Source organism: Bufo gargarizans, chromosome 8, assembly GCF_014858855.1.
Source record: "Bufo gargarizans isolate SCDJY-AF-19 chromosome 8, ASM1485885v1, whole genome shotgun sequence".
Classification (NCBI taxonomy): Eukaryota; Metazoa; Chordata; class Amphibia; order Anura; family Bufonidae; genus Bufo; species Bufo gargarizans.
In genome coordinates this window covers 150,264,437-150,408,615 of record NC_058087.1, presented here as the reverse complement: position 1 = coordinate 150,408,615, position 144,179 = coordinate 150,264,437, and the positions used below count along the sequence as shown (strand labels likewise).

The 144,179-nt window shown below is 45.1% G+C and overlaps 1 protein-coding gene across 2 annotated transcripts; it reads right to left on the bottom strand.

Moving 5' to 3' along the window:
* Window positions 1-32,123: 32,123 nt before the first annotated feature.
* On the bottom strand, window positions 32,124-138,156 carry LOC122945702 (bifunctional apoptosis regulator-like). Of its 2 annotated transcripts, none has more exons than XM_044304857.1 (8): window positions 138,107-138,156; window positions 136,353-136,678; window positions 84,324-84,537; window positions 82,951-83,120; window positions 81,021-81,153; window positions 55,181-55,351; window positions 35,526-35,728; window positions 32,124-32,364 (listed from the first exon to the last, which is right to left on the bottom strand). In XM_044304857.1, exons 2-8 carry the CDS (start codon window positions 136,604-136,606, stop codon window positions 32,181-32,183), a joined length of 1,329 nt encoding a protein of 442 aa, XP_044160792.1. In that variant the 5' UTR covers window positions 136,607-136,678; window positions 138,107-138,156; the 3' UTR covers window positions 32,124-32,180. The 2 variants fall into 2 exon arrangements, with proteins under 2 accessions (XP_044160792.1, XP_044160793.1); XM_044304858.1 differs by having other exon boundaries at window positions 84,339-84,537.
* Window positions 138,157-144,179: the final 6,023 nt, after the last annotated feature.

The window sequence follows — 144,179 nt, the reverse complement described above, 5'->3', positions numbered from 1 at the left end:
AGTATGTCACCTTGCTACTTTGTGGTCTCCTGATGCTGCTGTCACCTCCACACTATGTCACCTTGCCACTCTGTGGTCTCCTGATGCTGCTGCTACCTCAACACTAGGTCACCTTGCCACTCTCTGGCCTCCTGATGCTGCTGCTGCCACCTCCACACTGTCATTGTGCCACCCTATGGCCTCCTCCTGATGCTGCTGCCACCTCCTGACTCTGTTATTGAGCAACTCTGTGGTCTCCTTATGCTGCTGCCACCTCACCACTATGTCATAGGGCCACTCTGTGGACGTCTCATACTGTTCCCACCCTCCCCATTTCATGAATGGGCCACTATTTTACCTTTTGGCCTGGCTGACATCATCATTTATTTGACCCTTCTTCTGATCTGTCAGAAGGAAGGAAAAATAAGATGCACAATGGATCCTATCTATGTAACCGCTGTAAGGCCTGCATGACATGGTCCCTATTTTGCATCAGAATTGGCTTATGATTTGGTAGCCAAAAGCAGGAGTCGGTAAAAAACACAGAAGACTTGCAAATATTCCATTCACGTGTCATCTCTGTTTTAGATCCATTCCTGTTTTTTTTTTGGGCTTTAGCAATACTAATGGATTACTGACCAAATGCTGACTGAGTGAAGGCGGATGCTCCACAGACAGGATCCGTTTTTTAGGGGTTATTGTTCTGACGGGTCAGAGGAAGGGTAAAATAATCAGTGACGTCAACACAAATTTACTGCTGACACCCTCTCCACTCTGTCGGGGGGGTTCTACTTGTATAAGCGTTAAATAGAACAGGTTCTGTAGACATCTATGTGGAATCAGCTGACGACGGTGTAAAAGGAGAACGCTTCTTCTTGACGCTAACATTGACCTGTAAGGCTGAGTTCACACTTGAGTTATTTGGTCAGTTTTGGCCCCGTAACTGCCCAAATAAGTGAAGTGTGCAGTGATTCTAAGAGCGATGCCTGTCATCTGCATGTCATACTGGCTCACAGTATTGTTTCACTACCACAGCAGACACCCTATGCATGTTATTGCAAGGCACAGTGTTCTACACCACTATAAAGGCTCTTTGCCAGCCGTTTTTTAACACGATTCGCTGCATATATATTCGGATCGAACTGAATTTTTTAAAAAAAATTCTGAGAATCGGCCAAATCACATTTTTGAGAAATTTGCTCATCTCTAGCAGTAATCTTCCATGTTGTATTTTATTGTTTTATCTTTGTCACAACAGTTGTACACTACAGGCATGGGCAAATCAATTATGTCATGACTTCATCAATAGTGGGTCAATTATTGTTCTCATGTATGGCCTTGCGGTTCAGAAAGACAACTTTCACAGACCAGCCATGAGCAATTCATTCTGAAAGCAGCCATCTAAAATCGGTAGTATCTGGCCAGCTTTAGTGATCATAAGTGTGTCCTGGCAAATCAACTGTGCAATCTAAAATCCTGCAGACCTTCATGGTTCTTTTCGAAGCTTCACAAAGTATGTCTGTGCTTTTCCCTAACCCTTTTATCTGATAGCATAAAGTTGCTATTTTTTACATTTCAACCTTTCAAGGAGTTTTCATGGAATCCTCTAGATAGGTAATCAATATCTGATTGGTGGGGATGTGACTCCCAGCGCCACAACTGATCAGGGAAGGTGCCTCTTTATACTACATAAAGCTCAGCGCCATACATTGCATAGTGGCTGGGCTTGGTACTGCAACTCAATCCCATTCACTTGAATGGAACACAAAGGCCATGTGACTGATGGACGTGATGTCACAAGTCTCATGTAGCGCCACAGACTCTTCAAACAGCTGATCAGCAGAGGTGCCAAAAGTCAGAACCCCACCGGTCAGATATTGAAGACCTATCTGAAGATAGGAGGTCAATAAAATTTTAATCCCGCTCATTTTGGCCAGTGGGTTTACATTTAAAACTGGAAGCAACATTTTACCTTGTGTAATGTGCAAGATGTCAGCTAAAGACTATGAATGACAATACATTTTCTAGTTTGTTTATTCTGAGTACAATTGATCAGTGCGATTGTGAGGTTATTACATTCCAGTCACTCCAAAAATGCCATTTTATTAACATCATATGACATTTAAAAAAAAATAATAATTACCTTTTTTTAACTTAATTTAAACAAAAAAGTAATAGAAAGAAATCTAAATTGTCGGTTTTTATCTTCACAGTTCTTGCATACAAAAAGGGAGACTGATAGGTGGATGTGCAGTCACAATGACAGAACATTGCAGTCACCTAAAATAAGCTTCATTTGTGGGTATTGAATAAATTACATACATTCATTCAAAGCGAATACATAACATTTACAAAAAAATGGCAAATATAATGTAAAGCGATGGATGAGCTAGAACTGAGACTTAGATCGTAAAAACAAAATAATAAACGTTATTGTTTTATTTATTAAAAAGACTCAAAACTCAAAAGTGTCAGGCTAGGAAATACAAAAATCAAACCATGGTCACCTGACCAAAAAGTCCTTTTAGGGGTCCTATATGTTAAAACTTTTACCTTTGTTATTTACTTTTAAAACAAAAATACTCAGAGAAACCGATACTACAAGGTAATTTAAAAATATCATGTTGCAGTTTTGGGCTAAGTCAGTTAATTTATGTCTTTTTTGGGCCGCTGTCGTTCGCTCTACATTCTATTTAAGAGGTGGTTAACCTCACGGATACTCTGTGGCCATGTATCACCGCAGGTTAGCAAGTGTGTTTTCAATGGTGAATTATTTGGTGTCCCTTTAGGTCCTAAGTATAGGAGTTTATATTGTAAATAGATGTGATGTATTCCTATATCCCTATGTGACAGACATCCATCATTCATTCACACATCTCACACACTGGGAGATCAGGCAGTTTGCCTCCGAACATTTGCACAATATGTATTGAGCTGGACAATAATTGCGACCCTACTGGTTGTGGATCTTGCCCTGTACTGCAACAAGCCCAAAAATTTTAGAATGTCACTACCCCACCTGACATGTTTCGACGCAATTCGGCTTCGTCAGGGGAGTTAGGGCAATAGCGTGACACGCTCTGTTTCGCCTGCCTAAATAAACTATCTATTTGTCCCAAACTGTGGGTTCCACCAATCGAGTTGTGTTGCTGCGATTGACATGTGTATTAGCCCGTACTGTGGGCTTCACCAGGATTTACAGGTGGGCGGGGGGGAGTGACATGAGCTGGGTGCTGCTCCTCTCCACCAATGAATTAAATCGCACACCCACTTACATAGTATCGCATCACTGATGATGCTTTATTGCCGCCTATCACAAGCAGGGCCGGACTGGCCTACCGTGAAAATTCCCGTTAGGCCAGTAGCCTTGACTGCCGCACGGCCAGCTGAGGAGGTTCCTGTAGCAACTGCCACAAACTGCAGGACAGCCGCGGCCTTCCCTCACCTCCCGGAAGCACCCTTACTATCGTGTCACAACTTGCATGCTTCTCATTTACAAGATTCAAATCCAACAAATCCCAGGCATAATCATCTGTATTGCCATCCTCAGGACAGCAATACAGATGCCTTGCCTGTGCTGTAGCAGGAGAGGGAGAGATGTGTCTGCTGGGGTTCAAACCCATGACCTTCTGTATCAGAGGCAAAGCACTTACCCACACAGCTAACGGAGCTATCATAGCCAGTGTATATCTATACACATGACAGCTGCCCCAACACACCCAGCACTGCTATATCTCTATATGACAGCTGCCCTAGCACATTCAGTTCTGCTATATCTCTATATATGATAGCTGCCCCAGCACACCAGCTCTGCTACATCTAATACACATGACAGCTGCCCCTGCACACTCAGCACTGCTATATCTATATATCTCTAAGTATTACTATACAGTAGATAGATATATAGAGATATAGAAGAGCTGAGTGTCCTGGGGCAGCTGTCATGTGTATAGATGTACCAGAGCTGGGTGTGCTGGGGCAGCTGTCATGTGTATAGATGTAGTAGAGCTTGGTGTGCTGAGGCAGCTATCATATATAGGGATATAGCAGTGCTGAGTGTTAGGGGGGAGATGGCACTATGATACTGGCACATTGGGGGGAGATGGCACTATGATACTGGCACATGGGTGGGTTGGCATTATGATGCTGGCACATGGGGGGGAAGGAGAAAGGCACTTGATATTGGCACATGGGGGGGTTGGCACTATGATACTGACACATGGGGGTGGAGGAAAGGAGAGAGGCACTTGATACTGGCACTTTTAAGAGGGGGGGGCGAGATGGCACTATGATACTGGGACATGGGGGGAGGCACTTGATACTGGCACATGGGGGGTGGGAAGGAGAGAGGCACTATGATACTGGCACATTGGGGGGAGAGATGGCACTATGATACTGACACTTTGGGAAGGGGGGCGTGATGGCACTGTGATACTAGGACATGTGGGGGGGAGGAGAGAGGCACGTGATACTGGCACATGATGGGGGCATCTATTGGGACACTTACTGGCATATTATTGGGGGGTATTATGGGGGTCTCTTTTTACTGGCACATTATTGGGGGGCACTATGGGGGCATCTACTGAGGCCAAAAAGATATAGAAGAGCTGAGTGTGCATCTCATGTGTATGGGTGTGCTGGGGCAGCTATCATATATAGAGATATAGCAGAGCTGAGTGTACATCTCATGTGTATAGATGTAGCAGAGTTGAGTGTGCTGGGGCAGCTATCATATATAGAGATATAGCAGAGCTGAGTGTGCTGGGGCAGCTGTCATGTGTATAGATGTAGCAGGGCTGGGTGTGCTGGGGCAGCTATCATATATAGAGATATAGTAGTGCTGAGTGTTTGTCATGTGTATGGATGTACACTAGTTACAGTGGGATGCGAAAGTTTAGGCAACCTTGTTATTCGTCATAATTTTCCTGTATAAATCGTTGGTTGTTACGATAAAAAATGTCAGTTAAATATATCATATAGGAGACACACAAAGTGATATTTGAGAAGTGAAATTAAGTTTATTGGATTTACAGAAAATGTGCTATAATTCTTTAAACAACATTAGGCAGGTGCATAAATTTGGGCACTGTTGTCATTTTATTGATTCCAAAAACTTTAGAACTAGTTATTGAAACCCAAATTGGCTTGGTAAGCTCAGTGACCCCTGACCTACATACACAGGTGAATCCAATTATGAGAAAGATCATTTAAGGGGGTCAATTGTAAGTTTCCCTCCTCTTTTAATTTTCTCTGAAGAGTAGCAACATGGGGGTCTCAAAACAACTCTCAAATGACCTGAAGACAAAGATTGTTCACTATCATGGTTTAGGGGAAGGATACAGAAAGCTGTCTCAGAGATTTCAGCTGTGTGTTTCCATAGTTAGAAACATATTGAGGAAATGGGAGACCACAGGCTCAGTTCAAGTTAAGGCTCGAAGTGGCAGACCAAGAAAAATCTCGGATAGACAGAAGCGACGAATGGTGAGAACAGTCAGAGTCAACCCACAGACCAGCACCAAAGACCTACAACATCATCTTGCTGCAGATGGAGTCACTGTGCATCGTTCAACCATTCGGCGCACTTTACACAAGGAGATGCTGTATGCGAGAGTGATGCAGAGGAAGCCTTTTCTCCGCCCACAGCACAAAAAGTGCCGCTTGAGGTGGGCTAAAGCACATCTGGACAAGCCAGCTTCATTTTGGAATAAGGTGCTGTGGACTGATGAAACTAAAATTAAGTTATTTGGCAATAACAAGGGGCGTTATGCATGGAGGAAAAAGAACACAGCATTCCAAGAAAAACTCCTGCTACCTACAGTAAAATATGGTGGTGGTTCCATCGTGCTGTGGGGCTGTGTGGCCAGTGCAGGGACTTGGAATCTTGTCAAAGTTGAGGGACGCATGGATTCCACTCAGTATCAGAAGATTCTGGGGACCAATGTCCAGGAATCAGTGACAAAGCTGAAGCTGCGACGGGGCTGGATCTTTCAACAAGACAACGACCATAAACACTGCTCAAAATCCACTAAGGTATTTATGCAGAGGAACAAGTACAACGTTCTGGAATGGCCATCTCAGTCCCCAGACCTGAATATAATTGAAAATCTGTGGTATGACTTAAAGAGAGCTGTCCTGTTCTCACAACATGTACCCCCGGGGTCTGTATGCAGTTCAACAGGCAGATATCACCATTCTACTAGTTAATAATATGAGACTTGTTTCTGTAGTCTGTGGTTTTTATTAACCGGCAGTAGATAAGGTAAGCTATAGGAAAATTAACATACAATAACTGAGTATACAGCACAGTGTACACAAAATCAATACAAAAACATAAATAAATCCCTTACCGACGATGCTTTAGTAAGAGACACACAATGTGCAGCTGCTCCTTCCATGAGGTGAGGAGAAAAGGAAGCAGGAGCTTGTCTCTTTCCCAGAAAGCACTGTGAGCAGGAAGTCAGGTGACCTAATGAATATGCATAACTTAGCAAGGCAGAAGATGCACTTACAGCTAAAGGTCACTAGATGGTGCTGAAGGCACACACATGAGCACTCACATTAACAAACTATGCATAGAAGACAGTACACTCCCCGCTTGACATCAGCCGATGTCACCATTAGAGTCCTCAACAGGTAACAGTAGGATTAGTTCGGAAGTAGGTCTGATAAACAGTTTGGTCTCATTTTGTTTGAAAATCTTGACCTCTACTTTACGGACATGTCCATCTTCACTTGGGAACACTTTAGTAATGAGGCCCAAAGGCCAATGATTTCTTTGAGCCTGAGAGTCTTTAACAAGAACAATGTCATCAGGTTTTAGGTTGGGCTTAACTGTGTGCCATTTGGTTCTTGTCTGTAAGGTGGGAAGATATTGCCTCTTCCACCTATTCCAGAAGGTATCGGCAAGGCCTTGCACTTGTCTCCATTGGCGTTTGTAGAGATCTTTGGTGCCAAACTCTCCAGAAGGAGCACTCACTATACCAGTCTTTTGGGTAAGTAGAGAGGCAGGCGTAAGCAGTATTGGATCTCCTGGGTCATTTGATATCGGAGCCAAGGGTCTGGCATTGATAATGGCTGAGACTTCGGCCATAAAGGTTGTAAGGCATTCATGAGAGAGTCTAGCATTACCTACTTGTAGGAAAATAGACTTCAAGATTCTGCGGGCTATGCCAATCATTCTTTCCCAGGCTCCTCCCATGTGAGAAGAATGAGGGGAATTGAAAATCCAAGTGCATCCTTGCTCACTAAGGAATCTTTTTACACTGTTATTATCCAAGTTGGAGAGAATCTTTAGCTCATTAGCAGCTCCAACGAAGTTTGTGCCTCTGTCAGAGCGGATTTGTTTTACAGGACCTCTGATTGCAATAAAGCGCCTGAGGGCATTTATGAAGCTAGAAGTGTCCATAGACTCAATAACTTCAATGTGGACGGCTCGAATTGACATACAACTGAAAATGACTGCCCATCGCTTGGAGCTAGCGTGGCTACTTCTAGTTTGACGTGTGATAACGGACCAGGGACCAAACACGTCAAGGCCCACATTAGTAAATGGAGGGTCCATGTTAACCCTGTCGGGTGGGAGATTGGCCATTTTTTGCGTTTGTAAACTCCCACGTAGTTTGCGGCAAATGATGCATTTGAATATACATTTGTTAATACACCTTTTTACACCAACGACCCACAGCCCAGCAGCACGTAACGCCCCTTCGGTGAATAGTCGGCCCTGGTGTTTTATCTTACTGTGGTAGTGCTTTACAAGCAAGGAAGCTAAATGATGATGACCAGGTATTATGATAGGATGTTTCTCATTAAACCCTAATTTGGCCTCTTTAAGCCGCCCTCCCACTCTTAGCAGACCATTCTCATCAAGGACTGGGTCGAGCTTCACTAACACACTGTCTTTTGACACAGGTTTTTTGTTGTTGATGCAGTAGAGTTCCTTAGCGAATGTCTCTCGTTGCATGGAACAAATAATTAGATTTTTCGATTGTTCTAGCTCACTTACTGAGTATCCATTCTTACAATGGTGCCAACCTTTGCAGTTACATTCCATAACAAATGGGGCATGCTTGAAGGAACGGGCTACGTGTGCTAAGCAGGTGATAGCTCGCACAAGTGACTTCCAGGTGGAAAACCTGATGAAACGGTGACTACCGAGCTGATTGTACGAATTTACAGTGAGTAGTACAGATACTTGGGGGCGGATTTCTTTGTCAGAATCTGCATCTAACAGCTCATATGAGTCACAGGCAGAAGAATGTTCTGCGTTGTATAGAAAAGCAGGACCCGTGAACCAGACTGTGTTCTCAAGGTGACTGGCAGCAACTGACCTGGTTGCTAAGTCTGCTGGGTTATGGTCAGTAGGTACAAAGTGCCATTGCTTTGGGATAGTGGACCTCCTGATTCTTAACACTCGGTTGTTAACGTAAACGTAAAAACGCCTAGTTTGGTTGTAAATGTAGCCCAGGACCACTTTACTGTCTGTATAAAACTCGGTGTCTCGAATCTCTAGGTTTATCTCTGTTGTAATTAATTCCGCTAGTTCAACGGCTAGTACAGCGGCACAGAGTTCTAGCCTAGGTATTGTATGTTCGAGAAGTGGTGCAAGTTTTGCTTTGCCCATGACAAACCCTGTGTGGCACTGACCTTTGTTATCTATAGTTTTAAGATACGCTACAGCGGCAATTGCTTTAATAGACGCATCAGAGAATACATAGAGTTTTTGTGTTTTTACTTCTGTGGATGGCACAGGAGCGTAAGAACGTGGAACATGCAGGCTAGATAAAGTCTTTAGGGAGTTTCTCCACTCTATCCATAGGTTTCTTTTTTCAGGGGATAGTGGGTGATCCCAATCCAATGTTTCCTGAGTTAAGTCTCTAAGTAGCAATTTGCCCTGGATTGTAACAGGGGCAGTGAATCCTAAGGGATCATAAAGACTGTTTATGGCAGACAGGACACCTCTACGGGTAAAGGGCTTCTCTTCCTGGCTGACTTGGAAGGTAAACGTATCTGATTTTAGATCCCAGAGGAGACCAAGGCTACGTTGTATAGGAAGGGAGTCAGTCCCTAAGTCTAAGCTCTGTAGGTCATTTGAATGGTCTTGAGAGGGAAATGCTTCTATCAGCTGCTTACTATTAGAGGCTATTTTGTGGAGTCTCAGGTTTGAGCATGCAAGCATTTCTTGAGCTCTCTTAAGGAGACTTATTGCATCCTCAACAGTGGGTAGTGATTTTAGACAGTCATCTACATAAAAGTCTCTTTCTACGAATTGTCTGACGTCTGACCCATATTCTAGTTCGCCTTCCTGACCAGAATGTCTAAGACCATAAGTTGCAACTGCAGGGGAGGGGCTGTTACCAAAGATATGTACCCGCATGCGGTACTCCGCAATATCTTTTGTGGGGTCATTGTCAACAAACCAAAGAAATCTTAAGAAGTTTCTGTGTTCCTCTTTAACGAGAAAGCAATGAAACATCTGCTGAATGTCTGCCATGAAGGCAACAGAGTCTTTGCGAAAACGAAGCAGTACTCCTAGGAGCTTGTTGTTAAGATCAGGACCTGAGAGCAGGACGTCGTTTAAGGAGACGCCTTCATATTTTGCACTAGAGTCAAACACTACTCTAATTTGACCCGGTTTCTTTGGGTGGTAAACCCCGAATATGGGTAAATACCAACATTCTTCAGAGTTTTTAAGGGTAGGAGCTACCTCAGCATGACCATTCTCAAATATTTTCCTCATGAAAGTAAAGAAGTGGTCTTTCATTTCTGGTTTCTTGTGGAAGCTACGCCTTAGAGAGACAAAACGTCTGTAGACTTGCTCTCTGTTGTTAGGCAAACGTTGCCTTTGAGGCCTGAAGGGAAGGGGTGCTACCCAACTATTTGTTTCATCCTTAGTGATTTCCTTTTGCATGGTTTCTAAAAACAATCTGTCTTCGTGGGACATTGCTACCCGATTGTCCTCCTTGGTCCTTTGGAACACTGAGCAACCTAGATGGTCTTTGTCACTGTCACAAGCTATGTCGTGGTCTACAGAGTCTATGAAAGAACAAGGTAGTTGAGTGCTACGTGGCAATTCCTTTATGAGGAAGTTGTTTTTACATGGTTGGAAGATAGAGGGACGTCCATTATCTAATGTGCTTGTAAGCATGCTATTAATGGAAGTTGGTTTGTGTATGCTTCCTAAGCAGACATCTCCTACTATGACCCATCCTAGGTCATGCCTTTGGGCATAAGGAGCATGATGAGGGCCATTAATCTGCTCTCTAGTTTTATGAACTTGTAAGATATCTCTCCCTAGGAGTAAGATTATCTGAGCGTCAGGATCAAGTTTTGGTAAGAGATGGGCTATACGCTGTAAATGGGGGTGATGTATGGCTACCTCTGGTGTAGGGATCTCGTGTCTATTATCAGGAATTTGGTTACATTCAGTAATAGTTGGTAAGGAAAGACACGTTTTACCATCTATGGATTCGATTAGATAGCCACTAGCTCTCCTCCCCGCCGTTTCTACAGTACCTGCACAGGTCTTTAGGGAATAAGGAGTGTTGGGCCCTTTGATGCTGAAAATGTCAAAGAAAGTAGATTTGGCTAGGGACGCATTACTTTGGTCATCTAGGATGGCGTAAACATTGATGGCTTTGTCTCTGCAGCCCTTTGGGTATACTTTTGTTAGGCAGATTTTTGAGCAGGACCTGCCGCCTATGAGTCCTTTACAGACTTCAGTGCATTGTGAAGTAACTGCTGGTGGGTTAGCTTCAGAGGTACTTTCCTCCCCGCCATGCTCTCTGGCACTGTTACTCTGTGATGAGGTCCATGGGGAAGGCCCAGGATGTAGGGCCGTGTTGTGATCGGAGTTGTTGCATTCTGTGCATTTTACACTAACCTGACAGTCTTTGGCAATATGTGATGTAGATGAGCAGCACTTGTAGCAAATGCGGTTCTCCTTGAGGAAGGCTTTGCGATCTCCTATGGGCATTTCTCTAAAGGCTCTGCACTTCAGAAGAGGGTGAGGCTTCTTGTGTAGAGGGCACTGCTTACCAGGATCTTTGACTGTTTCGCGGCTGGCGGAGCCGTAATGCCTGTAAGAATCTGCAGGTGAAATGTTAGTTTTGTGCACTGCCACTGATCCTTTGTGTGGTCTGTGGTCATAGGGAGTGGCACAAGACTGTGATAGATCAAAGCTAGGGTCATTACGAATATTAGCTTCTAGCCTTACAAAGTCAACAAACACACTGAAGGGAGGGAATGGCACATTGTAGGTATGTTTGTACCTTGACCCGTGGGAGACCCATTTCTCCTGCAGGTTGTGGGGAAGCTTTAATACAATAGGTTTGACACCTCTGGCAGTGTCGAGGAAAGCAAGCCCCGGTAAATCCCCTTCGGCTTTGGCAACCTGTAATTCCATCAGTAGATCACTTAAATCCCTAAGTTTCTGGAACCCTTTGCTAGAGATTTTAGGGAATTCGTCAATTCTTTTAAACAACGCATCCTCTATGACCTCTGCAGAACCATAACATTCATCAAGTCTATCCCAGATCATTTTTAGGCCAATCTCTGGGTAGTTTATATTAATATCCCTGATTCTCTTGGCATGTTCTACAGAGTCTTTTCCAAGCCGATCTACAAGGAAGTCTATCTCCTCACTGTATGACAGACCCAAGTCTTTTGTAATGTTATAAAAGGAGGCCCGCCATGCTCTATAGTTTTCAGGGCGATCGCTGAACTTCGCCAGTCCCTTTGTAACAAGCTCTCGTTTAGTAAAGAACCTGGCAAAGTCTATTGTGCTCTGGTTACTACTAAGGTTGGTTGGAGGTGGAAAGTCACAGTGAGAGTGTGGTGTGCGATCATACCTGTATGGAGTCTCTGACTTAGGCCAGCCCGTGTCATACCGTCTTATGGGATGCGGTGGCTCTGCAGGCTGGACTGGAAGCTGGCTTCCTTGGTGTGCAGGGAAGTTAGCTGGAGTTTTGTCACGTGGCTCTGGGTTCTCTTGTTTGTAGGACTGGGTTCCGAGTGTGACTCTTTCTTTTGGGCGGTATGATTCTTCTGTGGCATAGGTAAACATCTTCGGTTCCTGGGAATGGATCAGCATTGCTGCTTGGTCTGGAGTGTTGACGGACGTACTCTGAAGTGCGTTGTACAGGATCTTGCTGGCCGAGCTCTGGGCTAAGCACGCTGCGGTGACTTCCGGTTTTTGGGTATTCCATTGCCTCCAAGAACTCTGCTTCAGCTATGGCGGCTGCCGTTTCTTTCTCTACGGCGAGTTTCTCTAGCTTTGCATCTAAAAGGACCTTTTGCATGTCTATTGAAGCCTGTTGCTTTGCTTTCTCAGCCTTTAGCTTTGCCTTTTCTTCTTTCATCTTCATTTCCAGCTGTGCCTTTTCTTCTTTCATCTTCATTTCCAGCTGTGCCTTTTCTTCTTTCATCTTCATTTCTTGTTCGGCAAAGGCTGCTTTGACCTTCGCGGCTTCTGCCTTTGCGCGGGCAATGGCAGCCGCATTGCTAACAGAAGACGACTTAGTGGAACCATCCTTCCCTGATCTTGTCTTGTAGCTTGATACTGTGCTACGCGACATGGTGTTGATGAAGACACTTAACCGCGTGGAGACTACTGTGCGGTGGAATGCCGTTCGCTGTGCTTAGAGAGCGGTCACAGTATGCAATCAAATGTGTCTACATTGCTTGAAGCGGCTATCCCCTTGCAGCACTGGACTGTATAGAAGTCGCTGTGGTGTCCGTTTGCAGATATTGCGTGGACCGTAACAGACTTCTGTGTAGTCAGGTGTGCTTCTCTTGCTAGAAGTCGTCGTTTACTGTCTTGTTCTCACAACATGTACCCCCGGGGTCTGTATGCAGTTCAACAGGCAGATATCACCATTCTACTAGTTAATAATATGAGACTTGTTTCTGTAGTCTGTGGTTTTTATTAACCGGCAGTAGATAAGGTAAACTATAGGAAAATTAACATACAATAACTGAGTAAACAGCACAGTGTACACAAAATCAATACAAAAACATAAATAAATCCCTTACCGACGATGCTTTAGTAAGAGACACACAATGTGCAGCTGCTCCTTCCATGAGGTGAGGAGAAAAGGAAGCAGGAGCTTGTCTCTTTCCCAGAAAGCACTGTGAGCAGGAAGTCAGGTGACCTAATGAATATGCATAACTTAGCAAGGCAGAAGATGCACTTACAGCTAAAGGTCACTAGATGGTGCTGAAGGCACACACATGAGCACTCACATTAACAAACTATGCATAGAAGACAGTACACTCCCCGCTTGACATCAGCCGATGTCACCATTAGAGTCCTCAACAGGTAACAGTAGGATTAGTTCGGAAGTAGGTCTGATAAACAGTTTGGTCTCATTTTGTTTGAAAATCTTGACCTCTACTTTACGGACATGTCCATCTTCACTTGGGAACACTTTAGTAATGAGGCCCAAAGGCCAATGATTTCTTTGAGCCTGAGAGTCTTTAACAAGAACAATGTCATCAGGTTTTAGGTTGGGCTTAACTGTGTGCCATTTGGTTCTTGTCTGTAAGGTGGGAAGATATTGCCTCTTCCACCTATTCCAGAAGGTATCGGCAAGGCCTTGCACTTGTCTCCATTGGCGTTTGTAGAGATCTTTGGTGCCAAACTCTCCAGAAGGAGCACTCACTATACCAGTCTTTTGGGTAAGTAGAGAGGCAGGCGTAAGCAGTATTGGATCTCCTGGGTCATTTGATATCGGAGCCAAGGGTCTGGCATTGATAATGGCTGAGACTTCGGCCATAAAGGTTGTAAGGCATTCATGAGAGAGTCTAGCATTACCTACTTGTAGGAAAATAGAGTTCAAGATTCTGCGGGCTATGCCAATCATTCTTTCCCAGGCTCCTCCCATGTGAGAAGAATGAGGGGAATTGAAAATCCAAGTGCATCCTTGCTCACTAAGGAATCTTTTTACACTGTTATTATCCAAGTTGGAGAGAATCTTTAGCTCATTAGCAGCTCCAACGAAGTTTGTGCCTCTGTCAGAGCGGATTTGTTTTACAGGACCTCTGATTGCAATAAAGCGCCTGAGGGCATTTATGAAGCTAGAAGTGTCCATAGACTCAATAACTTCAATGTGGATGGCTCGAATTGACATACAACTGAAAATGACTGCCCATCGCTTGGAGCTAGCGTGGCTACTTCTAGTTTGACGTGTGATAACGGACCAGGGACCAAACACGTCAAGGCCCACATTAGTAAATGGAGGGTCCATGTTAACCCTGTCGGGTGGGAGATTGGCCATTTTTTGCGTTTGTAAACTCCCACGTAGTTTGCGGCAAATGATGCATTTGAATATACATTTGTTAATACACCTTTTTACACCAACGACCCACAGCCCAGCAGCACGTAACGCCCCTTCGGTGAATAGTCGGCCCTGGTGTTTTATCTTACTGTGGTAGTGCTTTACAAGCAAGGAAGCTAAATGATGATGACCAGGTATTATGATAGGATGTTTCTCATTAAACCCTAATTTGGCCTCTTTAAGCCGCCCTCCCACTCTTAGCAGACCATTCTCATCAAGGACTGGGTCGAGCTTCACTAACACACTGTCTTTTGACACAGGTTTTTTGTTGTTGATGCAGTAGAGTTCCTTAGCGAATGTCTCTCGTTGCATGGAACAAATAATTAGATTTTTCGATTGTTCTAGCTCACTTACTGAGTATCCATTCTTACAATGGTGCCAACCTTTGCAGTTACATTCCATAACAAATGGGACATGCTTGAAGGAACGGGCTACGTGTGCTAAGCAGGTGATAGCTCGCACAAGTGACTTCCAGGTGGAAAACCTGATGAAACGGTGATTACCGAGCTGATTGTACGAATTTACAGTGAGTAGTACAGATACTTGGGGGCGGATTTCTTTGTCAGAATCTGCATCTAACAGCTCATATGAGTCACAGGCAGAAGAATGTTCTGCGTTGTATAGAAAAGCAGGACCCGTGAACCAGACTGTGTTCTCAAGGTGACTGGCAGCAACTGACCTGGTTGCTAAGTCTGCTGGGTTATGGTCAGTAGGTACAAAGTGCCATTGCTTTGGGATAGTGGACCTCCTGATTCTTAACACTCGGTTGTTAACGTAAACGTAAAAACGCCTAGTTTGGTTGTAAATGTAGCCCAGGACCACTTTACTGTCTGTATAAAACTCGGTGTCTCGAATCTCTAGGTTTATCTCTGTTGTAATTAATTCCGCTAGTTCAACGGCTAGTACAGCGGCACAGAGTTCTAGCCTAGGTATTGTATGTTCGAGAAGTGGTGCGAGTTTTGCTTTGCCCATGACAAACCCTGTGCGGCACTGACCTTTGTTATCTATAGTTTTAAGATACGCTACAGCGGCAATTGCTTTAATAGACGCATCAGAGAATACATAGAGTTTTTGTGTTTTTACTTCTGTGGATGGCACAGGAGCGTAAGAACGTGGAACATGCAGGCTAGATAAAGTCTTTAGGGAGTTTCTCCACTCTATCCATAGGTTTTCTTTTTTCAGGGGATAGTGGGTGATCCCAATCCAATGTTTCCTGAGTTAAGTCTCTAAGTAGCAATTTGCCCTGGATTGTAACAGGGGCAGTGAATCCTAAGGGATCATAAAGACTGTTTATGGCAGACAGGACACCTCTACGGGTAAAGGGCTTCTCTTGGTGTGCAGGGAAGTTAGCTGGAGTTTTGTCACGTGGCTCTGGGTTCTCTTGTTTGTAGGACTGGGTTCCGAGTGTGACTCTTTCTTTTGGACGGTATGATTCTTCTGTGGCATAGGTAAACATCTTCGGTTCCTGGGAATGGATCAGCATTGCTGCTTGGTCTGGAGTGTTGACGGACGTACTCTGAAGTGCGTTGTACAGGATCTTGCTGGCCGAGCTCTGGGCTAAGCACGCTGCGGTGACTTCCGGTTTTTGGGTATTCCATTGCCTCCAAGAACTCTGCTTCAGCTATGGCGGCTGCCGTTTCTTTCTCTACGGCGAGTTTCTCTAGCTTTGCATCTAAAAGGACCTTTTGCATGTCTATTGAAGCCTGTTGCTTTGCTTTCTCAGCCTTTAGCTTTGCCTTTTCTTCTTTCATCTTCATTTCCAGCTGTGCCTTTTCTTCTTTCATCTTCATTTCCAGCTGTGCCTTTTCTTCTTTCATCTTCATTTCTTGTTCGGCGAAGGCTGCTTTGACCTTCGCGGCTTCTGCCTTTGCGCGGGCAATGGCAGCCGCATTGCTAACAGAAGACGACTTAGTGGAACCATCCTTCCCTGATCTTGTCTTGTAGCTTGATACTGTGCTACGCGACATGGTGTTGATGAAGACACTTAACCGCGTGGAGACTACTGTGCGGTGGAATGCCGTTCGCTGTGCTTAGAGAGCGGTCACAGTATGCAATCAAATGTGTCTACATTGCTTGAAGCGGCTATCCCCTTGCAGCACTGGACTGTATAGAAGTCGCTGTGGTGTCCGTTTGCAGATATTGCGTGGACCGTAACAGACTTCTGTGTAGTCAGGTGTGCTTCTCTTGCTAGAAGTCGTCGTTTACTGTCTTGTTCTCACAACATGTACCCCCGGGGTCTGTATGCAGTTCAACAGGCAGATATCACCATTCTACTAGTTAATAATATGAGACTTGTTTCTGTAGTCTGTGGTTTTTATTAACCGGCAGTAGATAAGGTAAACTATAGGAAAATTAACATACAATAACTGAGTATACAGCACAGTGTACACAAAATCAATACAAAAACATAAATAAATCCCTTACCGACGATGCTTTAGTAAGAGACACACAATGTGCAGCTGCTCCTTCCATGAGGTGAGGAGAAAAGGAAGCAGGAGCTTGTCTCTTTCCCAGAAAGCACTGTGAGCAGGAAGTCAGGTGACCTAATGAATATGCATAACTTAGCAAGGCAGAAGATGCACTTACAGCTAAAGGTCACTAGATGGTGCTGAAGGCACACACATGAGCACTCACATTAACAAACTATGCATAGAAGACAGTACAAGAGCTGTCCATACTCGGAAGCCATCAAACCTGAATGAACTAAAGATGTTTTGTAAAGAGGATTGGTCCAAAATACCTTCAACCAGAATCCAGACTCTCATTGGAACCTACAGGAAGTGTTTAGAGGCGGTAATTTCTGCAAAAGGAGGATCTATTAAATATTGATTTGATTTCTTTTTTGTGGTGCCCAAATTTATGCACCTGCCTAATTTTGTTTAAACAATTATAGCACACTTTCTGTAAATCCAATAAACTCTCCTCCTGTCTCCTATATGATATATTTAACTGACATTTTTTATCGTAACAACCAACGATTTATACAGGAAAATCATGACGATTAACAGGGTTGCCCAAACTTTCGCATCCCACTTTATCAAAGCTAGAAACGAGTCTACAGTAGAAGTCTAATATTTTTTCAGTTAGTGGCTATGCAGCTCTTATAGCTGTGTGGTTAAGTGCCTTGCCTCTGATATAGAAGGTCGTGGGTTTGAGTCCCAGCAGAAGCTTTTCTGAAATACCGGCTAATATAGAATACTTAAGCACTGACTCCATATATGGACATATAGCGCAGGACACAGGAAGAGGCTGCATCGCATCGCTGACATGGAGGTAAGTATAAGTGTCTTTTTTAATACCCGACTGTTACTGCCACATGGGGGGAGCGGGAGGCACTTGATACTGGCACATGGGGGAGTTGGCACTATGATGCTGGCACATGGGGGAAAGGAGAGAGGCACTTGATACTGGCACAGGGGGGGGGGTTTGGCACTATGATACTGGCAAGTGGGGGAAGGAGAGAGGCACTTGATATTAGCACTTTTGGGAGGGGGGGCCAGATGGCACTATGATACTGGGACATATGGGCTGAGAGTCACTTGATACTGGTACATGGGGTGGCTTTGGCACTATGATACTGGCACATGGGGTGGGAAGGAGAGAGGCACTATGATACTGGCACATTGGGGGGAGAGATGGCACTATGATACTGGCACTTTGGGGGGGCGAGATGGCACTATGATACTAGGACATGTGGGGGGAGGAGAGAGGCACTTGATACTGGCACATGATGGGGGGGCATCTATGGGGACCCTTACTGGCATATTATTAGGGGGGCATTATGGGGGTCCCTTTTTGCTTGCACATTATTGGGGGGCAATATAGGGGCATCTACTGAGGCCACAAAGTAGGGGTATTTTATATGGGGGGCTTTGTGTGGTACTAGTTTTAGCAGGGGGTTTATCTGTTTCTGCAGTATAATATTGGGGAGCACAGCGGCACATTATTGGGGGTAGTAGGATGATTTGTCCAGAAGATGGGAGGATGATGGAAAAGTAGTAAACTAAGATATTTTTTTTTTGTCAAACTGCAGAGACGAAAAATGGCTGAAAACTGGTGGTCTGATCTGAAGGTCTGAAAGGAGAAGAGAAGGACAGAGAACATCTACATCAAAGAGACGTCACTGGATGTAAGAGGTATGTGCGCTGTATTACCCTGTATTTCCATTTTTTTTCAAATCCTATTCCGAATACTTTGTTAAAAAAGGACTCTTTATTTTCTCATATTAAAAGAATATTGAGTTTGGATCACTTTGTTTCTTACACCGTTCACACAATTCTTGTGTACAGGATTTGTAGGATTCGAGATTCGAAAGATTCGAGAGATTCGAGAACCTTTTCGGATTCGAATTCAGATTCGAAAAAAAATTGGATTCGTCCCACCTCTACTTTAAAGTAAAGTTCTTTGATTATTCTTAGTTCTGACCCAATTGGATGGGATAATGGTCTACTGTAGTGTTTCCCTAACAGGATGCCTCCAGCTGTTACAAAACTACATTTCCCAACATGCCCTGACAGCCAAACGCTGTCTGGGCATGCTGAGAGTTGTAGTTTTGCAACAGTTGGAGGCTTCCTGGTAGGGAAAAGCTGGTCTCCGGTGATAATATGAACAATGAGGATTCTACAAAAGAGCTATTGTGGGGCAAAGTTCATATTCGTGTTTACACATGTTTTAAAATGAATGCTTTCCCCTTTTATAAACAAGTAAATAATGATGCAATGCTGTGGGGCTGGTACGCAACTTTTTCCAGGGCTGGTTTTTATCCCCAGTCCGGCCCTGAACACAAGTTGTGTTGCTGCGATTGACATGTGTATTAGCCCATCCTGTGGGCTTCACCAGGATTGACAGGTGGGCGGGGGGAGTGACATCTGCCGAGTGCTACTCCTCTCCAGCACTGAATTGAATCGCACACCCCCTTACATAGTATTGCATCACTGTTGATACTTTCTTGACGCCTATCACACTCGTCCTTCTGGGTACTGTGCGAATGGCATGTACAGTACAGACCAAAAGTTTGGACACACCTTCTCATTCAAAGAGTTTTCTTTATATTCATGACTATGAAAATTGTAGATTCACACTGAAGGCATCAAAACTATGAATTAACACATGTGGAATTATATACATAACAAAAAAGTGTGAAACAACTGAAAATATGTCATATTCTAGGTTCTTCAAAGTAGCCACCTTTTGCTTTGATTACTGCTTTGCACACTCTTGGCAATCTCTTGATGAGCTTCAAGAGGTAGTCACCTAAAATGGTTTTCACTTCACAGGTGTGCCCTGTCAGGTTTAATAAGTGGGATTTCTTGCCTTATAAATAGGGTTGGGACCATCAGTTGCGTTGTGGAGAAGTCAGGTGGATACACAGCTGATAGTCCTACTGAATAGACTGTTAGAATTTGTATTATGGCAGGAACAAGGCAGCTAAGTAAAGAAAAACGAGTGGCCATCATTGCTTTAAGAAATTAAGGTCAGTCAGTTGAAAAAATGGGAAAACTTTGAAAGTGTCCCCAAGTGCAGTCACAAAAACCATCAAGCGCTACAAAGAAACTGGCTCACATGCGGACCGCCCCAGGAAAGGAAGACCAAGAGTCACCTCTGCTGTGGAGGATAAGTTCATCCGAGTCACCAGCCTCAGAAATCGCAGGTTAACAGCAGCTCAGATTAGAGACCAGGTCAATGCCACACAGAGTTCTAGCAGCAGACACATCTCTAGAACAACTGTTAAGAGGAGACTGTGTGAATCAGGCCTTCATGGTAGAATATCTGTTAGGAAACCACTGCTAAGGACAGGCAACAAGCAGAAGAGACTTGTTTGGGCTAAAGAACACAAGGAATGGACATTAGACCAGTGGAAATCTGTGCTTTGGTCTGATGAGTCCAAATTTGAGATCTTTGGTTCCAACCACCGCGTCTTTGTGCGACGCAGAAAAGGTGAACGGATGGACTCTACATGCCTGATTCCCACCGTGAAGCATGGAGGAGGAGGTGTGATGGTGTGGGGGAGCTTTGCTGGTGACACTGTTGGGGATTTATTCAAAATTGAAGGCATACTGAACCAGCATGGCTACCACAGCATCTTGCAGCGGCATGCTATTCCATCTGGTTTGCGTTTAGTTGGACCATCATTTATTTTTCAACAGGACAATGACCCCAAACACACCTCCAGGCTGTGTAAAGACTATTTGACCATGAAGGAGTGAAGAAATTTGCATATGATAAAAGTATGACTTCTACAAGAAATAAGCCACAGACAAAGGTAGGATATGTATGATTGCAAATAGCTAATGTCGGCTAATGAAAATAGGGGTGACAGAAGCCCTTTAACTCCTTACATGGATCATAGCTTACTAATTGAAAGCTGTGTATGAGAAGCCCTCATTGAGACCCCTCGGACCCAAGGATTGTAGTCTGTAAATCCATCTGGCTTCCTCCTGTAATAATTTCAGATCCAGATTTCCAATTCTTGGTCCCAGTTTTATTCTTGCAATACCCCAGAATTTTAACACTTCGGGGTTTTCATTGTGTACGTATGCAACATGTCTGTACAGAGGGGTATCCTTTTTAGTATTGATAGCATTGACCTGTCCAGAAATTCTTCTTAGTTCCTGTATTGTTTTGCCCACATATAACTTTGGACAGGTGCACGTTGCAACGTACACAATGCTGCTGCTGCCGCAATTAAGAAGTTCCCTGATCTACTGGGTTCCTGAATATTTTTTTATTTTTTTATTCTGGGTAAGTCTTTACAAAATGTACAGTTACCACAGAGGAATGAGCCCTGTATCTTTGACTTCAGCCAGAATGCATTATCTATATGCATTTTAGGCAGAAAACTGTGAACCAGATGGTCCCTGACATTCTGCCCCCTTCTATATGTAATACTCGGATATGCTGGCAAGACCCTCCTAAGATCAGCGTCACTTGTAAGTATTCTCCAGTGTTTTTTTTTTTAAAAGGCTAGGGTATATCCCCAAGGTGCATGGAAAAGATATACAAATTAAACTTGTGTCTCCTATCCCTACATTTATTAATAGGGTATAGAAAAGTAATATTTATGAACCCTATTAAAGCTTAGTAACACTGTCAATGTACACATCGGTGTTACTCTGGAATCTGGACATCCACACCTCCTCAATCACAAGGTAGGTATACTGTCCAGTATCCTATCACTGCCATAGGGGAGCTCACTACAGGGATAGACAGTGTGTTATCTTCCTGTGGGATGCCACAGGAACGATATATAAAACACCTGCCTGCTATAGACTTCTGAATATTGGCCACATAGGCCCACAGCAGTTTCTATAACATTTTCTTTCTGTTAGCCAACTGGAATCCCCAGCTGGATTAATTATTAACTCTTTGGAACATTGATTCCTTATTTTTGGAATATTGACTACCACTAGATCTTGGAGTATTAACTATTACCAACCCTCCAGATCATTGACTGCATTAAGTTTCTGAACAAAAAGACTTTCTATTGATCAAAAAGTTTTTCCACTGAGTCATTATTGCTCTTTTATCACAATTATTATCCTCATATCAATATCTTTGTTTATTTTTTACATCTATATTTTTATTCTTTTCCTCCACTTCTACTATTCCTTCACTATTTTACTATCAGTTTTTACCTTAATAAATTGAGCCATATGCGTATAAACTTTCTGTATGTAGGACTGTTTATACAAAGACTTTTAATATAGATCTACATATACAGTCGATATAAAAAGTCTACACACCCATGTTAAAATGTCAGGTTTCTGTGATGTAAAAAAATGAAGCAAAGATAAATAATTTCAGAACTTTTTCCACCTTTAATGTGACCTATAAACTGTACAACTAGAGTTGAGCGGACACCTGGATGTTGGGGTTCGACGGGTTCGGCCGAACTTCGGAAAAAAGTTTGAGTTCGGGACCCGAACTCGAACCGAACTTGAACCGAACTTGACCCCGAACCCGAACCCCATTGAAGTCAATGGGGACCCGAACTTAAAATGGCTGTAAAAAATACAGCCATTTTAAAATACAGGGCACTAAAATGGCTGTAAAAATGTCATGGGAAGGGCTAGAGGGATGCAAATGGCGTCAAAATGTGGTTAAGAGCATACATAAAATATGTAAAAAAATAAAATAATAATCTTGATCTAGGAGGACCAGGTCCATATGGAGAAGGAGGTTGAGTAGGCGGTGGATGTGGAGGTGGAAGTGGCGGTGGAGGAGGAGGTAGCCTACACTGCTTTTTGTTTTTAAATTTATATATTTTTAAATTAGGGTACACCCCAAAACATTGGGAAATTTAACCCTCCAGTCGTGCTAAACACACGTTCAGGCAATGCACAGGCTGCAGGGCAGACCAGCACCTCCAAGGTGAAAAGGGCAAGCTCAGGCCATGTGCCCAATTTGAAAACCCAGAAGTTGAAGGGGCAGACCCGTAATTCAGTACGTGTAGCCGTGTGCACACATACTGCTCCACCATGTTGGTGAAACGCTGCCTCCTGCTAAGACGTTCCATATCAGCTGGTGGTGCTGGTTGTGGCGTGCTGACAAAGCTTTTCCACATTTCGGCCATGCTAACCCTGCCTTCTGAGGTGCTGGCGGTGCTCCAGCTGCGTTGGCAACCTCTGCCTTCGCCTTGTGCTTCCACTGTGCCGCCGCTGTCAGGTGGGAATGCCACCCGCAGCGCGTCTACAGCGTGCGCTTCTACTTGCGCATCTTACGATCAGGCTCCAGTGAGGGAATTAAGGACAGTACGTTGTCCTTGTAACGGGGATCCAGCAGCGTGGCCACCCAGTAATCAGCACAAGAAAGAATGTGGGCAACTCGGCGGTCGTTGCGGAGACACTGCAGCATGTAATCGCTCATGTGTGCCAGGCTGCCCAGAGGCAACGAAAAGCTGTCCTCTGTGGGAGGTGTATCGTCTGTGTCCTCTGTATCCCCCTATCCACGCACCAGTGATGGCCATGAGCTGGTCTGGGTGCCACGCTGCTGTGAACATGGTTCCTCCTCCTCCATCTCCTCATCCTCCAGAACTGTGCCCTAGCTGGACAATTGTGTACCTTGGGTTTCTGGGTGCAGGAAACCACTCTCGGAGCCACTTGGGAATGACTGGCCGGAAACCCTACAAAATGATCCCTCTTCCTCCTCTTCTTCCTGTGCCACATTCTCTTCCATCATCGCCAGCAGCGTTTTTTCAAGGAGGCATAGAAGTGGGATAGTAACGCTGAGAATGGCATTACCGGCACTGGCCATGTTGGTGGAGTACTCAAAACAGCGCTACAAGGAACACAGGTCTTGCATGGAGGCCCAGTCATCGGTGGTGAAGTGGTGCAGTTCCGCCGAGCGACTCACCCGTGTGTGCTGCAGCTGAGAACGCCTAAAGCGCACACAGACGGCCCGCACTTTATGCAGCAGCTCTGACATATCAAGGTCATTTTTAAGGAATCTCTGCACCACCAAATTGAGCACATGCGCCAGGCAAGGGATGTGCGTCAAATCGGCTAGTCCCAGAGCTGCTACGAGATTTTGCCCATTATCGCACACCACCAGGCCGGGCTTAAGGCTGACTGGCACAAACCACTCATTGGTCTGTTGTTCAAGGCCCGTCCACAGCTCCTGTGTGGTGTAGGGTTTGTCCCCCAAACAGATACGTTTTAAAACTGCCTGCTGTCGTTTACCCCTGGCTGTGCTGAAGTTGGTGGTGAAGGTGTTACGCTGACCGGATGAGGAGCCGGTAGAGGATGAGGAAGCAGAGTAGGAGGAGGAAGCAACAGGAGGCAAACTGAAGTGCCCTGCAATCCTCGTGGTGGAAGGACATGCGCCAAACTGCTATCCGCCTCAGGCCCAGCCGCCACTGCATTTACCCAGTGTGCTGTTATGGATATATAACGGCCCTGACCGTGCTTACTGGTCCACGTATTGGTAGTCAGGTGCACCTTGCCACAGATGGCGTTGCGCAGTGTACACCTGATTTTGTCCCCTACTTGGTTGTGCAGGGAAGGTATAGCTCGCCTTGAAAAGTAGTGGCGGCTGGGCACGACGTACTGTTGGACAGCCACCACCATAAGGCCTTTAAAACTGTCCGTCTCCACCAGACGGAATGACAGCATTTCAAATGCACGTAATTTAGAAATGCTGGCATTCAGGGCTAGGGATCGCGGGTGGGTAGGGGGGGTACGTCCTCTTCCTCTCCAGCATTTGGGATATGGAGAGCTGAACGCTTGCGTGGGACATTGTGGAGATGCTTGGTGACCCAGGTGTTGGTGTTACTGGCAGATCCTCTGTTTGTGGGGTGCCAGGTGGCACTGTCACTCCAGAGGTGGACGAAGAGGCCGCTACTGCAGCAGAAGAGGAAGCAGGAGCCAGAGACCTTTCTTGGTTTTTGAGGTGTCTACTCCACTGCAGCTCGTGCTTTGCACTTAAATGCCTGGTCATTCAGGTTGTGCTCAGGTTGAGAACGTTTATGCCTAGCTTCAGGCTCTGATTGCACAGCGTGCAAACCACTCGTGTCTTGTCGTCAGCACATTGCCTGGAGATCTGCCACGCCAGGGAACTCCTTGGAGCTGGCTCTCGTGTGCTTGGTCCCTTGCTGCTGTGGGCAGTAGCAGGTGTACTGTCTAGAGGACGGCCGCTCCCCTTTTGCACCCTGCTCCCTCTTCTGCTGTGCTGGTGGCTCTGTGCGACCACCGCCTCTTCCTCTGAACTACATAGGTCACTCGCATGACCTTGATTCCATGTGGGGTCAAGGACCTCATCGTCCTCCACATCATCTTCCTACCAGTCTTCACCCCTGACTTCCTTGTCGGTCTGCACACTTCCAAAAGCCCCAGCAGTTAGCACCTGTGTTTCGTCATAATCCGAGTTGTGCTGCGATGGTCCTCCCATGTACTAATCTTAAAAAATAAGTGGTCGGGCATCGGTGCACTCAATTTCTTCCACTTCTGGGGCAGGGCTAGGTGGATGGCCCTAGGAAACCCTGCTAACAGAGTCATCAAAAAGCAGAAGAGACTGCTGCATGACTTGGGGCTCAGACTGCTTGGCTGATTTGCAAGGGGGTGAGGTGAAAGACTGATGGACATCGGCTGCAGGTGCCAACTGTGGTCTTTCAGCAGGAGAATGGGTGGGAGACAATGTGAAGGAACTGGATCCACTGTCAGCAACCCAAACTACTATCACCTGTACTTGTTCAGGCCTCACCATTTGTAGAGCAGCATTAGGCCCTACCAAATACCGCTGCAGATTTTGTCGCCTACTCGCATCTGAGGAAGTGGTTTTACTTGTGCGTGTAGCTGGCACAGATCAACCACATCCTCTCCCTGCAACAGGAGCTCCACCAGCAGCACCACGACCTTGGCCACGTCCCTTATTTTTTTAATTTAGGATCTTGCCCTAAATGGGTGTTTAATTAATAGTAGAAAAGAACGACAGTGTAATGTAAATGTTGTATCTCAACAGCCTAAACTAGACTAGGCCTCAATTAAAGATTTCTTTGCACACAATGGCTGCATTTCAAATGCCTAATTCAAACTCCTGTATGTAGAGGTGGTATCTCAGAGGGCCTGAACCTCTGTAGGCCTGAAGTAAATATATCTTTGCACAAAAAAGGCTGTATTTAAAATGGCTGTATTTCCAATGCCTAATTCACACCCCTGTATGTAGAGGTAGTATCTCAGAGGGCCTGAACCTCTGTAGGCCTGAAGTAAATATATCTTTGCACAACATGGCTGTATTTCAAATGCCTAATTCAAACCCCTGTATGTATAGGGGGGATCACACACGCCCTGAACCAATATAGGCATGAAGTAAATATATCTTTGCACAAAAAGGCTGTATTTCAAATGGCTGTATTTTAAATGCCCAATTCAAACCCCTGTATGTAGAGGGGGTATCTCACAGGGCCAGAACCAGTGTAGGCCTGAATTCAATATTGGTGCACCAAATGTATTCAAAATCTCTGAATGTAACCCAAATGTATTAAGGGTATATCTCACAATGACATCTGCATCAAAGGCTGCCAACTACATTTTTTGTGCCCAAATGAGTGTTTGTTCAAAAACTGAATTTGACAGCAGTATATAATCCTGTAATTTCACACGTGCTGATGCTGCAAGGCCTGAAAATAGTGTTTTTTCAAACCCCAGAAAATGATTGGTGCATTTCTACCTAAAATTGCACACTGACTAATACAGATGTTGTAGATTGCCCAAAAAGTTTTTTTTTTGCTAATATAATACGAAAGCTGTTAAATTAAACTTGAATTTAACACTTGCAGATCTGGAAAATACAGGGTTTTTTTAAGAAAAAAAGTGTGTATTTCAAACCCCAGAAAATGATGGGTGTATTTCTACCTTAAATTACACACTGACTAATACAGATGTTGTACATTGCCCAAAAAGTTTTGTTTTTTGCTAACAGAATATGAAAACTGTATATATTAAACTTGAATTTAACACTTGCAAATCTGGAAAATACATTTTTTTTTTTAAAAATAGTGTGTTTTTCAAACCTTAGAAAATGATGGGTGTATTTTTACCTTAAATTGCACACTGACTAATACAGATGTTGTAGTTTGCCCCAAAAAATGGTGATTTCAAATGTCCCAAAAGCTCAGATGCAGTGCTGGTGCACTGAGCATGCATAAAATGGCCGCCGCCGCCACCCACCTAACTAACAGAATTCTAAAAGTTTGTATTTTTTGGTCAATGAGCTCAGTGCAGGGTAAAATGATAGTGCCCTGCACCCACACAACTATTTGTCTGTAGATCGCTGAGTTAGATTCTCTCCTATGCTCTCCCTGAAATCACAAGTCCAGCAGCATCCTCTCCCTACACTTGGAACAGCAGAGTGACGTGCAGCGCTACGTGACTCAAGCTTATATAGAGCTGGGTCACATGCTGCTCTGGTCAATCACAGCCATGCCATTAGTAGGCATGGCTGTGATGGCCTCTTGGGGCAAGTAGTATGACGCTTGTTGATTGGCTGCTGTGGAGCCTTTCAAAAAGCACCAAGAAGGCGGCGGACACCGAACCCAAACTTTTACTGAAATGTTCGGGTTCGGGTCCGGGGTCCCAAAATCCTAAAGTTCGGTACGAACCCGAACTTTACAGTTCGGGTTCGCTCCACCCTATGTACAACTCATTTGAAAAACAAACTGAAATCTTTTAGGTAGAAGGAAGAAAAAATATAAAAATAAAATAATATGGTTGCACAAGTGTGCACACCCTTAAACTAATACTTTTTTGAAGCACCTTTTGATTTTATTACAGCACTCAGTCTTTTTGGGTATGAGTCGATCAGCATGGCACATTTTGACTTGGCAAGATTTGCCCACTCTTCTTTGCAAAAACACTCCAAATCTGTCAGATTGCGAGGGCATCTCCTGTGCATAGCCCTCTTCAGATCACCCCACAGATTTTCAATCGGATTCAGGTCTGGGCTCTGGTAGGGCCATTCCAAAATGTTTATCTTCTTCTGGTGAAGCAATTCCTTTGTTGATTTGGATTTATGCTTTGGGTCTTTGTCATGCTGAAAGATGAAGTTCCTCTTCATGTTCAGCTTTCTAGCAGAAGCCTGAAGGTTTTGTGCCAATATTGACTGGTATTTGGAACTGTTTATAATTCCCTCTAGCTTAACTAAGTCCCCAGTTCCAACTGAAGAAAAACAGCCCCTTGGCATGATGCTGCCACCACCATGCTTCACTGTGGGGATGGTGTTCTTTTGGTGATGTGCAGTGTTGGTTTTGCGCCAAACATATCTTTTGGAATTATGGCCAAAAAGTTCAACCTTGGTTTCATCAGACCATAACACCTTTTCCCACATGCTTTTGGGAGACTTCAGATGTGTTTGCAAAATGTAGCCTGGCTTGGATGTTTTTCTTCGTAAGAAAAGGCTTTCATCTTGCCAGTCTACCCCATAGCCCAGACATATGAAGAATATGGGAGATTGTTGTCACATGTACCCCACAGCCAGTACTTGCCAGATATTCCTGCAGCTCCTTTAATGTTGCTGTAGGCCTCTTGGTAGCCTCCCAGACCAGTTTTCTTCTTGTCTTGTCTTCTTGGTAATGTCACTGTTGTGCCATATTTTCTCCACTTGATGATGACTGTCTTCACTGTGTTCCATTGTATATTTAATGCCTTGGAAATTCTTTTGTACCCTTTTAGGAAAAGATCAGCTGAACTTTATTTGGGGTTAATCAGAGGCACTTTAAATTATGGCAGGTGTATGCTGACTCCTATTTACCATGATTTTAAATGTGATTGCTTAATTCTGAACACAGCTACAGGTCCTTCTAAAAAAATTAGCCTATTGTGATAAAGTTCATTATTTTCTGTAATGTACTGATAAACATTAGACTTTCATATATTTTAGATTCATTACACACCAACTGAAGTAGTTCAAGCCTTTTATTGTTTTAATATTGATGATTTTGGCATACAGCTCATGAAAACCCCAAATTCCTATCAAAAAAAATTAGCATATCATGAAAAGGTTCTCTAAACGAGCTATTAACCTAATCATCTGAATCAACTAATTAACTCTAAACACCTGCAAAAGATTCCTGAGGCTTTTAAAAACTCCCAGCCTGGTTCATTACTCAAAACCGCAATCATGGGTAAGACTGCCGACCTGACTGCTGTCCAGAAGGCCATCATTGACACCCTCAAGCAAGAGTGTAAGACACAGAAAGAAATTTCTGAACGAATAGGCTGTTCCCAGAGTGCTGTATCAAGGCACCTCAGTGGGAAGTCTGTGGGAAGGAAAAAGTGTGGCAGAAAACGCTGCACAACGAGAAGAGGTGACCGGACCCTGAGGAAGATTGTGGAGAAGGACCGATTCCAGACCTTGGCGGACCTGCGGAAGCAGTGGACTGAGTCTGGAGTAGAAACATCCAGAGCCACCGTGTACAGGCGTGTGCAGGAAATGGGCTACAGGTGCCGCATTCCCCAGGTCAAGCCACTTTTGAACCAGAAACAGCGGCAGAAGCGCCTGACCTGGGCTACAGAGAAGCAGCACTGGACTGTTGCATGTCATTCGGAAATCAAGGTGCCAGAGTCTGGAGGAAGACTGGGGAGAGGGAAATGCCAAAATGCCTGAAGTCCAGTGTCAAGTACCCACAGTCAGTGATGGTCTGGGGTGCCATCTCAGCTGCTGGTGTTGGTCCACTGTGTTTTATCAAGGGCAGGGTCAATGCAGCCGCTATCAGGAGATTTTGGAGCACTTCATGCTTCCATCTGCTGAAAAGCTTTATGGAGATGAAGATTTCATTTTTCAGCACGACCTGGCACCTGCTCACAGTGCCAAAACCACTGGTAAATGGTTTACTGACCATGGTATTACTGTGCTCAATTGGCCTGCCAACTCTCCTGACCTGAACCCCATAGAGAATCTGTGGGATATTGGGAAGAGAAAGTTGAGAGACGCAAGACCCAACACTCTGGATGAGCTTAAGGCCGCTATCGAAGCATCCTGGGCCTCCATAACACCTCAGCAGTGCCACAGGCTGATTGCCTCCATGCCACGCCGCATTGAAGCAGTCATTTCTGCAAAAGGATTCCTGACCAAGTATTGAGTGCAGAACTGAACATAATTATTTGAAGGTTGACTTTTTTTGTATTAAAAACACTTTTCTTTTATTGGTCGGATTAAATATGCTAATTTTTTGAGATAGGAATTTTGGGTTTTCAGGAGCTGTATGCCAAAATCATCAATATTAAAACAATAAAAGGCTTGAACTACTTCAGTTGGTGTGTAATGAATCTAAAATATATGAAAGTCTAATGTTTATCAGTACATTACAGAAAATAATGAACTTTATCACAATATGCAAATTTTTTGAGAAGGACCTGTACATCCCCAGTTATAAGGTGTGCACTCTTATGCAACCACATTATTTTAGTTTTTTGTTTTGTTTTCTTCCCGCCACCTAAAAGATTTCAGTTTGTTTTTCAATTGAGTGGTACAGTTTATAGGTCACATTAAAGGAGGAAAAAGTTCTGAAATGATTTATCTTTGTCTCATTTTTTTACATCACAGAAACCTGACATTTTTAAAGGGGTGTGTAGACTTTTTATATCCACTGTACTTATCTCCCTATATCAAAATAATTCATTACCAATCACCTAACACCACTCGTCTGTCCTCTACTTGCTACCAGATATAGTGTGCCAGTCTATCCAGCAACATTTCAATATCTTTTTCTGACTGGGTGAGTCAGTTAGACTTTGAGCACCTTGTTTGACAGTAGACGGGTGAGCAGCTATATTAGGCTACTTTCACACTAGCGTTCGGGCGGATCCGTTCTGAACGGATCCGCTCATAATAATGCAGACGGAGGCTCCGTTCAGAACGGATCCGTCTGCATTATTTTTAGCATAGAACAGCTAAGTGTGAAAATAGCCTAGTACGGATCCGTCCAGACTTTCAATGTAAAGTCAATGGGGGACGGATCCGCTTGAAGATTGAGCCACATTGTGGCATCTTCAAACGGATCCGTCCCCATTGACTTACATTGAAAGTCTGGACGGATCCGCACGGATCCGCACGCCTCCGCACGGCCAGGCGGACACCCGAACGCTGCAAGCAGCGTTCAGCTGTCCGCCTGTCCGTGCGGAGGCGAGCGGAGCGGAGGCTGAACGCCGCCAGACTGATGCAGTCTGAGCGGATCCGCCTCCATTCAGACTGCATCAGGGCTGGACGGCTGCGTTCGGGTCCGCTCGTGAGACCCTTCAAACGGAGCTCACGAGCGGACCGACGAACGCTAGTGTGAAAGTAGCCTTACATTGTGTTTAATCCTGCACATATTGTCTTCCTCCTTCCTAACCTTTGGGCACAAGTGTTGTTCACGATTGCATGTTGGTATGCCCTTTTTAAAGATTCCTGAGGGTACCCACGATTCTTAAACCGGAAGTCACGTGATTGAATAGGCAATGAGTGACGCGCTGGTGTGCGCTATGTGATGCGTGTGACACCCTTTGATGATGTTTTAAGCATGCGCAATTGTCAATGGCAATGGTCAACCAAGATCCTTGATGGATGTGCTCCCTTGGCTCCCGCCCTCCGTGAGGTAATACACGTCCTTTTAATTGAACACAATTGTAAGTAATATAATACTTGATTAAGATCACCATGGTATTGGAGGTTTTTAACTATGAGGCGTTGTGCAGTTTATTTGTTTGGCCTGTTTGAGGTATTGGGAGGTGTCCCATGCACTATATACGTTTGTGTTTTGCCACTTGTAGTTATGCTTGACAAAGGCTACCTTATAGCCGAAACTTTGCATTTTTTGCTCTTTTTGTACACATTCCTGTAAGTACTAAGAATAAAAGGAATATCTGGAGATGCTGCCACTACCTGTTGTTTGCTTACTAACCGGTGGACTGCTGTGCATCTGTGGTCGTGGTTTGGCTGTTGCATTCCGGAAAGCTCGATTAGGCCCGTGAGTGCTGCTCTTCATAACTTATTTCCCATTGCTCCTAGAGGCTCGATTGCATATATTAAAATCATCATTTTTCTCAGCTATGCAGGCACATATGGACATGGGACCAACACAAATGCCTTCAGCTGCCAATCACACATGTAATAGGTCAGCCAGTGTCATAGGTACAAATCTGCTGACAGATGCCCTTTAACAACCAATACTCTTAAATAAGATAGAAAAAATGGAAATATTTCATGTTCAAGGTAGAAAAACCACATCATTACACACTATGAAAATATTTTGACCATATTAGTGCCTCTTTTATTTTAATAGTCTTAATATTATTTAATATATGGATCACATAGTGATAGAAGGGGCGTCATCTTCCATCCATTAATTCAGAGTGACAATTTGTGTCCAACCCTGGGTAGGAACGCCGTCATGTCTCATATTGCTCGAATGCCCAGTTCTTGGAACTTTACCACCATATAGTAAGAGGAAATGATATACATATCATAATAAAGCACAAAGTTACAGATAAATTGTGGGGTTATAGTCCAGAAGATGAAAAGACAAAGTCCGTAGGCTAATATATTCGCCAAATGGCCCCAAATAAGTAGAGAGACGGACCTGAAAGATTTTGTATAAATGTGTTAACATAGATAACATAATATCGATTCCATCTTATTATAATGGGTCACATCTTCCTTATTTTTTGTGTCCTGTTTGCAAAATGGAACAAACCGGATTCGGCATGAAAATCAATATAATCCAATAGTGCCAGATCTCGTTTTTTGTTAGCGAAAAAAAAACGACTTACAGTGGTTTTCATACCGGATCAGTTTTTTTTCAGCTTGGATTTAATACAACCGGATCAGGCCGAAACAGATGCATCCAGATGAACATGAACACAAATGAAGAAAAATAGCTCCTCTAACCTGTGTCCCGCATAATGGAGACACGGACCATAAATCCAGATCAGGCAAGATAAAAGTCCAAAAAAAAGGAAAACCTTCCAATAAAAACCTGTCTGCATGATGTCACACTTGGATTTTATTATTCATGATTTGAATCAATTATTGGAAGCTGGACTCTTGTAATTTTTTGGGGAATTTATGATGCATCCAGATGTATTAAATGGCACAGATCCGTTTAATTCCAGTTTTGAGATCCTGTGCCGGATCTCAAAACCGGAAACCACAACACAAATGTGAAACCAGCTTTAGTACGACACGCTTTCAAGAATTTAAGTGATTACTGTGCTCTTCAAAACTGATGATATCCTTAACATAAGAGCTCAACGTTAGATCAGTGGGGGGGCTGAACTCGTGCCAAGTATTGCAGTTCAGTCCCTGAATCTGACTAAGCTTTACTGATACCAGGCACAGCTGCCACTAAAAGTACAGAACTACGCCTGGTACACAGTGAAGTGGATGCTCATTAAAACAGAGTCGACCCCAACCAACCTAATATTGAAGGCCTGTCCTCAGGATAGGGCATCAATTTTAAAGAACCAGATAACCCTATAACAAATGAACAACATTACGTGGACCCCACCTTCTTAATGACAGGGGTGTTTCTTGCAAAGACCATATGGACCATATCTAATATATAAAGCTGAGAGTATGTGTTTGTGTGTATGTCCGCTAAAGGAATCCGCACCATCGCATTTACAAATCACAACATTTGGCACACAGGTACATCAGGTGTCCGGGAAGGTTTTAGAACAGGTCTCAGCTCTCTAGGACGTACCGTTCCTGAGATATTCCCCCAAAATGCATTAGAGGATAGAAGCTTGGTCACATGACTCTTATCAGCCAATAGAAGCTTGCAGGTCCTCCAGCCTCCACATACAGTTTTACTCCAGGTTTCCAAACCAACCCAGCCATTTATTTTCACTGCTGTAGGCAGGTATCTCAAGTCTCCCGGATGTTCAGGGAGTCTCCCGCTATTAGATAGCGGCTCCCTGACGCCCGCATGTGAAACATATAGTAAACTTTTCCGGCAACCTGTAGCAGTGACCCCTTCTTGGCACTTGCGCACAGTGCAAGAAGAAGCCGATGCCAGCAGTCCGCAACGGTGCATCAGGCTGAGCCTGTGCGCACGCGCGGGATCTCAAAGGGGGAGGAGGGGGAGGGAGGGAGAGAGAGGGAGAGGCGGCATGGAGGAGTAGAAGGCGGCGCTGGGCACGAATGGCGATGTGTGTGGCTGGGCACCATGCATCCACAGACCTCCCCTGCTTGGGCACCTTAATGATTGACAGGTTAGTAAAACCTTTTTTTGTTCGTGAAAGAAAAAAAAAAGAAAACCTCCCGGAAATGAGAAGTGCACCTCTCTGAAATGAGTTTTTGACATGCCCCCTGCCACAATGTGTCCACCCTCAAAAGACTAACTTAAACCCCGCCCCCAGGTCCCACTAAGCCATGCCCCTGATCCGGTTAGGCCATGACCCTCCCACTCCTTAGGCGACAGGGATTGAAAAATTGAAGTTAAAAATAAACTTCTAGGTCCTGCTAGGCCACGCCTGATTCAGTTAGGTCACGCCCCCTCCTACTTTTTAGCTGACTGGGATTGAAAAAATGAAGTTAAAAAACTTCCGTAAGCTGCAGAGGTGGGAGGGATGGTGACTTTCTCCCTGCAGCTCACACTCAGACAGCACAGTGCTGCTGTCTTAGACTGAGTTGTTGAAAAGGACATGCCCCCAATCCAGTTAGTCCACGCCCCCTCCCACTCCTCAGCCGACAGGGATTGAAAAAATGAAGTTAAAAATCTACTTCTAGGTCCCACTAAGCCACGCCCCAATCTGGTTAGGCCACACCCCTCCCACTCCTCAGCCGAGAGGGATTGAGAAAATGAGGTTAAAAATCTAATTCTGTCAGCTGCAGAGGTGGGAGGGACGGTGACTTTCTTCCTGCAGCTCACACTCAGACAGTACAGTGCTGCTTTATGAGAGTGAGCTGTTCAAAAGGACATCATTGTATCCATCCAGGCCCTGCGCGAGATGGAGGACCAGGAGTCTGAAAGCCAGACTGTCCAGCCTAAAACTCTGGCCACCCTAGGGGCAGGCTGCTGTGGAGGTCACAGTTAAGGGTATGGTCCACTATGGAGGTCAGTGTTAAGGGGCAGATTGCTGTGAAAGCCACTGTTAAGGGGGTGGTATGCTGTGAAAGTCACTGTTAAAAGGGAAGGCTGCTGTAAAGGTCAAAGTTTAGGGGGTGGGCTGCTGTGGAGGTCCAATTTTAAGGAATGGGGCACTGTGGGGGGGGGGGGGTCAGTGTTAAGGGGTGAGGGGCTGTAGATATCACTGTTATAGTGGATAGTGGTGATATCTTTTAATGACACACACAAAAATTACATAAAATAGATTAAATATACCCAAGGGTGGCCGGGTCCTTCAGCTAGTATATATATATATATATATATATATATATATATAAAGCGAAGAAGTAGGACTGCACTCCAAAATGTAGCAAAATAGCAGTGATTTATTCACCCATAATATGGCAGGTCTTGCAAGGTACAGCAAGACCTGCCATATTATGGGTGAATAAATCACAGCTATTTTGCTACATTTTGGAGTGCAGTCCTACTTCTTCGCTTTGTACAATTTTGGGGTTCGCCACTGCCCTGCGTTGGACCTTGCACCCGTACTCTGGTGGTGCTCCCATTGGACTTTTTTCATCATATATATATATATATATATATATATACTGCCTGTCTCTAATTAATTATGATAATTATAAATTTGTATGCTTCCTGAAAACCCACCATCAACTTATGTGATCACTTACCATCTTTGTCTGGTCCTCCACAGTATATAAAATGAATGTAACTCCCGTCTTGAATTAATCATGGCCTTTACAATTATAAATCGAGAAGTCCAGTAATGTATTTCTAGCCAGTCCCATGCAAACTCAGCAAGAAGTTGATATGGAAGAAACACGTATTTGACAAGAAACTCACGCCACTGTGTCCATGTTGGATCCTGTAAATCCTGAAAACGGCATGAAGTACAGTTAATGTATGCAGGTCTATTTTGCCAAATTAGCAGCAGACATGAGCCGTCTTAAAACATTGTATGTCTGCTGACTGACTGGCTGAAAGGTATTTACCTACTGTATGTTTTTTAAGCTACTGGGGTTTGTGTACCTGTGTAGACGGGTATGCAATGTAACCACAGGGAAAAGTCTATAAGAAAATTAAAAGCCACACGGTGCATAAGCCTAGGCTATTCATGCACTTCAACAGGAAGTCAGACAGAAAACTATCCTAGTAAAAATGTAAAATGTATTATTTTGCGGTTATCCCAATCTATTTATTTATACAGGTCCTTCTAAAAAAATTAGCATATTGTGATAAAGTTCATTATTTTCTGTAATGTACTGATAAACATTAGACTTTCATATATTTTAGATTCATTACACACAACTGAAGTAGTTCACGGCTTTTATTGTTTTAATATTGATGATTTTGGCATACAGCTCATGAAAACCCAAATTTCATATCTAAAAAAATTAGCATATCATGAAAAGGTTCTCTAAACGAGCTATTAACCTAATCATCTAAATCAACGAATTAACTCTAAACACCTGCAAAAGATTCCTGAGGCTTTTAAAAACTCCCAGCCTGGTTCATTACTCAAAACCGCAATCATGGGTAAGACTGCCGACCTGACTGCTGTCCAGAAGGCCATCATTGACACCCTCAAGCAAGAGGGTAAGACACAGAAAGAAATTTCTGAACGAATAGGCTGTTCCCAGAGTGCTGTATCAAGGCACCTCAGTGGGAAGTCTGTGGGAAGGAAAAAGTGTGGCAGAAAACGCTGCACAACGAGAAGAGGTGACCGGACCCTGAGGAAGATTGTGGAGAAGGACCGATTCCAGACCTTGGGGGACCTGCGGAAGCAGTGTACTAAGTCTAGAGTAGAAACATCCAGAGCCACCGTGTACAGGCGTGTGCAGGAAATGGGCTACAGGTGCCGCATTCCCCAGGTCAAGCCACTTTTGAACCAGAAACAGTGGCAGTAGCGCCTGACCTGGGCTACAGAGAAGCAGCACTGGACTGTTGCTCAGTGGTCCAAAGTACTTTTTTCGGATGAAAGCAAATTTTGCATGTCATTCGGAAATCAAGGTGCCAGAGTCTGGAGGAAGACTGGGGAGAGGGAAATGCCAAAATGCCTGAAGTCCAGTGTCAAGTCCCCACAGTCAGTGATGGTCTGGGGTGCCATGTCAGCTGCTGGTGTTGGTCCACTGTGTTTTATCAAGGGCAGGGTCAATGCAGCTAGCTATCAGGAGATTTTGGAGCACTTCATGCTTCCATCTGCTGAAAAGCTTTATGGAGATGAAGATTTCATTTTTCAGCACGACCTGGCACCTGCTCACAGTGCCAAAACCACTGGTAAATGGTTTACTGACCATGGTATTACTGGGCTCAATTGGCCTGCCAACTCTCCTGACCTGAACCCCATAGAGAATCTGTGGGATATTGGGAAGAGAAAGTTGAGAGACCCAAGACCCAACACTCTGGATGAGCTTAAGGCCGCTATGGAAGCATCCTGGGCCTCCATAACACCTCAGCAGTGCCACAGGCTGATTGCCTCCATGCCACGCCGCATTGAAGCAGTCATTTCTGCAAAAGGATTCCCGACCAAGTATTGAGTGCATAACTGAACATCATTATTTGAAGGTTGACTTTTTTTGTATTAAAAACACTTTTCTTTTATTGGTCGGATGAAATATGCAAATTTTTTTTAGATAGGAAATTTGGGTTTTCAGGAGCTGTATGCCAAAATCATCAATATTAAAACAATAAAAGGCTTGAACTACTTCAGTTGGTGTGTAATGCATCTAAAATATATGAAAGTCTAATGTTTATCAGTACATTACAGAAAATAATGAACTTTATCACAATATGCTAATTTTTTTAGAAAGACCTGTATTTGTTCTGCCCCAGCACAGGGAGATTCATTTCAGATCACGTCTATTTAAAGGGAATCTGTCACTAGCATATTAGCAAAAAAAAATTTCATGAATCCATGTGTAATACCTTATTTCCATATGTCTTTTTTTTCTGCGTCTTGTCATTTCTTCAAAAAAACGCTTTTTATGATATGCAAATGAAGCTGTAAAGAGCTCAGAGGGGCGTTATTCTTTGTCCACGGTGCCCAGGAACGCTCCTCTGAAGTGCCGTGCCCGCCTAAAGTTAGCCTAAATCGCCTCCCAGAGGCGAGGCTAAGTGCTTCCCCCCCCCCAGCGCCGCGCTCTGCGGCAAACACCCCCGATCCTCCTCTCGCCCGCATCCGAAAGTGCCGGCGATTCCCTGCGCCTGAGCGATAATAAGACGACTGAGGAAACTGCGAAAACGTCACTGGGATCAGCGCATGTCCAGTGACGCTGTTGAAGCTGTTGCCCTCAGTCGTCTTATCATCGCGCAGGCAATCGCCGGCACTGCACCTGCGCGGGATTTCGGATGCGGGCGAGAGGAGGATCGGGGGTGTTTGCCGCAGAGCGCGGCGCTGGGGGGCAGCACTTAGCTGCGCCTCTGGGAGGCGATTTAGGCTAACTTGGAGGAGTTATTAGTTTAAAAATTTAGGCGGGCGTGGCACTTCAGAGGGGTGTTCCTGGGCACCGTTTCTGGGCTCCTTACAGCTTAATTTGCATATCATAAAAAGCGTTTTTTTAAGAAATGACAAGATGCAGAAAAAAAAGAACAAGACATATGGAAATAAGGTACTTTATTAGACATGGATTCATTAAAAAAATGTTGCTAATATGCTAGTGACAGATTCCCTTTAATTTCTAATTAATTCTGCTGCAATTCTCGTATTTCTGTACTGATTAGTTAGGTAATAGCAGCATCTAGCGGTCTTAAAAATGTATTGCACCCTATTTTTCTGTTAATAAAGATTATTGTGTTTGTGGGTGTTGCAAGGCATTGTGGGAGTGTAATGCATTCTGGGAAAGAGAAGCCCAGTCTTCATGTTACAGGACATCAGCAGTAGAGATGGGAAGTTTGGATCTTTTTCATGAATCGAATCTTCGGTTCACTTGCTGAGTCGGCCCTCAATTGAACCGAAGGTCTGGAGGGACTCGCTCCTGGCAAACACAGCTCTGCTGCAGTGAATGCAGTGGCGCAGACTGATGTAATTACACTGTATAGTTATTGCAGGGATTTAGATAATTGTCTAAGAGTTTATTAGTTAAAAGAATCCTGTCACCGAGTCCCTGCCAGGCTTCCTACTCTGCTACATGCACCCTATACACACACAGCTCTGCTACATGCAATACTATACCCCCCTATAGCACCCTATACACACACAGCTCTGCTAAATGCAATACTATACCCCCTATAGCACCCTATACACACACAGCTCTGCTACATGCAATACTATACAACCACCCCCCACCCACGGACTTGTCAGGAGACAGGGACCCGCAGAGCAGGAAGCCTGGCAGGGACTCTGTGACACGTCTCTGACTGACTCATTCGATTCTTTTAACGAATAAACTCAGACGATTCTCTGAGTCCCTGCACGACTCCCCTGTGCTGTGAGTCAGTGCTGGACTGCTCGCTGCCTCTGATTGGTTGGAGGGCGGGGAGGGGCGGGGCTAGCTTCCACTGTCGGCTCCTATTACACTGCCTGCTGCTGCCTCTATGCTGATCTGACTGAGCTGCTTCACACGTATCAGCTCAGTCAGAGGAACCGACTCTTCCGGTTCAGTGAACTGAATCGGTTCAAAAGAACGATTCGTTCATGATCCGGACATCACTAATCAGCAGTGCTGTCTCCTGCATATCTCCTTTTCAAACCCCACAATCCTTGTACAAGCATATCTGGTAAGAATTCCACCTTTGTTTCAGGGACATTATGTATGCAGTGCTGTTTAGCTAGGTATAAGTGTTACTTAGGGAAAGAGGTTGTAACTGCTAGATGCTAGACCTCCATGTATAGGCAGCCATTTTAGTCATGTGCGCTCTCTGTTAATGTTATATTATTGTACATGCCATTCTATATGTTTTACTTATACAAGCCATTTATATTCTTATAGTTTTACCACATCAAATACTCCTGTTTTTGCCAATAACCAAGTTAGACTACAGAAAACAGTCCTCATTTGGAAGACAGGAATGGTTTATACTGACACAGTGTGAACATATATGCAGACAGAACAATATTTATAAACCTAAAATGTAATACAAGTTTTCTCTTCACATTCAGATCTCTTCATTGCCTCCTCTTTATAATCTGCCATACATTCTTTCTATGTTCTCCAATATTGTAAGCTTTTTATGTGCAGAAACCCCATCTCCTGATATATTTTGTTGTATTTTTCAGCCATCTATAGTTATACTACAGAAATTGTATCCATTATTACTACTACAACTGGACAGGTTGTGCCACGTAATGCCGCTATCACCTTTCCACAACACTCGGACCCACCCAAAACTCTGCTTTCCCTGACTTTGGCCTGTTACTGACTACAAGCTTTGCCTGATCCCTTAGTGCTTTACACAGGTGTATCTGACTCCCATGGATTAGCTGTCAACCACACTGGGACTATTCCAGCAAAGAGCAGCCTGGTGGCTCTCCTGCAGCGAAGTCCAGATACCAGAATAGGGGTTAAAGGGTGAAAATTAGGGGACTGCAAGAATAACCCCCTTAGGTTTACCTAAAAGTCAAACCAGTCGGTTGACACAGTGGTTCCACACCCACTGTCTGCAACAATGTGCACCTTATCCATGGTTAAAAATCATTGATTCAATGACATGAGTGCATGTTTAGTAAAGGCATAAAGGTGCCTCCTTTAAGGATGGTGTGTAAAGTTTATTTCCACCACAAATGATAGCTAGCTGGATGTCCTGCTTGGAAGGGTTTCCTTCTGATATATTTAAAAATATTGATGGGGGCGTGGCCTGGAGGTCTTCTAAGATGGCTGCATAGAAGCTGAGCTCCGCCACCTGCCGCTAGCAAGGAGACTTTGCCGCTACTCCAGCACGACATATGGGGAAGAAGACCTACCTGAACACCCCTGGACCAGCACTGACCTCCTACCTGAGGTCCTCGATGCTGAACTCCTACTTTTCCAGGGGCCCAGCTCTTCCATCTGCTGCCCGCGGCCTACATCCGGCTCGGACCTCTGAAGCCTGCACACCTGCTGCGCACGGCGCGAGCCCACAGCCGTCCGGCTCTCCATCGCTCCAGGTACCGAGGGCGCCTGCCTCCTCACTGTCGCCACTAGTGGAGGAATTCATTCCCAGACCTGGGGAGGGCTCCGGAAGAGACACCATTGAAACTGCCCCAGAACCAGGTGCTCAGCTTGTCCCGGCCGCTACCATGCCGCCAAAACCGGCGAACAGACAGCCTAAACAGGTGGCAACGCCATCACAGAGGCGCCGTGACTGCCCCGGTCAATCTTCAGGGGTTAAGGAGTTGTCCCTCTCCCAGCCTGCAGCTGAGGAGGAGCAGGCAGAATGGGACCAGGCGTCGGACACTATGGGTGAAGGGGATGAGGAGTTGATGCAGCCCTCTCAGGCATCCACTTTGTTACACCAAACATTACAACACCTACCTACTAAGGAGGACTTTAAAGCGCTCGTTTCTGAGGTAAAAAGTGCGTGCAAATTTGACATATCTGCCCTCAGACAGGACTTTAAACAGCTATCAGCCCGCATTGAATCGATAGAGACTGACCAGGATGTCACTCGCAAATATGTCTCCCAATTGCAATCTGTGATACTAGCGCATTCCCAAACCATCCGGGAAAATACCCGCCATCTAGAAGATTTAGATAATAGGGGGCGCCTGAACAACATCCGGATCAGAGGGCTGCCCGAGCCCCCCGCAGATGAAAATTTACAAGACATACTATCTGATCTGTTCAAAATAATACTGGGCACCCCACAACTGCAAGCCATTAGGCTGGACCGAGTGCACAGGGCACTTCGCCCCAAACCCTCCTCTGCGTATCCGCAAAATGTAATTTGCTGTGTACACAACTTCCAGCTGAAGGAAATCATTATGGCCAAGGCCCGGTTGCTTAAATCCATTGACTTTCATGGTGCCAAGGTTCAAGTGTATCAAGATCTCTCTTGGCTGACATTGCATAAACGGAGGGTCCTGCAACCCCTGCTGGTGATCTTACGCGAGCAGAAGATATCATACCGGTGGGGTTTCCCATTTGCTCTGATAGCCTCCAGAAATGGCAAGTCATCTGTCCTGAGGGTTTATGAGGATCTTCTACGTTTTTGCATAGACTTGGACATCACCCCTCTCTGGACTATTGTGAGCTATCAGACCCACCACCTGCTCCAAGTCCGGTCTGGAAAGACGTGCGGAAGAAGCAGAACCGCTCCCCTCCTCAAGACGAACTGTCCTCCTCTAGATCGCGGGATGCTCCCCCATGAGTTCTCTAGTGCATAGCGACATTTTATCGCCAGTCTCTTTTCTGCGGCGGCCTTTCTAATAGAAATGTCATCACATGTTTGTTATATTGTACCTTACTTGTTTCTATCTGTTGTCAGCTCTTCCTTTTTGAACACCCGGCCTTTGGGAGGGTTTAGTCACTTTCCCCCACATTGGGTCTTTTTGTTTGCCCTTCCTCTACCCCTTCCTACCTGTAGGGAGAGGTATAGAGAGTGGTGCGGTATGACACCTTTTTGTCCCAGCTCTGGGTGTTATTACCCAAAGTTTCGCCGCTTTGGTATGTTTTTGCTATCTGTTCTTGTTTGTCTGCGTCCTCCCCAATCCCTTCTGTGTTCCCCTCCCCCTTATTATGTTTTAGGTGCTGCATCCTTGCCCTTTACTCATTATGTATACCTCTGATGGTCCCTTGTCCATCGACACACCGACAGCTGTGAGATGTAAGTTCCTCTATATGCTTAGTGCTCCTCCTCACCCGCTACAATGCTTAAATGTATGTCATTGAATGTGAAGGAGCTAAACTCTATTGTAAAGAGAAGACTATCACCTCATCGAATGTCGCTCCCAGGGGGCAGACGTAGTTTTTTTTTCAGGAAACTCACTTTGATAAGGAGAGTTCCTTTAAATTTGCCTCTAAATCATTCCCTCGAGTTTACGCAGCCTCCTCCGGCAAAAAAACGGCGGGGGTTGCTATTCTTTTGACTGCTAACTGCCCTCTCCAGGTGGATTCTCATGTTTCGGACCCGGGTGGCAGATATGTCATTATCCGAGCCTCCCTTAATGGTGTCCGTATGGTGCTATGTAATCTGTATGCCCCCAATTCAGGTCAAATTGCATTCCTCCATAACGTTTTCAGGATACTGTCCACATATTTACCGACGGCAATGCTCATTGGGGGAGATTTTAATGTTTCCTTCTCTGAGCATAGAGATAGGCTGTCTTCTAATATGACTTCCATTTCAGCTGCTTAACGCCGGCTTTCACGTTCATTTCAGCGCCTGGTCAGACAATATGAGCTTTATGACTTCTGAAGGATCAATTACCCCTCCTCTAGAGGATTCACTTTTTATTCGCATTCCCATCGAACCCATTCCCATATTGACTACTTCTTCGGGAATTTTCCGGTTCTTCAGATTTTAGACTCAGCTGAAGTGGGAACTATCTCATGGTCTGACCACACGCCTAATTTTATCAATATTAAAGTAGCTGGACATCACACAAAAATCTGTCACTGGCGTCTGAATGAAACCCGCCTTGCCAATCCCATAACTAGAAATGAACTCCAAAACTCACTTAAGGAGTACTTTGAGTTAAACCAGGCTTCTTTCTCCTCCACATCCATATTGTGGGCTCATAAGGTGTTTTTTTTCGAGGGTCCTGTATTGCACTGAGAACTAGGTTGAAGAGGGATCATAATCTTAAGCAACGCACTCTTATGATACAATTGAGAGAGTTGGAGGCCCAATTACAGACTTGGACCTCGCGCCATCTATTGCACTGCATAGTCCTGTTAAGGACTAGGCTCCGTGAACTAGCGTATTAGAAAACTGAGAAACTAGTACTGTATTCTCGACAGAGGTTTTAGACATGGGGCAATAAGTCGCATACTATCTTGGCACGACAGTTGCGGGAGTCCAGAGTCTTGGGATCCCCAAGGGTCATGAAAAGGGCAGATGGATCCTTAGTGTATGATGCTAATGATATTTTAGCCTTATTCCAGGAATACTATGCGGTTTTATACTCCCTTCCACAGCAATTGCCGTCCAATGATACAGAGCGTGAACACCTCTCATAATTTCCTGACCAAATGTAACCTCCTTAAATTAACAGAAGAGGCGGTGTCCTCGCTGAATACTCAGATCACTACTGAAGAATTGGACGAAGTGTTTGTCACGGAAGGTGTACAGAAAACTAGAAGACACAAAATGAAGATCCGACTGACTGGATCCAAAACTAAGGAACAAAAGGGAGAGCCCTGCAACAGACCTGGCTCTCTCCCTAACTGCTCAGCCTATGCGAAAATCTCAATGGTAGATGATCGCATATCCTCGTACCTCGACTGTATAACACCTGAACACCCTATAATAGTGAGGGGACACGACCACCGGCTCCCTACACTTGATACGGAGGGAGTCAGGGTCACCTGGGATCCAGCAAGAAGGAAAACACAAATGAGTGAACAAAACTTATCTGTAGAAGACTCAGTAGTAGCATCAGCATGCACACACTCCAGGAAGGAATATAAACCGCAAAGTGATGCAGTATGGGAAGGGATTTAAAGGGATGAAATCAGTGCAACTACATGACAGAGAGAGGCTAACGAGATGAGAAAATGAAAGCAAAACAAAAGGAACCTCAAGGAGGAGGTTCTGAAGGACGTGTGTCAGAGCTTCTCAGATGTCTGGTGGTGACAGTGTTAAAACAACTTCCGATTAATAAGTCCACTGGACCCAAAGGCTTGCCCTATGGGTACTATGAAACATTTTCTTCCATTCTCCTACCCCACATGGCTTCTATGTTCAACTCTCTCCTGAAGGGTAACCCAGTCCCCTCAACACTTTTGCATTATTAATAAAGAATACTCAAGGTCAGGAAGTCTGTGGTCGTGGCCCAGTGTATTATGACTCAGAGGTGTCTAAATATAATTATTGCGCTGAGTGTACCTATATTATAGTTATTTTAAAACATAACTTTTATTTTGTCGATATTTAGAATATAATGACAGTTATATTAAAACAATGCTTGTGTTGCACTGCTATCTTAGAGGAGTGTCAGGCGCGACAGATAGGAAAGCGACCCTTGTAAAAAAAAAACGCTGTCTGAAAAAGCGGAACCTAACAAGTATTTAGGTGGGTTGCTCGGCCTAAGTTCTATCCCTACATATACTAGTCGTGGTGAGTTGGGAGAACCCTAACAGGCTGTATTCCGGGCACCCGCCCTTATAAGGGCGACCCACAACCGCTGGAACATCGGATCTATCACTGTTCCACCCTGACAACTAGATTCCCTCTAAACTGTCCGACGCGTTTCACCACTAGGAGCAGTGGTTCTTGAGGGACAACAAAAGAACAACGCCGGGGCGCCTAGTGCAGTGGCAGCGCTCCCGCACGCATATCAAGACAGTGGCAACTGATAAGTCTAAAAGTGTCTCTTTTTATGGCGTCTCAGCCCCTCCCATCTAATTGATTGGCCTATGGGTCCTTTGCTGAGCGTCATGTTGGTAGCCGCCCCCACTGTTACGTCATAACCTCCAGGGCTCGAGCGCACACTGATTAGGCGTCTTAGTACTTTCTTACCCTGTCAGCGACGCTTCGCCCGAAACAGGAAGTGACGTTGGTGGGTGGCGGCTAGGTTGCTATGGGGTTCTAATACCGCGTCCCCGGCAGGTCCTGGCAGCTAACATGTAAAGGAATACCATTCATGTGTCAGTGGACACTAGTTTGAGCTGGGCAATCCTTTGCTATAGTTTTAAATAGTCTATAGGGCATAGGTGCAATGCTCAATAGCAGATCGCACCCAGGCACAAATAGATCGCAGGATGATGATGGTTTTTAGGCTTATAGATTCAAAGGTCCTTGCCGGTCACAGTTTATTCAATCCATGCAGGGTTTAAGGTCCTTGCAGATCATAGGTATATTTCAGATATTTTTTTAAAAAACTTTTTGTTGCCAGATTTCACAGTATAGTTGAAAAAGCACATGCTTTAATGGTGACTTTATAGTTTTCCCTTCTAAAGGGAATCCGCATGATGGACTGTTATGGATCCCAATAGGATTGATATCGTCAGCAGGCAAAACAAAAGGGAAGAAAAACCCTATAGTCCTGGCATATAATCCATCTCATCTTTCATTTTGATGTTATAACAATAGGATTATAAAAAGGTCTTATATGAAATAAATTCATTCAATCCTTTGGGTGCCACAGAATTGAATTTATAAGTCCATTTTGTTTCTGCCCGTAAGATCAGCTTGTCCCAATCACCGCCTCTCCTAGGTTTAGGGACATGCTGAAGACCTATGAATTTCAGGCAATTAGTATTGCCTCCATGGTACTGCACAACGTGGCGAGCTACTGATGTATCTTTTTCGTTTAATATATCATTCACATGGTCCCTTATGGTCCCTTGGATGAACATGTGAATGATTTCGCTTTTTTAATTTGGCTGCACGCTGTGCAGCTGCCACATTTAAAAGTACCTATAGGCTTTCTGGAAAGCCAATTGCCTGTTTTTTCTAGCGGTTGGAAATGGCTATTCACTAGTCTGTCTCTTAGACTGCGCCCCTTTCTAAAGGTAATCTGTGGGTAGGATGCTAACACCTTATCTAGATCTTGGTCCGCTTTTAGGATGTCCCAGTGTCTGGAGAGCAAATTTTTAATTTCCCGATGTCCGCTGTCAAAGGTACCAATTATTTGAATTTTATTCTGGTCTGTGGTTAGGGAGGAGTTGATCCCGATTCTCACTGCACGCTGTTTCAAAGGCTGTACGTAGAATTTCGTCCAGGTAGCCTCTTTCCCTGAACCTAACTCTTAGGTCTGCTGCCTGTTTTTTGAATTTTTTCATTGTTGAACAGTTCCTCCGTATCCTGAAGTACTGGCCCTTTGGAATTCCCTTATGTAGGGGGAATGGGTGAGCACTATCCCAGCGGAGGAGACTATTGCCAGCTGTACTTTTCGGTACACTGAAGTAATAATGCTTTGATTTGTGCCTCTCTCAATTAATACATCAAGAAATGGTAATGCATTTTTGTCGCAAGTTGATGTAAAATTGAGGCCCAAATCATTGTCATTGATAATCATGACAAATTCAGTGAAAGATTCTTCAGTGCCTCTCCACAGTACGAACACGTCGTCTATGAACCTCAGCCAAAGAACCACTTTGTCCTGCCACTTTGCTAATGCTTCAGACCCTATATAGTTGGTCTCCCACCAGCCCAGGAGTAGATTTGCGTACAATGGCGCACAAGAACTGCCCATCGCAGTACCCCTGAGCTGGTGGTAGTGGCGATCGTCGAAGACAAAGTAGTTCCTTGTAAGGCTGAAGCTCAATAGATCTAAAACGAATTTATTGTGTGCTCTCATTCTATTGTCACGCATGGACAAATAGTACTCCACTGCATTCAGGCCCAGGTCATGTCTAATGGAGTTATATAGCGCTTCAACATCTATGGATGCAAAGATCATTGAGTCATCCAGACAGATGCCATTCAGTTTTAAAAGGAGATCAGAGGTGTCCCGTATATAGGATGGCAATGCTGTTACGAATGACTGAATGATCCTGTCTATATAGATGCCCACATTTTGCCCTGTACTCCCTATCCCAGATACTATCGGGCATCCTTTTAATGGACTGAGGCCCTTATGTATCTTGGGCAGGGAGTAAAAAGTAGCCATGACCGGGTGGTGTGGCAGAAGAAAATCAGAGTCCTTTATTGAGGATATCTCTTAATTCATACAAGTACATAGGGCCAGGGTCTATGGGCAAGAGTTCATATGACTCTCTATTGCTCAGGATATCTAGACACATTTTTTTATATTTCCCTATGTCCATAAGGACTAGATTGCCTCCCTTATCAGAGGCTTTTATTACCACATTCCGGTCTTTCTCCAATGTTTTAAGGGCCTGATATTCATTTCTATTTAAATTATTCCTACATCCAAAGGCCTGAATTTGCCTTAGATCTCTGGATACTAATTTATTAAAGATTGATATATTTGAATCTGGTAGAGGAGGTGGCATTTGTGTACTTTTAAGCTTTAGTTGTGTAAAGGGGCCTTTTGCCCTGTCTTTTTCACCTTCCTCTAACAGATTTGCAAGCGCCCTAGTTGCTTCTAGTTCCTGGGGGTTCATATTTAATTCTTCACACTGTTTTTTCTTCCTGTAAGGCAAAATGCTTATGCCAAAGGAGTTTCCTCACAAAGAGGGCTAGATCTTTGCTCCATTCAAATGTATCGTGTGGGACAAAAGACAGACCCTTGTTAGGAAGGGAAATTTCATCACTTGATAGTTCATGAGAGGAGAGGTTGATAATTTCCATTTTACTCTTATTTTTATTATTTTTTACTACGACCCACTACGACCCCCCCCCCCCCCCCCCCTATACTTTGTTCCTGAGTTGGTATGGAGGTTGCATGGGGGGTTGAGCTAAAAAAGTAGAGGGGTCCGCTGAGTTGCATGATTGATAATTTCCTCTTTTGTAGCCTCCCCTTGTTTGTCCCCTGCCTCCCCTTCCTCTATTTCTCTGACCTCTCCCTCCTCCTCTCGTTGTCCTATTTTGTTCTGTTTCTGACCCTTCAGCCTCTGAAGATGATATCTCCCTTTGTGCCTCTCTTTGATGGAGATGGATTATATGCCAGGACTATAGGGTTTTTCTTCCCTTTTGTTTTGCCTGCTGACAATATCAATCCTATTGGGATCCATAACAGTCCATCATGCGCATTCCCTTTGGAAGGGAAAACTATAAAGTCTCCATTAAAACATGTGATTTTTCAACTATACTGTGAAATCTGGCAACAAATAGTTGTTATCTGTCGCGCCTGACACTCCTCTAAGAAAGCAGTGCAACACAAGCATTGTTTTAATATAAGTGTCATTATATTCTAAATATCGACAAAATAAAAGTTATGTTTTAAAATAACTATAATATAGGTACACTCAGCGCAATAATTATACTTTTGCATTCTTACATAATGCTCATTCCTAAGCCAGGGAAGGACCCTAAGGACTGTGCAAATTACAGGCCCATAGCTCTTCTGAACTCAGACCTAAAGATCTTTACAAAAGCCTTAGCTAATAGACTAGCTTATTGGTTACCGCAGCTGATCCACAAGGACCAGGTGGGTTTTGTCGGGGGTCGGCAGGGTGGAGACAACACAAGGAGAACTATAGACCTTATTGAAATTATCAATGAATACAAAACTCCTGCCATGATATTGGGGCTTGATGCGGAAAAAGCTTTTGACCGCTTGAATTGATCATTCATGTTCTCCACCTTGCGGACCTTTGGCTTTAGGGGAGCGTTCTTGGATGCCCTAAAGGCACTATATTCCCATCCCACAGCGTCTATTAAATTTCTACATGCACATTTGAAGGTGTTTCCCATTTATAATGGCACACACCGGGGCTGCCCGCTGTCCCCGTTATTCTTTGTGCTCTGTATTGAACCTTTAGCCGCTGCAATTAGAGCCCACCCGGACATTCATGGGGTCAAGGTCAATGATATCGAATATAAACTATCAATGTTTGCAGATGATGTTCTGCTTACGTTGACAGATTCACATGTTAAGCTCCCGAATCTATTTGATTTACTTGGGACCTATGGCAGGCTCCCTGGTTACAAGGTAAACACGTCCAAGACGGAGGCCTTAATCTCTCCTCTCATACTCAGGCGACTGTACAGGCTAACTTTCACTTTCAGTGGAAAGAAGATTATATACGGTACCTGGGGGTGCACTTATCTAATAAATACTTCTCTCTATACGCTAAAAACTTTCCCACGGTATTTAGGGATCTGAGGGCCCTTATGCAGTGGCGTACCGCCCATAGAGGCAGACCACGCCACTGCTATGGGGCCCGCGGCACTGGGGGGCCCGTAGCGCAGAGAAGGCCCCGCCCACACTATTTAGCCCCGCCCACTCATGACCTGCAGCCGGCTATGCGGTTGTTTTTCTCCCCAGCCCCAACGTCATCAACTCATCTTATCTTCCGCAATCACCCTCGACGCACAGACCCCCCCCCCTTGTCCTGAGACTGATCCTGACCTCAGTGTCTCAGACGTGACCTGACCTCCTTCTGACCCGGACCGTCTGCCGGGCCCGGAATCAGGATCAAACCAGCCTGCATGTGGCGCTCGAGCCGCTGGCCAATCAGCACAAGGCAACTCTCTGTTGAGGCAGCTGCTGATTGGCCAGTGGCGCAAGGGGGCGGGCGGGAGAATCGGCTCGAACTTCGCCGTCGGCCGTCACCAGAGTCAGTGCCTGCCCTGCCCTGAGCTGAGGAGAGACAGAGACGAGCTGACTGAGCCAGAGGGAGGATTCGAGGAAGATTCAGAAGTGACTGTCGTGACTGAGCAGTGTGCATCGGCTGTGTCCCTGGCTGGCTGGCCTGAAGTAAGTCACAGTCTGGGCCCCTCTATGTTTGGGGGTCTCCTCTGGCTCTGCTCCGCCTCCTTCCCTTTCATCCTATGTCCAGGCACTGGGCCGGATGGGCCCCCTCTATGTATGGTGGGGCCAGGGGGGTCTTTTTTGGCTCTACTCCTCCTTCCCTTGCATCCTCTGTCCAGGGACTCCAGGCACTGGGCCCCTCTATGTTTGGGGGTCTCCTCTGGCTCCGCTCCCCTCCTTTCCTTGCATCCTTTGTCCAGGCACTGGGCCCCTCTATGTTTGGGGGTCTCCTCTGGCTCTGCTCCTTTTCTTGCATCCTCTGTCCAGGCACTGGACCCCTCTATGTTTGAGGCCCCCAAACATAGAGGGGCCCAGTGCCTGGACAGAGGATGCAAGGAAAGGAGCTGAGCCAGAGGAGACCCCCATACATAGAGGGGCCCAGTGCCTGGACAGAGGATGCAAGAAAAGGAGCGGAGCCAGAGGAGACCCCCAAATTGGCCCCTCTATGTTTGGGGGTCTCCTCTGGCTCCGCTCCTTTTCTTGCATCCTCTGTCCAGGCACTGGGCCCCTCTATGTATGGGGGTCTCCTCTGGTTTAGCTCCTTTCCTTGCATCCTCTGTCCAGGCACTGGGCCCATCTGTTTGGGGGTCTCCTCTGGTTCCGCTCCTTCCCTTGCATCCTCTGTCCAGGCACTGGGCCCCTCTATGTTTGGGGGTCTCCCCTGGCTCCGCTCCTTCCCTTGCATCCTCTGTCCAGGCACTGGGCCCCTCTATGTTTGGGGATCTCCTATGGCTCCGCTCCCTCCTATCATCCTCAGACTTGATGTAAAGTGTCATCCTTTCACTTCTTGAGATTGTTTTCTGTGTTTGTAGCCTGGGCCTAACAGTTTCTGTAGGTCATGTATAAATGTATTTAATGGGGGTGTGGCATGGGAGGAGCCAGGCCAGGAAGTGGGAGGGGCCATGGTGGGTAGTGGGCGGGGTTAAGGGGCCCAATTCAGACTTTTGCTATGGGGCCCAGTGATTTCTATGTACGCCCCTGCCCTTATGTCTAGGTGGATGCCGTTGCCGATATCTCTTTTCAGACGTATTGCCGCTGTTAAGATGTCTATATTACCTAAACTATTGTACCTCTTTGAAACCCTACCAGTTTCAGTACCTAATAGGGAATTGAGAAGCTTCCAGTCCTTAGTGCTTCGCTTTATATGGAACGGGAAGAGACATCGTATTGCTTGCCCCTCCCTTACTGCCATTAAATCACAGGGCAGTTTGGCCGTGCCAGACATTGTTAAGTACTATTGGGCCACACACCTTAGAAGAATACCTGCATGGTCCACGCTACTGGCATACTCCAGGTGGGTGGAAATAGAGAAATTGTGGATAGCCCCGGTCCATCCCAACTCCCTCCTATGGTTGCCTTTTGCCAACTACACTTTTCCCAAAGTTATTAGGTCCTATGGCTCTCACGTACCATATATGGAGGGTCTGTAAACATTGGTTCTCTCTTGTTACCGAAAAATCATCTATGACCCTCTTCCTATTCAACCCTCTGTTCCCCGCAGGTATGGAACCGTCTTTTGTAAAACATTAGTTTGTTAACAGACTTTTTCTCCTTGCGGATATAGTTGATTACAAGACACTGCGAATACTGCCATGGGAAAGCCTCAAACTTTCCTTTCAATTGCCAGACTATACTCATTACCACTATACCCAATTAACAAATTTTCTGACCAGTATGCATAACTCACCCCAAGTGTCTAAGCCATCGGCGTTTGAACGACTATGTAAGCTATTAGACTCAACTAAAGGTTCGATATCAAATATTTATGTTATTTTATCTACCCCTCTCCCTACTGAGTTACATAAACATGCACACATGACTAAATGGGAGAGGATTTTAGACCGCACTCTTTCAGCTAAAGAGTGGCGGCTGATTTGGAACAGGACGGCGATGACTTCTTCATGTGTCACCCACCGGGAGAACTCATATAAGGTGTTAATGTTCTGGTATCACACTCCCTAATTTCTGAAACACCTTAACCCTGCTATTTCAGATAGATGTTGGCGCTGTGATTCAGAGATGGGCTCTCATATCCATATTTTCTGGGAATGTCCTCTGATACGTCCATATTGGTTTATGGTGCGAGATGTTCTCTTCCAACTTTTAAACATTAGGTTCTCATTGGACCCTATGATTTACTTATTGAATATGCCACATGTCTCACTAAAAAGACATATCCTCAAACTCACTCTGCACATTCTAACTGTGGCTAGACGCCTGATTGTGAGTTTTTGGAAGAAGCGCATCCCGCTTCGTTATCTTCGTTTTGTGGAATATGACGAATACATTCGTCATATTCGCTAATTATACCAAGCCAACCATAGTAAACCAGGTCCAAGTTGAAATTGCAATTTGATTATTATAACTTGAATTAATCAAATTGTGATTTCAACTTAGCACTGCTATATTCCATATTAGGCTAGAATTAACGAATATGGAATATAGCAGTACTAAGTTGAAATCGCCAAAGTTATATTAATCGCATTGCGATTTCAACTTGATGCTGCTGCTGGGTCTCAACTAAACCAGGTCGAAGTTGAAATCGCAATGCGATTAATTCAAGTTATAATAATCAAATTTCGATTTCAGCTTAGCACTGCTATATTCCATATTCATTAATTCTAGCCTAATATGGAATATAGCAGTGCTAAGCTGAAATAGAAATTCTATTATTATAACTTGAATTAATCGCATTGCTATTTCAACTTGGACCTGGTTTACTATGGTTGGCTTGGTAGAATTAGCGAATATGATGAATGTATTCGTCATATTCCACAAAACGAAGATAACAAATTATTCTCCATCTTCGTTTTAGCTACCTATTCATCAACTTCGCTAATTTTAGAAATCATATAGGAAAGTTTACTATAGAGACAGCTAAGTTTAATTCGCTATGCGATTATATTACTTTTTTTTATTTTTTTAATAAATAGAATAATTATAATGCCTGATAATTATTATAATTATTCTATTTATAAAAAAAAAAGCAGTAATATAATCGCATAGCGAATTAAACTGAGCTGTCTCTATAGTAAACTTTCCTATATGATTGCTAGAATTAGCGAAGTTGATGAATAGGTAGCTAAACTGAAGATGGAGAATATTTTGTTATCTTCGTTTTGTGGAATATGACGAATACATTCGTTATCTTCGTTTTGTGGAATATGACGAATACATTCGTCATATTCGCTAATTCTACCAAGCCAGCCATAGTAAACCAGGTCCAAGTTGAAATCGCAATTCGATTATTATAACTTGAATTAATCGAATTATGATTTCAGCTTAGCACTGCTATATTCCATATTAGCCTAGAATTAACGAATATGGAATATAGCAGTGCTAAGTTGAAATTGAAATTCGATTATTATAACTTAAATTAATCGAATTGCAATTTCAACGTAATTCTCAAATCTAGTATATGGAGATGTTCCCATGGTGATGGGGACGCTCCATAAGCACGGAAGTCGGCAGAAGCGGCAACGGGCACTGACTGGAGCAGCCAAGAAGCCAGGAATCCAAAGGACAGGTAAGAACAACTTTAGGGAAGTGGGAAAGAAAAAAATATAACAATAAAAAAATATAAAAAAAATTATATTCGATTTCGCGAATATATAGAACTATATTCTAAATATTTGCAAAATCTCAAAAGAATTTGCAATTTGAATACTCGCGCTCAACACTATGCTTAATCATATTCTTCCCACTTAGTGGCCTAATCTCAGTGCAAAAGCTTGGAAGTTAACCCTTTTCTGACCGTCGACAGTATATTTACTTCGGCAACCGGGCCATGGCTGCCGGGTATCTGCTGTATCTGCTGGCAGGTCTCTGTGTTTGAAACAGTTGCACTGTTGGATTCAGGCAGGCAGTTCAGTCGCCGGAACTGCCTGCCAGATCCGGCAATCTGTATGCAAACGGATACCATTTGTAGATGGATGCAGATCCGTCTCACAAATGCATTGCAATACCGGATCCTTCTCTCTGGTTGTCTTCTGGAAAAACGGATCCGGTATTTTATCTTTTTCACTTTTTTAAAGGTCTGCGCAGACCGCAAAACCGGATCAGTTTTTCCGGAACACTTGGTGCCGGATCCAGCATTAATGCGTTTCAATGGAAATTAAAGTCGGATCCGGCATTCTGGCAAGTGTTCCAGAATTTTGGACGGAGAAAATACCGGAAAAGTTTAACACAAGTATGAAAGTATCCTAATTACTGCGACTGGCAATAATGGAAAGGAAGGAATATAGGGAAGAAAAATGAAAACGGTACCAGATGGTACCAGAGATGGTACACAGTATTGAGGCCAGAAAACTTTCCTCAAAGCAAAAAAATTGAGGCATCCACAACAGGGATTGCTATAATCCCATGGGGATCCCTCTATAAGGTCTGGGATTACTCCATACTATGAAACTAGCAGTATTTTCCTCTTAAAATTATTACGGTTAAGACAAGGTGGCAGAACATGGGGGATGGATCAAACATGGCAGCTGGATTATTGCAGCAACACTGTCCCTAGCGCATAAGCACTTGCCACGTCTCGCTATGCTGAGCTCACAGGAGAATGGCAGTTACCGTGGGGAACATCACAGGGGGTTGGCTACCTGTGGATTGGCTGACTGCACGGCATTATGGGTAATCTTGTGTTCCCAGGCTTCTCACTTTCACTTTTTAACATGTGTAGCCTCCATTTTAGGAAAACCTGATCCCTAACCACGAAGCAAAAGGAAATTCGGCTTTGCTGCAAATCAAAGTTTTTCTAAACTTTGGACCAAATTCGCTTAACACTACTTAAAACCAATAAGAAGACTGAGTAAAGTAAATTAGGTAAAAATAGATTTAAAAACATGTTACAAATCAGTGAAAACTTACTCTGAATTTGGTTAGAACGTCTTCTTCATCCTCCTCCTGCAGAGGACATGTAGAGTGGATGAACGGTAAAAAGGTCTCTGTATAATCAAACAAATACATGCCTAACATGCTGAGCCGCGGTGAGGTCTTCAGGACATAAAACAGGACAAGGGATTTTCTAGGGTTTACAGCCTAAGAGAAGTAGAAAGACGAAAGTTTACTCTTATAGTAACAATAAACCAGCATAAACAAGCATTCACTTTCCAGTAAATATATCTGAAACAAAATGATAGATGCAATGTGAATCTGCAGGGGTAATGGCTGTCGCCCCCCAGCTACAAAAGCGGATTTCAATTTCATGCATTAATGGTTTCCTCGGATTTATAAAGTACTAGCAGAAGGACCCGGCTTCACACGGATATATTTCATCTATTTCATTTTATGTTTCCGTGTGTCGTAAAAAGATATCGGAATATATAAAAAAGGTCTCGTCTGCACTGGATACGTGCGGCGAGCCAATGGACTTAAGGCGCAAATCACAACCCGAGCTTGGATACGAGATTTTTTATTTTGAAAAGACGACGCGTTTCGGGGTACTCAGGACCCCTTTATCAAGTCTGAAAAAACATATGGTTGTTACAGCGGTCTGTAGTAAATGAATCAAAGGTGTAAATAATGTAAAAGTATAAATAATCAAAAATTCATATTAATATTAATAGTTGGACAATAGCTGAAACTGTGTGTGTACATACGTGCGTACAAGCACACATACACGCATTTATATCTGTATATATAGAAAATTATTTGAATGCGTGGATGGATCAATGGATGAAGACAAAACCATAAACATAAACATAAGCATAAACGTAATATATATCCATAAGTAATAGATTGGTTCAGTGTTTTGGCTGGATGATTGTTTACACAAATGATAAAATAGAGGATAAAAGTGAAAAATAGAAAATAGATAAAAAAATGGCTAAAGGATATAGGTAAAATGGATTATAGATCTAAAAAATAAATTAAAAAGCTGACACAGACCCTGTTGGGGGTATATATAGCTGTATAGGACGGTTTCCTGGTTGTGTAAGGGTCTAGATGTACGCAGGAACAAATAGGTAAAAGTACATGGTTTAGAGTGTAGATGAAGGGAGTCCCTTGCAAGGGGGAGAATGATAATATTTTTTCTTTTTTCCTAAAGGAACAATTATTTGAGAATTTCAACTCAAAGTAAAATGCTATCATCTGGATAGGAGTGCTAGACTTTGCTATTCTCTTGTTTGAAACTGGAAGTTGTACTGTACATAAGTGTTTTGTAATGAGACGGAATGCCTACGGTACCTGTATCCTTGGCAACGTGAGCCCGCTGGTGCACTCTCCTGGAGGTCCCTTTCAGAAGGAATGCTAGTCAGCGTTAGTGTGGTCAATGAACAAAGTGGTGGGGATAATAAAAATAAAAATAATATTTGGTGAGGTTTGGTAGGTCAAATGAAATGAACTTTTTTGGGGTCATGTATTTCATTTTGTGTTGTTTTTTGTTGTTGTTTGCTTGTAGATTGGTGTGTTGGGAACTGTATGTCTAGGGTTGTGAGCAATCAGTTAAGGGTATATGTATATGTATATGTATATGTGTATATATATATATATATATATATATATATATATATACACACACGCACTCAATAGCACATAATAATATGAACATGTATTATTGGCCTGTTGCCACATCATATAGTCATTTGCTTCTATAGCTTGTGGTTAGCATTGGTGTAGAAGTTTAATCTATAGTGATAAATGGTGTAGGTAACCTGATAATGGGGCGTCTGGATAATATTTGTGGCCAGTGTTCTGGTGTTGTAGTGGCTGCTGGCATAGGAGGAGGATCGGTGCTTACCTGATGATGATTGCTGGGGAGTGTCCTGCTGTTGCGGCACTGCTGTGCTTGCTGCACGTGTAGTGTGCAGTGTGAGGGAGCGTGCGCTTTCCAGAGTTATGAGGCGGGGCTGGTGGGCGGCAGCGTGGCAGGGGTGTGTGAGGGGGGGCGGTCATAGATGCCGGAGGCTGGGGAGCCCGGCTGATATAAATGATGTGTGTTTCGCTACTGCTGCTGCTAGTGTGACAGGGAGGGCGGTGTCACAGGAGTTGTTGATGCTGCGATAAGAAAAGTGTAGTCCTGGCTGGATGTACTGATGTTGGGGCTGTGTGACAGTGGTGACCGGAATTGGGCAATTGCCTGGGGCTAGTGGGATGTTGTGGCTATGGGAGGGGTGTGCATTAAGAACTACTTTGATGGGTATTCTTATGGGAGGAAGTCACGGAAGGTGGGGATGGGAAAGGATGGGAATGGTGGTATGTCAGTAAAAAGAGGTGCTGCTTGTATAGAGGTGGTACCAAGTGGCCCATCTGATGAGGGGAAGAAGAAAGGAAGGAATATATATATATATATATATATATATATATATATATATATATATATATATGAAAAATATATGAAAAAATATATCAAGAAAATATATGTATATACAATTGATAATGAGGAAAATAAAGGAAAATAAAGCAGAACAAAAGAAAGAACGAAAGAAAATAAATATAAAAATGAAAATAAAAATATAGAAAAAATAAATAATAATAATAAAATAAAAAATAGAAATGGAGAATAAAAAATAATAATAATAAAGATGAGGAATAAAAAAAGTAAATAAATAATAAAAATATATATATGTATATAGAGAAAATATTAAAAGAGGGTTGGTGGTGAAGGGTGATAGGTTGATTGGTTCAGGTGGGTAGAGCTGTAAGGGTCGTATATGCACGGGATGGTGATATTAGAAGCACTGGTTTTCTATGCTTTCATTGAGTCCGTTGGGTTCAAGCGTGTTGAGCTTGAAGATCCAGAACATCTCGCATCTTTGGAGGGTTCTGTATCTGTCCGGGCGATTGGCCTCAATATGTTCCAATGGAGTGATGGACAATTTTGAGGGATCCTGGTTATGGGTGGCTAGGTAATGTCTAGAGACGCTGTGTTTTAGATACCCTTTGGTGATATTTTACCGATGCTTATTAGTGCGTTCTCTTAAGGCCTGGATGATCCGGCCGACATACTGCAGGCCACATCCGCATTCCAGGAGGTATATCATGTATGAAGTAGAACAATTTATGAAACTTTTGATATGGAATTCCTCGCCGGTATGATTGCTTCTGAAAGTTTGGATTTTGTTTGAAATGTTGCTGCAGCATTTACATAGAGTATGGCCGCACTTGAAGCTGCCCACGGGATCAGGGCACCAGCTGATTCTGCTGGTGGGGGCTGGTTTCTTCTTCTTTAGTTTACTTGGGGCCAGAATGTTTTTTAGGGATTTCGCTTTTCTAAACGTGATTTTTGGTCTTTGCGGTATTTTTGGTTTGAGGTATGGATCATTGGTTAGAATATGCCAGTGTTTTGACAGGATTCCCCTTAGGGTATCGTGGTTGGGGTTGTGAGTGGTGATTAATGATGTTCTATAGTGGTTGGGGTCTTCAGTTTCCTTTGGTTTGACTTTGGTCACTAGGCATTCTTCTTGGCTTAGAGCATTCGCCTTGGAGTAGGCGTTTTCAATGATTTTGCTTGGGTATCCCTTCCTCAGGAATCTGCTGCGTAAGGTTTGGCTTTGTGTGGTGAAGTCCTCCTTGGTTGAACAGTTTCTTCTTATCCGTTTGAACTGACTGTATGGTATATTATTTTTCCATTTTCTATAGTGTGCACTTCCGTAATCAAGGTAATTATTTCCGTCTACCTTTTTTAAAAAGGTTTTTGTTTGGATGGTTTCATTGTCGAAAAAAAGGAGTAAATCTAAATATTCAATCGAAGTGATAGAGATGTTGGCTGTGAAGGTCAGATTCCAGGTGTTGGTATTGAGGTATGAAATGAATGCTTCGGCCTCTTCGTTACTACCTTTCCAGATGATTATGAGGTTGTCAATGTATCGTTTGTAGAACATGATCATACTGTTCCAATTGTGTTCACTGTATATAAAGAGATTCTCGAAGCGTCCCATGTACAAGTTTGCATAACAGGGCGCGAAACGCGTCCCCATAGCGGTTCCGTTCTGCTGTCTGTATAGGCAGTTCTCAAATGTAAATGTATTATGTGTTAGAATGAACCGGATGGCCTCTGTAATGAATGTTTTGTGTTCCGGGGAGAGTTATTCATCGGTTTCCAAATAGTATTTAGATGTATTGATACCTGCCTCGTGTGGAATGATGGAATATAGGGATGCAACATCTAGTGTCAGCCAGCGATAAGTGGAGTCCCATTTGATTTCTTTTAACAAGGATATAAGTTGGGCGGAATCTCTCAGGTGAGAGCGAAGATTAGTAACATGTTTTTGTAGAAATAGGTCAACGTAATGTGAAAGATTGCTATTGAGGGAGTTGATGCGTTATATGATTGGTCTCCCCGGCGGATTTTCAGTGTTTTTATGGATTTTTGGTAAGTGATAGAAGATAGCTGTGGTTGGATGATCAATTGTGATGAATTCCCTTTCTTTTTTCATTAGTATGAGGTCATTTTCTGCCTGTTTCAGTAGTGTTCCTAGTTCCTTTGTGTCCTCGTTGAGTGGGTTATGAGAGAGGTGTATGTAATATGATGTGTCGTTCAGGATTCTTTGTGCTTCCTTGATGTAGTCGGCTTTGTTTTGTAGTACGATCCCACCTCCTTTATCTGCACTCCTTATTGTGATGTCGTCGTTGTTACTCAGTTCTTTCAGGGCCTCTTTCTTTTATAGTAAGATTTGTTTTGATTTTGGTATTTCTGTTGAGGTCTCTAACGTCTTTAGAGACAAGGGAGAAGAAGGTGTTTATATGATTGCCTCTGTGGTAAATGGGATTGAAGGAGGACTTTGGTTTAAGTTCAGTGTGTAGGGTGTTGTCTACCTCTGGACCTTGTGTGGTGTCTTTTTTCTGGTTTGTGGTGGGTTGTTTGGCTTGAATGGCGAAGTGTCGTTGTAGGGTGATTTTTCGGATGAATGAGTTTAGATCAATGAATAGTTCAAATTCATTGAACTTCTCCACTGGGCAGAAGGATAACCCTTTTTGTAGTAAGGTGGTTTGTGCTGTAGTCAGAGTACATCCAGAAAGGTGGAATATTTTCACAATTGTGTGGTTTTGTTCCGCTTTGGACTGTGTTTGTTCTGGGGGGTTTTCTTTGGTTCTTTTGCTTTTGGTGTCTCGTTCAGCTGTTCCTCCTCTCCATCCTCGTCTGCATTTTTTCTTTTGGTGCCATTTTGGGGTTGTGTCATTTTTGGTTTGAAGAAATCGGTTATTATGGATGTGTTCCCTGATGGACGTTTGAGGACATATGTAGTTTGTGGGGTCAGGGTCCTCGGAAGCGATAAAAAATATACGGATGCGTTGTTGGTACGGTAAGGGGAAAGGGGTGGATCCACTAAATAGCTGCTATTGTGGATGGTGAGTAAAGAGTCCTCATAGATGGAAGAGTCTAACCCGGTTAAGGCTGTTATGGGATCCGTGGACCCAAAGGAGGTTGGGGGGAGGTTCAGTGGACACCCTTGGGGAAGATCCAAGGGTGAGGTGAGAGGTTGACTCTCTCAATGCGGTATAGATGGTGGAGTGAAGTATATGGGGGTTCCAGAGTGAGTATTGGAGTAAATAGCAAAGGAATTGTGTTCTATGGGGTCGGTATTTTTGAGTGATCCTGTTGGTTGCATGTTCGGTTTGGGGGTGTTTAATTGACGTTCATCCTGATTTCGTTGGCGTATGTGCCTGACCGTTGGTGGCAAATTGACTGAGGTTGGATGGTGGTTCGGGGGTATTGTTGTGGTTGGTAGTCTGGAGGTGGGTTTGGTGGTCGGATGGTTGGTGTGGCGTGTGGATGTCGTACGTGAGTATGTGGTAGAGTGCTGAGTGAAGGGAGCATTGGAATGTGGATTGGAAGGGATGTGTGTGTGTCTTGTTTGGGTGGGGTGTTTAGTGGACATATGTGTGGCTGGATGATCTACTGGAGGTGGATGGATTCTGTCAGTTTTTGTGTTCTGTTATATCGACAGTTTTCCCAATAACAGTGACCTCTACAGTACCTGTCCCTTTAACAATGACTTTCACAGTGCCCGTCCCTTTAACAAAGAACGCAACTTTAGCATTGACCACCCCTTTAATAGTGACTTCCACAGTGCCCGCCCATTTAAAAGTGACTTTCACAGTGACCGCCCATTTAACAGTGACTTTCACAGTAACCGCCCCTTTAACAGTGAATTTCACAGTGGCCGCCCATTTAACAGTGACTTTCACAGTGACCGCCCATTTAACAGTGACTTTCACAGTAACCGCCCCTTTAACAGTGAATTTCACAGTGACTGCCCCTTTAACAGTGACTTCCCTTTAACAGTGAATTTCACAGTGGCCGCCCATTTAACAGTGACTTTCACAGTGACCGCCCATTTAACAGTGACTTTCACAGTAACCGCCCCTTTAACAGTGAATTTCACAGTGACCGCCCTTTTAACAGTGACCGCCCTTTTAACAGTGACTTTCACAGTGACCGCCCCTTTAACAGTGACTTTTACAGTAATCGCACCTTTAACAGTGAATTTCACAGTGACTGCCCCTTTAACAGTGGCTGCCCCTTTAACAGTGGCTTTCACAGTGACCGCCCCTTTAACAGTGACTTTCACAGTGACCGCCCCTTTAACAGTGACTTTCACAGTGACCGCCCCTTTAACAGTGACTTTCACAATGACCGCCCCTTTAACAGTGACCGCCCCTTTAACAGTGACTTTTACAGTAATCGCACCTTTAACAGTGAATTTCACAGTGACTGTCCCTTTAACAGTGGCTCCCCCTTTAACAGTGGCTTTCACAGTCACCGCCCCTTTAACAGTGGCTTTCACAGTCACCGCCCCTTTAACAGTGACTTTCACAGTGACCGCCCCTTTAACAGTGACTTTCACAGTGACCGCCCCTTTAACAGTGACTTTCACAGTGACTTCTCCTATAATAGTGACTTTCACAGTGACTTCTCCTATAATAGTGACTTTCACAGTGACTTCTCCTATAACAGTGACTTTCACAGTGAACGCTTCTTTAACAGTGACTTTCACAATGACCACCTCTTTAACAGTGACTTTCACAATGACCACCCCTTTAACATTGACTTTCACAGTGACTGCCCCTTTAACAGTGACTTTCACAGTGACCACCATTTTTACAGTGACTTTCACAGTGACTGCCCCTTTAACAGTGACTTTCACAGTGACTGCCCCTTTAACAGTAATCACCCCTTTAACAGTGACCTTTACAGTGACCGCCCCTGTAATAGGGACCTTCATAATGCCTGCCTCTTTAATAACAGTGACCTCCACAGTGCCCACCCATTTAATTAGTGACCTCCACTGTGCCCGCCCCTTTAAAAACAGTGACCTCCACAGTGCCCGCCCCTTTAAGCAGTAAATAAAAATGGCTGGGTTGTTATGAAAACCTGTGTTTATGGCAGTTCGGATTTGAAGAGAAAGACTTGCAGGCTTGTATTGGCTAATGTGGGTCATTTTTGGGAATATCTCAGGAACGGTACATGCTAGAGAGCTGAGACTCCGCCTAAAACCTTTACAGACACCTGATGTACCTGTGTGCCAAATTTGGTGAAGATAGGTCAAGTCGTTTGGTCACGTATAAAGAACGTCCATACAGACAGACAGACAGAAATTAATTTTTATATACACTCACCTAAAGAATTATAAGGAATACCTGTTCTATTTCTCATTAATGTGATTATCTAGTCAACCAATCACATGGCAGTTGCTTCAATGCATGTTGGGTTGTGGTCCTGGTCAAGACAATATTCTGAACTCCAAACTGAATGTCAGAATGGGAAAGAAAGGTGATTTAAGCAATTTTGAGCGTGGCATAGTTGTTGGTGGAGTATTTTACAATCTGCTCAGTTACTGGGATTTTCACATACAAGCATTTCTAGGGTTTACAAAGAATGGTGTGAAAAGGGAAAAACATCCAGTATGCAGCAGTCCTGTGGGCAAAAATGCCTTGTTGATGCTAGAGGTCAGAGGAGAATGGGCCGACTGATTCAAGCTGATAGAAGAGCAACGTTGACTGAAATAACCACTCGTTACAACCGAGGTATGCAGCAAAGCATTTGTGAAGCCACAACACGCACAACCTTGAGGCGGATGGGCTACAACAGCAGAAGACCCTACCGGGTATCACTCATCTCCACTACAAATAGGAAAAAGAGGCTACAATTTGCACAAGCGCACCAAAATTGGACTGTTGAAGACTGGAAAAATGGTTTCTGGAACATGACAATGAGTTCACTGTACTAAAATGGCCCCCACAGTCACCAGATCTCAACCCAATAGAGCATCTTTGGTATGTGGTGGAACGGGAGCTTTGTGCCCTGGATGTGCATCCCTCAAATCTCCATCAACTGCAAGATGCTATCCTATCAATATGGGCCAATATTTCTAAAGAATGCTAACAGCACCTTGTTGAATCAATGCCACGTAAAATTAAGGCAGTTCTGAAGGCAAAAGGGGGTCCAACACCGTATTAGTATGGTGTGCCTAATAATTCTTTAGTTGAGTGTATATAAGAGACTAGCAGAAGGTCCCGGCTTTGCACGGGTATATTTCAACTATTTCATTTTATTTTTCCGTGTGTTGTAAAAAGATATCAACTGTTTCCCCCATAACAGTGACTTTCACTGTGACCACCCCTTTAACTGTGACTTTCACAGTGACCGCCCCTTTAACTGTGACTTTCACAGTGACCGCCCCTTTAACTGTGACTTTCACAGTGACCGCCTCTTTAACTGTGACTTTCACAGTGACCGCCCCTTTAACTGTGACTTTCACTGTGACCACCCCTTTAACTGTGACTTTCACTGTGACCGCCCCTTTAATAGTGACTTTCACTGTGACAGCCCCTTTAACTGTGACTTTCACTGTGACAGCCCCTTTAACTGTGACTTTCACAGTGACCGCCCCTTTAAAGGGTTTCTACCACTTCGGTTTCACATATTTAGCTGTCAGACACTAGCGATCCGCTAGTGTCTGCTCTGCCCAACCATCCTAATATAATTGCTTTTGGGGCAGCTGTTTTGCTAAAAAAAGAACTTTTATTAATATGCTAATGAGCCTCTAGGTGCTATGGGGGCGTCATTAGCACCTAGAGGCTCCGTCTACCTTCAGAAACTGCCGCCGCCCAGCGCGTCCCTCCAGCCCGCCCATCTCCTCCTGAATGCGATCCTCCTTGTGAGCGTATGTATTCTGCGCATGCGCAGTGAATGTCTGACCGCTTCCTTGCTCAGACATCTCCACTGCGCCTGCGCGATGACGCCATAGTGCTCCAAGGAACAGGCGCAGTGGAGATGTCTGAGCAGGGAAGCTGTCAGACATTCACTGCGCATGCGCAGAATACATACGCTCACAAGGAGGATCGCATTCAGGAGGAGATGGGCGGGCTGGAGGGACGCGCTGGGCGGTGGCAGTTTCTGAAGGTAGACGGAGCCTCTAGGTGCCAATGACGCCCCCATAGCACCTAGAGGCTCATTAGCATATTAGTAAAAGTTCTTTTTTTAGCAAAACGGCTGCCCCAAAAGCAATTATATTAGGATGGTTGGGCAGAGCAGACACTAGCGGATCGCTAGTGTCTGACAGCCAAATATGTGAAACCGAAGTGGTAGAAACCCTTTAACTGTGACTTTCACAGTAACCGCCCCTTTAACTGTGACTTTCACAGTAACCGCCCCTTTAACTATGACTTTCACAGTGACCGCCCCTTTAAGCAGTAAAGAAATATGGCTGGGTGGTTATGGAAACCTGGAGTAAAACTGTGTTTATGGCAGTTGGGATTTGAAGAGAAAGAATTGCAGGCTTGTGTTTGGGGGGGGGGGGATTTTTGGGGAATATCTCAGTAACGGTACGTCCTGGAGAGCTGAGACTCTCTAGGACGTAAAACCTTCCCGGACACCTGATGTACCTGTGTGCCAAATTTGGAGAAGATCCAGTCGTTTGGTCATGCATAAAGAACGTCTAGACAGACAGACAGGACAGAAACTCATTTTTATATACAGACGTGGACAAAATTGTTGGTACCCTTTGGTCAATGAAAGAAAAAGTCACAATGGTCACAGAAATAACTTTAATCTGACAAAAGTAATAATAAATTAAAATTCTATAAATGTTAACCAATGAAAGTCAGACATTGTTTTTCAACCATGCTTCAACAGAATTATGTAAAAAAATAAACTCATGAAACAGGCATGGACAAAAATGATGGTACCCCTAGAAAACACAGAACATAATGTGACCAAAGGGACATGTTAATTCAAGGTGTGTCCACTAATTAGCATCACAGGTGTCTACAACCTTGTAATCAGCCATTGGGCCTATATATATGGCTCCAGGTAATCACTGTGTTGTTTGGTGATATGGTGTGTACCACACTCGACATGGACCAGAGGAAGCAAAGGAAAGAGCTGTCTCAAGAGATCAGAAAGAAAATTATAGACAAGCATGTTAAAGGTAAAGGCTATAAGACCATCTCCAAGCAACTAGATGTTCCTGTGAGTACAGTTGCACATATTATTCATAAGTTTAAGATCCATGGGACTGTAGCCAACCTCCCTGGACGTGGCCGCAGGAGGAAAATTGATGACAAATCTAAGAGACGGATAATCCGAATGGTAACAAAAGAGCCTAGAAAGACTTCTAAAGAGATTCAAGGTGAACTTCATGCTCAAGGAACATCAGTGTCAGATCGCACCATCCGTCGTTGTTTGAGCCAAAGTGGACTACATGGGAGACGACCAAGGAGGACACCATTGTTGAAAACGAATCATAAAAAAGCAAGACTGGAATATGCCAAACTACATGTTGACAAGCCACAAAGCTTCTGGGAGAATGTCCTGTGGACAGATGAGACAAAAATCGAAGTTTTTGCCAAGGCACATCAGCTGTATGTTCACAGACGAAAAAATGAAGCATATCAAGAAAAGAACACTGTCCCTACTGTGAAACATGGAGGAGGCTCTGTTATGTTCTGGGGCTGCTTTGCTGCGTCTGGCACAGGGTGTCTTGAATCTGTGCAGGGTACAATGAAATCTCAAGACTATCAAGGAATTCTAGAGAGAAATGTACTAGCCAGTGTCAGAAAGCTTGGTCTCAGTCGCAGGTCATGGGTCTTGCAACAGGACAATGACCCAAAACACACCGCTAAAAACACCCAAGAATGGCTAAGAGGAAAAAATTGGACTATTCTAAAGTGGCCTTCTATGAGCCCTGACCTCAATCCTATTGAGCATCTTTGGAAGGAGCTGAAACATGCAGTCTGGAAAAGGCACCCTTCAAACCGGACACAACTGGAGCAGTTTGCTCATGAGGAGTGGGCCAAAATACCTGCTGAGAGGTGCAGATGTCTCATTGACAGTTACAGGAAGCGTTTGATTGCAGTGATTGCCTCAAAAGGTTGCGCAACAAAATATTAAGTTAGGGGTACCATCATTTTTGTCCATGCCTGTTTCATGAGTTTATTTTTTTACATAATTCTGTTGAAGCATGGTTGAAAAACAATGTCTGACTTTCATTGGTTAACATTTATAGAATTTTAATTTATTATTACTTTTGTCAGATTAAAGTTATTTCTGTGACCATTGTGACTTTTTCTTTCATTGACCAAAGGGTACCAACAATTTTGTCCACGTCTGTATATGAGATATCCAGACCTCTTCCCTTCATCTGCATCCTCTTCAAATTCCTTGGTAGGACATGATGAACATATGATGTTTTTCATACGTATGACCTATGTAAGTATGCAAGGGGTACAGGAAGCAGGGCCCCTCGATCAGCGAATTACCAGTAGACCAAAGTGTTGTGCAAACTGGGCAATCACTTTAATCCTAATAGAATCATTTTGCCTGTCTGCTCTCTCTGCTCTGTTATCTCTGTCAACTCTTATAAGCAGGACAACCCACTTGTACCATCCATATTTTGATAAAAACACATCCCCCCAATGGCTCCCATCCACGTATTTCACAAACTCTGGGAGAAAATTTCTCCCAAAACTTGGAAATATAACCCTCTATCTTTTTGTACATCCCACAGAAAACACTGGAGAGTCAGTACAGATAGTAGCTAATCACGGTATACACTGTATCTACTACATAGCTGCACTTCTGGTCCTTTATATAGAGGAGACATTACATCTTTTTAAATCAAATCTTTTTTATTGATTTTCAATAAGATTTTATGCAAACACGCCGAAAAAGGGGAAAACATAAACCCTCCCTCCCCACACCCTGAGTCTCGGTTCCGCGGTTGTAAGAAAGTCCATAGGAGAGGCATCGATGATGGCTTCATGTTACTCCAAGAACCATAGTCCCAGAAGATCTTGCCATGATAAGCCATTACTCGACTTCCCATTGGCTCTTCATTTTTCACATGCAAATCCAGCATCCACGCCAACTATCACCCCGTCGTACTCACAGATCATCGTGAGATACCTTTTCATCACCATTCAAAGCAACAAGTCTACAACATTACACCACAACATTATAATGTGATAGCCAAAGTGACCATATTTTTTTGAATTTCTTATTACTTCCTCATTTTTGGTATACATAACTCTCCAGTCTCACTAGCATATGAATCTTATCCACTAAATTCTGGCTAGCCAGGGGGACAGAGGCAATCAAGTGATTAACTTCCTTGCCTGGTAAAGGATTCTTGTGATCGCTATTCTAAGCTCAGGGGTAGCAGGTATCAGTTTGGTATACCCCAAAATACAGACTGTAGGAGTTAGATCAATAGTTATATCAAACACATTACATATTAAGCTCCTCACATCTGACATATATCTTCACAGCCTTGGGCAATTACACATTAAGTCAACTAAATCGGCATTGTGCGCGCCACATCTAGGGCAAGTATCATTGTCCTATACCCCATTTTGTGTAAAAGGACTGGAGTCCTGTACACTATGTAGTAATAGCAATTGTGAGACTCTGTGGGTCTCACTTACCGCTACCACCGGGAAGTCTTCTAATACCTTCTTCCATGTTTCTATAAAGACGAGACAGAGGGGATATGATAGAAACTTTTAAATACATAAAGGGAATCAACAAGGTAAAAGAGGAGAGAATATTTAAAAGAAGAAAAACTTCTACAAGAGGACATAGTTTTAAATTAGCGGGGCAAAGGTTTAAAAGTATTATCAGGAAGTATTACTTTACTGAGTGTCATGATCTTACCTTCTTGCTGTTCTCCTTCGTTTGACATGTGCTGGCGGCCATCTTGGTTTCTGGGTTTCTTGTAGCCTCCCACCCTGCGGCTTCTCCTTCCCACTGGGAGGAGCTGGATGCCTAGCTCATATATATAGGAGGTCTGTGGCTTCAGTTCCTTGCTTGGTCCTCCTGTGTTCACATGCTTCTAAGACTGCTGCTGCTTCTGGTTCCTGATCCTGGCTTCGTCTGACTACCCTGCTGGCTCCTGATCCAGGCTTCGTCTGACTACCCTGCTGGTTCCTGATCCAGGCTTCGTCTGACTACCCTTCTGGTTCCTGACCTCTGGCTTCGCAAGACCCTGCTTCGGTTTAGCCACCCGTTTGGACTTTTGCCCACAGCTTGATTTTCAATAAAGCCTTCTTATTTCCACTTATCTCTTGTTGTACGTCTGGTTCATGGTTCCTTGACATTAGGACCAAGCCATGAATTCTGACGGTACAGGGCCATCCTCGCTACCTACGCTGGTTGCCAGACTTGATCAGCAGGCTCACCTGTTGGGTCGGTTCACTGTGGCGTTGCAAACCCTGCTTGAACGCACGGCTCATTTAGCTTCCTTTGCCGATGGGTCGGTTGTCGCTCCTGGGCCCGCTCCTACTGCCGCTCCGGTTGTTGCGCCAGAGTCTACCCCGACACCTGTTGCTGCGCCTGCGGTGTTTCGGGGTATGACCGGTTCTGCCCCCCTTCCACAGCGCTTTGGGGGAGAGCCAACTCAGTGCCGAGGTTTCCTTAACCAGGTGGGCATTTATTTCGAGTTGCTGCCACATGCCTTTCCTACTGAGAGATCAAAGGTGGGCTTCTTGATCTTGCTGCTCTCGGACAAGGCCTTGGCCTGGGCCAGCCCTTTATGGGAGAACAACAATCCGGTGGTTGCCGAGTTTTCCGGTTTTGTTGCTTCTCTTCGGAAGGTATTCAATGTGCCGGCTCGTGCTGCCTCTGCTGCGAAGCTCCTTATGTCCATCAGACAGGGTTCACGATCCGTAGCTGAATACGCCATTGAGTTTCGTACCCTGGCAGCAGAGGTGGGCTGGAATAATGAGGCTCTGGTCGCTGCTTTCTCTCATGGTCTCTCGGATGCCTTGAAGGATGAGGTTGCAGCTAAGGACCTACCAGTGGAGCTCGAGTCCCTTATTTCTTTCCTGATTTTGATTGACACCAGACTCAGGGAGAGACCTTCCTTTAAGGAGAGCCTGCGGAGGTCTTCTAACAGATTGGCGCCTACGTTTGCTGTCCCACCCGTGCCTCCCTCTCCTCCCACGCCTCCTGGGGATGACTTGTCTGGGGGTGAACCCATGCAGCTGGGGTTTGCTCGCCTGTCCGAGGGGGAGAGGGTACTCCGGAGACGCGAGGGCCGATGCATGTACTGTGGTCTCGGTGGGCATTTTCGGTTGGCATGCCCGAACCGTCCGGGAAACGCTCGCACCTGAGATCCTGTCGGGGGCAGATCTTGGGTGGAGTCTCCTCGTCCCCGGTTTCCCGTGTTGACAAACCACTGATTACTGTTGTCCTCTCCTGGGTCGGGGGCTCGGTGACGACCCAGGCGTTGGTGGACTCTGGTGCTGGTGGTTTGTTCATTGATAGTGTGTTCGCTGCCGCCAATTCCATTCCTCTGCAGCCTCGAGGTTCCCCACTGGCTCTTGAGGCGATAGACGGTAGACCCCTTCTGCCGCCACACGTGACTCAGGAGACCCTTCCAGTGGGGATGGCCATTGGTGCCGTTCACAGAGAGTCGGTCTGTCTCCAGGTTATTTCGTCTCCACACTACTCGGTGGTCTTGGGGTACCCCTGGCTCCAGAAGCATAATCCGACTTTCGATTGGAGATCGGCCGAGATCCTCTCGTGGTCACCGCAGTGTGGGGCTAGTTGCATCCATGGGCCTGTCAAGTTGCTGTGTACTTCCTCGGACTCTCTGTTGCCTCCTGAATACGAGGAGTACCGGGATGTATTCGATAAGGTGCGTGCGGTTGCCCTACCTCCGCACCGCCCATACGATTGTGCCATAGAGTTACAATCTGGTGCCGTTCCTCCTCGTGGCAAAGTCTATCCACTGTCGGTAGCGGAGAATGAGGCCATGGAGGAGTACGTGAGGGAGGCGCTTTCACGCGGACACATTCGCAAATCCTCGTCCCCGGCAGGGGCTGGATTTTTCTTTGTGAAAAAGAAGGGCGGTGAGTTGAGGCCTTGCATCGATTACAGGGGTCTCAATCGCATCACGATCAAGAACGCTTACCCGATACCCTTGATTTCCGAGCTGTTCGATCGCCTCAAAGGGGCCACGGTCTTTACCAAACTCGACCTGAGGGCGGCATATAATCTGGTAAGGATCAAGGCGGGCGATGAGTGGAAGACCGCGTTTAACACCAGGACCGGTCATTATGAATCCTTGGTTATGCCCTTTGGGTTGTGCAATGCGCCCGCAGTCTTCCAGGAATTCATCAACGATGTTTTCCGTGACCTGTTGCAGCAGTGTGTGGTGGTCTATTTGGATGACATCTTGGTATATTCTGAATCCATGGAGGCCCACATTCTGGATGTCAGACGAGTGTTGCAACGGTTACGAGAGAACAAGCTGTTCGGTAAGCTTGAGAAATGCGAATTTCACCGATCCCAGGTAACCTTCTTAGGTTACATCATTTCCGCTGAGGGGTTCTCCATGGATCCTGAGAAGGTTTCGGCTGTCTTACAGTGGCCCCAGCCCAGTGGTCTTCGTGCCCTGCAGCGCTTTTTGGGCTTCGCCAATTATTATCGGAAGTTCATCAGGGACTTTTCCATGCTAGCCAAGCCTCTTGCGGATCTGACCAGGAAGGGCAGTAATCACCAGGTCTGGCCGCCCGAGGCCATCCGAGCTTTTGAGGCTCTAAAGTCCGCCTTTGTGTCGGCTCCGATTCTGTCGCATCCCAACCCTGGGTTGCCTTTTGTCCTCGAGGTGGACACGTCTGAGACGGGAGTAGGCGCCCTTCTGTCTCAGCGTAGAACACCAGAGGGTCCTCTGCTTCCTTGTGGGTTTTACTCCCGGAAACTGTCTTCCGCGGAGTGCAACTATCAGATTGGTGACAGGGAGTTATTGGCCATCGTGCAGGCCCTTAAAGAATGGAGGCACTTGCTCGAGGGCTCGGTGGTTCCGGTTCTCATCCTGACGGACCACAAGAATCTGACCTACCTCTCTGAGGCCAAGAGATTGACACCACGTCAGGCCAGATGGGCTCTGTTCTTGTCACGTTTTAATTACGTGGTCTCCTACCTACCCGGTTCCAAGAACATCAGAGCGGATGCGTTATCACGGCAGTACTCCGAGCTGTCCGGGGAGGAGTCGATTCCAACTTCGGTCATACCTCCGAATCAGATCCTGGCCGCTATTCGCACCAGCCTGACCTCTCCCCTGGGTGAGCAGATTTTGGCGGCTCAATCTGGTGCTCCCTCTGGGAGACCCAACGGCAGATGTTTTGTGCCTGAGGAGTTGCGCACTCGGTTGTTGCGAACCTACCATAACTCCAAGGCCGCGGGGCATCCTGGAAAGAATCAGCTGTCCTGGGCTGTTTCACGTCTGTTCTGGTGGCCTTCTCTACGTTCCGACATCGCCGCATATGTAGCGGCATGCTCCGTTTGTGCCCAGAGTAAGTCCCCTCGGCACCTTCCGTTGGGCCTTTTGCAACCCATAGCCACGCGGGAGCGTCCATGGTCACACCTGGGGATGGATTTCATTGTGGACCTCCCTGCATCCCGAGGCCATACGGTCATTCTCATGATTGTGGATCGGTTTTCCAAAATGTGCCACTGTGTTCCTCTCAAGAAGTTACCCTCTGCACAAGAGTTGGCCTCGATTTTTGCCAGGGAGGTCTTCCGGTTGCACGGTTTGCCCAAGGAGATTGTGTCGGATCGGGGGAGTCAGTTTGTGTCCAGGTTCTGGCACGCCTTTTGCTCCCAGTTGGGGATTCATCTCTCTTTCTCCTCGGCCTACCACCCTCAGTCCAATGGGGCCGCAGAACGATCCAATCAGGCCTTGGAGCAATTCCTTCGTTGCTATGTCTCCGATCACCAAGACAATTGGGTTGACCTCCTCCCTTGGGCTGAGTTTGCCAGGAACACGGCGGTGAACTCTTCCTCTGGGACGTCTCCCTTCATGGCCAATTATGGGTTCCAACCTGCCGTGTTACCGGAGGTATTCTCTCCCCAGGATATTCCGGCTGTGGAGGATCACCTTTCCGTCCTACGTGCTTCTTGGGTACAGATCCAGAGGTCCCTTGAGGTCTCTGCGCAGCGCCAGAGACTCCAGGCTGATCGCAGACGAGCGCCCGCTCCTTCCTACCAGGTCGGCGACCGCGTATGGTTGTCCACCCGCAACCTCAACCTTCGAGTGCCCACTCCCAAGCTGGCGCCTCGCTTTGTTGGTCCCTTCCGAGTGCTTCGCAGGGTAAACCCGGTAGCCTATGCCCTTGCGCTTCCTCCTGGCATGCGGATCTCCAACGTGTTTCATGTCTCCCTGTTGAAGCCACTGGTGTGTAATCGTTTCACTTCCTCGGTTCCTCGGCCTCGTCCGGTCCAAGTGGGCAATCGTGAGGAGTATGAGGTGAGCAATATCCTGGACTCACGCCTGGTCCGCGGTCGGGTGCAGTTTTTGGTCCATTGGCGTGGTTATGGTCCAGAGGAGCGTTCCTGGGTTCCCTCCGCAGATGTCCATGCTCCTGCCTTGCTCCGAGCCTTCCACGCACGCTTCCCTCAGAAACCGTTCTTTACTCCGCGGAGGAGGGGCCCTTGAGGGGGAGGTACTGTCATGGTCTTACCTTCTTGCTGTTCTCCTTCGTTTGACATGTGCTGGCGGCCATCTTGGTTTCTGGGTTTCTTGTAGCCTCCCACCCTGCGGCTTCTCCTTCCCACTGGGAGGAGCTGGATGCCTAGCTCATATATATAGGAGGTCTGTGGCTTCAGTTCCTTGCTTGGTCCTCCTGTGTTCACATGCTTCTAAGACTGCTGCTGCTTCTGGTTCCTGATCCTGGCTTCGTCTGACTACCCTGCTGGCTCCTGATCCAGGCTTCGTCTGACTACCCTGCTGGTTCCTGATCCAGGCTTCGTCTGACTACCCTTCTGGTTCCTGACCTCTGGCTTCGCAAGACCCTGCTTCAGTTTAGCCACCCGTTTGGACTTTTGCCCACAGCTTGATTTTCAATAAAGCCTTCTTATTTCCACTTATCTCTTGTTGTACGTCTGGTTCATGGTTCCTTGACACTGAGAGAGTAGTGGATGCATGGAATAGCCTTCCTGCAGAAGTGGTAGCTGCAAATACAGTGAAGGAGTTTAAGCATGCATGGGATAGGCATAAGGCCATCCTTTATATAAGATAGGGCCAGGGGCTATCCATAGTATTCAGTATATTGGGCAGACTAGATGGGCCAAATGGTTCTTATCTGCCGACACATTCTATTGTTCCACTGTTAGATCACTTTGCCATTTGGAATATAACTGCAGTGGGTGGGCCTTGTGTAACGCCTCCATTAAGCTCAGATAGAATGAGGAGATCACCCCTCTTGTATCCCCTTGGGAGGTAATATGAGTAATAATCGAATGCGAATCAGCAGGGACTATTTTCTCCTTACGGTCTTGTATTTGTATAGCATGCCGTACCTGAAGGTAGACATAAAATAACGTCTTAGGCAGACCAAACTCCTGCTGTAACATATTAAAGGATTTAAGACAGTTATTCTCATATAGTGACACACTCATTAAGACCATAGACATCCCATACTTTCACGTTGTTACCGTATTTAGTACCTTGTACAGGTAATTAGGCCAGATCAGGGTAAGTTGTGTATACCCTTGGATTCCTACAATCTCTTTAGCTTTTTACCATACTGCGTGTAATACCATATTGCCTACCCTTGTCATAGAAAACTCTGCCCTCCAAAGCTGCCATTAGGTTCTTAGCATGGATAAGCTGCTGAACAACTTGCCCAGCAGTGTTCAACCCATCTACTTCTCCCCATCCTCAAGGATGCTGTAATTGGGCCGCTATATAATACATCCGTGGATAGGGGACACTCCACCCCCCCTGGGTTTTGGATCTACACAGCACCGCAAGTTTAATTCGGGGTGTTTTTTATTTCCAGATGAGGTCTTGGAATATTGCATTAATAGAATTAAATATTCTTAAGGGGATCCAGGACGGGGAGTTATGTAAAATGTACAAGAGCTGTGGCATAAGGATCATTTTTAACAAGTTGGTACGACCAATAAGTGACAATGGGAATTTAATCCATACTTGGATTTTCCGTCTGAATTTATCCAGTAGCGGTAATTAATTCAAACGGAAAAAATCTCGAGGATCTGCCGATACCTGTATGCCCAGATACTTAAAGGAGGGTACAATCTGCAAGCCCGCGGTAAAACTATGGTCTGTCTGTGCAGTATTTCCCAAAAGCATTAGCACTGACTTTGTCCGATTAATAGTCAAGCCAGATAGACGCCCAAAATCATTAATGATTTGCATAGCTGCTGGTAGGGAGGAGGTCCAGTCCTCAAGAAATAGCAAAAGGTCGTCCGCATAGAGAGCAACCTTTTCTGTTATTGACCCACAAGCGATACCCTTCACCGTTTCTGCTTTACGGAGAGCCTCTGCCAAAGGTTCCACCGCGATTGCGAACAATAGCGGTGAAAGAGGGCACCCCTGTGTAGTCCCCCTGTGCAGTTCAAAGGAGTCAGAAAGATTGCCATTCACCTGTATTCTAGCAGTAGGACGTGCATATAGTAACTGTACCCAATTAATAAACCCTAACCCAAATCCCATGGCCTTCAGTACAATAATGAGGTATCGCCACTCCACACTGTCGAATGCTTTGGCTGCATCCGACGCATGAATTTGGCCCTCCTGAATACTCAGGTACAGTCGCCTAATATTCACAGCCGTTGACATGTTGGGTATGAATCCGGCTTGATCAGAGTGGATTACAGACTTAATCACAAGGTTCAAACGGTTAGCCAATACCTTCGCCAACAGTTTGATGTCCACCTGCAATAGGGAAATGGGTCGGTAAGATTCTGCCTCTAGGACGTCTTTCCCAGGTTTTGGGATAACTACAATAATGGCCTCATTCATAGAAAGCTGGCAGGGCCTTACTGGTATGAGCCTCTTTAAATACTTCTAACTGGGGCAGGTGTACTGAGGATTAGGTTTTATATACTTCAGCTGGTAGTCCATCCCTCCCAGAGGCTTTATTATTGGACATGTCTCGCAGTGCTATTTCTAATTCCATAAGGGAAATGGGGGCATCTAATTGAGATTGTTGGTCTTGTGTAAGAGTAGGGAGGTCAAGTGGGACCAGAAAGTCTTCCATCTGAGCCTCAGAGGCAGTAGTTTTGGAGGAGTATAAATTGGAGTAAAAGGAATACATGATCTCTATCACCTGCTCCGGGGAGGTGCATATCGACCCTACTGAATTATGCAGAGCTGGTATAAAGCTGGACTGATGTTGGGCCTTAGTTAAGAGAGCTAGCAATCTCTGTGTCTTTTCTCCCTCCTTATAGTACCGCTGTTTTTGAAAGAATCTCCTATTCTGCGCATTCACCAATAATCATTCAGCACCTTTTGGGCCTCACTCCACTTATTCTCATAATCTACAGATGGACTTAATATAAACTCAGCTTCAGTTTCCGCTACTTCTTGCGTCAGTCTTCTCACCTTTTCTCTAGTCTCCTTTTTTCTCCCATTAATCCTCGCTATGAGAATCCCTTGAAGAAAGTCTTTCAGCGCGTCCCAAACAATCATCCACGAGGCAGTAGGTAAATTAAAAGTGAAAAATTCTGCCAATTGTTGCTTAACATCTGATACATCTACTAGTATATGCAGCCAATTCGGGTTAAATTTTCAAAACCTGTCTCCCTGCTGCAAGCGCGGCTGTAAGGTAATGATTGTCAGTAACGGAGAATGATCAGACAGCCTCCTAGGGGGTAAGCAATATCTTGCATGAAATGGCCCATAGTCTCATTTCCTGGCACCAAATCAATTCTAGATAATGAGCCATACGAACTAGAGTGACAAGAATATTGTTGCACATCCGGATTTCTCATTCTCCAGAAGTCAAAAAGCGCCGCCTCCTGTATTAAGCGCGTAAAGGGAGTAATACCCTCACTTATCACAGAGGTTTGACTGAGCTTGTCTAATTTCTGACAGGGAACAGTATTAAAGTCACCAAAAAGTAAAGTGGGAACCTGTGGCAAGTCCGCGATAAAGGAGATCACTTTCCTTATCAGCGATGGTGAATAGGGCGGAGGGATATAGATCCCTATAAGAACGCATTCGACATTAAATAAAATGCAGTGCAGGTATACATATCTCCCTTCCTCATCAATTCTTTTGGTGATGCAGGTAAACTGAATATTTTTATGAATTAGAATGCTCACTCCCCTGGCGTATGAGGAATACGTGGCGTGGAAGCTATGTCCAGCCCAGAAAGGAGTGAGCAAGGGAGTTTCCTGCAAACAACATATTAAAGGCTGGTGCTGTCGTACACTGTCTAAAACTGCTTTTCTTTTGTTGGCGCCCTTAATCCCTCTCACATTCCAGCTCAGAAGATTTACGGAGCTAGCCATGGTCATCAAACATCAGCAAGTGACTAATTAAAGCGTACCTCTTATGAGCCCAATTTTCCCTAACCGCGACCCTTGGAACCCTCCCTATCCTCATCCCATGTAAACAATTGGAACTAAAGGACGGTTATCCTGCAGGATAACAGGCCGAACTGGATGGACAAAGTTTTTTTTTCGGCCTTGTGTACTATGTATGTATGTTACTGGCCGTACCAACAGGCCCCCGCAAAAACTCCCATGACAGGACCGTGGGATCAGTAATCAAAACCCGTCAGCACCACCGGGTCCAGCCCCATAGTTGACTACCCCGTGAGGGGAGTGGTAGTAAAATACAAAGGTAAAACTTTTAAACCATGTAACACAGAACAATTTAAATAGAATCTGCAATCATTGGGGCCTGTAGAGTCCTTGGACCCACCGCTATCACCCCCTCGGACTATGCAATTTCAATATAATCTCAAACCTAGTCATATTATATGAATCCCTAATATCTTTTGTTAGAAAGGGAGAACAGTGCCATCAAAACGGAAACTTTAGTGCATAGCAGCATAAACATTCAAGAACACATTCTCATGCATGCATTCAGTACAATATACTCAAGTATTCAACGGCGATCAGAAGAGAGAATAATTCAGTCCCCATCTGCCTGTGGTTCCGCCACACTTAGTTGCCGCTCATGACGATCTAGCCATCTCATTGCTTCTCTTGGGTCTTCAAAAAAGTGTGGTAGTACCTAAGGCAACTACTCTCAATTTTGCCGGATAAAGCATAGAGTAGGACACGTTGAGAACTCGCAGGCGACGTTTTATATCCATGAATTTCGCCCTTTTCTGGACCTCAAGAGAATAGTCAGGAAAGAGTGACACCTTCTGGCCGTTAATAGACATTGCAAGCATTTCACAAGCTTTTCTGAGAATAATGTCCTGGTCCTTTATAATGGAGTATTTTCATGAGCACTGGTCTGGGTGGGGCACCTGGTGGTAGGGGCTGGGTCGGAACCCGATGCGCTCTTTCCACAGCGAAAAGCGGAGTGAGGGATTCTGCCCCGAATTGCTCTTTAATCCAATTTTCTAAGAAATCAGTAGGGTTCGGCCCTTCTACTTTTTCTGGTACTCCCACAATACGCACATTATTTCTGCATAGACGATTTTCCAAGTCATCCTGTTTGGCCGCAATAACATCTAGCTTACGTTGTTCACTCGTTTCCCTTCTGAGAGGTGGTATGGCGTCCTCCAGATCCCCCATGCGACCTTCTAGAGCAGTAGTACGTTCCGCCAACTGTTTTAAATCATTGCGCACTATAGACACGTCCTCTTTAATAGTACCCACTTGCATTGTGAGAGCGGTTAAGGACTTACTGCATTTATTGATGGCTCGCAGGACGTCCTTAAGAGTAGGTTCTTCTGGCTCTAGGTCTGCATCCATCTCAGCTCTGTTTTTATAACTTAGCAAGGATTCACTTGTGTCAGAGACATGCCTGGCTGCAGTGCCTTCAGCAGAATCTTCTTCTTCCTCTGAATCAGTGGGAGGATGTTGCCTGTTGCCACCGCTGTTCTTTACTGGGGTTGAGGCTGCATTACGGGCATACTTGCCCAGCTTAGGGCTCTTTCAAACCTGCGTTCTTGTCTTCCGGCATAGAGTTCCGTCGTCGGGGCTCTATGCCGGAAGAATCCTGATCAGGATTATCCCCATGCATTCTGAATGGAGTGAAATCCGTTCAGGATGCATCAGGATGTCTTCAGTTCCGGAACGGAACGTTTTTTGGCCGGAGAAAATACCGCAGCATGCTGCGCTTTTTGCTCCGGCCAAAAATTCTGAAGACTTGCCGCAAGGCCAGATCCGGAATGAATGCCCATTGAAAGGCATTGATCCGGATCCGGCCTTAAGCTAAACGTCGTTTCGGCGCATTGCCGGATCCGACGTTTAGCTTTTTTAGAGTGGTTACCATGGCTGCTGGGACGCTAAAGTCCTGGCAGCCATGGTAAAGTGTAGCGGGGAGCAGGGGAGCAGCATACTTACCGTCCGTGCGGCTCCCGGGGCGCTCCAGAGTGACGTCAGGGCGCCCCACGCACATGGATGACGTGCTCGCATGGATCCGGATCCGTCTTCAAATGCTTTCAGTACACTTGCGTTTTTCCAGATACGGCGTGTAATTCCGGCAAGTGGAGATCCGGATCCGGACAACGCAAGTGTGAAAGAGGCCTTAGCTGCTGCTTCCCGCTGAACCTCCCTAGCGCGCTCTCGGCGCCTCAGCGTGTCAGATCCGGCGCCATCTTGGATATCCCTGTTGGCGCTTTTGGCTCCTCTCCGGACGGTCATTTCTCCTCCTGCTGCAATATTACAGGTACTGGAGGACTCAGGGCACCGTTAGGCAGACTTTGGGGATCCAAATATAGTAACTGGGGTGGTTTGTCAGGATAAACTGCAGAGGAGGTGCGGAGCTCACCGGACCTGCGGCCGCTCACATGCTCGGCTAGCCACGCCCCCCCAGACATTACATCTTCAATATAATACAGGGATATACAGAGGGAGGGGAGAGGCCTGAAATTTGGTTGCTGATGATGTCATCCTGTAGTTCACAGGAAGAGACGGATTTCCTGTTTACACATTACAGCAAGCGATGGACTGCTACTTACAGTTGTGTTCAAAATGTTCAAAATAATAGTAGTCAGACATTACTAACCTGATCAGTCACTGTTTTTGGTAGAAATTATATTTCTACATGGCAAATAATTTACTAGCAGGTGTAGTAGAGTAATAGAAATCCAACAGACCCAGCAGTCATGACATGCATGCTGCTGATTTTGTGTAATTAAATCACTAATTGAAAGGAGCTTTTTCAAAATAATAGCAGTGTGGAGTTTAATTAGTGAGGTCATTCATTCTTTGAAAAACAGGTGGCAGTTATTGCCCTTATTTAAGGAAGGAAGGCAGCAAATGTTGTACATGCTGGTTACAGTGCATTTCTCTCTGAAATTCTGAGGAAAATGCGTTGTTCCAAACATTGTTCAGAAGAACAGCGTACCTTGATTAAAAAGTTGATTGGAGAGGGCGAAAACATATAAAGAAGTGCAGAAAATGATAGGCTGCTCAGCTAAAATGATCGCAAATGTTTTAAAATGGCAACCAAAACCTGAAAAACGTGGAAGAAAGCTAAAAACTACCATTCAAATGGATAGAAGAAAAGCCAAAATGGCAACGACTCGCCAACAATCAGTTCCAGGAAGATCAAAGAAGGTCTAAAGTTACCTGTGAGTACTGTTACAATTAGAAGATGCCTATGTGAAGCCAAGCTATCTGCAAGAAGCCCCTGCAAAGTCCCACTGTTGTAAAAAAGACATGTGCTGAAGAGGTTACAATTTGCCAAAGAGCACATTGACTGGCCTAGAGACATTTTGTGGACTGATGAAAGTAAGATTGTTCTTTTTGGGTCTAGTGGCCGGAGACAGTTTGTCAGACAACCCCCAAACACTGAATTCAAGCCACAGTACACTCTGAAGACAGTGAAACATGGTGGCGCAAGCATCATGATATGGGGATGCTTCTCATACTACGGTGTTGGGCCTATTTATCGCATACCAGGGATCATGGATCAGTTTGAATATATCAGAATACTTGAAGAGGTCATGCTGCATTATGCTGAAGAGGAATAGCCCTTGAAATGGGTGTTCCAACAAGACAACGACCCCAAACACACCAGTAAACGTGCAACATCTTGGTTCCAGACCAACAAGATTGACGTTATGGAGTGGCCAGCTCAATCCCCGGACAAAAATAGGACATGCCCTTTTTTTTTTTGCAGGGCCACGGAACGGAAGTGGAAGGAAGCCTCCTCAAGCGGCACATCCTATAGTTGGTGAAGAAAACTTGCTGCAGAGGTCCAGAAACCATTTGTCTTATACCAATCACAGAACACAACAGACAACATTATCTCATATACAGTAGTAGAAGAACCTTCACTTGTGCCAATTACATCATATGACAGTGGACAAAGTGCTCTACCTTATTCTGAGGTAGCTTCACCCCAAGTGTCTTCACTCTTTCCAGCTCCATGATGATGGATTTCCTGTGACTGCTGCTCTCTATACTGTATGGCTCTTTTGAAAACTCATCCTCAGACAGTGTCAGTAGTAGCCTGTTAATAAAAGTAGAAATCAGCAGTTCTTCAAAGCCAAAAATACAACCTGTATCTACCCTCAAAAAGTTATAGCAATGATAACACAAGTGCACAAACTCCATGTAGGTTTCCCTATACAGCTTTAAGGCTATGTACAGTACACCTTAAAGCCTCATGCACATGACCGTTGTTGTGTTCCGTGTCCGTTGTTCCGTTTTACATGATTTTCTGCAGACCCATTGACTTTCAATGGATCCGTTGAAAACTCAGATAATGCACCATTTGTCATCCGCGTCCGTGATCCGTGTTTCCAGACCTGTCCTATTTTTTTCACGGACAATGGTTCGCGGACCCATTCAAGTCAATGGGTCCGTGAAAAAACACGGATGCACACAAGATTGTCATCCGCGTCCGTTTTTTTCCTATCATTTGCATGGCAAACTAAACTTAGATTTTTTTTTTACTTTCCTTCATGTTTGGAGATCCTCCAAAAATAAAGGAAGACACACGGAAACAAAAACGAACATGGATCACGGAACAACGGAACCCCTTTTTGCAGACCGCAAAAAATACTGTCGTGTGCATGAGGCCTAAGAGGCAATTTTTTAGAAGGGCAGGTTTTATTTCACGGTAATCACTAACGAACATTCGTAGTAACGCTTGTTAGCAATCATCTGGCAGTCTGAGGCCTCATGCACATGGCCGTTGTGTGCCTGTGGCCATATTGCGACCCGCATATGGCCGGTTAACAATACACGGCCACCGGCCCGTGTGCACTACACATCACGGATGCGGACCCATTCACATGAGGAAAGGAAGCATGGATCAAAGTGCTTCCGTGGTGTTTCTGGCCGTGCCTCCGCACCGCAAAAAATAGAACTTGTTCAATTTTTTTGTGGTGCAGACGGATCATGAACCCATTCAAGTTGAATAGGTCTCGATCCGTCCCGGCCGCCGCAAATTGCGGTTCCCAATGCACGGTACAGACGCACAACGGTCTGTGCGTGAAGCCTAATACTGCCTCCAACTGCTCGTTCATTGGGCAATTTAGATCGTTCAGCATGTTGAAAGATCTGGAATTGCTGGAAGCAGATTGTGCTGTGTAATCATGATCTGCCACCGGCACACGGCTGTCCTGCATGGGGACGAGCGCTGGCATAGCGAACACTCCTCCCCATGCTGCAGAGGACATCGCTGCATGTAATAACAGCAGTGTCCTCTGCTAGCTATCTGGCGACTGCCAACTTGCAGCATCAGGGTGTCTAATTCTATGATAACTTTCCCTTTGTGCTGGTCATCTAATAACCCTCATCTCTAATTTGCTAAGAGGTCATAAAACACTTGTGGAAGCCACATTCTTATCAGTAAGATAATGATTGAGCTATAGTAGTATTTATAATGTCAGAGATCAGAGAGAATCCCCTCAGATTAGCTGGGTGACAGAGCAGAGAGAAAATTCATATCCCTCTATTAGAACATCTCAGCCCTGTACAGAAAAAGGGCTCCATATTTGTAATAAAGACCAATTTAAAAAAATATTTTTAGCTCACAATCAGATCTGGCCACAGAAATCGTATCAAGTGGCCACATGTGGATTAGCCACATTGAATGGACCTAAATTTGTGTGCAGATCTGCGACATATGAAACTGTAAATCTGCAGCTGATTTTTTTTAGATGTAAATATCCACTGTGTGAACAAACCCTAAGGGAATCTGTCACCAGGCCACAAGGAATATAATCCAACAAGTGTACTAGTACTACCAGTGAGTGGAACCACAACATTTATTTCCAGTAATCTATACCAATATTCTCACCTTCCATTTACCATTCCAGATAAAAATCTGTCTTTGTAATGGGACGTCCATGGACCCAACTGTTCAAGCCAAAGGACTACCTCTTCAGGGGTACACTTGATCACTGGTTTGTGGACCGAGAAGTCATGTTCAGATTCGCGGTAGCTCCAGTGACACAGCAGTAACATAATCTGAGACACAATCAATGAAAAACCATTAACAGAATACAGAATAACCTTTCCTTGGCAACATTGGCTTCACACAATGTGCTCCTTCCATATAAAATGGCAGGTTGGGTTTATAGTGTTATAAATATAAGAGACAACCCCTTTGAGAAAGCTGATGACTCAGGGCCTAGTCCCAGCACCATGACAAGTGGAATACTTCTTAGTGGCCAGTCTGATAACTGGCCGTCCTTATAATCTGAGGCCCAAGTCTGCCAGAACAGGAGATTGAGATTTGTGCTCACCAGGATAACAGCAAGTCTTACAGAGGAGTCCTCTGTTCTGATTCATAGAGATGTCCATATGTCTAATGTATTTAAGAGAGATGGTTCTAGGCAAGTAACATAGCCCCTCTTCACTGCTGTATACGAGTCCCTGAAGAGCTGGTGCAGAGGATGGGAGTGGTAGTGATCACTAGAGATCGGTGCACTGGAAAAGTAGAACTGAAGAACAAGGCCAGAGTAAATGTATAAAAGTTTCTCTTTACGTAGTGCAAAATGTAACTCGTGTCACTTGTAGGCACTTGTGGACAAAGGTGTCCAATCTGTGATACAGGATTGAAGTTAATATAGCCTGGTGGTTATTTTAGGTGATGGGTGTCTGACCTGTTTCCCTCACCAGCAACAGGGTCTGTGAAGCTGTTGATCATTCTGCTGCTTTTGGGAAAGCTGTATCTTGACTATGGAAATCTTCCTGGAGTAAGGGTCTCGCAGGAGAACTGGTTATGGTCCCTTGGAGAAGGAGCTCTGGCACATGCTTCCTTCCTCCTTGCTCATTATTTCAACTCTCCCTCCTGGAAGTAGGATCAGCTCACTCCTACCAAGAGGAAAGGGACAGAGTGCTTACCCCTGTATCTTCCAACTTTTGCCAACCATACGTCTTTTTGTCCTAGGAGCAGGAGTAATTAGACATGCTTCCTCACTGTCCTAGCTAACACTTCCCTCTCCTGGTAAGAAATAGGACCAGTCCACTTCTACCAAGAAGGGAGGAATAGGGTTGTTATTCCTATTCCTGATGCCAGCCATACCTCACCTGCTGGTGTACAGTGCAAACATTACATAACATTATATAACAAACCAAACTTTGCAAATACACCCAGATCTGGGGTACTGCATACGCACAATACAAGATGGGATGTATATAAAGACATTACAAATGACTGTGTTATACCTGAGGGTTACTTACTGCTACTCCAGTTAATATAGTTATCAAGTGGTCACCTCCGTCCCTCTGGTGGTTAGCCTGCTTTTCCCTGGAACTTAACTGATTCTGTTCATTCCCATACTGATTGAAGACCTGCAGGGCTCTGACAATGTCAATGTTCTGCTCAACGGCCTCATATTTTTCTTTTATGGTATCAGGAAACAGTTTTTTAATGACTTCCCTGAAAAACAAAATATCAACCAAGAGGTCGTTACAAGATTCACAAAGAAAACGTAGCATTGTGCATTACAGCAGTCATTAAATAATCTGGTATTTGGTCTGTATCATTTCAGAATATAAGACAAATTTAAACCTCTGGGAGCCCTTTCCAATATTTTCCATACATAGGTTCTGTCTCACTGGAGTCCATGTAATATTTAGTCATTTGTACTAATTGCTCCCTTAGCATTGGACTCCAACTATGTACATGTTAAAATGTTTAAAGCGACCCTCCGTTTACAATCCTGCTGGTCCAGCCCTGCATTTGATTGGCCAGAGTGCACATGTAAGTAGTGCTGGCAAGTCTGAGGGCAGTAGAAAGTCAGACTAACTAATGCACAGCATACACCTGGCCAATGGCCTCATCCCACATCTGTTTTTGATTGAGAAAAGTTACAAATCCACAAGATTTGCAACTTTTCAATGCATTTGTGATTATTCTAGTCGCAATATGCATTTTACTGTGCTCTTGCCAAGTTTACGGTGGCGAGGGCATGCAAAGGGCAGGGCCATTCATCATTACCAAAAACTGTGTAAATAATGACTGAAAACTACAGCAACTCCGAGCTGCCATATATTTTACTCCGACACATGGAGAGCCGGAGGAGGCAGATAATTTATTAAGATGCCTGCCATTAGTTATAAATTACCTGCCTCCTCTTCTAGCAGGCTCCGGCCTTTATAAACCGAGGCCTAAATGTATTTGACATCGCTGTAATTGTGCAGACCCAAAGAGTAAAGTTATTTAAAAGGTTTGTCATCAGAAAAATCGTTATGTATCTGGCTGACATTAGCGATGTGCTAATGTCAGCAGAACATAACTGTATGATTTTTACCTCCCTGCCTGCCGCCGTTTCCTCAAAATAAAGACTTTTATAATATGCTAATGACCCTCTAGGTGCTACTGCGGTGTTGCTGCAGCACCTAGAGGCTCCATCTGCTCACCCTTTGGCACGCCCATGTCCAGTTGATTGACGTCCTAGTTCTCTTCAGTGCCTCGTAAATCCCGCGCCGTCCCGTTTAGTATTCGGCACAGGTACAGAGAGTGAAGCCGGCAGCAGGAGAGCATCCTTCACTCACTGCGCCTCCCCCGGGGCACTGAGGAGAACTAGGACGTGAGGAGAACTCGGCGGGCGGGGATCGGAACCCAGTGCCGGCTCAAATCATTGAGCAGGCACCTTGGCTAAATGCGAGGGGGTGGTCCTGTGACCCCCCCGTGTAGGCCATCGCGGCAAACTGCAGGTCAATTCAGACCTGCGGCTTGATGCGTTACGGGTTATTCGGGTCTCTGGGGACCCGATAACCCGGAACAGGATGGTGATCGGTGGTGTGATAATACACCACCAATCACTATCCTTAGATCCTGAGAGGTGATGGTGACATCACCTCTCAGGATCGCTCTCATTGGTCGGCTGGGCGGGCGGTTCATTCAAATTATCGCAGCGCTCTTCTCCTCTCTTCAAATTATCGCAGCGCTACATCGTGTCTCAGAGCCAGCACCCCCCATCTGTTCAGAGCCCAGGATCCAGCCAGCAACTCATCTGTACCCCAGCACCACCAGGTATTTAGGGGAAGGCTAGAGACAAGTTATATTAGGCAGGGATATTTAGGGAAAGTTAGCTGAAGAAAAAAAAAAAAAAACTTTTTTGGGGTGCAGGAAGTTTTTTATTTCTTCGGACAGTTGATCAGCCATTTAGAATTTTTCACTTTTTTTTAGTTAGTCTTTATTTTTTTCATCTGTTAGGTTTAGGGTGATTTCACGAACACCCGTGCCCCCAAACACATGCACAGCAAATAAAGATTTACACGCACACACACACGCAGACACACACTCCCGCCGGATGTTCTCGGCCGAGGAGGCATACGCTTAGCTTGCCTTTGAGTCCGAGAGTCCCAGTGAGGACGAGGATGACCCCACTTTCCTTTTGTCATCCGCGTCCTCCTCATCATCTAGCGATGATGATGAGCCCCCAAGGTGGCAGAGACGCCGCCAGGCGGAAGGGGACCGCCATGCTAGGGACCCTGTGGCCCACCTTAGTACGAGCAGCTCTGGGGCTCGTACTAGATTTCCGGCCCACCAGTTAAATGCACCGGAGCCCCCTGTCGGTGAACTTGTCTGGTATACCCAAGAGCATTATGAGCCAGTGAATCCTGATTTTGTAGGCCAATCAGGTATCCAGATTTCCACAGTGGGCTTCACTGAATATGACCTTTTTAGTCTTTTTTTCAGTGACCACTTTGTAAATCTAATGGTGGAGCAAACAAACCAGTACGACCAACAGTTTGTTGCTCAACACGCGGGCTTCTTTTTGGCCAAGGCACGGTGGCTGGACTCTGGTCAGTGCAGCCGAGATGAGGACATTTTGGGGCCTCGTGCTGCATATGGGCCTAGTCAAGAAACCTAGTGTCAGGCATTACTGGAGTGGGGACGTCCTCTACCAGGCCCAACTTTACAGTACGGCCATGACACGCTCCCGGTTTTAGGTCATCCAGAAATGCCTGCATTATTCAGATAATGCAGCATGTCCCCCCCCCCAAGGAGATCCTGCCTATGACCGTACAAAATTAGGCCGGTCATCAATCACTTTGGGGCCAAATTTGTACAGGCCTATGTACCTGGAAGGGAGGTTGAGGTTGATGAGTCTCTCATTGCATTCAAGGGGAGACTCCTTTTCCGCCAGTATGTTCCCTCTAAGCGGGCGAGGTATGGCGTGAAGCTGTACAAACTTTGTGAGAGTACCTCAGGGTACACTTACAGGTTGCATGTGTACAAGGGGCGAGATTCCCGTATTCAACCCCCAGAATGTTCCCCCACTCTGGGTGTTAGCAGGACCTTATGTACCCACTGCTAGATAAGGGTTACCACCTGTACGTGGATAACTTTTATACTAGTATCCCCTTGTTCCAGTCCCTTGCCGCCAGATCCACGTCCGCTTGTGGGACCGTGCGGAAAAATCAACGCGGCCTCCCTACCTACCCCCTACAGGTACCTATTCTCAGGGGTGAGACCCGTGCCCTTACCAGTGGAAACCTGTTGCTGATCAGATATAAGGACAAGAGGGATGTACTGTCCACAATTCATGGTAACGGCATCACCCCTGTCCCTGTACGAGATACCGCAGCAACGGTCCTCAAGCCCGATTGTATCGTCGACTACAATCGGTATATGGGAGGAGTTGATCTCTCTGATCAAGTCCTCAAGCCATATAACGCCATGCGCAAAACCGGGGCATGGTACAAAAAAGTTGCGGTCTACTTGGTGCAGGTTGCCTTGTACAACTCTTTTGTGCTGTTCCGGAGCGCTGGCAACACAGGGACATTCCTTCAGTTCTATGAGGCAGTCCTCAAGGCCCTGATCTTTTCTGACAGGGAAAGAACAGGCCGTTACTGTAGGCGCCCGAATCGTCCACTTTGCAGGTGTGGTCCCCCATACTGGAAAGAAGGGACAGACCCCCAAAAAGTGCAGAGTGTGTCACAGAAGGGGGATACGGAAGGACACCACTACTCAATGTGACACCTGCCCCGATCATCCGGGCCTCTGCATTTTTGGTTGCTTCAGGAAGTACCACACTTCCATGGAGTACAAAATTTATATCCCAATTTAGCCACTGACAATCGGATAAAAAACTGGTTCTCAGACTTGAGACACTAAAACAAAAATGTAAAAAAAAAAATATATATATTATTTAGTAAAGCTAAAATAAATAAAAAGTAGACATATTAGGTATCGCCGCATCTGTAATAATCTGCTCTATAAAAATACCCCCCCTAACCCCTCAGATGAACACAGTCAAAAAAATTAAATAAAAACCTTGTAAAAAAAGGTATTTTTTTGTTGCCTTACATCACAAAAATTGTAATAGCAAGCGATCAAAAAGTCATATGCCCCTCAAAATAGTGCCAATTAAACCATTCTCTCATCCGGCTAAAAATTAGCCCCTACCTAAGATAATCGGCTAAAAACTAAAATAAATATATGACTCCTAGACTATGGAGATACTAAAATGTTTTTTCTTTTGTTTATAAAAAGATAATATAGTGTAAAACATAATAAAATGAAAAAAAGACATATTAGGTATCACCGCGTCTGTAAGAATCTGCTCTATAAAAATACCCCCCCCCCCAACCCCTCAGATGAACACGGTAGAAAATAAAAAATTAAAACGGTGCCAAAAATTTTTGTAAAATTTTCCATTTTAATCCATTTTTTCCAGTAACAAAGCAAGGGTTAACAGCCAAACAAAACTTAATATTTATTACACTCATACTGCAGTTTACAGAAACACCCCATATGTGGTCGTACACTGCTGTATGACCAAACGGCAGGGCGCAGAAGGAAAGGAACGCCATATGGTTTCTGGAAGGCAGATTTTGATAGCCATTTTTTTTTTTTTGGGCACCATGTCCCATTTGAAGCCCCCCTGATGCACCCCTAGAGTAAAATCTCCATAAAAGTGACCCGATCTAAAAAACTACACCCCTCAAGGTATCCAAAACTGATTTTACAAACATTGTTAACCCTTTAGGTGTTCCACAAGAGTTATTGGCAAATGGAGATTACATTTCAGAATTTCTATTTCTGGTAACCTTGCCTCACAAAAATGTAATATAGTGTAAGGGATCGCTTCTTTTTGGGGGTCATTCTCACAGATATGACTTTAGGACACCAGGTTTCAGGTCCAAACCGTGCATTTATTGTGCACACTCCAACCAATACAGGTTATCATGAAGTCGCAGCTTCACCTAACACATGTGACAGCCACATAAAATAATAAACACTTGCCCGGCTAGGCTCTAACTAACACAGAGTTTCCTGACTTACCCAAGTCCTTGTTCACACCCTGTGAACACAAGCGGCTTTCTCAGCCAATGTCCCACAGCCTCCTGGCTGTACAAAGCACAGCACGCCCACTGCCTCCAGTCCAGTGTCTCAGCACATATGGGGAATAGTGGTCTCTCAGCCCTCCTGGCTTGGACCACACAGAGCCTCCAGGCCCCTGTCCACAGGCAACACACTCCCCCCTTGCTGACACCCTGGGAGGTGCTTTGTGCCAGCCCGAATACTTCCAGCTGGTCTCACCTGTGGTGGAATAAGAGTGTGGACCGAACTATTCACCCCTTCCTTGCCTCTAACCTGCGTGAGACCTGTCACTGTCTCACATATCCCACCCCTTTGTTCAAGCCCGTGAGGGTGAACACCTGCATAACCACGGGAGGCTGGTGGGAGGGCATCCACCTGGCCTGGACGTGGGGAACAGCCACCCACCCTGCTCTTTGGCTGTTCCCAATAAGAACCGGCCCAGATTGGCTTTACAGCCACACTAAGTAACACAGTGTCAGCGAGCACTAGCTGCCGCTGACACATAAAATTGCTGGTTCTTATTTCACCGAGGCCAGGAACCTCTGTGACACGTACCTTCCCTTTGTTCTGCCAGACTTACGCCAGCAGAGCTTAGTTTATCACTAAAACCAACATCTTGCCTAACCGAAACTGCCTAAAGGCCTCATGTGCCCATCTCATGACCAGATACTCTTTTCCTACTTTTTCCCGAGTGATAATGATGCGCTGTCATATATTTTGATCTCTCTCTCTCTTTTTAGATCCTCTGGCTCCTGTACATGCGCCTCACGTCCTTTCTTGGACTGCTGCAGCTCTTGCCTGAACTGTTCCCAGTCATGGTCATATCCCGACACTTTCTCCTTTGCTTTGCAGGGCTTCTTCAGCAGAGCATGCTTGCCCCTACTCTTTTACGTGCATCTGGGTCACTTCTTCCTTCTTTCCAGCAGTAGTTACCCCAGCTACTATGGCAGTTTTAGAGACCTCTGCTTCTTTAGCGGCTTTTTCCACTTCAGCCGCGGCTCCCTTTGACTTAACTTTGGTCTCTGTAGCACCTGGGGACTTCACGTCAACCAACACATCGGCCTTAACTTTTTCAGTCTTTGTCTTCTTGAAGTCTCCAGTCTCTTTGACCGCCTACTCATCCTTCTCTGACATGGCACCATACACTTGCCCTGTTAACCCCTCCCCCTCTTTCTCATCGAGGCAGGAGGCACCAGGGTCTTCAGCAAACTCCTCGTCTTCTGTCATTTTCTCCAGAGGCTCACCCAGGACACTGGTCTCCTTTTTGGGAGGAGTCAGGAGAGACAGCCCATCGTAATAGCCCAGATCTGCATACTGGTCATCCATCTCCTCATATTTCTTCCCCAGCAGGCAGCTGGCTACTTGGAAGGCCTTGTAGGCGGAGGGGATGTCTTTTGCGACCTGGTCCTGGTTACACACTGTCATGAGACTCTTGGCCTCTGCATCGACATCAGCCCCATCAACTGGTTCAGCCGATACCTTTTCCACCTTCTCTGCCTTGGCCAGCACCCTGGCACCACCATCTCCAGACCCACTCTTACCAGGCTCTGACTTCTTGGCACCTTCCAGAGGATCTTCCTCTTCCGGTCTCTCACTTCCTTCCACCTGCTGTGCAGGAGCACGCTTAGGCTTCTCCACCTCATAGATGGCATCTTTTGAGCTCATGAGAGCTTCCATCTCTGCTCTGAGTTGCTTGTTCAGCCTCTCTAATTAATTTCGCTCCTCAAGCACTTCTTCAAGGGCTCTAGCCAAGGAGAGGGCCTTGGACTCTTTCTCCCAAGCATCAGCCTCCGCTCGGTCACGTTCTTCGGCATATCGAGCCGATATGTATTTCTCTTCAACTAAGAGCTGGCCAAACTTCTTTTGTTTCTTCTCCAATCTAGATACAGTTTGCCTCTGGTGGTCCAGGTCCACCATGCGATCACATAACTCTTGATCAAGTTGAGCCATCCTGGCTTCTAAATGTCTTTTCTCCTCCAAGAGAGCAGATTTTTCTGAGGCGCTGTTTAGAACCTCATCAGCCAGCTCATCTCTTTCCTGCTCTGCATGAAGTCTGGATCGCTCAGAAGCTGCAAGTTCCTCTTGAAGTTGGAGAATTTCCGCTTCTATTAGTGACTCTAGTTCCTTCAGTTCATTCATCTCTTTCTGTGACTCCTCTGGAGATTCCTGCAGTTGATCTGCAAGAACTGCTAGCCCCATCTCTAGTGTATCTAGGGACTCTGCAGAGCGAGCGAAAACATCTTCAAGTTTGTAGCTGTACTGTCCTGTTAGGTCATCTACAACTGTCAGGATATGAGCTTCAGACACTAGGCTGTCACCCGACTGAACTCTCGTCTCATCAGATAGAACTGTCATCTGGTCGCTAGACTCGCCACTAGTAACCACTTTAGTTTTGCTGGGTCTTGACATGGTAGCCTCACTCTCTGAGTTCCTAACTGTCACGGCACATAGGCCACTTATACTGCTTGTGTCATTATTAACCCTGGCCTCTAGGGGCACCCCTGAGTCAATCCCCACCTGGGACATTTTATTAATCATAGAAACCTGTGGAGACTGCACATCCACCTCTGGTCCGTGTGGTACACCCTCTAGCCCCGCCACATTGTCTACAATGGGGTCTCCTATCGGTGTTTCTTCAACATTTATCAACACTTTTATATCAGACACATGTTTACAAACAGGGGAGCTTTTTCCCCAATCACAGCCTGCAAAGGAAAAGGCATGTCATTATTATCACATATATCACATGACTTCACATTTCCATTATGCATTTCGGCAAACATGGTACCATCACTGTTTTCAATGGTCCTTTCCCTTACACGTTCACTTAAAGGTACAGGTACAAGTTCTGCAGGAGTTTTTGCACGCTCTGCAGAAGTGTCTCCATTACTCCACAACTCCCAACATAAGGGAAGATTACACCCCAACACTCCCTCATGCATAGGCTTATCTGTAACATCAAGTTCATCAGTCTCATAGTTCTTATCCGCACGACTGTCCAGCACCTTTATTATTTTACCAGTCTCAGGTTTCAATATTGTGCTACCTCTTACCCGGGCTAGCATGGGATCCCGGATCCTTGTCATCCCAAAACTAGCTTTGGTCATGGGCAACTGAGGTAACACAGAAACCTTCTCCCCTGCAGGTTTCTGCGAGGGAGCAATTACAGCAGGCTTATCCGCCTGTTCAGACACAGTCTTTTCTCTGTGTGACTTATTACCTACCGGCCCAGCAGGTATCAACTGCCGCCGGCTCACTGTCACTGGCTCTGCCACATAGTTAATAACAGGAACAGTCTTACCCTTTGTAATCAACCATTCTGGTAAAGCAGTGACATTCTCTCCCGCGGACTCATCAAGGTTGTGGTTGCTCCTAGCAACAGCTTTACCGCACCTCCGCACTTCCTCTCTAGGACTCCGGACACAGTCGCAGGGAAGATATGCACTCCTCAGAACCGCACCGCTCTCCACCTCTTTGTCTTCCCGACGGTTGCCCTTGGCAACGGCACATATCTGCTGTTTATCGGATTCTCCAGGTACACAATTTGTAGCATTTTCTCCGCTCCACAGCTGCCAAAATAATGGGAAGTCTTTGCCAAGCACAAACTCCACTTCCAGGGTCTCACATTTTAAGAGCTCCCATTGCACAGGGCCATAGTCTGTTATAAAGGTCAGAGACACGGTGACATCTGTCTCTGGCCCTCTCTCCAGAAAGTCCAGCACTTCAGGCCTGACGCGACACACCTGCTGGCGGGCATCTAGAGTGACCCCCAGCGGGATTCCCCCAATCACTAACTCGCAGGATCTTTCTGTATCAGATCTTCTGACCTAACAATTATCCATTGCATAGTCCTGCTGCAGGTGGATCTGCACAGATCTCATAGTGACAACAACAGTCTCTTCTCTGGGCTTCTGGCCCTTTAAATCTCTGCACCACAGCAAAAATAGTCTACAATAGCACGAGCAGCACCTGCTCCACCGAACAAACAGGCTTCCGGCCTTTTAACTCCACACACTGCAAAACAGCTTTCAGCAGCACCTGCTGTCTTGTCGTTGCCCCCTAGCAACCGACCGTTGCCCTTCTCTCATGGACAACTTGCCCGCATCCTCTACCAATTGTAAGGGATCGCCTCTTATTTGGGGATCATTCTCACAGATACGACTTTAGGACACTAGGTTTCAGGTCCAAACCGTGCATTTATTGTGCACACTCCAACCAATACAGGTTATCATGAAGTCGCAGCTTCACCTAACACATGTGACATCCACATAAAATAATAAACACTTGCCCGGCTAGGCTCTAACTAACACAGAGTTTCCTGACTCACCTAAGTCCTTGTTCACACCCTGTGAACACAAGCGGCTTTCTCAGCCAATGTCCCACAGCCTCCTGGCTGTACAGAGCACAGTACGCCCACTTCCTCCAGTCCAGTGTCTCAGCACACATGGGGAATAGTGGTCGCTCAGCCCTCCTGGCTTGGACCACACAGAGCCTCCAGGCCCCTGTCCACAGGCAACACACTCCCCCCTTGCTGACACCCTGGGAGGTGCTTTGTGCCAGCCCGATTACTTCCAACTGGTCTCACCTGTGGTGGAATAGGGGTGTGGACCGAACTATCCAGCCCTTCCTTGCCTCTAACCTGCATGAGACCTGTCACTGTCTCACAATAAATAAACCAAAAATCATATGTACCCTAAAATTAGTCCCAACCAAACTGCCACCTTATCCCGTAGTTTCCAAAATGGGGTCACTTTTTTGGCGTTTCTACTCTAGGGATGCATCAGGGGAGCTTCAAATGGGACATGGTGTAAATAAGCCAGTCCAGCAAAATCTGCCTTCCAAAAACTACACAGCGCACCTTTCCCTCTACGCCCTACTGTGTGCCCGTACAGTAGTTTACAGCCACATATGGGATGTTTCTGCAAACTACAGATTTGTGGCAATAAATATAGCATTTTGTTCGGCTGTTAACCCTTGCTTTGTTACTGGAAAAAAATTGATTAAAATGAAATTTGAGAATTTACCTTTTTTGGGCAAATTTTCCATCTCCATTTGCCAATAACTCTTAAGCAACACCTAAAGGGTTAACAAAGTTTGTAAAATCAGTTTTGAATACCTTGAGAGGTGTAGTTTCTTAGATGTGGTCACTTTTATGGAGTTTTTACTCTAGGGGTGCATCAGGGGGGCTTCAAATGGGACATGGTGTAAATAAGCCAGTCCAGCAAAATCTGCCTTCCAAAAACCATACGGCGCACCTTTCCCTCTATGCCCTACTGTTTGCCCGTACAGTAGTTTACAGCCACGTATGGGGTGTTTCTGCAAACTACAGAATGGGGGGCAATAAATATAGCATTTTGTTTGACTGTTAACCATTGCTTTGTTACTGGAAAAAACGGATTAAAATGGACAATTTGCCAAAAAATCTAAATTCTGAAATTTTCTCTCCATTTGCCATTAACTCTTGTGGAATACCTAAAGGGTTAACGATGTTTGTAAAATCAGTTTTGAATACCTTGGTGTGTAGTTTGTAGAATGGGGTCATTTTTGGGTGGTTTCTATTATATAAGCCTCACAAAGTGACTTCAGACCTGAACTTGTCCCTAAAAATTGGGTTTTTGAAAATTTTTAAGATTTGCTTCTAAACTTCTAAGCCTTGTAACATCCCAAAAAAATTTAAATATCCCCAAAACGATCCAAACATGAAGTAGACATATGGGGAATGTAAAGTAATAACTATTTTTGTAGCTTTTACTATATATTGTAGAAGTAGAGAAATTAAGACTTGGAAATTTGCAATTAAAAAAAAATTTGGGTACATTTGGTATTTTTTTATAAATAAAAATTAATTTTTTTAACTTAATTTTACCAGTGTCATGAAGTACAATATGTGAAGAAAAAACAATCTCAGAATGGCCTGGATAAGTCAAAGCGTTTTAAAGTCATCACCACTTAAAGTGACACTGGTCAAATTTGCAAAAAATGGCCTTGTCCTTAAAGGGACTCTGTCACCACTTTCTAACCCCCACTTTTTTAACTATCGTTTTATTCATGGTGCCCTTCTGATTACAGTTGTCATCTTATATGTTAGATCTGCGGTGCCGTTTAGGTAAAAAATCGATTTATATCACCTGTCAATCAGCTAGATAAGGTGCCCAGGGCGTTCCTCTCCTCTTGAATCTGCCGCCTGCCGCCGCCGCCGTTGGTGCCCAGCTTCTCCCCCGGTCTCGTCAGCGCTGCCTCAAACAACACAGATCCGCCTCCGGCTCTCCCTCAATGCCCCCTCCTTTTTTTCGGAAATCTCGCGTGTGCGCACAGGCCTGCGCCCGTGCGTACGCATCCTTTTCTCGCGCATGCGCATAACGCGAACTTAGAGCGATGATGCCGAAAGGATGCGTACGCACGGGCGAGATTTCCGAAAAAAAGGAGGGGGCATTGAGGGAGAGCCGGAGGCGGATCTGTGTTGTTTGAGGCAGCGCTGACGAGACCGGGGGAGGAGCTGGGCACCAACGGCGGCGGCGGCAGGCGGCAGATTCAAGAGGAGAGGAACGCCCTGGGCACCTTATCTAGCTGATTGACAGGTGATATAAATCGATTTTTTACCTAAACGGCACCGCAGATCTAACATATAAGATGACAACTGTAATCAGAAGGGCACCATGAATAAAACGATAGTTAAAAAAGTGGGGGTTAGAAAGTGGTGACAGAGTCCCTTTAAGGTGAAATAAGGCTGTGTCCTTAAGGAGTTAAGCTGAAAAATGAACTCCGCAAAACTCAGTATCATTGTTGCTGTTTTTTTCCCCTCCCTGTTATCCCCACAAAAAGAGTTAATAAAAGTTTATCAGTAAGTTATGTCTACCCCAAAATGGTGGCATTTAAAACTACTGAACATAAAATAAAGTTACAGCTTTTGGAATGTGAAAATGAAAAAATGAAAAAGGAATTGCTTGGTGCAAAACAGGCTGGTCAGTAAGGGGTTAACCAGTGACGGCTAACCTCTGGCACTCCAGCTGTTACAAAACTAGGACTCCCAAGCAAGTGTACATCTTAAAAGTTGTAGTTTTACCACAGCTGGAGTGCCGGAGGTTAGCCATAACTGGGATATACCCTTTTCATACCAGCACCATACATGTAGGGAAAACAGGTCAGACATCCATCACCTAGAATAACAGTCAGGCCATATTAACTATAAGCTTGTATCACACAGTGGACACCTACTGTATGTCCACAAGTGCCTACAAGTGACACAAGTTGTATTTTGCACTATGTAAAGAGAGACCTTTGGCCTCGTTCTTCAATACATTTCCACTGCACCGGTCTCCAGTGAGCAATGTCCGGAGGGAGTACACCGTGACACTACCACTCCCATCTTCTCCACCAGCTTCTCAGGGGCTGGCTGCAATTAAACACGGGCATCTTTAGAAGCATAACTACATCATATATTACAATAGGGTAGCAATTAATAGTGCTGTAACCTAAAAAACAAGACTGGTGACGCGATGACGTAGTCACTAGTGTCTCCTCCCAGCACGTTTGTTGGCTGCTATGCAGATCGACTGAATGGTGTTTTTTTCAAGTTAAAATTCACAGTCATATACGATCTGACTGAGGTTAGTTTTTTGGATACATCTATAATCATCAAGGATGAGGAGGGTAATTTGCATACAGATCTCTATAGGAAGGAGACAGATAAGAATAGTGTGTTGCATTACACAAGTGCACATCCACTTCCTTAAAGAAAGCCATTCCCAAATCACAGCTGCAAAGGGTGAAAAGAATTGTTTCTGATCCCCAACTGCAGGGACAGAGGGTAGATGAGATGTTGCAGAGATTTAAGATGAGGGGTTACCCACCGCAGATACTTACAGAGGCTACCACCTAAGTACAAATACAGAAAAATAAGGGAGATCTACGTATTGAATTTATCCACAATTACCATCCATATAATGGAAAATTTGATGGTATTATACGTAATCATTGGCCACTGTAAGGTAATGCATACCCACAGATTGTCGAATTTAATAATGCACCCTTGATTTGCAACAAGCGAAATGCCACTTACCGAGACCAACTGGTACGTGCAGATATTGACACTATGAAAATTACATCAATACAGAGGATAATTGGTAGTGGCAAGAATGGCACTTACCCTTGTTTGCACTGTGTACAGCAGTGGCGGATCCAGAGCCTGGTCTCGGGAGGGGCACTTCCAGATTATTTTATGTCCGCCGGCACGAAACAATGGTGCTTATAGAACAGACTACACAGTGTAAAGGTATACTGTATATTGTGTGGCACAGTGTATGTTATATGTGTAGAACAAACATATTTCACATGAAAACTTACAGTTACTTTGCTTGGCCCTTGGGGATGTCGGACACCACTTCCACACTTTGGCCGGGGGCTCGGCGGAGCTGATGTGTTTTATCATAATGAGAAAGATTTCATAATAAGGATTTGGAGAAGGGCCAGAGGGATATCAGATCAGAGAGAGACTGGTGCTGCTACTAGGGGGTCATACCATGGGGGAGTAATAAAACCCACCATAATGCCCCCCCAGTAGAAATAATTATCCTCATAATGTGACAGTGCAAAAAATTCCCCCTTGCAATGCCCCCAGGTGAGCTAATGTCCCCATAGTGCCCCCATAATGTTCCAGTATAAAATACCCCTATATAGTGCCCCCAGTAAATGCCCCCATAGTGCTCCACACCCTCCTTCCTCCTAGTGCCCCCATAATGTACCAGTATAAAATGCTCCAGTAGATGCCCTCAGTGTCCCCCATAATTTGCAAGTATAAAATACCCCTTCTTAGTGCCCCCCGTAGATGACCCTATAGTACTCCTCTCCCCCTTCCCCATAGTACCCACCATAATGTGTCCCAGTATAAAATTGTACTGTACAGAGCCCCCCATATAAAATACCCCTTCTTTGTGGCCTCAGTAGATGCCCCAATAGTGCCCCCAATAATGTGCCAGTAATAACAGCCCCCCCATGTGCCAGTAATAACAGACCCCCCATGTGCCAGTAATAACAGACCCCCCATGTGCCAGTAATAACAGGCCCCCACGTGCCAGTAATAACAGCCCTCCACGTGCCAGTAATAACAGCCCTCCACGTGCCAGTAATAACAGCCCCCCACGTGCCAGTAATAACAGCCCCCCACGTGCCAGTAATAACAGCCCCCCACGTGCCAGTAATAGCCCCCCACGTGCCAGTAATAACAGCCCCCCCATGTGCCAGTAATAACAGCCCCCCCATGTGCCAGTAATAACAGCCCCCCATGTGCCAGTAATAACAGCCCCCCCATGTGCCAGCAATAACAGCCCCCCATGTGCCAGCAATAACAGCCCCCCATGTGCCAGCGATAACAGCCCCCCACGTGCCAGTAAAAGTATTGTATATATAACAAAAAAACAACACATACTTACCTCCTTGGCAGCGATGTGATGCAGGCCTCTTCTGGCCTGTGGCCCGTGCTGTACGCCCTTAGGCAACGCGAGGACGTCATCTATAAACCGCATGGTCAGCAGTGTGGGGCAGATCTAAATAGAGCCTAATCACTGATAACAAGCGGCACCTGAGGAGAGGTGTGATTCTGCCAAACAACATGCATAGAGAGACCTTTCAGATAGCCTCACATGCAGCAAGTCTATCCCATCTTCTTACCTCTCTCACAGGAGGGACTGTGGCACCTGACCAACGCAGTTATTGGGAAGGTCCACTTAAAGACTGACACATGGACAAGTGCTTTTTGGCCAGGTACGCTACATTTCCCTGACGGCACACTGGGTGAACGTTGTGGAGGCCGGGAGCAAGTCGTACCCTGGGATGGCACAGGTGCTACCGACGCCAAGGATTGCGGGCCCTAATTCCATCAGGGTTTCCGCCGCCACCTACGTAAGTGGCTGCAACCCCTCTTCTCCTCGTCCACTTCCACCTCTGAATTATCCTCTTGCAACACCAGTCAGTAGCTGGAAGCAGTGTAGCACGGCAGTGGGGAAGCGGCAATAGGCCGTGCTTAAACTGAATTGCTTAGGCGACAAACAGCACACCGCCACAGAGCTGTGGTGGGGGATAAGGGACCAGACTGAGCTGTGGCTCTCGCCACTTAACCTACAACCAGGCATGGTTGTGTCTGATAATGGCCATAACTTGGTGGTGGCTTTGGAGCTCGGCAAGCTCACACACATACCATGCCTAGCCCGCGTGTTCAACCTAGTGGTTCAGCGGTTTCTCAAAACCTACCCCAATTTGCCCGAGCTACTGTTGAAGGTGCGCCGCGTGTTTGCCCATTTCTAAAAGTCATCGACAGTTTCTGCTGGTCTGGCAACACTGCAGCAGCGCTTGCAATTGCCAGTTCACTGACTGTTGTGCGATGTGAGCACGCGCTGGAACTCCACGTTCCACATATTGGCCAGGCTTTGTGAGCAGCAGAGGGCAGTAGTGGAATACTAGCTGCAACATGGTAATTGCCTTTCCAGTCAGCTTCCCCTCTTCACAAGCGATGAGTGGGCATTGATGTCTGACCTCTGTGAGGTTTTAAGAAGCTTTGAGGAATCAACACAGATGGTGAGTGGCAATAACGCTATTATCAGCATAACCATCCCACTTCTGTGTCAACTCAAACGCTCGCTGCTCACAATTAAGGCGGATGCTTTACATGTGGAAGAGGTGGAAATAGGGGAAGACAGTACACAGGGTGATAGCCAGACCACCCTCAGTTAGTCTTCTCAGTGCGAATTGGATGATGAGGAGGAGGAGCAGGAGACGGTTGCCTCCGCTCCAGAGGGTAGTACCCATGGAAGTTTTATTCCATCTGTTCAGCGTGGATGGGTAGAAGAGGAGGAAGAAGATGAGGAGATTGAGAGTCATTCTTCTGATGAGGACAGCAAAGTCTTGTCTGTTGGGACTCTGGCACACATGGCTGACTTTATGTTAGGCTGCCTTTCCCGTGACCCTCGCTTTGTATGCATTTTGGCCAACACTGATTACTCAGAGCGTGTCAGAGCGTGTATTTAGAGCTGCTGGGGGCATAATAACTGATAAGCGCCATCCGCCTGTCAAATGAAAAAGCTGACCAGTTGACACTTATAAAATAGTAGTCACTCTACGTTGCGCCTCCCTCCTCCAGCTCCACCTGCCAGGCTGTGTAATTGTGTAACACCTTGAACGACTCGAGGGCCTCACCACTGTTGAATGCTGGTGCATGTTCGGACCTTTCAGATTTTCCCCACCTCTGTGCAGTGACTGCCCGCTTCCATCTGACGTTCCATGGAGGGCTCCTGTCCCCGGTCTCTGCCTGTTCGCCTTTGCCCTTCCGCTCCCTGTGTTTCGGCCTCCTGCCGGTTCCTGCATTGAGGTTTGAAGAGATGCTGTTCTGTGTCCTCCCTGGCTTGTTTGTTTGATCCATCCTCCCTCTTGTTTTCTTTTGTGTGTTCTCTGTCCCTCCAGTGCTTGCATCATCACAACAAAGGTCTGTTTCATTCGGTACATCTTTGAATGTGCTATTGGACTGGAACTGGTCCTACTATGGATGAACTCTCTGGATAAACTTATTTTGCTTTCTCCCCCTTTTTGTTCGCTTTTTTTTTCTATTATTGTAATCTCTGATCAGATTTTTTATGGCATTTCCCCCCCTTGTTAATTAATATGAGAAGTTAAAGAGGGGGGGGGAGGAAGAAGGAGAGAGAAGAAAGAGAGGGAGAAAATAAAAAGGGAAAAGAGGAAAATGGAAAAGAAAAAAGAAAAAAAGGAGGAAAGGGAGAGGAGTAGAAAAAGAAAAGAAAGGAGGGAAAGATGGGAAAAAAGGCCCCTAAGCAAAATAGGCTTTCTGCTGAGTATATATCTGCCAAAACAGGCCAGAATTGGCCAAAATTGAACAATTCTTGAAGTCCCAAAAGTTTCTAACTACAAGAGCGGGACAAAAAGGGTCTTATGATTTGGATGTAGAAAAAAAAGGCGGATCTAGAATGTAAGAAGTATTGCATCATTACATCCAGGAGGTGGGGGCAGAGAGAGATGATGTAAATGTCTTGTCTAAAGATGAATCCCCACCACTGAATGAGATTTTGGGTGCGGTTAAAAAAAATTGAGAGTTAATAAGATTTCAATTCAACTTGGGGCAATTCAGACCAATGTGGTTCTGATAAGAGATGACGTCTTCAAAATACTGGAAAGAGTAACTACCATAGAAAAAACTGTGGAGGTCATGGAGAAGGAAGGCAAAGTGTTTAAAATGGAAATCTCTATCTTGAGATCTGAGGGTAACATCATAAAAAAGAAGATGGTCAATTTGGAAGACAGGTCTTGGCAATGTAACGTCAAAATTGTCTGCTTGCCGGAGGGCATGGAAGGGGACAGTCCTGCTGATATGATACAGAATTTAATTCTGGAGAGGTTTGGACAGGAGCACTTTTCTTCATTATTTTGTGTGGAAAGGGCCCATCGGGTTCCAGGGGGTAAACCAACTCCTGGATGGTACCCGCGGATACGTTTGGTTAAGATTCTTGATTCACGTGACAGGGACATGATTTTGAGAAGGGCAAAGGAGTGTCCCCCTATTCTATATAATGGAAATAGACTGCCTCTTTTTCCTGATTTTTTTTTTAAGAACATTCAAGAAAAGAGGTGTAGCTATACCGAGGTTAAGAGATGACTTTATGAGAAAAACAATCAAATATTAATTTGTCTATCCAGCTAAATTGTGGATAATTTTAATAGTGGGACTTATTTCTTGCCATACTGCCCCCCTTTAATACCCGTTTTCCAATTCCGCAGTATACTGGGGGAGGTCTTCATTTGTATCTCTCTCAGACACAGACAGATGGCCTTCTGATTTTTACTTATTTCTTTGATACTCCTGACCTTGCGGTAGATTGGCTTGATCAGAATAACATCTGATCCTTTTTTTCTTCTCTTTTTTCATTGTGGTGGTGCTGGGGGGGGGGGGGGGGGGAGATTAGGAGAGATGGTCTCAGTTGACAGATCTGTCCTAAGATGGTGGTGGATCAAAAGTTGGTGGGTTTGGCGGTGGGGTGGGTTGCGATGCTTCTCCCAGGTTGTGGGGGGAAGAAGTGGGAACTGTCTTCTTTTTTTTCTGCTGATTGATGTTGGTTAGAATTCTAACCTGGAATGTTCGGGGTCTTGGCGATAAACTAAAAAGAAAGGCAGTTTGTGATCTGGTTCGGAGACATCTTCCAGCGATTGTTAATTTAGTAGAGACCAGTTTTACTGAGGGGAAGATTCCTCAACTCGGTGGGGGATGGGCCATGCAAACCTACCATTCCATTTTTACTAGCTATTCAAGAGGAGTAACAGTATTGATTCATAAAGGGATTGATTTTGTCTTTGATTTGTTATTTGGGAAATTATGCATTTTGGCTTTTATTTATATCCCCCCCCCCCCTTTTCTCTTTATGTACTTCATTGTTTACTAACTTTTATGGATCAGTGGCCTGAATGCCCTATCATTGGTACAGGGGATTTTAATTGTGTTATTGATCAGAAAAGGGTTGGATTTCTATGGAGAAAGATATGTACATCCCGCGCCAAGGATCTCCCTTGTCCTGTTTTTGCCAGGAGTCTGCTTTGTGGATATATGGAATATCTACGGAAGGGGAAATGAGCATATTCCTGTGTTAGCAAATCTGGGAGGTCAATGTCTAGGATAGATTTAGCCCTAATAAATAAAAACTATTTTAAATATATAAAATGTATGAAATATGAGAATAGGTCTCTATCCGATCATTTACCTCTCATCATTGAGGTATGTATGCTGGATGATAAATGCAGTGTTGGGCTCCATTCACACGTCCGCACTCGTTCCGCAATTTTGCGGAACGGGTGCAGACCCATTCATTTTCTATGGGGCAGGAAGAGATGCAGACAGCACACCATGTGCTCTTCGTATCCGCATTTCCGGAGCGCGCTCTCGATCTTCCGGTCCGCAGCTCCGCAAGAAAATAGAGCATGTCCTATTCTTGTCCGCAATTGCTGACAAGAATAGGCATTTCTGTGGGGGTGCTGGCCGGGTGTATTGCAGATCCGCAATGCACTACGGATGTGTGAATGGCCCCCTAGACCTCCATTTAGACTAAATCCCCATTAGATCCTTATAATGGATAACTATGAATTGATTAAACAGGAGATCGAATTTTTTTGGGATACCAACTATAACTCAGCAAGGACCCATTTGGTATGGGATGCATTTAAGGCCTTTATGAAGAGGATGTTTATTAGTAACATCTCCAACTTAAGACAAAGCTATGCTAAGAAAGAGAGGCCGCCGGACTAAAAGTACTACCTGTCGTACTTTTATTCCGGTGGCCTTTCGGCGTGCGCTGCCATGCTGCTGCCAGAACTCCGCCCCGCCCGCATTATAGTCAATGGGGCCGGAGCGGTAGTTGGGGGGCACGCTCCGGAACAGCCTGCCGGAGGTCCGTGCCACTAGTGTGAAAGTACCTTTAGCACAAAGACAAAATATATCTATTTTTTCTTGGTTTCGGTATTTTCAGTTACATTCGGCACTTTCTAGCATAAAAGAAAAATCCCTTCTTTATATAGATACTTCCACATTTTTGCATGATTTCATAGTAAAGCCAGCACAGAGGGTTAAGATTTCTCAATGCTATAAACATCTACTTAAAGCACGATTTACTAATCTACAGTCTCCTGGGCAAAAGGCCTGGAGAAGGGATTGTCCAATGATTCAATTGGATGATTGGGATAATATATTGGTGAATGTGGGATTAGTTTCTCATAATGTTAATCATATATTGGTTCAATTTAATATTTTGCACAGAATTTAGGTTACACCTTTATGGCTTAATAAATTGGGTATGAGAAACATTTCTAACTGTCCACTGTGTGATTCACCTGAGACCGATCATTTACATATGTTTTGAACTTGTACAGAACAAAAAGAATATTGGGGGGGCAATACATATTTATATTACCCAAAAATTGAAAGTGGTGATCCCATTTACGGTAGAGTCTTGGATCTTGAGTGATCTTTCCAAGGTAGGGTGCCATAAGTACAAACGGATTCTTTTGGTTAAAATCATGTTTTTGGCAAGGCTTTTGACTGCACGGGCTTGGTTCTCATCTAATACTCCAAGTATGAATACATGGTTAAGTCTCGTTAATAAGATTAAAAGTTATGAAAACATCTTCTACAAACAAAGAAATTCTGAGGACAAATGGTTTAGGCTTCTTTCACACGGACGTCACGTGTGAGGTCCGGATAGGATGCGGGTGTGTCGCGGGAAAATCGTGCGATTTTGCCTGCGAGTGAGTTGAGTTTTGTATACTTCAGTTTTTTCTGCGCGAGTGCAATGCATTTTGCACGCGCGTGAGAAAAAAATTAATGTGGTACCCAGACCCGAACCCGGACTTCTTCACTGAAGTTCGGGTTTGGGTTAGGTATTTTGTAGATTTTAATATTTTCCCTTATAACATGGTTGTAAGGAAAATAGCATTCTTAATACAGAATGCTTACTAAAATGTAGATTTAATTAACTTACCTTATCCACTTGATCACGCAGCCGGCATCCTCTTCTTACTTCTTCTTCTTTCAGGACCTGCAAAAGGACCTTTGGTAACAAAATCTTCTATCTTTATTCTATCTTTATTCAGCAGGACCTACGCTGACCTCACCACGCTCACCACGTGGTGAGCGTGATTACGTCACCAAAGGTCCTTTTGCAAGTCCTGAAAGAAGAAGCAAGAAGACAATGCCGGCTGGGCGATCAATTGGAACAGGTAAGTTAATTATTTTTTATTTTTTAACAACTCAATCTATAAGAATGCTATAATTGTCCCTTATAACCATGTTATACGGGAAAATAATACAGGGAATACACTATAATGGGGTCCGTGGTTGCTTTCATCCCTATCATCTCCTAGCAACCATACGTGAAAATCGCACTGCATCCACACTTGCTTGCGGATGCTTCTCGCCTGTGTGAAAGGGGCCTTAAGGTATGGGGAGAATGGAACCTTAAATTTTCCTACCTCAACCTTCTCACTATCTCCGTCCTGTATTTTTTTGTCGGGGGATGGGAGACGCTTTGAAAAGGAATGGGAGTTTGGGAGGAAACTGGGGGGGGGGGGGGGGGGGCGGCTGTTAAGGAAATAGAAATTATAATTTTGAGGTTTTATTTTGTATGGAAATATTATTGTTAAAAAAATAAATAAATAGTGCTGTATAGGGATGAGCGAACCCGAACTGTATAGTTCGGGTTCGTACCGAATTTTGGGGTGTCCGTGACACGGACCCGAACCCGGACATTTTCGTAAAAGTCCGGGTTCGGGTTCGGTGTTCGTCGCTTTCTTCGCGCTTTTGTGACGCTTTCTTGGCGCTTTTTGAAAGGCTGCAAAGCAGCCAATCAACAAGCGTCATACTACTTGCCCCAAGAGGCCATCACAGCCATGCCTACTATTGGCATGGCTGTGATTGGCCAGAGCACCATGTGACCCAGCCTCTATTTAAGCTGGAGTCACATAGCGCCGCCCGTCACTCTGCTCTGATTAGCGTAGGGAGAGGTTGCGGCTGCGACAGTAGGGCGAGATTAGGCAGATTAACTCCTCCAAAGGACTTGATTAACTGATCGATCTGCAGCTGTGGATCATTGAGCTGCTGATCCTCAATTGCTCACTGTTTTTAGGCTGCACAGACCGTTTGTCAGTCTCATTTTTCTGGGGTGATCGGCGGCCATTTTGTGTCTTGTGGTGCGCCAGCACAAGCTGCGACCAAGTGCATTTAACCCTCAATGGTGTGGTTGTTTTTTGGCTAAAGCCTACATCAGGGTGAAGCTGTCACACCAAGTGCATTTAACCAGCAATAGTCTGTTCATTTTTTGGCCATATCCCAGTCTAATTCTGTCACTAAATCCATACCGGTCACCCAGCGCCTAAATACTAGGCCTCAAATTTATATCCAGCTAAATCTGTCCCTAGTGCTGTAGCTGGGCGAGTTATTTAGTGTCCGTTCAAGCACATTTCTTGTTCTGGGTTGAAATACAATTCCCAATTTAGCAATTTCATAATTTAGTGGTTCCTGCTATATCAGAGCTCTTTGAAATCTATCCCAAAAAGGGTATATAATATTGAAGGTGCACATAGGGTCATTCAGAGTAACTTCACACACACCCGCTACTGTGTATTTCCAAGTCTAATTCTGTCACTAAATCCATACCGGTGACCCAGCGCCTAAATACTAGGCCTCAAATTTAATTCCCTCTAAATCTCTCGTTACCCACCGCTGTACTGTTGTTGCTGGGCAAGATATTTAGTGTCCGTCAAAGCACATTTTTTGTTCTGGGTTGAAGTACAATTCCCAATTTAGCAATTTCATAATTTAGTGGTTTCTGCTATATCAGAGCTATTTGAAATCTATCCCAAAAAGGGTATATAATATTGAAGGTGCACATAGGGTCATTCAGAATAACTTCACACACACCCGCTACTGTGTATTTCCAAGTCTAATTCTGTCACTAAACCCATACCTGTCACCCAGCGCCTAAATACTAGGCCTCAAATTTAAATCCCTCTAAATCTCTCGTTACCGTTGTCCTGTTGTAGCTGGGAAAGTTATTTAGTGCCCGTCAAAGCACATTTTTTGTTCTGGGTTGAAGTACAATTCCCAATTTAGCAATTTCATAATTTAGTGGTTCCTGCTATATCAGAGCTATTTGAAATCTATCCCAAAAAGGGTATATAATATTGAAGGTGCACATAGGGTCATTCAGAATAACTTCACACACACCCGCTACTGTGTATTTCCAAGTCTAATTCTGTCACTAAATCCATACCGGTGACCCAGCGCCTAAATACTAGGCCTCAAATTTAATTCCCTCTAAATCTCTCGTTACCCACCGGTGTACTGTTGTTGCTGGGCAAGATATTTAGTGTCCGTCAAAGCACATTTTTTGTTCTGGGTTGAAGTACAATTCCCAATTTAGCAATTTCATAATTTAGTGGTTTCTGCTATATCAGAGCTATTTGAAATCTATCCCTAAAAGGGTATATAATATTGAAGGTGCACATAGGGTCATTCAGAATAACTTCACACACACCCGCTACTGTGTATTTCCAAGTCTAATTCTGTCACTAAACCCATACCTGTCACCCAGCGCCTAAATACTAGGCCTCAAATTTAAATCCCTCTAAATCTCTCGTTACCGTTGTCCTGTTGTAGCTGGGAAAGTTATTTAGTGCCCGTCAAAGCACATTTTTTGTTCTGGGTTGAAGTACAATTCCCAATTTAGCAATTTCATAATTTAGTGGTTCCTGCTATATCAGAGCTATTTGAAATCTATCCCAAAAAGGGTATATAATATTGAAGGTGCACATAGGGTCATTCAGAATAACTTCACACACACCCGCTACTGTGTATTTCCAAGTCTAATTCTGTCACTAAATCCATACCGGTGACCCAGCGCCTAAATACTAGGCCTCAAATTTAATTCCCTCTAAATCTCTCGTTACCCACCGGTGTACTGTTGTTGCTGGGCAAGATATTTAGTGTCCGTCAAAGCACATTTTTTGTTCTGGGTTGAAGTACAATTCCCAATTTAGCAATTTCATAATTTAGTGGTTTCTGCTATATCAGAGCTATTTGAAATCTATCCCTAAAAGGGTATATAATATTGAAGGTGCACATAGGGTCATTCAGAATAACTTCACACACACCCGCTACTGTGTATTTCCAAGTCTAATTCTGTCACTAAACCCATACCTGTCACCCAGCGCCTAAATACTAGGCCTCAAATTTAAATCCCTCTAAATCTCTCGTTACCGTTGTCCTGTTGTAGCTGGGAAAGTTATTTAGTGCCCGTCAAAGCACATTTTTTGTTCTGGGTTGAAGTACAATTCCCAATTTAGCAATTTCATAATTTAGTGGTTCCTGCTATATCAGAGCTATTTGAAATCTATCCCAAAAAGGGTATATAATATTGAAGGTGCACATTGGGTCATTCAGAATAACTTCACACACACGCTTCTGTGCATTTCCAAGTCTAATTCTGTCACTAAATCCATACCGGTGACCCAGCGCCTAAATACTAGGCCTCAAATTTAATTCCCTCTAAATCTCTCGTTACCCACCGCTGTACTGTTGTTGCTGGGCAAGATATTTAGTGTCCGTCAAAGCACATTTTTTGTTCTGGGTTGAAGTACAATTCCCAATTTAGCAATTTCATAATTTAGTGGTTTCTGCTATATCAGAGCTATTTGAAATCTATCCCTAAAAGGGTATATAATATTGAAGGTGCACATAGGGTCATTCAGAATAACTTCACACACACCCGCTACTGTGTATTTCCAAGTCTAATTCTGTCACTAAACCCATACCTGTCACCCAGCGCCTAAATACTAGGCCTCAAATTTAAATCCCTCTAAATCTCTCGTTACCGTTGTCCTGTTGTAGCTGGGAAAGTTATTTAGTGCCCGTCAAAGCACATTTTTTGTTCTGGGTTGAAGTACAATTCCCAATTTAGCAATTTCATAATTTAGTGGTTCCTGCTATATCAGAGCTATTTGAAATCTATCCCAAAAAGGGTATATAATATTGAAGGTGCACATTGGGTCATTCAGAATAACTTCACACACACGCTTCTGTGCATTTCCAAGTCTAATTCTGTCACTAAATCCATACCGGTGACCCAGCGCCTAAATACTAGGCCTCAAATTTAATTCCCTCTAAATCTCTCGTTACCCACCGCTGTACTGTTGTTGCTGGGCAAGATATTTAGTGTCCGTCAAAGCACATTTTTTGTTCTGGGTTGAAGTACAATTCCCAATTTAGCAATTTCATAATTTAGTGGTTTCTGCTATATCAGAGCTATTTGAAATCTATCCCTAAAAGGGTATATAATATTGAAGGTGCACATAGGGTCATTCAGAATAACTTCACACACACCCGCTACTGTGTATTTCCAAGTCTAATTCTGTCACTAAATCCATACCGGTGACCCAGCGCCTAAATACTAGGCCTCAAATTTAATTCCCTCTAAATCTCTCGTTACCCACCGTTGTACTGTTGTTGCTGGGCAAGATATTTAGTGTCCGTCAAAGCACATTTTTTGTTCTGGGTTGAAGTACAATTCCCAATTTAGCAATTTCATAATTTAGTGGTTTCTGCTATATCAGAGCTATTTGAAATCTATCCCTAAAAGGGTATATAATATTCAAGGTGCACATTGGGTCATTCAGAATAACTTCACACACACACGCTTCTGTGCATTTCCAAGTCTAATTCTGTCACTAAATCCATACCGGTCACCCAGCGCCTAAATACTAGGCCTCAAATTTATATCCCGCTGAATTTGAATACAATACATTGGGCCAAATAATATATTTGTTGTTGTGGTGAACCATAACAATGAGAAAAACATCTAGTAAGGGACGCGGACGTGGACATGGTCGTGGTGGTGTTAGTGGACCCTCTGGTGCTGGGAGAGGACGTGGCCGTTCTGCCACATCCACACGTCCTAGTGTACCAACTACCTCAGGTCCCAGTAGCCGCCAGAATTTACAGCGATATATGGTGGGGCCCAATGCCGTTCTAAGGATGGTAAGGCCTGAGCAGGTACAGGCATTAGTCAATTGGGTGGCCGACAGTGGATCCAGCACGTTCACATTATCTCCCACCCAGTCTTCTGCAGAAAGCGCACAGATGGCGCCTGAAAACCAACCCCATCAGTCTGTCACATCACCCCCATGCATACCAGGGAAACTGTCTCAGCCTCAAGTTATGCAGCAGTCTCTTATGCTGTTTGAAGACTCCGCTGGCAGGGTTTCCCAAGGGCATCCACCTAGCCCTTCCCCAGCGGTGAAAGACATAGAATGCACTGACGCACAACCACTTATGTTTCCTGATGATGAGGACATGGGAATACCACCTCAGTATGTCTCTGATGATGACGAAACACAGGTGCCAACTGCTGCGTCTTTCTGCAGTGTGCAGACTGAACAGGAGGTCAGGGATCAAGACTGGGTGGAAGACGATGCAGGGGACGATGAGGTCCTAGACCCCACATGGAATGAAGGTCGTGCCACTGACTTTCACAGTTCGGAGGAAGAGGCAGTGGTGAGACCGAGCCAACAGCGTAGCAAAAGAGGGAGCAGTGGGCAAAAGCAGAACACCCGCCGCCAAGAGACTCCGCCTGCTACTGACCGCCGCCATCTGGGACCGAGCACCCCAAAGGCAGCTTCAAGGAGTTCCCTGGCATGGCACTTCTTCAAACAATGTGCTGACGACAAGACCCGAGTGGTTTGCACGCTGTGCCATCAGAGCCTGAAGCGAGGCATTAACGTTCTGAACCTGAGCACAACCTGCATGACCAGGCACCTGCATGCAAAGCATGAACTGCAGTGGAGTAAACACCTTAAAACCAAGGAAGTCACTCAGGCTCCCCCTGCTACCTCTTCTGCTGCTGCCGCCTCGGCCTATTCTGCTGCTGCCGCCTCGGCCTCTTCCTCCGCCTCTGGAGGAACGTTGGCACCTGCCGCCCAGCAAACAGGGGATGTACCACCAACACCACCACCACCACCTCCGTCACCAAGCGTCTCAACCATGTCACACGCCAGCGTTCAGCTCTCCATCTCACAAACATTTGATAGAAAGCGTAAATTCCCACCTAGCCACCCTCGATCCCTGGCCCTGAATGCCAGCATTTCTAAACTACTGGCCTATGAAATGCTGTCATTTAGGCTGGTGGACACAGACAGCTTCAAACAGCTCATGTCGCTTGCTGTCCCACAGTATGTTGTTCCCAGCCGGCACTACTTCTCCAAGAGAGCCGTGCCTTCCCTGCACAACCAAGTATCCGATAAAATCAAGTGTGCACTGCGCAACGCCATCTGTAGCAAGGTCCACCTAACCACAGATACGTGGACCAGTAAGCACGGCCAGGGACGCTATATCTCCCTAACTGCACACTGGGTAAATGTAGTGGCAGCTGGGCCCCAGGCGGAGAGCTGTTTGGCGCACGTCCTTCCGCCGCCAAGGATCGCAGGGCAACATTCTTTGCCTCCTGTTGCCACCTCCTCCTTCTCGGCTTCCTCCTCCTCTTCTTCCACCTGCTCATCCAGTCAGCCACACACCTTCACCACCAACTTCAGCACAGCCCGGGGTAAACGTCAGCAGGCCATTCTGAAACTCATATGTTTGGGGGACAGGCCCCACACCGCACAGGAGTTGTGGCGGGGTATAGAACAACAGACCGACGAGTGGTTGCTGCCGGTGAGCCTCAAGCCCGGCCTGGTGGTGTGTGATAATGGGCGAAATCTCGTTGCAGCTCTGGGACTAGCCAATTTGACGCACATCCCTTGCTTGGCGCATGTGCTGAATTTGGTGGTGCAGAAGTTCATTCACAACTACCCCGACATGTCAGAGCTGCTGCATAAAGTGCGGGCCGTCTGTTCGCGCTTCCGGCGTTCACATCCTGCTGCTGCTCGCCTGTCTGCGCTACAGCGTAACTTCGGCCTTCCCGCTCACCGCCTCATATGCGACGTGCCCACCAGGTGGAACTCCACCTTGCACATGCTGGACAGACTGTGCGAGCAGCAGCAGGCCATAGTGGAGTTTCAGCTGCAGCACGCACGGGTCAGTCGCACTACAGAACAGCACCACTTCACCACCAATGACTGGGCCTCCATGCGAGACCTGTGTGCCCTGTTGCGCTGTTTCGAGTACTCCACCAACATGGCCAGTGGCGATGACACCGTTATCAGCGTTACAATACCACTTCTATGTCTCCTTGAGAAAACACTTAGGGCGATGATGGAAGAGGAGGTGGCCCAGGAGGAGGAGGAGGAGGAGGAGGAAGAGGGGTCATTTTTAGCACTTTCAGGCCAGTCTCTTCGAAGTGACTCAGAGGGAGGTTTTTGGCAACAGCAGAGGCCAGGTACAAATGTGGCCAGCCAGGGCCCACTACTGGAGGACGAGGAGGACGAGGATGAGGAGGAGGTGGAGGAGGATGAGGATGAAGCATGGTCACAGCGGGGTGGCACCCAACGCAGCTCGGGTCCATCACTGGTGCGTGGCTGGGGGGAAAGGCAGGACGATGACGATACGCCTCCCACAGAGGACAGCTTGTCCTTATCCCTGGGCAGCCTGGCACACATGAGCGACTACATGCTGCAGTGCCTGCGCAACGACAGCAGAGTTGCCCACATTTTAACCTGTGCGGACTACTGGGTTGCCACCCTGCTGGATCCACGCTACAAAGACAATGTGCCCACCTTACTTCCTGCACTGGAGCGTGATAGGAAGATGCGCGAGTACAAGCGCACGTTGGTAGACACGCTACTGAGAGCATTCCCAAATGTCACAGGGGAACAAGTGGAAGCCCAAGGCCAAGGCAGAGGAGGAGCAAGAGGTCGCCAAGGCAGCTGTGTCACGGCCAGCTCCTCTGAGGGCAGGGTTAGCATGGCAGAGATGTGGAAAACTTTTGTCAACACGCCACAGCTAACTGCACCACCACCTGATACGCAACGTGTTAGCAGGAGGCAACATTTCACTAACATGGTGGAACAGTACGTGTGCACACCCCTCCACGTACTGACTGATGGTTCGGCCCCATTCAACTTCTGGGTCTCTAAATTGTCCACGTGGCCAGAGCTAGCCTTTTATGCCTTGGAGGTGCTGGCCTGCCCGGCAGCCAGCGTTTTGTCTGAACGTGTATTCAGCACGGCAGGGGGCGTCATTACAGACAAACGCAGCCGCCTGTCTACAGCCAATGTGGACAAGCTGACGTTCATAAAAATGAACCAGGCATGGATCCCACAGGACCTGTCCGTCCCTTGTCCAGATTAGACATTAACTACCTCCCCATAACCATATATTATTGGACTCCAGGGCACTTCCTCATTCAATCCTATTTTTATTTTCATTTTACCATTATATTGCGAGGCTACCCAAAGTTGAATGAACCTCTCCTCTGCCTGTGTGCTAGGCCTAAATATATGCCAATGGACTGTTGCAGTGGTGGGTGACGTGAAGCCTCATTCTCTGCTATGACATGCAGACTGATTCTCTGCTGACATGAAGCCAGATCCTCTGTTACGGGAGCTCTCTCCTCTGCCTGGGTGCTGGGCCTAAATTTATGACAATTGACTGTTGCAGTGGTGGGTGACGTGAAGCCTGATTCTCTGCTATGATATGAAGACTGATTCTCTGCTGACATGAAGCCAGATTGTCTGTTACGGGACCTTTCTCCTCTGCCTGGGTTCTGGGCCTAAATTTATGAAAATTGACTGTTGCAGTGGTGGGTGACGTGAAGCCTGATTCTCTGCTATGATATGAAGACTGATTCTCTGCTGACATGAAGCCAGATTGTCTGTTACGGGACCTTTCTCCTCTGCCTGGGTTCTGGGCCTAAATTTATGAAAATTGACTCTTACAGTGGTGGGTGACGTGAAGCCTGATTCTCTGCTATGATATGAAGACTGATTCTCTGCTGACATGAAGCCAGATTCTCTGTTACGGGACCTCTCTCCTCTGCCTGGGTGCTGGGCCTAAATTTATGACAATGGACTGTTGCAGTGGTGGCTGACGTGAAGCCTGATTCTCTGCTATGACATGCAGACTGATTCTCTGCTGTCATGAAGCCAGATTGTCTGTTACGGGACCTCTCTGCTCTGCCTGTGTGCTAGGCCTAAATATATGCCAATGGACTGTTGCAGTGGTGGCTGACGTGAAGCCTCATTCTCTGCTATGACATGCAGACTGATTCTCTGCTGTCATGAAGCCAGATTGTCTGTTACGGGACCTCTCTGCTCTGCCTGTGTGCTAGGCCTAAATATATGCCAATGGACTGTTGCAGTGGTGGGTGACGTGAAGCCTCATTCTCTGCTATGACATGCAGACTGATTCTCTGCTGACATGAAGCCAGATTGTCTGTTACGGGACCTCTCTGCTCTGCCTGTGTGCTAGGCCTAAATATATGCCAATGGACTGTTGCAGTGGTGGGTGACGTGAAGCCTCATTCTCTGCTATGACATGCAGACTGATTCTCTGCTGACATGAAGCCAGATTGTCTGTTACGGGACCTCTCTGCTCTGCCTGTGTGCTAGGCCTAAATATATGCCAATGGACTGTTGCAGTGGTGGGTGACGTGAAGCCTCATTCTCTGCTATGACATGCAGACTGATTCTCTGCTGACATGAAGCCAGATTGTCTGTTACGGGACCTCTCTGCTCTGCCTGTGTGCTAGGCCTAAATATATGCCAATGGACTGTTGCAGTGGTGGGTGACGTGAAGCCTCATTCTCTGCTATGACATGCAGACTGATTCTCTGCTGACATGAAGCCAGATTGTCTGTTACGGGACCTCTCTGCTCTGCCTGTGTGCTAGGCCTAAATATATGCCAATGGACTGTTGCAGTGGTGGGTGACGTGAAGCCTCATTCTCTGCTATGACATGCAGACTGATTCTCTGCTGACATGAAGCCAGATCCTCTGTTACGGGAGCTCTCTCCTCTGCCTGGGTGCTGGGCCTAAATTTATGACAATTGACTGTTGCAGTGGTGGGTGACGTGAAGCCTGATTCTCTGCTATGATATGAAGACTGATTCTCTGCTGACATGAAGCCAGATTGTCTGTTACGGGACCTTTCTCCTCTGCCTGGGTTCTGGGCCTAAATTTATGAAAATTGACTCTTACAGTGGTGGGTGACGTGAAGCCTGATTCTCTGCTATGATATGAAGACTGATTCTCTGCTGACATGAAGCCAGATTCTCTGTTACGGGACCTCTCTCCTCTGCCTGGGTGCTGGGTAGTGTTGAGCGCGAATATTCGAAAAGCAAATTTTTTTCGCGAATATCGCAACTTCGCGATTTCGCGAATATTTCGAATATAGTGCTATATATTCGTAAAAACGAATATTCGTTTTTTGTTTCCCCCCCCCCCCCCACAAAATTACAGTACACATATAATTGATTGTTTCCCAAAGGTCCAACAGCTCAGATCTTACTCACATTGCCTAGAAAGTGATTGAGGCGCGAATCTTCGTAAGGCGATTTTATTAGCGCACATGCGAATATCGGCACGTCCCAGAACAGAGGCAAAGGGCTTTGCATTCATACATTAGTGAATTGAGTTGCGAATCTTCGTAAGGCGATTTTATTAGCGCACATGCGAATATCTACACTTGTCCCAGAACAGAGGCAAAGGGCTTTGCATTCATACATTAGTGATTGAATTGAGCTGCGAATCTTCGTAAGGCGATTTTATTAACGCAAATGCAAATATCTACACTTGTCCCCAGAACAGAGAGGCAAAGGCCTGTGCATTCATATAGTATAGCACCATATTCGCGAATACGTAGAACTTCGTAAAATTCGATTTACGAATATTCGTATTTTTTATTTTACTTTCCACCTTACAGATTACATTGATCTGTACTCTGTCAACTACTGTCATCACCCCCCACTGTATCTCGATTGATTCCCAAAAGTCTCACATTCCCTAGAAAGTGATTGAGGTGCGAATCTTCGTAAGGCGATTTTATTAGCGCACATGCGAATATCTACACTTGTCCCAGAACAGAGGCAAAGGGCATTGCATTCATACATTAGTGATTGAATTGAGTTGCGAATCTTCGTAAGGCGATTTCATTAGCGCACATGTGAATTTTGCATAGCATATGTATTATGCGATAATTCGAATTATCGCATATGCGAAATAATAACGAATTTGAATAATCGCGAATATTTTACGAATATTCTTTCGAATATTCACAAAATTTCGCGAATTCGAATATGGGACATGCCGCTCAACACTAGTGCTGGGCCTAAATTTATGACAATGGACTGTTGCAGTGGTGGGTGACGTGAAGCCTGATTCTCTGCTATGACATGCAGACTGATTCTCTGCTGACATGAAGCCAGATTGTCTGTTACGGGACCTCTCTCCTCTGCCTGGGTGCTGGGCCTAAATATATGCCAATGGACTGTTGCAGTGGTGGCTGACGTGAAGCCTCATTCTCTGCTATGACATGCAGACTAATTCTCTGCTGACATGAAGACAGATTCTCTGTTACGGGACCTCTCTCCTCTGCCTGGGTGCCGGGGCCTAAATATCTGAGAATGGACTGTTCCAGTGGTGGCTGACGTGAAGCCTCATTCTCTGCTATGACATGCAGACTAATTCTCTGCTGACATGAAGACAGATTCTCTGTTACGGGACCTCCCTCCTCTGCCTGGGTGCTGGGCCTAAATATATGCCAATGGACTGTTGCAGTGGTGGCTGACGTGAAGCCTCATTCTCTGCTATGACATGCAGACTAATTCTCTGCTGACATGAAGACAGATTCTCTGTTACGGGACCTCCCTCCTCTGCCTGGGTGCTGGGCCTAAATATATGCCAATGGACTGTTGCAGTGGTGGCTGACGTGAAGCCTCATTCTCTGCTATGACATGCAGACTGATTCTCTGCTGACATGAAGCCAGATTCTCTGTTACGGGACCTCTCTCCTCTGCCTGTGTGTGTGCTGGGCCTAAATATATGCCAATGGACTGTTGCAGTGGTGGCTGACGTGAAGCCTCATTCTCTGCTATGACATGCAGACTGATTCTCTGCTGACATGAAGCCAGATTCTCTGTTACGGGACCTCTCTCCTCTGCCTGTGTGTGTGCTGGGCCTAAATATATGCCAATGGACTGTTGCAGTGGTGGCTGACGTGAAGCCTCATTCTCTGCTATGACATGCAGACTAATTCTCTGCTGACATGAAGACAGATTCTCTGTTACGGGACCTCCCTCCTCTGCCTGGGTGCTGGGCCTAAATATATGCCAATGGACTGTTGCAGTGGTGGCTGACGTGAAGCCTCATTCTCTGCTATGACATGCAGACTGATTCTCTGCTGACATGAAGCCAGATTCTCTGTTACGGGACCTCTCTCCTCTGCCTGTGTGTGTGCTGGGCCTAAATATATGCCAATGGACTGTTGCAGTGGTGGCTGACGTGAAGCCTCATTCTCTGCTATGACATGCAGACTGATTCTCTGCTGACATGAAGCCAGATTCTCTGTTACGGGACCTCTCTCCTCTGCCTGTGTGTGTGCTGGGCCTAAATATATGCCAATGGACTGTTGCAGTGGTGGCTGACGTGAAGCCTGATTCTCTGCTATGACATGCAGACTAATTCTCTGCTGACATGAAGACAGATTCTCTGTTACGGGACCTCCCTCCTCTGCCTGGGTGCTGGGCCTAAATATATGCCAATGGACTGTTGCAGTGGTGGCTGACGTGAAGCCTCATTCTCTGCTATGACATGCAGACTAATTCTCTGCTGACATGAAGACAGATTCTCTGTTACGGGACCTCTCTCCTCTGCCTGGGTGCCGGGGCCTAAATATCTGAGAATGGACTGTTCCAGTGGTGGGTGACGGGAAGCCAGATTCTCTGCTATGGAACCTCTCTCCAATTGATTTTGGTTAATTTTTATTTATTTAATTTTTATTTTAATTCATTTCCCTATCCACATTTGTTTGCAGGGGATTTACCTACATGTTGCTGCCTTTTGCAGCCCTCTAGCTCTTTCCTGGGCTGTTTTACAGCCTTTTTAGTGCCGAAAAGTTCGGGTCCCCATTGACTTCAATGGGGTTCGGGTTCGGGACGAAGTTCGGATCGGGTTCGGATCCCGAACCCGAACATTTCCGGGATGTTCGGCCGAACTTCTCGAACCCGAACATCCAGGTGTTCGCTCAACTCTAGTGCTGTAACCTAATGACAAATTCCTATATGCAGGGTCTGTCAACTCTTCTGACGTATAATATAATCGCCATAGAACATCAATTCTGAAACAGCCTTTTTTACAACCTTGTGTTGCGCCATTCCTCAGTTTTTCCTCCTGGAAATACACACATCAATGAATGGGTGTTATTAATCCCCTTGTCAAAGGAGTGTGTGTCTATACACTCTGGCACTATCCAATCAGTGCTGACTGTGGCAGGCTCTGCAGGGACACAGAAAACTGAAAAGAGGGATGTTAACACCAAGTTGTCATTTTGTTCATAATTTCCCAAGAGGAATAACAGAGGGCAGCATTGTTATGTCACATGGAAATTATTTAAAAAAAGATTGCATCTCAGGAGACTCTCCTTCATAAAAGTTTCAAAAAGTAGTCTGGCCAAAACCGATCTCTCTCATGTCAGAAGAGGGCGCTGGTGAAGTCTGTAAGACTAGGTCTCCATTAATTTTCAAACAATCAGCTGTTTTGATAGTATAAAGGTACAGTCACACATACATTTCTTATGCAACCTCCCATTTACCTGAATGAAGCTTGCAGAAATGTACCCACATGTGACAAACATGCATTCAGATGTATGGGATGGAATTTTAAACCTAAAAAAGTTGTCAGCCAAACTTTTGATCTATCCTGATCCCCGCATAAAACACATGCATGCTTGGCTGAGCACGTACTTATAGAAAAGCACCCGACAGACTCCATCTAAAGGAAAGGAAATGTTACATATACTTTTTTTTACTGTAATTAACATCAGAGAGTGACACATATTATTTTTTCTAATCTGCTTTTATTTTCTGATTGTAGCTTTTCTTCAATTCTGATTTCTATTATGTGGGCACCAATATTGCCAGAGCAGGTTTTAACAGCATTCAGAGATTTGCTTTGCAGAACTCACTTGGACCATAAAATTTTTTATCAAGGAAGAAAATTAGAGGCGTTTTCTGGGATTTTGATACTGACGACCTCTCCTCAGGATAGTTCATCAGTATTATATCGATTGGGGTCCGACACCTGGTAGCCCCACGGATCAGCTGTTTGTGAAGACACCAGCACTCCTGTGAGAGCCGCAGACTTCTCTATGATTACCAAGCACAGCGCTGTACATTGCATAGTGGCTGTGCTTGGTATTGCAGCTCAGTCCTATTGAAGTGAATGGGGCTGCGTGCGATACCAAGCACAGTCACTACACAATCAAAATAATTAAATATATCATATCAAAGTTCTGATGTGTGGATTGCATCTTCATTATATAGGCTGGACAGAAATCCTTCCACATTAATGTGACTTTATTAAAAACTGTTAACAGCCTTTAGTACCTTCACCACATGCCTATTGATTCTCCTGTAGATTTCTTGTTGGTTATGCCAAGCTAATCTGAGTATAATCTCTGAAAAAGATACTTTGGTCTTTGGGAAGAGAAGGTGTAATTGACGTCTGCTAATTTCAAGATCTTTTATCAGTGTATGGGACTGGGTACTAATTTTTCCATAACTCTACATAACTTAGGCGCTGACCCTGTGACAAGCTTAAATTAGATTTAAGTAATTTTGTATGTAGTGAGTAGGAAATAATAAATGAGACGGGCCGGTCGTCCTGCCCCCTTCCACGTCTCTTCCCTATTTTCTACCAATAATTTCATTATTAGATGGAAGTAGAAAAGGTAAATGGATATTTTCTCCAATCAAAATTTGTCTTTAGTTTGTTGAGATAAGTGAAATACACCTGACCTATTCCCTGCAAAAGGAAATATTACTGAGTGAGGGTTACTAACTTTTTGTTATGAGTAGATGACGGGGTTAAAAAATTTACAGGTGTTTAATTAACTGGAGTATTTTGAGTTTTTTCCATTTGACCAAATCTCAGAAATATTTCCTGTAGCGATAAGTGTGTTCTGCATTGCACTTTTGTTTTGTAAAAATGGTCATGATTAGAGTTGAGCGGACACCTGGATGTTCGGGTTTCGACGGGTTCGGCCGAACTTTGAAAAAAAGTTCGAGTTCGGGACCCGAACTTGACCCTGAACCCGAACCCCATTGAAGTCAATGGGGACCCGAACTTTTGAGCACTAAAATGGCTGTAAAAATGTCATGGGAAGGGCTAGAGGGCTGCAAATGGCATCAAAATGTGGTTAAGAGCATGGCAAGTGCTCTGCAAACAAATGTGGATAGGGAAATGACTTTAAATAATATAAAATACATTAAAAAAATAATAATAATCTTGATCTAGGAGGACGAGGTCCATATGGAGTAGGAGGTTGAGGCGGCGGTGGATTTGGCAGTGTAGGTGGAAGCGGCGGTGGAGGAGGAGGTAGTCTACACTGCTTTTTGGTTTTAATTTTTTTTTAATTAGGGTACACCCCAAAACATTGGAAAATATAACCTGTGATAACCCCCTCCAGTTGTGCTAAACACACGTTCAGACAATACACTGGCTGCAGGGCAGGCCAGCACCTCCAAGGGGTAAAGGGCAAGCTCAGGCCATGTGCCCAATTTGGAGACCCAGAAGTTGCAGGGGCTGACCCCTGTCACTCAGTTTGTGTAGGCGTGTGCAGGGAATCAGGGTTCAAGGCCAGAGAGGGAGTGTGAGAAAGAGAGACCACATCCAAGGGAGGATTCATTTTTTTCAAATTTTAAATTATAGAGCGGAAATATGGGACAAAGTATTAAAGCATAAAAGTGTGACAACTTTTTAAAGTTTAAGCATTGAATTAAAGGATGTGGCGCAAATTAATGAAGAATTTCTTAAATTTTATTCCCTGTCAACTATGCAGAGCAGGGGTTTCTATATGGCAATATTTGAAAAATGTCACCTGACAATATAATTGACGATTTTTTTAAAATTTATGTTCCTGTCACCTATGTAGAGGTGCCCTAGTGACATCCACCATCCATTTGGATATCTTCTCTATCAACTATCAATGTTCTTTTCTGAGCCTTCCATGTTGATCACGGTTATCGGCGAATCAGGGTTCCACGCCGGAGAGGGAGCGTGAGAAAATGAGACCAAATTTAAGGTAGATAAATTTATTTTAAAAAAATTGGGAACGAGCGGAAATATAGGAAAAGTTAATGAGGCGCAAATGTGGGACAAATTACAGAAGCCCAAATGTGGGCTAAAAGAGTAAAGCGGAAATGTGGGACAAAGTGTTGAAGCGCAAATTTTGGACAAATGAGTAAAGCCGAAATGTGGGACAAATTATTGAAGCGCAAATGTGGTACAACTTGTTAAAGTTTAAGCATTGAATCAAAGGAGGTGGCGCGCATAAATTAAAGAAGAATTTCTAAAATGTTATTCCCTGTCACCTATACAGAGCAGGGGTTTATTCACGTCTAAAATTGTATAATGTCAACAGAAAAATTGCAGAAATGTATTAACCTGTTTACTTGGTAGAGCAGGGGTCTATGACAGAAAAAAATTGGTTATTGTCACCCTTAAATGTAAAAGAAAAATTATTGAAATTTATTAAGCTGTCAACAATTTTTTTTTACCGGTCTAATAGGTATAGCAGTGGTACATCACACCCAAAAATTGGTGAATTTTACCAGAAAATTTAACTGACAATTTTTTTATTTCTTTAACCTGTCTACTAGGTATAGCAGTGGTACTTCACGCCCAAAAATTTGTGAATTTCACCCTTAAATGTAACTAACAAATTAATTTTTTTTTTTACCAGTCTAATAGGTATAGCAGTGGTACATCACACACAAAAATTGCTGAATTTCACTAGAAAATGTAACTGACAAAGTAGTGAAATGACATGAAATAAAATCTGTAGAAATAAAAAAATAAAAATTTGATTTATGAAGTGGAGTTGAATATGGAGTAGGAGTTTGAGGAAGTGGTGTACGTAGCGGCTGAGGAGGACGAGTTAGCCAACACTGGTTTTTGGTTTTAATTTTTTTAATTATGGTACACTCCAAAAGAGTGTGAAATATCCAAAATACAAGAATGAGCAATTGCGCTGCAGTATAACAATAGCTGGTTAAGGCCGGTATACATGTCTATTCTGCACAAAGTATGGACAAGTCCTGTGGGATCCATGCCTGGTTCATTTTAATGAACGTGACCTTGTCTACATTGGCTGTGGACAGGCGGCTGCGCTTGTCTGTGATGACCCCCCCTGCCGTGCTAAACACATGTTCAGATAATACACTGGCTGCAGGGCAGGCCAGCACCTCCAAGGCATAAAGGGCAAGCTCAGGCCATGTGCCCAATTTGGGGACCCAGAAAGTGAAGGGGCAGACCCGTCATTCAATATGTGTAGGCGTGTGGTGAAATGCTGCCTCCTGCTAAGACGTTCCATATCAGCTGGTGGTGCTGGTTGTTGTGGCGTGCTAACAAAGCTTTTCCACATTTTGGCCATGCTAACCCTGCCTTCTGAGGTGCTGGCGGTGCCCCAGCTGCGTTGGCGACCTCTTCCTCTGCCTTCGCCTTGTGCTTCCACTGTGCCCCCTGCTGTCAGGTGGGAATGCCACCTACAGCGCGTCTACCAGCATGCGCTTGTACTCGCGCAGCTTACGATCACGCTCCAGTGACGGAATTAAGGATGGTACGTTGTCCTTGTAACGGGGATCCAGCAGCATGGCCAGCCAGTAATCAGCACAAGTTAGAATGTGGGCAACTCAGCGGTCGTTGTGGAGACACTGCAGAATGTAATCCCTCATGTGTGCCAGGCTGCTCATAGGCAACGAAAAGCTGTCCTCTGTGGGAGCTGTATCGTCTGTGTCCTCTGTATCCCCCCAGCCATGCACCAGTGATGGCCATGAGCTGGTCTGAGTGCCACCCTGCTGTGAACATGGTTCCTCCTCCTCCATCTCCTCCTCCTCATCCTCCACCTCGTCATCCTCCAGAACTGTGCCCTGGCTGGACAATTGTGCACCTGGCGTTTGTGAGTGCAGGAACCCACCCTTGGAGCCACTTAGGAATGACTGGCCGGAAACCCTACGAAATGATCCCTCTTCCTCCTCCTCCTGTGCCACATCCTCTTCCATCATCGCCAGCAGCGTTTTTTCAAGGAGGCATAGAAGTGGGATAGTTACCCTGAGAATGGCGTTATCTGCACTGGCCATGTTGGTGGAGTACTCGAAACAGCACAACAAGGAACACAGGTCTCGCATGGAGGCCCAGTCATTGGTGGTGAAGTGGTGCTGTTCCGCCGAGCGACTCACCTGTGCGTGCTGCAGCTGAAACTCCACTATCGCCTGCTGCTGCTCGCACAGTCTGGCCAGCATGTGCAAGGTGGAGTTCCACCTTGCAGGCACATCGCATATGAGGCGGTGAGCAGTAAGACCGAAGATACGCTGCAGCACTGACAGGCAAGCAGCAGGGTGAGAACGTCGAAAGCGCGCACAGACGGCCCACACTTTATGCAGCAGCTCTGACATGTCGGGGTAATTTTTAAGGAATCTCTGCACCACCAAATCCAGTACATGCGCCAGGCAAGGGATGTGTGTGAAACCGGCTAGTCCCAGAGCTGCTACGAGATTTCGCCCATTATCGCACACCACCAGGTCGGGCTTGAGGCTGACTGGCACAAACCACTCATCGGTCTGTTGTTCGAAGCCCGTCCACAGCTCCTGCGCGGTGTGGGGTTTGTCCCCCAAAACGGTAAATTTTAAAACTGCAGAGTAAGAGGAGGAAGCAACAGGAGGCAAACTGAAGCACCCTGCAATCCTTGGTAGGGGAAGAACATGCGCCAAACTGAAATCTGCCTCAGGCCCAGCCGCCAATGCATTTACCCAGTGTGCTGTTATGGAGATACAACGTCCCTGACCGTGCTTACTGGTCCACGTATCCGTAGTGAGGTGCACCTTGCAACAGATGGCGTTGCGCAGTGCACACCTGATTTTGTCCCCTACTTGGTTGGGAAGGGATGGCTTGCCTGGAAAAGTAGTGGTATCTTGTCACGACGTACTGTGGGACAGCCACCGCCATAAGGCCTTTAAAACTGTCCGTCTCCACCAGATGGAGTGACAGCATTCCAAAGGCCAGTAATTTAGAAATGCTGGCATTCAGGGCCAGGGATCACGGGTGGGTAGGGGGGTACGTCCTCTTCCTCTCCAGTGTTTGGGAGATGGAGAGCTGAATGCTTCCGTGGGACATTGTGGAGATGCTTGGTGACCCAGGTGGTGGTGTTGCTGGAAGATCCTCTGTTTGCGGGGTGGCAGGTGGCACAGTCACTCCAGAGGTGGATGAAGAGTCCAAGACTGCAGCAGAAGAGAAAGCAGGAGGAGCCAGAGACCTTTCTTTGTTTTTGAGGTATCTACTCCACTGCAGCTCGTGCTTTGCACTTAAATGCCTGGTCATGCAGGTTGTGCTTAGGTTGAGAACGTTTATGTCTCGCTTCAGGCTCTGATTGCACAGCGTGCAAACCACTCGTCTTGTTATCAGCACATTGTCTAAAGAACTGCCATGCCAGGGAACTCCTTGGAGCTGGCTTTGGTGTGCTCGGTCCCTTGCTGCGGTGGGCAATAGCAGGCGTACTGTCTAGAGGACGGCTGCTCCGCTTTTGCTCCCTCTTTTGCTGTGCTGGTGGCTCTGTGCGACCACCGCCTCTTCCTTTGAACTACATAGGTCACTCGCATGACCTTGATTCCATGTGGCATTGAGGACCTCATCGTCCTCCACATCATCTTCCACCCAGTTTTCTCCTCTGCCCTCCTTGTCGGTCTGCACACTTTCAAAAGCCCCAGCAGGTGGCACCTGTGCAGTGGCGTCGCCAGGGGAGGCCAGAGGGGGCCACGGCCCTCCTACATCATGCTGTGCCCCCCCATGTGCCCCCCCAACTAAAATGGCCCCCCAAGTGAGCCGCCACAGTCGGGCACAGGGAGATGAGTGATGTCCGGTTCATGAACGAATCGTTCTTTTGAATAGATTCAGTTCACTGAACCGGAGGAGTCCATTCCTCTGACTGAGCTGATCCGTGTGAAGCCGCTCAGTCAGATAGCAGAGCAGAGAGACAATATAGAATAAGCCACGGCACTCCAAAGGGATTCCAATCAATTTCTTTATTACACCTTGTGTGCTACACAAGGTGTAATAAAGAAATTGATTGGAATCCCTCTGGAGTGCCGTGGCTTATTCTATATTGTCTACTACGGGAATCCTAGGACCAGGATTTAACGCTGCAGGCACCACCACGTATTGGAATTGCTACAATAATAGTGAGTAGTGCTGGCCTATTTTCTATTTATGTATATGAAGAGCAGAGAGACGCCACAACAGGGAGGAGTGTATTCTGATCCTAGAGAGGAAGCCAGCCCCTCCCCTCCCCGCCCACCCTGGCCTGCAACCAATCAGAGCTCAGGCAAGCAGCACTGAGTCACACACTGTACAGGAGGGAGTCTAAGAATCGAATGAGTCACAGGTTGAAAGAATCTAAAGATCCGACTTAGTTAGAGACTCATTCGATTCTTTGAGTTAAAAGAACCGTGAGTCACTAGAACATTTTACACTGAGGGCCGCATCGCTGACATGGAGGTAAGAATAAGTGTTTTTATTTATTTTTTTACAATAGTTTTACAGGCACATTATGGGGGCTCCTGTTACTGGCACATTGGGGGGGCTTATTACTGGCACATTGGGGGCTTATTACTGGCACATTGGGGGGCTTATTACTGGTACATGATGGGGGGCTTATTACTGGCACATTGGGGGGCTTATTACTGGCACATGATGGGGGCTTATTACTGACACATGATGGGGGGGCTTATTACTGGCACATGATGGGGGGCTTATTACTGGCACGTGATGGGGGGCTTATTACTGGCACATGATGGGGGGCTTATTACTGGCACGTGATGGGGGGCTTATTACTGGCACGTGATGGGGGCTCATTACTGGAACATTGGGAGGGCTCTTATTACTGGCACGTGATGGGGGGTGGGCTCTTATTACTGGCACATTATTGGTGGGCACTATAGGGGCATCTACTGAGGCCACAAAGGGGTATTTTATATGGGGGGCTCTGTACAGTAGCATTTTATACTGGGACACATGGTGGGTACTATGGGGAAGGTGGGAGAGGAGTACTATAGGGTCATCTACAGGGGGCACTAAGAAGGGGTATTTTATACTTGCAAATGAGGTACACTGAGGGCATCTACTGGGGCACGATATATGGGGCATTTTATACTGGTACATTATGGGGGCACTAGGAGGAAGGGGGAGAGGAGCACTATGGGGGCATTTACTGGGGGCACTATATAGAGGTATTTTATACTGGCACATTATAAGGAGAATTATTTCTACGGGGGGGGGGCATTATGGTGGGCTTTATTACTCCCCCATGGTAGAACCCCCTAGTAGCAGCACCAGCCTCTCCTTGCTCTGCTATCCTTATTATGAAATCTTTCTCATTAGGATGAAACACAACATCAGCTCCGCCGAGCCCCCGGCCAAAGTGTGGAAGTGGTGTCCGAGATCCCCAAGGGCCAAGCCAAGTAATAGTAAGTTTTCATGTGAAATATGTTTGTTCTACACATATAACATACACTGTGCCACACAATATACAGTATACCTTTACACTGTGTAGTCTGTTCTATAAGCACCATTGTTTTGTGGCAGCAGACATAAAATAATCTGGAAGTGCCCCTCCCGAGACCAGGCTCTGGATCCGCCACTGCTATACACAGTGCAAACAAGGGTAAGTGCCATTCTTGCCAGTACCAATTGTCCTCTGTATTGATGTGATTTTCATAGTGTCAAAATCTGCACGTACCAGTTGGTCTCGGTAAGTGGCACTTCGCTTGTTGCAAATCAAGGGTGCATTATTAAATTTGACAATCTGTGGGTACACCTTACCTAACAGTGACCAATGATTACGTATAATACCATCAAATTTTCCATTATATGGATGGTATTTGTGGGTAAATGCAATACGTAGATCTCCCTCATTTTTCTTTATTTGTACTTAGGTGGTAGCCTCTGTAAGTATCTGCAGTGGGTAACCCCTCATCTTAAATCTCTGCAACATCTCATCTACCCTCTGTCCCTGCAGTTGGGGATCAGAAACAATTCTTTTCACCCTTTGCAGCTGTGATTTGGGAATGGCTTTCTTTAAGGAAGTGGATGTGCACTTGTGGTGTCCGAGATCCCCAAGGGCCAAGCCAAGTAATTGTAAGTTTTCATGTAAAAAATGTGTTTGTTATAAACATATAGCATACACTGTGCCACACAATATACAGTATACCTCTACACTGTGCCACACAATGTACAGTATACCTCTACACTGTGTAGTCTGTTCTATAAGCACCCTTGTTCTGTGGCGGCGGACAGAAAATAATCTGGAAGTGCCCCTCCCGAGACCAGGCTCTGGATCCGCCACTGGTCTGGACCGCTCACAGGAGTGTACATTTCTTCTATACTGCAATCCGTATGCTCTTACCTGCAGAAATCGGCACTCGCTCGGTAACAACTAACAGGCAGTGCCTGTAGGCTGTAGCCTGGCCCTGTTACCGAAGCTAGCCGAATGGTGTAAGGTTAAGGTACTAGTAGAGATGAGCGGCCGCTTAATCCTGATTTAAAGTTACTGCAGGATATGGATTACAGTTTAGAAATGTCAAATGTACACTCCTGTGAGAGGCGGGGAGGGAGATCTGTGGATGACACTGTTAAGGAGGGGGAAATGAGGATGACACTGTCATGGGGTGGATCTGTGGATGACACATATAGCATAAGATGCTATATACGGTATGTGTCATCCACAGATCCCCCCCCCCATAGCAGTGTCATCCACAGATCCCCCTCCCTATAAAAGTGTCATCCACAGGCAGCTAGGACATGTTGAAATCTGAGTGATTTTTTAAATATTTTTTAAACCACAGACAGCAGGACTTTTCTTCCCTGTTGCGGTTTTAGGTATTGGGTAAAGTATCGCAGCATTTCTAAGCGTACTTGTGTAAATGTGTCGTTGTTATAGCTGCCCCCCCTACTTTTGTCCTGGCCCCCAGTGTGCCCCCCCAAAATTTGAAAGCTAGAGATGCCACTGCACCTGTGTTTCGTCATCATCCGAGACGTGCTGTGGTGGTCGTCCCATGTACTCATCTTGAAAGAAAAAGTGTTTGGGCATCAGTGCACTCAATCTCTTCCACTTCTGGGGCAGGGATAGGTGGATGGCCCTGGGAAACCCTGCTAACAGAGTCATCAAAAAGCAGAAGAGACTGCTGCATGACTTGGGGCTCAGACTGCTTGGCTGATTTGCAAGGGGGTGAGGTGAAAGACTGATGGACATCGGCTGTAGGTGCCAACTCTGATCTTTCAGCAGGAGACTGGGTAGGAGACAATGTGAAGGAACTGGAGCCACTGTCAGCAACCCAATCTACTATCGCCTGTACTTGTTCAGGCCTCACCATTCGTAGAGCCACATTAGGCCCGACCAAATACCGCTGCAGGGGTTTCACTTGTGCGTGTAGCTGGTACAGATCGACCACGTCCTCTCCCTGCAACAGGAGCTCCACCAGCAGCACCACGACCTGGGCCATGTCCCTTATTTGACACTCTCCTCATATTTCTGGAATTTAGGATCTTGCCCTAAATGGGTGTTTAATTAATAGTAGAATAGAACAACAGTATGTACAGGGTGTATCTCACACGCCTGAACCAGACTAGGCCTCAATTAAGGATTTGTGCCCAAAATGGCTGTATTTTAAATATTGAATAGAACCCCTGTATTTAAAGGGTGTATCTCACACACCCAGAACCAAACTAGGCCACAATTAAAGATTTGTGCACAAAATGGCGGTATTTCAGTTATCTGAATATAACCCAAATATATAAAGGGTGTATCTCACAATGACATCTGCAGCAAAGGCTGCCAAATATTTTTTTGTTTAATAACTGAATATGACAGCAGTATATAACCCTGGAATTTCAAACGTCTTGATGCTGCAAGGGCGCAACAATTGTGTATTTTGCCCAAAAAAAGGTGTTTTATTAATAGAGCAATATAACCCCAGTATATAAAGGGTGTATCTCACACGCCCTGAATCACACTAGCCTGCAAGTAAAGATTTTGCCAAAAATGGGTATTTGATTAATAACTGAATATGACAGCAGTATATAACCTTGGAATTTCAAACGTTTTGATGCTGCAAGGCCAGAAAAATTTTGTATTTTGGCAAAAAAGTGTGTTTTTAAAAACCCAGAAAATTATGGCTGTATTTCTAGCTTAAATTGCATACTGACTAATCCTGCAAATGCACCAGATGTTGTATATTGCCAAAAAAGGGGATTTTTTACAACCAGATTATTAGTGCTGTTTTTCAAGCTTGGATTTCAATGTCACAAAAGCTCAGGTGCAGTGCTGGTGCACTGAGCTTGCATAAAATGGCCGCCACTGCCGCCGCCGCCCAACTAACTGACTTATAAGGGTCCATTCACACGGTATAAGCAGAAAGTGCCTGAAATGTTACCGAATTACCGGAAGTCGGAAAGGATGCAGCAGTTCCAAAATAAATTAAAAAGTATGCTTTACACAGCGTATAAGGGTGATGTCACAGCACAACGGGAATCTAACAGGGGAAGAGGTGAAAGTAATCCTCCTCCTACCACGACCACGCCGGCAAGGACAGGACGCTATACAGACGCGTTGTTGATGGAGGACATGCAGAGCTTTTTAAGTTCTACTCATCGCCACAGCCCTTCGGGGTCCACCCTCAGAAAATGACTCGACCGACAGGTAGCAGACTACCTCGCCTTAACTGCAGATATCGACACTCTGAGGAGCGATGAACCCCTTGACTACTGGGTGTGCAGGCTTGACCTGTGGCCTGAGCTATCCCAATTTGCGATAGAACTTCTGGCCTGCCCTGCTTCAAGTGTCCTGACAGAAAGGACCTTCAGTGCAGCAGGAGGTATTGTCACTGAGAAGCAAAGTCAACTAGGTCAAAAAAGTCTAGATTACCTCACATTTATTAAGATGAATGAGTGATGGATCCCGAATGGACTGACAGTGGGCAATACATTCGACTAAAAAAGGCCTGGTGATGAGATGAGCTGCCTTGGGCTAAAAATGGTCCACACGCTGCTGTATTTTATCTCTGAAAGTCAGATGACTTACGTGACTTATCCGCCACCAACTAGGGTTCAAGCCGCAATGTTTTAGGGCACTTTCTGCCTGGGAAACAAACATAAATTTTTCTGGCAGCGGCTGCAACAATACCAAATTTTTCAGGCATGTGTACATGCCTAATTTTTCTGGCCTCTGGTACTGCACTGTGGCTTCAAAACCCCCCCCCCCCCCCCCCCCCAAAAAAAAAAGGCACATACATGTGTCAATTTCCCTTCATGATCATTACCTTGTTGTGGTGAGGGGGCTTGCGTATCACAATGAAGCGACCACCTCTATGAGTGTGTTGGCAATGGCAGTGTTGGCACACCCCAGATGATAAGGTCGTTGCTTCATTGTGAACAGACCAAAAGCGATCGGCTGGATAATTTTGCATAGAAAAAACATTAATTTTCTTTGTGATCATCTAAGGTGATCATTAAAGCCTACTAGGCCAACAATGGGCCCACACTGCAGAATCATTGTTTTCTGGGTCACTTAACTGTCACTGAGCTACCTCAGCACGACCATAGGCTTTGAAAAAACCCCATCGCCTGCAATCTCCCAAACATGCGCACGAGCACAGTCATCACTACACCAAGATTGACGCATAGAGGTATAAAATTTATGTCATGAGTGTGTCAACTATTGACAACTCTTTGCGGTTGTCAAAAATCTATTCCATACACGTCCTCTGATAGGGGACGTAACAGGGATTAACCTGATAGGAATAGTACTACTTAACACACCACACATATTGGGATTGCACAGTACATTACACGGCGCACGTGCAGTGCCCCAAATTGGAAGTAGGAGGACCGACCAAGCATCTTTTTTCATCTCCCAGTTCCTAAAATCGATGCCATATACACGTCCCCTGATAGAGGACGTAACAAGGATTAAACTGATAGGAATAGTACTACTTAACACACCTTATAATAACGCAGAGAGAGGAGTCTGAAGAAGAGGAGTCAGAGAAGGAAGGTGGCTTTGAGGAGGTGGAAGACTAAACACAGCAGGCATCCCAGGGGGCTTGTTGTCACCTTTCGGGGACCCTTGGTGTTGTACGTGGCTGGGTGGAGGAAGAGACCTTCAATAACGTCAATGAGGACAAGGAACGGGACATAGCTAGCTTGGTATCCAACCTTGTGCAAATGGGGAGTTTGCGGTTGTGCAAATGGACTGTTTGCGGTGGTTTGCGGTGCATTAAACAGGGAGTTTGATCTGTCAGAGTTTGGTCTGTCCCTGTGAAGTTGACAGATGAGTATATATTCAGATATATAGACATATTCGTCAATTATAGCAATACAACCATTAGGAACTTAGATCTAAGTTGTAATTGCAATGCGATTAATACAAGTTATATTAATCGCATTTCGAATTCAACTTAGAGCTGGGTTCCTAATGGTTGTATTGCTAGAATATAACGAAGATTGAGAATATAGTGCTATATTCGTCAATTCTAGCAATACAACCATTAGGAACTCAGATCTAAGTTGTAATCGCATTGCGATTAATGGAGGTTATATTAATCGCATTGCGAATTCAACTTACCACACTCTGCGTCAACTACATAATTTTCCATGGGAGTTTTCCATGGATCCCACTCTGGCATGCCACAGTCCAGGTGTTAGTCCTCTTGAAACAACTTTTTCATCACTATTGTGGCCAGAAAGAGTCCCTGTGGGTTTTAAAATTCGCCTGTCTATTGAAGTCTATGTTGCCACAATTGTTGCGTTTTTGCACATACAGCATTGTGTTCACTCGTTCATTGCCATCTATATTAGCAGTAATATGTTTGAAGGGATCTTGTTTGTGTCCTAGGAGACCACATCAAATAATTACATCACATGACAGAAGAGTTTTCCAAGGAGTCAAGGAAGTTTGCTTGCCTCTTAGGAGACCGCGTCACATGGTTACATGAGATCACATCACCATAGCATTCTCCAAGACTGGGGAGTTGGTTTGTCTCTTAGGAGACTTCATGACTTTCAGTGTATACTTATTTCAGAGACACTTAATTTTCAATAAATTCATTTTCAATAAATGATATAGTATGTCAAACATACCTAGTTTTGTTAAATACTGTATATTTGATTTCATCAGACTTCACTGAATATACTGAAGAACATGTGAGTTTATTATAAAGTCCCTCCTCCTTATGTGATTTGTTTTGTAGCCCAAATGGGTGTTTATAGCATTGTTGTACCTTTATAAAACCTGTGCATTGTGACTAAAGAAGGGGATGGTCCCAGAAACATGTTTTATTTAAGGACATTTAATTGCTATCTGAAATATACAGTGCCTTGCAAAATACTTTTTTCCTTACATTACATTACAGCCTTAAGTTCAATGTTTTGTTATGTGATGGATCAGAACACAATAGTCAAAGTTGGTGAAGTGAAATGAGAAAAATATATACTGCAAATAAAACTATTGTTTAGAAATAGAAAACAGAAAATTGGCATGTGCGTATGTATTCACCCGCTTTGTTAGAAAGCCCATAAAAAGCTCTGGTGCAACAAATTGCCTTCAGAATTCACATAATTAGTGAAATGATGTCCACTTGAGTGCAATCTTTAAGTGTCACATGATCTGTCATTACATATACACACCTGTTTGAAGGACCCCAGAGGGTGCAACACCTAAGCAAACACTGCCATGAAGACCAAGGAACTCTCCAAACAAGTAAGGGACAATGTTGTTGAGAAGGGTAAGTCAGGGTTCGGTTATAAAAAAATATCCAAACCTTTCATGATCCCCAGGAGCACCATCAATCACATCATACCCAAATGGAAGGAACATGGCACAACAGCAAACCTGGCAAGAGACGGCCTCCCACCAAAACTCACGGACCGGGCAAGGAGGGAATTAATCAGAGAGGCAGCACAGAGACCTAAGGTAACCCTGGAGGAGCTGCAGAGTTCCACAGCAGAGACTGGAGTATCTGTACATAGGATGACAATAAGCTGTACACTCCATAGAGTTTGACTTTATGGCAGAGTTGCCAAAAGAAAGCCATTACTTTCAGCTAAAAACAAAAAGGCACGTTGTGAGTTTGCCGAAAAAGGGTGACTCCGAAAAATGTATGGAGGAAGGTGCTCTGGTCTGATGAGACTAAAATTGAACTTTTCGGCCATCAAAGAAAACACTATGTCTGGAGCAAACCCAACACATCACATCACCCAAAGAAAAGGGGATGTTTTTCAGCAGCCGTGACTGGGACACAGGTCAGTTGGAGGAGTTGAGGGAAAGATGATTGGTGCTAAATACTGGGATATTCTTAAGCAAAACCTGTACCACTCTGTGCGTGATTTGAGGCTAGGACGGAGGTTCACCTTCCAGCAGGTCAATGACCCCAAACACACTGCTAAAGCATCACTTGAGTGGTTTAAGGGGAAACATGTAAATGTGTTGGAATGGCCTAGTCACAGCCCAGATCTCAATCCAATACAAAATCTGTGGTCAAACTTAAAGATTGCTGTTCACAAGCGCAAACATCCAACTTGAAGGAGCTGGAGCAGTTTTGCAAGGAGGAATGGGCGAAAAACCCAGTGGTAAGATGTGGCAAGCTCATAGAGACTTATCCAAATTGACTTGGAGCTGTGATTGCCCCAAAAGGTGGCTCTACAAAGTATTCACTTTAGGGGGGTGAATAGTTATGCACATTGCCTTTTTCTGTTATTTTGTCCTATTTTTTGTATGCTTCACAATAAAAAAATAAATAAAAATATAAATAAAAAAAACTTCATTGTGGGCATGTTCTGTAAAATTAAATGATGCAAATCCTCAAACAATCCATGTTAATTCCAGGTTGTGAGGCACCAAAATACAAAAAAAAGTCAAGGGGGGTGAATACTTTCTGATTACTCCAAGTGATGTTGATCATGAGACCCTTGCTGATGATTTGAACCTCGGTTGGGGAATAACATGCTGATGTGGCTCATCACAACAACACTAGATAAGCACCTCCATTTTGTGCCTATCTCTATGCACTATATTACAACGGGTATCGCTCGATGTGGCGCTCAACCTCATTATTTTTTTATCGCTTAACATAAGAACATGCAGACTGGAGATGACTCATTGACCCATTCTTCTGTGAACTGAGGTTATTGTGTGGGGAGGAGAGTAGATAAGCTGTGGCCATCACCTATTGTGAATGGTGGTGTTATCTATATGCAGATATCTTTCATTGTAATCCTGCTTCTAAAGATGAAATGATCACGAGAAGTGATCTCTACAGAATGGGAAGAAAGAGCTTCAGTTTGATTTCATACAACTTTTCCGTTCGGATGCGGTTGTATTAAATTGAAAATTAACATGCCAATCATTGTAAATCAAAGAGCGCCAGATCCGGTTTTTCCATGTCAGTAAAAAATGGATCCGGCACCAGTGAACATGGTTTTTGGTGCCAGATCCAGCATGTTCAGTTTCCCATGCCGCACGCAATAAGGCTAGGTCTACGTGACGACATTTGTCGCGCAAAATTTTGTTGCACTAATGTCGCGCGACAATTTTTATAATGGCATTCTATGGTGTCGCACTGCAACATGCAACATGCTGCGACTGCGACGCGACAGTCGCAGAAAATCCATTCGAGATGGATTTTTCTGCGACTGTTGCGTAGCAGTCGCAGCATGTCGCATGTTGCAGTGCGACACCATAGACTGCCATTATAAAAATTGTCGTGCGACATTAGTGCAAATGTCGCGCGACAAATGTCGTTGTGTAGACCTAGCCTAATGCTGCTTGCAGCGGTTTTGTGTCTGGCATGGAAATGCAAGAAAACTGAACGGAATGTATTCTGATGCACTCCATTCCGGTTTGTTCAGTTTAGTCCCCGTTGATAATGAATGGGGACAAAACTGAAGCGTTTTCTTCTGGTTTTGAGATCCTCTGCCAGATCTCAGAACCAGAAAGGAAAACGCAGATGTGAAAGTAGCCTCAGTGATCAAAGTGAAAACTGCAAGAATTGAAAGTTTAGGAACATTATCGAAGGTATAAAAAATATTTAAAATGTGACCTAAACAATAGGTAATTTACAGCTGACACACTGGGCCAGATTTATCATTCCTCTGACAGCTCACTCCACTTTCACATATGGCTAAAGTCAGTTTTAGCCAAGTCAGATTTATGATCGGCCCTTTAAGACTGTAATAAATGTGGTTTGACGGTAGCAGTTTATCCATCAGTAAGCAGCTTTACAAAAGTCGCAAGTCTTTATGAAAAAGTCGCACGTTTTTATGAAAAAGTTGCATGTTCTATTAAAAAGTCTCATAAGATAAGCATGGTCCTCACTGGAGTGAAATTGCGACTTTTTTGCGACTTTTTAAATAGTCCCAATAGTAAATCTGTCTAGAGATTAATTTACATAAGAAAACACGCCCACTTTCAGAAAACTGGCGAGCATAGTGCAGAGCAGAAAAAAGTCGCAAATTTGTGTGCAGTTTTAGCGTTTGGGACTTTTTGGGGGACTTTTTCACTCCATTATTCTGACTTGAGCTAATGATAAATCTGGCCCATTGTCTTTAAAGTGCTGCATGTTCTGAAAAGCTCTCTGTATCCCCTGTATATAAGGTGATGTATTTGAGCGCTGCATGATGTTTCTATCATCTTTTAACTCTCTGTAACACTTACATTTACATCAGAGATGTGGGTTTTCTTGCAAAGTGCCTTCATATTAATATACAATAATTTTTATCCTACAAAACCCTTTGACACAATCTTATGGCCCACTAACAGCTCCGTATGAAAGGTGTCTCAAAAATGAGAACTTACTGCCTATCCACAGCTAGGCCACCACCAATCACAAGAACAGGGTCCTAGAGTCCTGCAGCGCATGTACAAGATAGTCACTCCATTCACTCTGTGACCTTGTTTTGTGAACAACGGGGTACCAGGGTGCATACTCCAACCAATAAAATAGTTACCATGTATCAACTGAATAGGTGATAAAGTTCTTATAGATGGACAAAGAGGAGAAATTACCATTGCACTTTGCTGATGAGCCACTTAGCTTGTAGGACACAAGCAGAATATATTATCTTTGCCTCAAACAAATAGATTTTACCATGAAAATATATTAGAATTACATTAAGCCCCCACCTCTACTTACCTAAGAAGCATGTTCACTTTGGGACACTCTTCCCACTTGTCAGAACATACGGGACACTCAGTCTTCTTTGAAGACAACCACCACAGGGCGAGGCAATGTCTGCAGAAGCTGTGACCACATTTCAGGGTGGTGGGGTTCACCAATATATCATAGCAACAATTGCAGGAAAATTCGCTAACAGATATGTTCCGGTCTAACTTCACTCCCGAGCTCCTCTCACAGTTGTCACTTTCTAACTGGACGTCCTCCTCCATGGCTGCCGTGCACAGGAATATGGAATACGGGTCTTCAAAATGATCAATGAAATCCTCTAGTTATTAATAGCCCTGCAAAACAGCAGACATCAATTTTCTTAACTATGATTGGGAACATTTAATCAAAAATCTATGTGTGCAAGCACTCGCAGCAATATATATTCAGGATAAGAAGAAAAAGGTACAATCTTTGGCTGGACCAGAGCTGCATTTAGTAAAAGAGAAATATTAGACTTAGGGTATGTTCACATTTGCATTAGAGGCTCCTTCCAGGGCCTCTGTTTCAGATTCTCCCAAAAAGAGTTGACATCAAAGTCTGGCATACAGCCATTTTTTCTACACTAAAACAGCGGCACCTGAACGGACCCTATTACAGTCAATGGGGATCTGTTCAGCTCCGTTTGTGTAAGCTATGTGCCAGATCTGGCACTTCCTTTATTTTCATTGTTTTGCTCCTCTAACAGAGCAGAAAAACAGACTAGCACTGATGTGGGTTGCCCTTGATGTTAGATTTTTGTAAGGGTGCAAGGCAGGAGAGCAGGTGACATTGGCTGCAAATGTTGGAGTCAGTAACCAGGCCAGTTGGTGTCAATAAATAAGTCTCTTTTCACAAAATGGGAACAGTAGTACAAAGCATATAACAGTGCAATCCTTTCTCCATAGCAACATATGGACAGCAGCAATGATGGAGGCTGTAGTATTTCTTCTCTTGGTGTTTCTCTGAAGTCTCTGAGCAGAACCATAGACATGCAATAAGGTTCTTGGTAGATGGTTCTGTAATTCCTGGGCTGAGGGGTACAGCTCTAAGATATGGTTGGCCCAACTATCTCAAACTGTGAAAGGGTGCACTAGCAATGTTCCCTCTCACAGCAGTAAGGTCTCTCTGTCATAGATTTACTCAATATCTTGCTGCCTGACTTCAATCTAGACCTTCTAATCTTCCTATTCTCTGGAGCACTTTGATGGTAAAGTTGATTCCTTGGCTGTAGAAGATGGATGTTCTCTGAACTTGGGGCTAGCTCTGAGGAGCTCACATATCCATGTCGTCTTTGTACCACAGCTAGAATTAGGCTCAACACTCACCAATCGGGGGTGGACCCAGGTCCATCAACCTGACACTGAGACAAGATGTTAATTCTTATACAATGTTGTTGGGTATACAAACATGATAAATCATAACATTAAACTCAGCAATATGACATTACAGCAATTAAACCTTTGCAGCAACCCTGTTTTGGGGTATTACAAATCATGTCAAATACTGTAAATATTTCACCTGTAAAGACTCTGCAGCCAATTCCTACATCATAAAACCACATACATTAATAAAGAATGTCATAGTGCTCTCATTAACACTCAGTGCTCCCAATGATATCTGCCACTCCGACCTTCTGCCTTGTTAGTACACTTATACACCTAAATAAAGGGGATGTCAGACATATTACCAAATCTGTCCAGTACCCCTAAATGTGCTAAAATAATAAAAGATGAGATACTCACCACTTAATCCCCTACTGTTTTGAGTGCTGCTGCTCCAGTTTGTGTCGCTGCAGAGTCGACATAGCAATATGCAACGTTTGTTGGAAACAAATACAACTTCACAAGAAATGTAACAGAACTGGTTTGCTCTGCTCATGTATTTACCTGGCACATTTCTAACAGGTGACGGCAGATTTACAGTGCATTCGGACAGTCTTCAGAACCTTCCACTTTTTGGGGGGAAGGAGAACCTTCAGCCTTGTTGGGGGTCCAGGGCACTCTGGATCAGGTTTCTTATTAAGAGTATCTGCTTACTTTGTTCCATTCATTTTGCTGAACCCTGACCAGTGTCCCTGTCCCAGTCGCTGAAAAACACCCCACAGCATGATGCTGCCAACACCATGCTTTAATATAGGGATGGTATTAGGCAGGTGATGAACAGCGCCTGGTTTACTCCAGACATGGTGCTTAGAATTAAAGGCTAAAAAGTTCAATCATGGTTTCACCAGTCCAGAGAATCTTGTTTCTCACAGCCTGAGTTTCCTAGGTGCTTTTGTACCCTTCTTCAGATCTGTGCCTCCACACAATCCTCCACTGGGTCAGTCTGAAGAAGTCGATGGAGCGTCGGTGAAACGTGTAGCTAAACTAAGACCCAATCACTCTGTTTATGTCTAGCTTTATACTAAAATAAAGTGTGGTTGGACTTCCGGTTCCGGCGCCAGCATGGTGAGACGCAGCTAACCTCGGCTCCGTGCAGTCAAACCTCAGTAAACTAATTCTCCCCTACACACCGGACAAGATTCGGGACTGTCGTCACCGCTAGTACAGCGGGAGTTTATGGATCGATACATCCTAAATATGGGGACGAGAAGCAAGTCAAAAGGCCAGAATAAAGCTTTGAAGTCTGCAGCGCGGGAGTGTGAAGGGGAGGAGGAAGGCGCTCCCATGTCTGTACAACAGGAGACAATGGAAGGACGCGCAGCGCCGGAAGAAGCTGATCTCAGAGGAGACGAGGCTGGCATTGACTATGTTAAGCTGGCAATAGAAGTGGATCCTACCTGATCTGCAGGAATCCCTTGCCAGCACAGTGGGACATACACTTTAGTCCCTACAAGCAACTGCAGCAGAACACGGGTCAAGGCTGGAGAGCGCAGAGGCTCGTATACAAATACTAGAAGAATCGTGCTCCGACCTGCGCACGTTGCTGGAGAAAGCAGAAAGGGAGACAGCGTCCATAAAAATGAAAGTGGACGATCTGGAAAACCGCTCGCGAAGGAGCAACCTGCGCATATTGGGACCATAGGAGTCTGTCCCATCCCAAGATTTGATCGCAATATGCGAACAAGAGATACCATCGGTTCTGGGGCTTAAAAAATTGTGCAAGGTGGAAAGAGCTCACCGTATAGGCCCAGACCTGAGATCAGGGGCAGACCGCATCTCAAAAGTTGCTTCAGCCTTACAGCAGAGACCGAGGCCCGTCATAGTGAAATATCTGGACTTTACAGATAAGACGGCCATACTGCAACAATACAAGCGACAGGGGTCTTTACTTGAGATCCGAGGCCAGAAAGTGCTGATATTCGGAGACTACTCCGTAGAGGTGCAAAAGAGGAGAAGAGAGTTCTCAGGGATTTGTTCGGAACTATATGAGAGACATACTAGGTTTGCGCTCTTATACCCAGCCCTTCTCAAAATATTCCATTCGGATGGTACGACATCTGCAGAAGAGGCGAGAACTCAATTGGATCTACAGCATCTGCCGTCAAGACCTCCTGGCCGACTTCGACCACCAGAGAAGCCAGTCAAGTCCACGGAGAATGTAAAAGAAGCTGACGCGTCAAGTATGGACATAAGCGGGGAACCGCGAAAGTGGCCTTCACGTTGAAGGGGATAGCTGTATGTTAAATTGTCATGTTCATCACGCTCAGCAGGACATTTAGTCTTAAAGATTGAACACGTAAGGCCTTCAAATATTCATATATATGTTTGAAATCATACAAAGGGTTTGACTGACCATGTTGGAAAAAAGTGAAGTCGATAGGGAGTGAGAAGAGGAATATGTTAACATATAATGTTATTGACAGGTGTGAAGTTTATTCATTATTCATTTCTCAGACTTAATGCTCTTTACTTTGTCATTGTCAGTGTCCATGATATTGTGAAATTTGGAAGAAAGGATATCATTGATATAGATTGATACTTGGGACATATGAAATGTATACATCCTTGTATGTGTATCTCTGTCTGAATAATTTTTCTATCTGCGGAAATGAAATAAAATGTTTTGGAAAAAATAAAAAATAAATAAAGTGTGGTTAAATCTTAGTGTCCCGGCAGTACTGCCATTTTTTTCCTTAAACTTACCTCTGATCATTGGGATCTATTCTGGATGCCCGCGGCAAAAGGGAGCTGCTTTTGCAGCGCCCGGGAAGGGAGAAGGTCGGGCACACTACTGGGGTGTTCTTTAAAGTACATATTTTGGCGTGATACCAGTTGCAGTGAAGCAACAGGGGCACAGGGCACTCTTTTAGTGATGTGGTGGCACCCCGGTGTAGGAATGCCAGAGTGGTGTACGGTGGCCTAATGTCCCTTAATTGTGTTGCACTTGTCACGGTGCTCCTACCTGGATACACTGGAACCCCAAGTGTGGCCTTCCCAGAACCACAGTAAAGAGGGTTGTTGAATTGTGGGATGAAAAATAAATAAAGTCCAGAACTTATGATGAACTTGATAATGGCTTTACTTGAATAAACTTTTCTCCAAACGACTTACAGGCCTTGTCTTGGTTTCCAGCAGGCTTTGGCATTAACTGTGGCAGGCAAACAAACTCAACTCTGCTACATCAGTCGCTCTCTGGCACTGCTGTGCTAACAGGATAACTGTAGGACTTAGCTGTAGCTGTAGGCTGAACTTTCCTCTGTAATCTAGTCTGTAACTTTCTCTATCTAGGGAACTGTCTCCTCCTGGCTTCTGAGCCTTCAGGCTTTGGCCTCTGTGTCCAGCAGAGCTGGAGGTGTTCTAGCTGGCTTAGACGAGCTCCTGCTGCACAACCTCCCTTGGTAGGGGGTACTCTCGACTAACTTCACTAACTAAACTAAACTCCTCCTTCTCTGAGAGAGAGCTAGAATGGAAAGAGGGATTCCATCTTAGGTAAAATAGCTCTGCCCATCATGCCGCCATCTGCTGGTGAACCAGACACATTACAATTAAACACAACAGTTGTATAGAAATAGATATACACATTATGCACGATCTCAAAATTAATACCACTAGCAAGGCGCAAAAGTGGAAATGCCACTCTGGGGCGCTACACTTTGATAACATACAAGTTATTCTATATAGGCTTCTCAGTGTTGTGCCTGGCGTTAACAATCTTATCTGGTGAGTTGCGATCCCCGACAATTAGGGGTACTCTCTGAAAAACTGTTCACACACAGGGGGCGCGGTCCTTCTCTATTCTTTTCCACACAATCCTGTCTCTAAGCTCTACAGGCAGTTCTTTCCTCCTCAAGGCTTGGTTTTGCTCTAAACTGTATTGTCAGCTGTGAGACCTTATATGGATAGGGTTGTGTCTTTCTAAATCATGTCCGGTCAACTGAATTTACCACAGGGGGGACAAAAAAAAAACTGTAGAAACATCTTAAAGATGATCAAGAGAAATGGAGGGCCAGCAGAGCAAAATTTAAAGTGTCATAGCAAATGATCTGAATACTTATGTCCATGGTAATTTATATTTTTTTAATACTTTTTCAGGAATATATTAACCCTTTATACCCTGGGCCAGTTTTCACCTTCCTGCCCAGGCCATTCTTTGCAAATCCAACATTTGTCACTTTATGTGGTAATAACTTTAAAACACTTTTACTTATCGAGGCCATTCTGAGATTGTTTTCTCATCACATATTGTACTTCATGACAGTGATAAAATTGAGTTAAAAAAAATCATTTTTTTAAATAAAAACATACCAAATTTAATTTTTTTTTAATAATAGATAGTAATAACTCCAAAAATAGTTATTACTTTACATTCCCCATATGTTAGTGTATGGTATGTCAAAAATAGTCATCCCATAAAAACTAAACTAATACACATTACATGTCCAGCTTAACAATACAGAAGGATAGCTGTGGTAATAGGAAAGTTAAACTCATGGCAATTCTACTAAACCGTCATTAGAGGGCAGAAGAGTGTTTATAGCCTAAATGACAGTACTGCAAATAGAAGGGGGGGGGCTTAAAACGCATACCTTTTGTTTCATGGAGGACAGAATATCTTATTACTATTCTGTCTCTCAGACTGAAGCATAGGCGTGCGCACGGGGTGTGCCGGGTGTGCCTGGGCACACCCTAATCATCACCTCCGTGCTGCACTGCCATCTGCCAACTCCTGATGCGATCCTTCACTAGTGGTCTGAAGCCTATGAGACAGTAGAGCGCTAGAATGGATTTGCTCTAGGGAGGTATGATGTCGGGAAAGAGGCGGAGTCTCGTCATACAGGGGGCGGGGCCTCAAGATATGCAGGATATTGGAGAGAGGAGCATAAGCCATAGGTAAGTCTGTGGAGGAGAAGAGTGACTGTTATATGGACTTGGGGGGCTTTTTGCAGGGGCTGAAGGGAGGAGGAATAATCATTGTACACTGGAGACTGTTAGAGGGGTCTGAAGAGAGGGGGGTGAAGTGATATTATTTACATGGGACTGTATGCTGGAGAGGCTAAAGGCAGAGAGAGTGATGTATTTTACATGAGACTGTATGCTGGAGGGGCTGAAGGCAGGAGGGGTGATATTATTTTACATGGGGACTGTATGCTGGAAGGGCTGAAGGCCGGGGGAGGTTTGTATTTTACATGGGACTGTATTTTGGAGGGGCTGAAGGCGGGGCGTGATGTATTTTACATGGGACTGTATGCTGAAGGAGCTCAAGGCAGGCAGCGAAGAGAGGAAGGGTGATATTATTTACATGGGACTGTATGCTGGAGGGGCTGAAGGCAAGGAGTGATGTATTTTACATGGGACTGTATGCTGGAGGGGCTAAAGAGCGCCATAATTATTACTATTCTGGTCCATTCACACGTCCGTAGTGTTTTGCGGATCCGCAATACACCCGGCCGGCACCCCCATAGAACAGCCTATTTTTGTCCACAGCTGCGGACAAGACTAGCACATGTTCTATTTTTTTCCAGAGCCACGGACCGGAAGTTCGGCAGGCCGCTCCGGAAATGCGGATGCGAAGAGCACACTGTGTGCTTTCCGCATCCATTCCGTCCCCATAGAGAATGCATGGGCCCGCACCCATTCCACACAATTGCGGAATGGATGCAGACACATTTTGCGGACGTCTGAATGGAGCCTAATACAGAGGGGGCCATTATAATATTAAAGGGAACCTGTCACCAGGATTTTGTGCATAGAGCTGGGGACATGGGCTGCTAGATGGCCACTAGCACATCCGCAATACCCAGTCCCCAGAGCTCTCTGCACTTTTATTGGGTTAAAAAACAGTTTTGATCCATATGCAAATGACCTGATATGAGTCCTGTATCCGGAGATGAGTCAAGCGGAAAGGAGCCCAGTCTCTGGATCCGCCACTGCGCCGCACGCGTGCATGTGCATGTGTATGTATGTATATATATATATATATATATATACACACACACACGAAATCTTGCGATGCGCGAGCTAGCGCATGCGTAGTTCGTTCCCTGTGCTGATGCCAGTACAGGGAATGAACATGATGCCGACACTGCGCATGCGCTAGCTCGCGCATCACGCGATTTCGGCGCTCCAGCTCTGTGACGTCAGCCAGCGAGGAGGAGATTCGGAGGACGCAGGGCGGTGCTGGGCTCCTTTCCGCTTGACTCATCGCCGGATACAGGACTCATATCCGGTCATTTGCATATGGATCAAAACTGTTTTTTAACACAATAAAAGCGCAGAGAGCTCTGGGGAGTCTGGGTATTGCAGATGTGCTAGTGGCCATCTAGCAGCCCATGTCCCCAGCTCTATGCACAAAATCATGGTGACAGGTTCCCTTTAAGAATAATAATAACACAGAGGGGCCAGTATATATTATAATTAGACAGAGGGCATTATA

What these genes read in the sequence shown, in the direction of transcription:
- LOC122945702 (XM_044304857.1), bottom strand. Translation starts at nt 136,606, where the DNA reads ATGGAGGAGGACGTCCAGTTAGAAAGTGACAACTGTGAGAGGAGCTCG. An exon ending in AAAGTGAACATGCTTCTTAG is followed by an intron (nt 84,538 to 136,352) that starts GTAAGTAGAGGT and finishes TTTGTTTTTCAG; the next exon opens with GGAAGTCATTAAAAAACTGT. An exon ending in ACGTTCTAACCAAATTCAGA is followed by an intron (nt 35,729 to 55,180) that starts GTAAGTTTTCAC and finishes TGCCGTTTTCAG; the next exon opens with GATTTACAGGATCCAACATG.